The sequence below is a fragment of the Carica papaya genome, chromosome 3 (assembly GCF_054855325.1).
Source record: "Carica papaya isolate Zhongbai chromosome 3, ASM5485532v1, whole genome shotgun sequence".
NCBI classification, from domain to species: domain Eukaryota; kingdom Viridiplantae; phylum Streptophyta; class Magnoliopsida; order Brassicales; family Caricaceae; genus Carica; species Carica papaya.
In genome coordinates, this window is record NC_142311.1 from 7,298,636 (window position 1) to 7,442,814 (window position 144,179).

General features: G+C 34.5%; 10 protein-coding genes and 1 pseudogene across 17 annotated transcripts; 6 read left to right on the top strand and 5 right to left on the bottom strand.

Moving 5' to 3' along the window:
- The first annotated feature begins 303 nt into the window (after window positions 1-303).
- LOC110825129 (uncharacterized) lies at window positions 304-34,794 on the top strand. 2 transcript variants are annotated; one of them, XM_088215395.1, is made up of 12 exons: window positions 305-1,175; window positions 13,649-13,807; window positions 18,598-18,756; window positions 18,921-19,022; window positions 19,390-19,617; window positions 19,842-20,030; window positions 20,440-20,681; window positions 20,865-21,068; window positions 28,714-28,905; window positions 30,139-30,582; window positions 34,049-34,184; window positions 34,366-34,794. In XM_088215395.1, exons 2-11 carry the CDS (start codon window positions 13,657-13,659, stop codon window positions 34,169-34,171), a joined length of 2,034 nt encoding a protein of 677 aa, XP_088071521.1. In that variant the 5' UTR covers window positions 305-1,175; window positions 13,649-13,656; the 3' UTR covers window positions 34,172-34,184; window positions 34,366-34,794. The 2 variants fall into 2 exon arrangements, with proteins under 2 accessions (XP_088071522.1, XP_088071521.1); XM_088215396.1 differs by lacking the exon at window positions 13,649-13,807 and having other exon boundaries at window positions 304-1,175.
- A 5,085-nt stretch (window positions 34,795-39,879) lies between these two features.
- Window positions 39,880-47,014, top strand: LOC110816577 (Homeodomain-like superfamily protein). The gene is made up of 6 exons (XM_088215397.1): window positions 39,880-40,272; window positions 43,705-43,781; window positions 45,566-45,620; window positions 45,873-45,951; window positions 46,035-46,104; window positions 46,399-47,014. The coding sequence occupies exons 1-6, from the start codon at window positions 40,071-40,073 to the stop codon at window positions 46,846-46,848; spliced, it is 933 nt and encodes a 310-aa protein (XP_088071523.1). The 5' UTR covers window positions 39,880-40,070; the 3' UTR covers window positions 46,849-47,014.
- Window positions 47,015-49,714: 2,700 nt separating this feature from the next.
- LOC110825191 (Calcium-binding EF-hand family protein) lies at window positions 49,715-62,614 on the top strand. 4 transcript variants are annotated; one of them, XM_088215399.1, is made up of 6 exons: window positions 49,715-49,930; window positions 51,395-51,634; window positions 51,719-51,927; window positions 52,020-52,194; window positions 52,304-52,458; window positions 62,428-62,614. In XM_088215399.1, the coding sequence occupies exons 1-5, from the start codon at window positions 49,927-49,929 to the stop codon at window positions 52,441-52,443; spliced, it is 768 nt and encodes a 255-aa protein (XP_088071525.1). In that variant the 5' UTR covers window positions 49,715-49,926; the 3' UTR covers window positions 52,444-52,458; window positions 62,428-62,614. The 4 variants fall into 4 exon arrangements, with proteins under 4 accessions (XP_088071525.1, XP_088071524.1, XP_088071527.1 ...); XM_088215398.1 differs by lacking the exon at window positions 62,428-62,614 and having other exon boundaries at window positions 49,717-49,930; window positions 52,304-52,585; XM_088215401.1 differs by lacking the exon at window positions 62,428-62,614 and having other exon boundaries at window positions 49,717-49,930; window positions 51,719-51,801; window positions 52,304-52,585.
- Window positions 52,670-55,560, bottom strand: AP4.3A (protein kinase family protein). The gene has a single exon (XM_022055740.2). It carries the CDS (start codon window positions 55,314-55,316, stop codon window positions 52,809-52,811), a length of 2,508 nt encoding a protein of 835 aa, XP_021911432.2. The 5' UTR covers window positions 55,317-55,560; the 3' UTR covers window positions 52,670-52,808.
- A 9,540-nt stretch (window positions 62,615-72,154) lies between the features above and the next one.
- Window positions 72,155-76,692, top strand: LOC110813700 (uncharacterized). Of its 2 annotated transcripts, none has more exons than XM_022040946.2 (3): window positions 72,155-73,366; window positions 74,007-75,577; window positions 76,405-76,692. In XM_022040946.2, exons 1-3 carry the CDS (start codon window positions 72,739-72,741, stop codon window positions 76,468-76,470), a joined length of 2,265 nt encoding a protein of 754 aa, XP_021896638.2. In that variant the 5' UTR covers window positions 72,155-72,738; the 3' UTR covers window positions 76,471-76,692. The 2 variants fall into 2 exon arrangements, with proteins under 2 accessions (XP_021896638.2, XP_088071528.1); XM_088215402.1 differs by having other exon boundaries at window positions 74,019-75,577.
- Window positions 76,693-78,287: 1,595 nt separating this feature from the next.
- LOC110813669 (HMG (high mobility group) box protein with ARID/BRIGHT DNA-binding domain-containing protein) lies at window positions 78,288-84,903 on the top strand. Of its 3 annotated transcripts, none has more exons than XM_022040903.2 (7): window positions 78,288-78,460; window positions 79,361-79,583; window positions 80,623-80,701; window positions 82,174-82,336; window positions 82,415-82,528; window positions 83,693-84,093; window positions 84,174-84,903. In XM_022040903.2, exons 2-7 carry the CDS (start codon window positions 79,405-79,407, stop codon window positions 84,624-84,626), a joined length of 1,389 nt encoding a protein of 462 aa, XP_021896595.1. In that variant the 5' UTR covers window positions 78,288-78,460; window positions 79,361-79,404; the 3' UTR covers window positions 84,627-84,903. The 3 variants fall into 3 exon arrangements, with proteins under 3 accessions (XP_021896595.1, XP_021896604.1, XP_088071529.1); XM_022040912.2 differs by lacking the exon at window positions 78,288-78,460 and adding an exon at window positions 78,598-78,978; XM_088215403.1 differs by lacking the exon at window positions 78,288-78,460 and adding an exon at window positions 79,190-79,222.
- A 988-nt stretch (window positions 84,904-85,891) lies between these two features.
- On the bottom strand, window positions 85,892-87,469 carry LOC148266646 (Integrase-type DNA-binding superfamily protein). The gene has a single exon (XM_088215404.1). The coding sequence runs from the start codon at window positions 87,328-87,330 to the stop codon at window positions 86,110-86,112; it is 1,221 nt and encodes a 406-aa protein (XP_088071530.1). The 5' UTR covers window positions 87,331-87,469; the 3' UTR covers window positions 85,892-86,109.
- Window positions 87,470-94,725: 7,256 nt separating this feature from the next.
- LOC110807953 (uncharacterized) lies at window positions 94,726-95,584 on the bottom strand. The gene is made up of 3 exons (XM_022033272.2): window positions 95,432-95,584; window positions 95,126-95,231; window positions 94,726-95,029 (listed from the first exon to the last, which is right to left on the bottom strand). The coding sequence occupies exons 1-3, from the start codon at window positions 95,436-95,438 to the stop codon at window positions 94,933-94,935; spliced, it is 210 nt and encodes a 69-aa protein (XP_021888964.1). The 5' UTR covers window positions 95,439-95,584; the 3' UTR covers window positions 94,726-94,932.
- A 205-nt stretch (window positions 95,585-95,789) lies between these two features.
- Window positions 95,790-97,957, top strand: LOC110807963 (transcription termination factor MTERF15, mitochondrial-like). The gene has a single exon (XM_088215405.1). It carries the CDS (start codon window positions 96,020-96,022, stop codon window positions 97,247-97,249), a length of 1,230 nt encoding a protein of 409 aa, XP_088071531.1. The 5' UTR covers window positions 95,790-96,019; the 3' UTR covers window positions 97,250-97,957.
- Window positions 97,958-111,247: 13,290 nt separating this feature from the next.
- On the bottom strand, window positions 111,248-113,500 carry LOC148266647 (gibberellin-regulated protein 12 pseudogene; annotated as a pseudogene).
- A 20,061-nt stretch (window positions 113,501-133,561) lies between these two features.
- Window positions 133,562-136,763, bottom strand: LOC148266648 (gibberellin-regulated protein 12-like). The gene is made up of 3 exons (XM_088215406.1): window positions 135,655-136,763; window positions 133,851-133,881; window positions 133,562-133,743 (listed from the first exon to the last, which is right to left on the bottom strand). The coding sequence occupies exons 1-3, from the start codon at window positions 135,676-135,678 to the stop codon at window positions 133,562-133,564; spliced, it is 237 nt and encodes a 78-aa protein (XP_088071532.1). The 5' UTR covers window positions 135,679-136,763.
- Window positions 136,764-144,179: the final 7,416 nt, after the last annotated feature.

A 144,179-nucleotide genomic window follows, 5' to 3' on the forward strand; every position in this document is an offset into this window, starting at 1 on the left:
TACTTTTAGATTTTCGAAATCGTTACAATTTATTTATAACTAGTAAATGTCTAATATTATATATTCATAATATTAATTTATATATATTATTGAATATTACGTTTATTTGTATTTTAATTAATATTTTAAAAATAGTTTAACGTTAATTATTTATATAAGTATTTAATTTGTTATAATATTTACAACATTTTACTAGCAAGGTAAATAATAGACAATTTTTTTTTTTAAAATCTAAAATATAAGTTATACACAAAATTATATTTTTACTAATGAATCAGATATGCCAATTTAATATCCCCTTTAGACCCTTATCGTGCCTTGGGTCGCGAACGCGTTAAAATATAATTTTTGTTCTCACCGACATACTTTGCGGCAACTGAAATAAGGAGAACGGAAATTGGGGAAGCACTGTAACGGCTACTCACACATATGACAAGGGAGCGTCGAGGCACACGGGAAGAAGGTGAAGAGCCGAACCAGAAGAATCACGCAGGCGAGGGAATCGGGAAACCTTGCAATTGCGGGGCTGTCTGAGAAGGGGGTTCGCGCATTCCTCGAGACGGGGATCGGGTGGTATCGATGAAGGGTTGAGGTTGAGGGATGCTTTTGGGAGAAGGGGCATAAAGAAGCAGCTAGGGTTTCGACTGGAAGCAGGGAGGTTCTGGATATTCGCTTCCCAGGGTTTTGCGCAGAGAGTTTGGGGGTTTCTCGGTTTTCTTGTCGGATTGTGGGGAAAAAAGGAGAGGGGGCTTCAGTCAATTTTTTCCTTACCTAATTCTCAGTGAAGAGCTATCTCGGTTCAAGGAGAGGGAGCGAGAAGCATTCAGTACAGGGGCGGTAACGCTCGAGTGATTGACATTTTCTCTGGAGTCCTCTTCTTCTTTCTGATCAGCTCTCGAGATGAGGAGAGAGAGTGTTTGACATAAACGAATAGTGTGAACGGAGAGAGAAACCGGATTTTTCTGTTCCTTCTGTCAGGTTTCGAAAGAAGAGGAGAATCGAGTGAAGAAGAGGAGAGACTTGTCATAGTACACAGAATATCAGGGAGGGGAGAATGAAAGCAGGGAGTAGAATCTAAAGAAGAAGAAGAAGGAGAAGAAGAAAGGAAGCACAACCAGATAAAGAAACAGGAACAGTAGTGTGGTAGTCTTCTACAGAAACTTGACAGCAAATTGGTGCGTTTCCATTGAACACCTCTTGCTTAATTCATGCAACTTGTCGAAGAGCTCTCCCTTGAGTGTATATTGGACTGAATCAAGATGATTGTATCTTACATTGTCTTTGATCTCATGACTATGAATGCCTTTCAATGAAATTGTTTGGTGATGTTTTATATTCATGTTATAAGCTGTTTGAAGATCCTTCCGTTTTGTCTCTGGTTTTGTTTGAGATTTACTCGTTATTTTGGCTCAATTAAATGAATATTCAGATGCTAATTACTGTACTCAAATTTTTTCCTGTATTGATTTCTTTCTCATCTTAATAATGCTTCTTTTTCTATTAAAAAAATGCTTTTTTTTTCTTTTCTTTTTATTCTCTTGATATGCATCATGCCTTCAGATATGGATGCAATAGTGGGGGTTTGGCATGCAGGATGTATAAGTTTTCATTCTAATATAGTTTAAAGAATTGATGTTGAGTTATTGGTGAGAACTAGTTGTTCGTACAGTGTTCAATGACCTGTATCTGATTGAATGGAAATGTTAATGTTCCTCACTTTTTTTTGGTCCCATCTAGTTTTAATGATGGACTGTGGTTTCCATTATGTCTAGTGGTGATTTGTGGACATTGCACCTTGTTTTAGGTCTGCTAGAGCTAGAATACTGTCTGTTTTACCATCACTTTGAATTATCATATCTCCTTTACTTCTTTTGATGATTGAATTTGAATGTATCGTATGTTAAGAGTTATAAATGTGCTGTCCTTTTTGAAAATGAGTTATGATCAATGGTACAAATATTCAACCGATGAATTTATGGAGTTTGGGTACGAGTTAGCATGGAAGAAATATGGGTATATGGTTAATATCTTTATTTTTCCATGCTTTATTTTGTTATGCAGGCATACTTGCTGCCCAAACAGGTGTTTATAGGACATATTGTATGTTGTTGTTTTGCACAAGTAATTTTTCTGGGTTGTTTAGTTGACAAAGTAGACACTGATTTTTGGGAATCATCTCGGACTTATCCTTGCTGTCCATATTTGGCACTGCACATTTCCAGATTTGCCATACAGTCTTGGTTCCTTTGGGTATTTGATTTGCATAGTTCGCAGGCTAAACGTTGTCTAGTGCATGTCGGATGATTCAGGGTGTTGCATGGTTAGGACATTCTCTTGGCAAGTAGCACATAGATATTGTCATTAAATCACTTAGATGGCAGTTAATGGTTTATTTTTCTGCTTCTTCTTTCTTTCCTTTATTTTGTGTATATATATTGCATTTGATGATTGATTCTCTTAGTGGTGTTTGAGGCTTATGTTAAAGAAAAGGCGAATTAGGTTAAAGAGTATAAAGGTAAAATACACCATATGTAATTATTTGTTTATTTTATTTTTTATTTTACAAAACTTGTTTATATGAGATTATAATATTCAATAAAATACACATAAATCATTCTTAATATGGTATCAGAATCCTATCCTAGGAGATCTTAGACTCTTTTAAAAATTATATTCAATCATAAAGGGGGTCAACCCTCATTTTCGGCCACCAAATGTGGGCTACCGCAAGCCGACCATCTCCACCACAAGCCCACATTGTAGCCAACCATCTCCACCAAGACCAACCTTCATCGCTTGATCCAGTTTGCCTAGATGCCCATAGCCCAACCATGGTCACTCTCAGTCACGTAGTTCACTTAGATGCACACAACCCAATTGTGGTTGCTCTTAGTCGTGTAGTTCGCCACCATCTGCTAATTTGGAAAGGTTATTTAGATGTTCTAGTTTGGAAAAGTTTACTATTTCTTAGTATAATTCTAGCTATTCCTAATTCTACTAGTTTACTATTTCTTAGTTTAATTTTAGTTTAGAAAAGTTATTTATAAATTGTTATAAGTAGTCTCAAATTTCATTGTTGATCATTTCAAGTTATTCAATAATGTTTTTGATAGTTTTTCTTTTTTTTTTTGGTTATGTGATGCACTCATATCCTTAAGTTTGATGTTTTAGACTTGTTAGTAAGGAATCCTAGGTGTGATATTTAGGTCTTTTTTTTATCTCCAAGTCCCTAATTGGACAAATTAACCCTATTTGTCCTACATTGTTGCCAGTTGAAGTGGGTAACTAGAGATAACAAAATTCACATTATGTTCATTTTTGAAATTAGAGTGGATATTTCTTAATAGTCTATTCCATAATATTTTGGGTATATTCTTTGGCTATTAGCCTTACTTTGTACCATTCTATTGTTTCATTTGCTCTGTATTTTATGGTAAACACCTACATGCATCCTACAAGCTTATTTCTTTTGGGCAAGTCCACTATATCCCATGTTTGATTCTTTTCTAGTGCGGATATTTCAACAATCATGAAATTCTTTTTATTTTTTATAAGATAATGTCTCAGATGTAGTGATGAGAATAGACTAAGTATTAGGACTCATCAGAAAATTCTTGTAGGATTGCGAACATTTTTCGAAGAACACAAACTATGGGATCGTACGCAATTGATGTTTGTTGTATTACTTGGTTTACGGATTATAATGAACACATCAATACTAGGTTGTATAGGGTTTTTAGGACTTATCTTAGTTCTATAACTTATTTCTTATGCTTGAACTTGCCTTAGCTCAAGACCTGAGTTCTTCCCCATTGACTATGCTTTAGTAAATCTTGGATCATGTAAGATTTCATTGGTAGGTTGAGTTTGAGGTTTTTCTTAGGTGGTAAAGCTGGTGCGGTGATAAATTTGGAAAGTTGAGGTCAACTGAAAGATCTTTATCCTTATTTTCTAATACAGGTCCCCTCTAAAGATAAAGTCGGGTAAAATAGGATTTTGTCTCAACAAAAGCTCTAAGATACATAGAATTTTTGTATAGATAGATGATAGCACTTGTGCCCCCTTGAGAAGAGGAGTGCCCTACAAACGCACAATTTAAAGCTCTAGGATCAAGTTTCCTTCTCTGATTGGAAGGGATAGGAACAAATGCTACACATCCAAATATCAAAGGAACTAGATGGGCTATGATACTGATTTTTGGTTAAAATTTGGAGGTTTTACAAAAGACTTTTAAAATTAAGAACAATGAAAGGTAATTGATTGATGTTGTAGGTAGCTTTAAGGACTGCTTCTCCCCAATACTGTTTGGGAATATGATTTTGGAATAAGAAGGTTTGGATAAAGGAGGCGACTATTTTTTTGTTCTACCACCCCATTTTGTTGTGGAGTGTGGATAAATGGTGATTCATGACTAATTCCTTTTTAGTTGAAAAAGGAAGACAATGTCCGATTAAAAAAAAATCTTTTGCGTTGTCAGTGAGAAATCTTTTATGTAGGTACCAAATTGGGTTGTGATTATTTTGCAAAATTGAGGTATCACGTGATCCAAATTCGATTTGGTTTAAGTGAAAAGATTCATGTGTCTCTTGTGCAATCATCAATAAACTATATAAACCATTGAGCTTCAGATATATTACAAGTGTGGGCAGTCTAAATTAATGAAGAAAGAAACTTACTCCTTTTATTACTACTGGAAAATATTATATGCTTATGTTTAGCAAACTCGTATATGTTGCAATATAAATATTCTATTAACAGAGTTTTTAAATAAAAAAGGAAACATGACCTTTAAAATTGAAAAGGAAGGATAACCAAGTTGATTCGTGGTAAAGTCAGAGCTTGGTAGTGGAGTCAGTAGTTGTGGTAGAAAGCCATTATTATTAAATCATCTTCATTTGTATATTAATATTTGGATCTCCTGGTTTTGGTTTGGTGCCCAGAATGTAACTGATTTTTCCTTTCTTTAGAACGGTCCAAATCAGAATGTGACTGGCTATGCAGGGGGCTGGTTATGGGTTTTTTTGGCTAGAATCAGCTAGTTGTGCAACCATTTCCGGCAGGAGGCAGGTCTCGCAACCACTGGTGAGCCGTCTCTGCTGGTGAGTAATTGCTGGTGGCAGCGGCTTGACTTCCTTCGATGGCTGGTGTTGTGAAAAAGTTTAGTGTTTCTTAATTTAGAACTCTGATATCGTGTCAGGAATAATTATGTTGTATTTATTGAATAATATGTCCCTATATATACAATTTCTAGAGATAAGAAAGGGAAAGCTAGAATTAGTTACAAAGAGCATACTTTACTTCAATATCCTTTAACCTAGTTTAACCCTAATTACACATAAAGTACATTTTTAACAACAATCAACTTCTCTTCCTTTTTATTAATAAAGGTGATGCCCTATGGTTTTTTGTACGTGGGTATGCCCTCGTGGTATCTTGTGAATAATACTTTTTACTTATGTGCTAATAACTATTATACTTATGTACTGATTAAGTAGCCCAACCTGGTCAATCACTCCAAGAGTTTCAAAATTCTTTTAGAGGACACCAGCCCTGCCACCTCTAAAAGCTACAACTCCCTGAGCACGGTTCTGGTGAGGCGTAGTTCGGGTCAAAAACCCTCCCAGCAACCCAATTTCACCAAAAAGCCCAAACTTTTTTAGGCTGAAAAAGAGAAATGGATTAACCATGCTGGCCCAAGCAAAACTCATCCAAAGACTGGCAACCCAGGTATGAAAGTCCAGAAGGTAAAATGGGAATGGAGAAAAAAGAAGACTTCTTTCTAGAGGCCTATTAATGCTAACATCGAGAATCATATTTCCTCACCCTCTAAAACACTTCAGACCAAAGACTTGGTTGCTTTTGCTTTCATCTCAAATGACTGGTCCAAAGAACTGGTTCTCTCGATAAAACTCCTCTAAACCTTCTAGATGAATGCTTCCCCATATCTAGTATGGAGATTGTCTTGAGCAACACTGAGCCCATTACCCCCACATCGCATGTGATGACGGGCAATGATTTGGCTACAATATTCTCTTCTTTAGAACAACTTCTCCTCGAGAACAAGGAATGTGACATTCACTGTTTCTTCGGTTGGATTCTAAAGAACATTTTCGCGATCGATAAGTTTTTGGGGGCCTCTTTTTATGGTTATGAAAAAAGCATTCACTCTCCCTTTACAAACTTGGAGAAGTGTGTCTCGGAAAAGAAAAAATGTGAGTTGATGATTGAATCGGGTGCAAAGAAAGAACAAAAATGGGAGTGTAGGGAACTACGAAGGCTTCATTCCTCAATCAATTATGACAACAAAAGAGGAAAGAATAAGGGAAGTGGAAAGGAAACAAGAAAGAACGATATTCTACCCCAATGATTGACAAAATACTTTCTTGGAACGTTAGGGGTACTAACGGCTCAAAGAAACGATTGATTATCAAGGGTTGTCTTAACAGATGGAAGCCTTCCATCATTTGCCTACATGAAACTAAAATGGAAATTATTAATGGGAGGCATATTAGAAGCCTATGGAGCATTACTGACAGTGGTTTGAATTTTGTGCCTGCAAAGGGTGCCGCAGGAGGTATTCTTTTAATGTGGAGGAAAGACAGAGTTCATTGCCAAGATTTTCTTCCGGGTGAGATCACTCTTGCTTGTCTATTCTTTAACTTATCTAATGGGGACACATGGTATTTTGTTGGTGTATATTGCAGAGGTAACCCATCCGAGAAAAACACTCTAGTAGAGGAACTTTTTCACCTAAAAGGCTTATGGGGTAACAATTGTATTATCGGTGGTGATTTCAACATGGTGCTCAAGAGGTCTGAAAGATCTGGCTTCGGCTGTAGTGATTCTGATATTGAAGAATTTCATTCTCTGATTAACAGACTAGATATCAATGACATTCCCCTCACGGGTGGTAATTGGACTTGGAATAATCAAAGAGACCAACGTTCCTTCTTCAGAATTGACAGGTTCCTCATCTCCTCCAACATCCTCATGTCCTCCCCAAACATTATTCAAAAGGTGTTGCCCAGACCCACCTCCAATAATTTCTCCATCCTTGGGGCCCCATACTCTTCCGAATAGATAAGAAATGGTTCGATGTTGAGAGTTTCAAAGTTCTGCTCACTGACACTTGGAATAATGCTCAAATGAGAGGCACTACAAGCTACATAATTGTACATAAATTGATCAAATTAAAGACCGAGATCAAGAAGTGGGTCAAGACCATCGAGAAAAGGGAAGAATAGAAAACAAATGAGATTTTGGCAGACATTGATTCTATAACAGATTGGGAAAAGCTCAAAATCTGACCCTTGCGGACAAAGATAAAAAGAATAGTTTGAAGGTTGAGTTAGCACAATGGTTACACATGGAGGCCATCTCCTGGAAGCAGAAATTCAGAGAAAAGTGAATCAAAGACAGGGACAAGAATACTAAATATTTTCACATGCTTGCCAATTACAGAAGAAGAGTTAATTATATTGAAGAACTCCTAATTAATGTCTGCCCCACCAAAGGAAATAATAGTTTGAGAGAAGGGGGCAAGAATCATTTCATGAATCTCTATACTGAATGCATCTCTTCCAGACCCCGTTTGGATGACTTATCTTTTAATATGCTGAATGAGATTGATTGTACTTCACTAGAAATGAAATTAACTGAAGAGGAAATTTTGAATAACCTGCAGGACTATGATGGTGTTAAGGCTCCTAGGCCTGACAATTTCAACTTAAAATTCGTTCAAACTTTCTAGAATGTTCTAAAGGATGACATTTTGGATTTCTTCTCTGCCTTTCAAAAAAATAGATCTTTTGTCAAAGCTCTCAACTCTACATTTCTAATTATGATCTCCAAGAAATCAGGACTTTCTTGCATTAATGATTTTTGCCCCATCAATTGGGAGCATCTACAAGCTTCTCTCCAAGGTGCTTGCAAATATATTTGCTAAAATTCTACACAAAGTTATTGGTGAGTGCGAACACGCCTTCATCTATGGAAGACAGATTTCCGACTCCATCCTGATTGCAAATGAAGTAGTTGATGAAATTAACAGGAAAAACTTGAAAGGTACCTTATTCCAAGTTTTTCAATGCATCCAAAGGATTAAGACAAGATGATCCATTTTCTTCCCTTTTGTTTATAATTGTGATAGAAGCGCTTAATAAACTAATTGAAAGAGCTAAAGACCTGCATTTTTTCAAAGGTGTATCACATTCGGGAAGGGTCCAAACTAAGTTGAGCTGTCTCACGTATTTTTTGCAGATGACACACTCATATTCTATCAACTAGATATAAGCTTCCTACTCTTTCTCAAATGCACATCCCTCTGTTTTCAAGCGATCTCTGGTCTCAAGATTAACCTTAATATATCAGAACTAGTGGTACTTGGTGACTTGGGTGGGAATGGTCTTGTTCAAGTTTTGGGCTGCAAGCTAACACAACTCCCTATCACTACTTAGGGATCCTGCTTGGAGCAAAATTTAAAGATAAACAATGTTGGGATCTATTAGGAAACTCCTTAGGATTTATTACATAAAGAAGGGTAAAAAAGGAAATATACGTATAAAAAGGTAGAATAGGAAAAACGCAGAACAATTGGGATTAGGGTTGACCAACCCTAACAGGACTCCACAGCCGACGCCTCTGCCTTTCAAATCCATTTCGTAGACGACACCGATCATCATCATTACGTGATTCCTGCCCCCAAACTCCAGCAAGCTTGATCCCGCCTTGAATAATGATTTTATTTAATGTATTTAGGCCTATAAAATGGCCCCTTTCATCGACTGTAAGCACATCAAAAATCAATGAAAAAAGTCTTCTACTTTCTCCCTTTATCATTCTTCATCTTCTCTGTTTTCTTCTTCTTCTCCATTAAACCTTCACAAGATCAGAACCATGTCCAAGGCTTCTGACAAGCTGGTATACCAAATCATATGCCGACATTACCACTCGAACACAGTCGAAGGGTAAGGTTCTGGTGATTGAACTAGAAAATCTTTAATCACTTACTGTAAAAGAAGTCGATTTGAAGTTAGCAGCATTCATGGGTGAATCACGCAAACAGTTCAACGTGATACTCGAGCTGCTCCGAGGCGGAATCACTGACCAGGCTGAAGGAAACTCGACGCGACAGGAAGTCGAGACCCATTCGGGTGGAGGCCTTCTTCCTTTCCCATACGACGCAAATGCAGGAAAACAAGGGTTCAGAGCTCCTTTTGTTGCCGATCCCGCTGCCTTGAATCGGAACCAACCATACAGCAGACCGGATCACGACGAACCCGACCGAACTAGCTCGAACCACTACATCCCTATAGTTGGGCGAAGTTGCCGATGTATGGTATCATGGATGGCTAGTGAAGTTTGATACACTAGATCAGGAATATTTCGTGGAAGAACTATCCTGACGATTTTAGAGGACCTTCTTGAAAAGATTTCATAGAAGAGTTCACCAAATTATACCAAATAGGTACTGTTCTCAAATTTGTTAAATAATTTGAATATTCACATTCTTTTATAGATGCATATAACCCTACACTTTTAGAGATATTTTTTATATTCACTTTTATCAGTGGCTTCAAGTCATAGCTACAATTCATGATAAGGATTCTCAAGCCACAAATGCTCAACCAAACATTTGAACAGGCCTTGCTGAGAATAATCAGTCATAAAGCTCCGCATTCCTTATCTTCCTAGTTATGAGGCTCCCTCATCAGAAAGAGACCGATACCATGATAGATCCTTCAGGAGCATGGGGAAATGAGCAGATCCTAGAAGATCAACAATTTGTTATAAATGTGGAAATAGATATTTTTCAAGGCACCGATACTCCAACAAAGCAGTCATAGCAGTGGAGGAGATCATGCCAGAAGAGATTCCGGAGAACAAAGCCTTTGAGGACGCTAAAGATGTTGGCGATGACCTTACTAGCACTTTGTCCCAACAAGCAATAGAAGGGGTCATCACATGGAGCACCCTGAAAATACAAGAAAACTTATCAGATCATGATGTGTTGGTACTACTGGATAGTGGAAGCTTACATTCATTCCTGGACGAAGTAGCTTCTAAATGGATTAAGAATCAGGTGGTCAACAGTAAACCCCTAACAGTTATGGTTGCCAACAAGCAAAAGATATTTAATCACCTTGAATACCCATATGTGACGTGGATCATGCAAGGCTGTTCACCTACAATTTCCACATCATTTCACTGGGAGGGTATGATATTATATTAGGGTTTGACTAGATAAAGCAATTCGGCCCTATGATGTTTGACTTCCTCCACACAACTGTACAATTTAATTATGAAAATTTATAAATATCATTGTAGGGTTGTGACTTCCTCGAAGCATCCGAGGCAAGAGAAATAAAGGCGAAACATTGGGTCAAACATAAGCAAGCGGTTGAAGGTGGAACAATATTTCTAATAATGAAAGTTTCTGATAAGGTACCTACTTTCGAGATGCCTAACCCAGCACTAAAAGCACTACTTAAGATAATATCAGGATGTCTTTCAGGAACCCCATGGATTGCCATCAGCCAAAGCCTTCGATCATGTCATCACTTTGTCCAAACATAATGCTACCGTAAATATTCAACCCTACAGGTATTGTTCAATCAGAAGAACGAAATAGAAAAGCAGATACAACAAATGCTGAAGGACTCATTAATACGGCCCAGCCGTAGCCCATTCTCTTTACCAGTACTGCTCGTCAAAAAGAAAGATGGTATGTGGAGGCTTTATGTGGACTATAGAGAACTAAACTCTCTGACCGTAAAAGATAAGTTCCACATACCCATCATTAACGATCTTATTGATGAATTATAAGGAGCAAATATTTTTTCTAAAATTGATCTTAGAGCAGGATATTATCAAATCAGGGTCAAGGAAGAGAAGATCTACAAGACGGCCTTTAGAACACACTAAGGTTATTATGAATTCAGGGTGATGCCTTTCAGCTTGACCAACGCCCCCGCTATCTTCCAGGCTCTCATAAATCATATATTCAAGGCTTTTTTCCGAATGTTTGTATTGGTCTTCTTTGATGATATCTTAGTTTATAGTACCACTGAGCAGGAGCACTTTATTCATCTGAACGAAGTTCTAAAGACACTCCGAGATAACAGGTTGTATGCATAGTAATCCAAGTGTTGTTTTTTTTAGATAGATGTGGAGTATTTAGGGCATATCATCTTGAATCACTTTTTGGGTCATTTGAAAAGAAAGAAACAACCGAGTTTTTAAAGGAAAATAAGTCGATTTTAACGTCATTTTAGACATATGGTTTCATTACTTTGGTTCTATTGTTTTGGTCATTCTATTGACTATCTAAATGACTTAGCTTACATTGTTGATATGCTAACCAATTTGTAAAACTTTTGTATATGAGTGGTGCTTCCTTGGTACCATTACTCAATACTAATCTTACACTTTTATTTCGAAGAAAAAACTATTATAGTTGGTTGTTAGCAATTTTCTCTACCATTCCTTGCTTAGCTTAGCTATTATGTTAAAAGTTGTTGCTTTGATCAAATGAATACATTTATCAGAGTAGAGTAAGGTCGTCTTTTTACTTGGTACCAAAGTAAATGAAGTCTCATTGCCAAGAAAATAGAAGCAATCTTGTGCAGATTTGTATGGGTGACTCAGAGGAGAAAAGGAAATATCACTTGATGACATGGGAAGTGATTAAAAGGTAGTTTAATCAGGGGGGACTCGGTCTTAGATCAGTAACGGAGATGAATAGGACACTCTAGGGGAAATAGTTATGGAGGTTATGAAAGAAAAGGATACACTATGGCAAAGGGTTATTGAGACTAAATTTAGTGTGGTAGATAGAGGTAGGTACTCTAGTGTTCTTACTAGACCACTCGGGAAAAGATTGTGCAAAAATATTTACATGGGAGGAGATAAATTTAGGGAGTGCGTCAAATGGAAAATAGGGAATGGGGAGAGTATTGGTTTCTGGGTGGATGCTTGGAGTGAAGGAAGTGTGTTGAAAGACAGATTCACTCATATTTTTGCTATTGTTAGATAAAAGGGTATGTCAGTTAAAGAGGCATATAGGTAGAATGCAGGAGGGAGAGTGTGGCATGTGGAGGTGGTGAGGAACCTTAATGACTGCGAGATTAATGAATACGAATCATTTTTGAGCTCTTTGTATTCTGTATTTCTTAATGAGAATTATGACAAATTAGTTTGGTCCCCTAGTTTAACAGGGGGAACTTCACAGGTAAACCATCTTATAAATATTTAACTACAGAACTCGAAGAGAGCAATTTTCCATGTAGACATATTTAGAATGTGAATGCACCTCTCAAGGTAGCTTTTTTTGCTTGGGAAACAACCTGTGGATGCATTCCGATCATTGATAAGTTGATGGGAAGAGGGAGGATCATGATTAATTAGTGTTGCTTATGTATGAGAGCAGAAGAGGCCTGTGTTCACATTCTTCTTTGTTGCCCTATATCGTATATTTTATAGACAATGACTTAATGGGATTTTGGGATATAGCTGAGCTATGATGGTTAGTGTAAGAGATGAAATTTGGGCTTGGAAGAGTATTACTGGTCGGAGAAAACAATTGGGGTTCATTCCTTCAGAAATATTTGGGTTATTTGGAAAGAAAGAAATAGGAGAATGTTCGATGGAGTGGAAGAGGATCTGGATACAAGTAGAGCGAGATGGTTTCAGATCTTGAGTCTTTTTGTAAGTGGTTCATTCTTTTATTATTATGGAGGATTTTGGTGATTTCATAGACATTAGCTGATTTATAAATACTTTTATACATGAGTTTGCACTTCCTTGGTGCATATAATCAATGAATTTAGACTTTTCATTTCAAAAACGAAAAAAGTAAATGATGTCTTATGGACGACACTCATTTTTAGTTTTTCTTTGTTCATGTCTTGGTTGTATGTAAAATATCTAGTTGAAGTTTCAAGTAATAAAGTTTACTTTGTGTTGCATTTGTGTTTTCATTACCTTAATATCCTAAATTTTCTTCCAATTGATAGATTTGTAACTATTTTGTATATGAGTGGTACCCCTTTGGTACTTTTTGCATAATAATATTTCACTTTTATTTAAAAAAAAAAAATCTTAAAATTCCTTTGGTTGGGTTTTCCTTGTTTTATGTTATTGTTTATGGGTTTAATATTGTGCTGTTTATATTTGGAGGAAGAAAATCCTTTTTCCACAATAATGGACTATTCTTTATATTTTGTAAGTAAATGCCTTTGATCAAGAAGGCACCCAATATTTCTCTTTTTATGGTTAAGGAAAAGAAAATCAAGTTGTATCAATTGAGGAAAAGAAAATCTTTTATGGTTTCTTTTAAAATATTAGACTTGGTTTTGACAAACTTTATCCAAATATGCAACACGAGGATAAACAAAAAAGAAATTAGTAGGAATGCTTGGAATGTAACAAAAGATGCCGTCATGGCTAATCTGTTCTTAAACAGTTTACTTGTTTTGTAATGCTGAGAGTATTTTAAGATGATATTGGTGTCCACAACATGTTCTACTTCATTTGATTCTGCCATTTGTTTCTTTAAGATTATTCTTCGAAATAATATTTGGCGATTGACATTGTCAATAACAGTATAGCTGGTAAGCTTTTGTAACAATGCATGCTTGTTATCCTATAGTTTCCACAATGGTGAAGACTAGAAACATGCAGAGACGTGTTGCTTTGATGCGGAATCAAACACAAAATGATGCTCTAGATCATGACCGCAGTGATTCTCAAGACCTGGCCTTGCATGCTGTGCATGACCAACCGCACCATGGTGGCACTATGGTTGATGGTGATAGTCAAACTTTTTCTCTTGCTTTGTTTTTTGTTTATAGTAAAAAGAATCATATTAGATATCTATCCAACTTATTTGAGCTTGATACTTGCTCATTTTTAGATTATACTTGAAGCTTGTTTTTAGACCTTGATAATATTAATAATTAGTATACTTGGTAAGTTTTTTAACAATTCATTCTTGTTAATATGTAGTTTCCACAATGGTGAAGACTAGAAACATGTGTAGACATGTTGCTTTTACACAAATCAAGTACAAAATGATGCTTTAGGTTGTAACCATAATAAAGCTCAATACTAGCTTTTTAGATTATGCCAGACCAACTGCACCGTGATGGCTTTATAGTTGATGGAATCTTTGAACTTATCATTCTTGCTTTTTTTTTTCTTTTGCAGTAAAATACTATAGTATAGAATCAAATGTAATTAGTCTACGTATTTAAATATTTAAGGGTAACATATACATATCACACTAGGGATGGCAATGAGGCAGGTTTAAGGGTGGACTAAATTTGAACCCAACTCGCCCTTATAGTATATAAACCCAAACCTGGAACGAGTCTAAACATTTATTTTCCTTTTGTATCGTGTTGGCTTTGTTGGTTAACCAACCTACGTCCTGATCCGGTCATTAAGAACTTTTCTTAAATTTTTTTTCCGAATAGTAGTTACACGCACGCACGCACACACACACACACATGATTAAAAATGCTTTTGTTAATACAAAAAATATATATATATATATTGATGTGGGACAAATAGGGTTGGTATGTCCAATAGGGGGATTTGATGATAAAAACCTAGATATTACACATGGTTTATTGGACATCAGATTTAAGAAGTTTTAAACATCATACTTAAGAGTTTGATTGCATCATACAACCAGAAAATTGGGGTTTCGATTTGAAGTCACGTATTACCCTCAACAAGGCCTTGCACGAGAAATGAATTTGGAGGATTTGGAATGACAGTGAGAATCTGTGAAAAAGATCATTCTCAGTAAATGGTACGATAAGGGCCCTCATGACCAAGCTTTAGTAGAGAAGGGTAAATATGGTGAGTTTGTGGAAAAGATTGTGGACTCCAGTAAGAATGTCCTAAACTGTTATAAATGAGTTGTGGGCAGAGGTAGTAAAGTAAGGTTTTGGCAGGATGTCTGGTGTGAAGATGAGAGATTCCAAACCCATTTCCCCCTCACGTTTGCTATTGCAAGAGACAAGGAGCTAAGTGTTGAGAAGACCTTTGGGGATGCCAGCTTCTTTGCCTGGGAGATCATGGCCAGTAGGAACCTTCAAGATTGAGAAATTGAGGAGTTTGAGCAGTTGCTTCAAGTTTTGGCCAATATTCAACTCAGCAGCGAGGAAGACAAATTGAGTTGGAAACTGGGCAAAAGAGGTGTGTTTACTATTAACTCATTTTACAGTCATGTTGAGGACTTTGTTCCGATTAATTTCCCACTCAAATTGATTTGAAATCTCAAGCCCCTCCTGGAATATCTTTTTTTGCTTGGGAAGCTGCTAAAGAACAAATCTTGACTACCAACAACCTAATTAAAAAGGCTTGCTTCTTTTTAATAGATGCGCTCTATTCAAACTCAATCTGGAAACCTACAATCACTTGTTACTCTGGTGCCCTATAACTCACAAACTATGGTCTATGGTTCTCAATCTCCTGGGCATCCATTAGGTCATCTTTAGCACTGTCAAAGACGAACGAGCTGCTCGGGAAAGGCTACGGACAAGAAACAAACCTCACAAACTGATCCCCCTAACTATTTTCTGGGTGATTTGGAAGGAAAGAAACAACAGACTTTTTGAAGGCATTGAAACTGATTTTGATACTATCAATGATAGCTGGTTACATTATTTTGGATTTATTGTTTTAGGTTACAATCTTGATAGTTTTGACGACATTGGGTCTATTGTAGATATACTTACTGATCTGTAAATTCTGATTTTGCATATGGGCGATGCCCCCGTGAAATCTTCTTAATACATATTTTTCTGTCTTTTATCTAAAAAAAGAACATACGGTCAGAAAGTAAGAGATTTTCAAAATAGTATGGAATAGTTAATACTCAATGAGTGAAGTTACAGAACTATTTATAATAATATTTGAATAACCTTTCCTAAATAGAATTAAAATAAGAAACAATAAATTAATAGAAGTAGTAATACTAATCTTAATAAGAATAAGTAATTAATACTAATGATATTAGAAATACTAATCTTCATACAAATAAGGAAATACTAATAAATAGAAATTATAATTTACTAAAACTATAATAATACTCAATAATATAGACTCCTAAATAGTTCAGTAGTTTTACATTTGACGTAATTACAATTTTTAAACTATTTAGAAAATTTAATGCTAGCCCATTCTAGATTATATATATATGCATGTAGAGAAAAATACATATTTTTTAATAAAAGACATACTTTTATGATATATATATATACACACACACATAGGCAGATACATAGTCATATATATATGTACGCACACAAAATAGACTTAGAGCCTTGGAGGAGGATTCATAGATTAGATGCCTCTTGCAGCTATTGTAGGTGGAGATTCGTAGAGCAGCAACTATGACCGTAAATCAAGCTCTGGAAGGAGGGAAAAGCAGCGGCAAGAGGTGTTTCGCAGGAAGGGATGAGCGGTTTCGATAAGAGTAATTTATTTCAGCGAGAAAATGAAGAGGGAAACAGTTTTTAGGTTTTCTAAACCTTTATGTATTCTATTGTGTTTTCAAGGGGTTTCTGGTTTGAATATTAATTTGCATAAGTCTGAGTTGGTAATGTTGGGTAGTAAGGGTTATGGTGACTGGTTGGCTAGGGCTCTTGGGTGCAACCTTGTCAATTTACCTATTAAATACTTGGGACTACCAATTGGAGCTAAGTATAAAGATGTGAAATCTTGAGATCCGGTGATTGATTTATTTGAGAGAAGACTAGTGGGTTAGAAAAGAAATTACCTTTCAAAAATGAGGAAGATTAACTCTGATTAAAAGTACTTTTGCTAATCTCCCTATCTATTATTTATCCTCTTTGACTATCCCTGTGAAAATTGTAAAGAAGTTAGAGAATATCCAATGTCGATTTTTATGAGAGAACGATGATAGAAGTCGTAAATATCATTTGGTTAAGTGGGGCGAGGTGGAACAACCAAAATGGAAGGTGGGTCTGGGTATTCGGTCATTGGTGGATATGAACGAGGCGTTGTTGGGGAAGTGGTTGTGGAGATATCACTTAGAGGAGGGGAAGTTGTGGTATAGGGTTATTGGAGTGAGGTGGGGTCTACAATAGGGAGGGGGAGTAGCAGGGTGATTGTTAGGTCTCAAGAGGTGGGTCTTTGGTAGGGTATTAATATGGGAGGGTATACAGTGGAAGCTTGGGAGGGATAATATCATTAATTTTTGGGATGAATAGATTGGAAGGGGCGGCCTTAAGAATCAATTTTCAAGAGTGTATAATTTAGCACGGAGGAAGAATGTGGTGGTTGAGGAGATGTTTAGGGGGGTGGATGGGAGGAATGGTTGGGACATTGATCTAGTTAGAAATTTGAATGATTGGCAGATTGATGAGTTCACATGGCTCCTACTAGTTCTTGTAGATGTGCATTTGGATAACCACAGAGATAAGGGTACTTGGAAGTTCAAGAAAGATGACATTTTTACAGGGAAATCCTTCTACAAATATTTGACTACTAGGGAGGATGATGGCTCAAACTTCTCGGTTTATCTAATTTGGAAAGCGAAGACGTTGTTGAGAATTGCTTTTTTCACTTGGGAAGCGGGTTGGGAATGCATTCTCACTATTGACAAGTTGATGAGAATGGGTCATACTATGGTCAATGGTTGCTATCTTTGCATGGAAGCTGCTGAATCTTGCAATTTTCTACTTTTTAGTGCCTGGTGACTTACAGTCTTTGGCATATGGTGTACAGTTTATTGGGTATCAATTGGGAGATTGAGGGCTCAGTTAAAAATGAACTTTGGGCTTTGGAAGGGGTAGGGATTAGATCAAAGATTGACATTGATTCTTTTGACTATTTTTTGGGTAATGTGGAAAGAGAGGAACAATAGAGCATTCAATGGGTGTGTGAAGGATATTGGTAAAAGTAGAGATAGGTGGTTACATACTTTTGAGTCTTTGATTCGGGTCATGATATATACAGGTGGGATGATTTTGGAAGGGTATTAGATGTACTAACGGACATGTAAATATTTTTTGTATAGGGGCGACACTCTCTTAGTGTCATATACATAATATATATGTTTGTATTTAAAAAAAAAGATATAACATTTAAGAAGTTTTAAGCAGTAAGCTGTAAATGTTTGATTGTATTAACAACCAAAAAATTCAGAAAGCAAGAACTCTTTATTGGATAATTGACCTCCTTTCAAAAGTGAGATTATAAAATTATTTATAGTGCTTATTAGGTAGCTTTTCCTAAGAGGATTGAAGTAAGAAATACTAATATTTATTAGACTAGAAAAATTAAATGCTTAAAAGAATAAATTGCTAAAGTTACAAAAATTATGACAGTAGTAATCTATTTGAAAGAACTATATTTTTGATCTTTTTAAAAAATGAAAATTGACTCATTCTGCATCATAATCCAACATTTCATGTTTGTGTATGACCTTTGTATTTTCAGCTTATCCAACTTGATTTTATTTTGGTATTTGTTTTCTCTAAGATTATTATTTGAAATGTTTGTGTATTATTAAGTAATGTACTTAGTAAGCTTTTCTAACAATGCATGCTTGTTAACCTGTAGTTCCCCCAGTGGTGAAGACTAGAAATATGAGGAAACGTGTTGCTTTGACACAGAATCAAGCACAAAATGTTGCCCAAGATCATAACCAAAACGAAGCTCAAGACCGGTCGTTACACGCTGTGCAGGATCAGTCGCACTATGATGATTATTTGCTGAATGGTAATTGCCACACTTTATGATTCCTGCTTTCTTTGTCTTCTATCGTAAAAAGAATTTAATACTTACACTTGATCTTGATATTTGTAATCTATACAATTTGATTTGATTGTGGTGTTAGCATTCCTGGTAAGCTTTTGTAACAATGCATGGTTGTTAATCTGTAGTTTCCACAATGGTCAAGCCAGGAAAGAAGCTAAGACATGTTGCTTTGACACAAAATCAAACAGAAAGTGATGCTCAAGATCATAAACATAATGAAGCTCAAGGCAAGTCTTTCCACACTTTGCAAAACCTGCCGCACCATGACATCGAAACTTAATTATGTGTTGCATCTCCTCCATGTGCACTTAGCACTGTTGTCCAAGAGGCCTCATGGCATGGTAGCAAAATGGCTGATAGTAATATCAAACTTTATTGTTGTTTTCTTTTTCTTTTCCTTTTTTTTTTGTTAGGAAAAGAATCAAAAGCTCTCTTGTATGCATGACCTTGATATTCTCAATCTTTCCAATTTGATTTGATTTCTTTTATTTGTTTGGTTACAGAATAATCTTTGAAAGACATTTATGAGAAATTAACAATTTAAATAGTCTACCATGTAAGCTTTTATAGTAATGCATGCTTGTTAATCTGTAGTATCCACAATGGTGAAGACTAGAAAGAAGCAAAGGCGTGTTGCTTTGACACAGAATCAAACAGAAAATGAAGCTCAAGATCATAACCATGGCGAAGCTCAAGACATGTCATTGCTTAATATGCAAGACCAGCCACACCATGAATCTGACACTCATTCCACTGTTATATCTCCTCCAAGCATACACTATTCTGCCGTCCAAGAGGGACATGAAGGCTCTGTGATTGATGGTAATCTTCATAATCATTTTTCTTTCTTCTCTTTTTTTAAAATAGTCCGTGCTTCAAATTTTCTTATATCCATGGTCTTGATATTTTTAACCTATTCAATTTGTTTTAATTTCTGTATTAGTTCTTGGTAAATTATTCTTTGAAGCCTTGTTTCAAACATTGACAATATCAATAAATGGTGTGCCTGGAAGGCTTTTCTTAACTGCATGCTTGTTAATCTATAGTTTCCCCAATGAAGACTAGAAAGAAGCAAAGACAGGTTGTGTTGACACAGAATGTAACAGAGAATGATGCTCGAGACTATAACCAGAATGAAGCTGAAGATCTGCTGTTGCACACCGTGCAGGACCATCCATGTGTACCTTATCCTGGCATCCAAGAGGATCCAGGGCATGATCACTCTGTTTTTGATGGTAACCATCAAAGTTTATTTTTCTTTATTTTCTTTTATTCTAGAAAAGAAATAGTTTATTAATGGAGCACCAAAGGGTGCTATCCATGTAGAAAGAAGGAGAACTAATATAGCATCAGAATGACAATAATCCTCTAGATCCTTGTAGAAGAAAGCCGGTTTCGCTTAAACAATAAACATGGGATTTTTAACGACATATCCCTAACCCTACAAAAGGAAAAACGAAAAGCGACATGCTAAAAATTTCTTCTGTGTCTTTCCTTCTAAGAACTCATAAACTAGCCAAGCGGATGGGAGAATAGTAATGGAACCTGGTATTTTATACTTTTTTGTATGTTTTTTGTTTGTTTAAGTTTCATATCATATAGTAAACATGATGGTGAATTCTATTTCATTTTCATTTTGTACAGCTTCTAATGGAAAGCAAAGGACTCGAGGCCGCACGCAAATGACTAATGTGTGGAACCTCCCACAAGATGAGCGAATTCTCCTCCGATTCAATAATAAAAGTCAGCCATATGGGCGTGAGGCTCGTGTTCTTTCATCATTTATTGGTGTTCTTGTTAGGAATGGACAGAGACTTCCTCTAAACTACAAAACTTGGAGGAAGGTTCCTGCTGTGTACAAGAAAGATATTATAGAGCTTTTAAAGGTATGCAAAATGAACTAATCTTGGTGTCTATTACTCCCACCTGCTCATTGACTGATATTTGATTTGCTATCTTAGGAATTCTACCTGAAGCTAAAAATGTTTGTTGGAAAGAACCTAACCTATTTTCATCTTTTATCTTGTTGTGCAAATTTGGAATTGACATGAACTTTTTTTTCTATGTAGACAAAATTTTTTTTCCCCTTAGGTCATACAGGATGGATCTTAAAAGCATTGGGTAAAAAATGGAAGGATTTTAAGTCAGAATTGAAAGCAGAATATTTTTATCGTTACAAGACTAAAGGAGAACTGCTAGAAAACAAACCACCTGAAGTCCAGAAAGATCAATGGGAATTCCTTGTTGGTTTTTGGTTATCAGAGGAAGGAAAGGTAAATTTTATTTTGAGAAATATAAGTCCCCTTCTCCACCACTTGAGCTAAGCCTGACATGTTTTTGCTGTTAATTGCTTCTAACTTAATCTTTGTATTGTGCATGAAAGTTTTTTACTTGTGGACTCTTCAGTTTACCTTGACCTGAGACTTTGGATATGTATTGGTATTTGTCGCTCGCACTCATGTTGAAGTAACATAACATGACCTTAAATGTCTATGCTTCTTTTGAGCTAGTATTATCAAAAGGAAGTTGTTGTAGATAAATTTATGACGGTAGTTAATGAGAAAACAGAGGAAGAAGGTTTTCGTATTGTTATTCCATATGAATTCTCATTACATATGTATACTAGTGAAAAGCTTTTTTTTATTTATACAGTATTTATAGTATGGAAGACGAAATAAAAAATCTTTAGTAAAAATCAGTAGATTTATTAAGTTGTAGAAATTAATTGATATTGACTAAGTTTTCATCTAACTTTCTGAATCATTATTTCTGTGAGTCATTGTATTCCTCTTGCTTCCGAGCCTTTACATGAAATGAGGCTATATATATAAAAGAATTGTTACCTCAATATTTAAAAAATACCAAATTTTTCCAAATTTTTTATCTCGAATTCTCGAGCTAGACATCCGTTTTGCATTTCATTCGTATCATCTCCTGGTACAATTGGATGGTAAGAATTGAGAATGATGCTGATTATTTTCCTTACAAGCAGATTTGGAAAACTAAAATCCCACTAAAGATTGCTTTTTTTAGTTGGGAGGCTTGTAGAGAGAGTATATTAACCATTGACAAACTGAGAAAGAGGGGACAAATGTTGGTTAATGCATGTTATCTTTGTAAGAAGGCGAAGGAAAATTGTAACCACTTGCTCCTTTGGTGCCTGATGGTTTTCAGTTTTTTTTTTTTTTTTTTTTGAGATAAAAGAGAGAAATGTTATTAAAATGGACGCCAAGGGAGCATAACCCATATACAAGAAAAGGGATTTACAGCTCAGTGAGACTCTGAGGTCACTGAGACTTTTGATGCATTTTGGAGCCGGGTTGACTAAGCTCTGTAATTATTGTAAATGGGTTGCATTTGGTGCTCATAGTAACATATACATGCTGTTTTTATTTTAAAAAATAATAATAATATGGTATGATCATCATTTCTATGGTGATAGCCAAATTAAGTCATGGCAATACTATACTTGGCAAACCATGCCCTTAGAGATTATTCAGGTCCACAGAGTTCTTCTTTAATTTGCAAACTTTACTCCCACTCCCTTCGATATCAAATCTTGGGAGGATCTCCATGTAAACTTCTTCCTCTAATTCTGTTTATAGAAAAACAATTTTTAACATCAATCTTTTGCATGTCCTGATCATAATTAGTTGCACATTATAGGATTCTTCAGTAGTGATTTTTGCGACTGGAGCTAATGACTCCTTGTAATGAATCGTGTATATTTTGGGTAAACCCGGTTACCACCAATTGGGTGTTAAATCTGTTGAGTTTGATCAGCTTTATGCTTTACGCTAGACACCTGCTTCAGTTCTATTGGTTTCTTTCCCAAAGAAAGATTAGCAAGTTCCTATCTCGTTATTTGTTAAACATCTCATCATCCATAGATGCTTTTTGCTGTGGACTCATTAGAGCTTCTTGCCAAACCCATGAAAGAGAGACAGATAACAATTGCTGTATGAAGGCTCTATGGTAAGATGATGGTTAGCTATAGGAGACAAAGTTCGATAAGAGATCTTTTATGCAAGTACAGGGTCCCTTTCTACCGCAATAGGAAGATCAAGATCATCAATACTGAAGTCTGGATTAAGAAATTTTTTTTTCTTTTTTAAAATAAAAAGTGTACAGTATATATTAATCGGATACCAAGAAAATGGAGTACCGTCCATATACAAAAGATTTACAAAGTAGTTAGAGTATCAATGACCATCTCAAAATACTCATCATTAATAATGTCATGTACTTACAAAATAGATAAAAAAAATGTGTCCATCTATCTCTCATTCCATACAAATTTCTCTCTTTCCTAAGAACTCAAAAAATGGTTAATGGAATTAGTTTCATCACTCTACTATTTAAATGCACACATTCCCAAGCCCATAATTCCTTCCTTATAGACCCTGCCATTACCCTATTGACTCCTAATAGGCTATAGTTAAATTCCCTAGACCAAAAGCCACATTACACCAGAACAATACATGATTTCAAGATTCTTCCGGTTTCATACACATATAGCACCTGTTGGGTAGAAACAGTCCTCTACTCTTGGGGGCACCTTTGCTTTCCATATCTACCTCATCAGGAATTTAGGAATCCTATCATGGTCAGTCCTCATTAAATGAATATAATAGGATTTAACAAAATAACCTCCATTCTTTTCCAGTTTCCAAAACATCCTATCCTCCCCAAGATTCCCCTGCTGTGATACAAGAAGCTGTAACAGACCTTCAAACTCTCTGACTTCTCAGTCATAAAGATTTCTTGTAATATTAATCAACCAATCAACAGAGCCATTATTGATTCTGTATGCTTCCTTAGATAACCATATTTTTTGGCTGTGCTATAGCAAAAATTCTAGGAAATCTCCTCATCAGGCAATAATTATCAATCCAAACGTCCCTCCAGAATCTGATCCTGTTTCCCTTGCCAATTTTCCACTGCAAATTATTATGGAATTGTGGCCACTGCATCAAGATCTTCCTCCATAAATTCCTGCCATGCTCTCTCCAATCCTCTCCCCGCCTCTGTAGTCCCAGTTCAGTTCACCCCATCTAATATGAACAATCTTCCTTCACAGCCTATTTTCCTCCACCAGAAACCTCCAAAGCCATTTACCTTGCAATACCTCATAAGCTACCATAGATCTAATTCCCAGTCCACCTTGCTTGAGAGGTCTTTTAATATGCTCCCATTTAACCAACTGGAATTTCCAGTTCTCCTCATCGTCATTCCAAAGAAATTTGCATTGACTGACTTCCAATTTCTTAGCAATACTCACCGGGACCGTAAAAGTAGATAAATAATAGATAGGTAGGTGGGCCATAGGGCTCTTTATTAGGGTAAGTCTGTCTCCCTTAGATAAGAAATTTATCTTCCAACTAGTAAGTCTTCTCTCAAACATTTTAACCACCGGTTCCCATGTAGCTTTATTTTTATATTTGGCTCCTAACGGCAAACTAAGGTACTTGATTGGTAGAGATACCGCTTTACTTTCTAACATACTCGTAAACTGCCTTCCATCACCATTGCTCCCAACCCTGACCAATTCAGTTTTCTGAAGGTTAATCTTCAAACCCGAGACCCCATGGAAATACAATAATACACATCTCAAATGAAGTAGGTTCCTCACGTTGGGTTGGCAGAATATTAAAGTATCATCCGCAAAAAAAAGGCGAGAAACCTCAAGAGACAAATTGCTCTTGCCCACTTTCACCCCCTTAACTATTTGTAGCTCCTTCGCCTTATTCACCAACCCATTCAAAGTTTTCATAACTAATGTAAACAAAAGCGGGGAGAGGGATCTCCCCGTCTTAGACCCCGTGATGCCTTAAAGACGGCCGATAGTCCACCATTAATAAGGACTGCAAAGGAAGTTGAAGTCATGCATGTGTGCATCCAATGTCTCCATTTTTGTCCAAACCCTAATCTTCCCAACATAGGATGAAGAAAATTATGAATGACACTGATCCACCTGATATTCTTTAGGAATTGAATTCGGTGTCGACCATAGGCAAGGTAAACTTTGCTCAATTGTCTTGTGTCTGGAGTAACTTCTCATACATCCTTATCTAATTTGCTACAACAAGATTGTTCAGACTATCACCAACATCACTAAGGTGAGGTAAGAATGGGTAGGAAAAAGTCCTAGGGATGAAGGAAAATTACCTCTTCTTCTTCTCTAGTATTCCCTTGAAGAGGTAACTGGGTAAGAGAAAAACTACACTTAAGGACTCATGGTTCTAATTCTTCCTTGTTTTTGGTATAAACAAAACAGACACACAGAAAGACCTTAGGAGAGATAATGTAGGTATTAGGACCTTGTAAAATTTCTAGGAAACTTTTGAAACTCAATTTTCTCAATGATATTTGATTAATAAGATAGGTTTTTGTCAATATTACATCGCCCAGTAGGATTTTCGAACACTCTAGCAACCTCTAATAAAGTTGACAATATTGACACAATTAGTTTGGTGCGCTATCCTATGGAGGTCTAGGTACTCGTGAAAGACACCATCAATGTACTCTATGCCATTGTTAGAGTGAAAACCTTTTATTTTTCTATCAAACTGGGCGCAAACCATTTTGGGAAATTACCTTAAATCGTTCTTTTTTTTGTTTTGCTTATAGAAAGTATGCCTATGTCATTATGGTACAACAAGCAATAAAGTTGACAAACCATCTGGATCCACACAATTACATAGTTTTATTAGGATTACATACATCACGGTGAATAATCATAAAACGAACAAAACTCCTATTACTAACCAAAAGATAAGAAGTTCTTGTATGTTCAGCGAATTCACACGCATCACATGCTGACAACTTTGAATTGCAATTCCGAACATACTATGATAACCTTTTTGCAGAAAAACAAACAATGGATGACGTAATCTCCTATGTAATTGAATAGCATGTTGATTGCTGGCTATTGTTTCTCCAATCATAGTTCTGGTTCTACATGAAATCAAACTTGTCAACCTCCATTAACACGTAGAGCCTTCTTGCTGTTTACCGTAGCCAATAATCTTTTTTCTTGTTTTTAGTTTCTGGAAGACACAAAGTAGGGTAGAGTCTTTGCAGTGAAAATCATTTGTGATAGTACTTATAGGTCGGAGATTATTAATGGAAGGTGTAATATTTATGACGCCTTCATCAGTGGTAGGTGATTGTCTTTTCTGCAATGCAAACTTTATCATTGCTTGAGCATGATATCTATTTGTCAAATAGGCATAAAGACTCATTCACATGGTCAGAAGCCCCTGAATCTATAATCCACATGCTATTTTGTTGTTTTTAAGGTTAGGAAGAAAGGTCATATACCTGACTTGGCAAAGTTGGAGGAAGTTGCTGCAGATGATTGAGTTGAGTCATTACAGAATACGTTTTAAGGTTTGTACCTCTTCATTCGAAAAATTCCCAGCATTAGAGACTCGTATTGTCATTAACGTGTCAAAAGTCTTAGACAGGTCAACCAACTTGTGTTTGTGTAGGATTGTTTTGCTTACAACCAGAATCTCCATTTGGTCTACCATTAAGCTTCCAATAAATCTTTTTGGTATGTCTTGATTTACCACAGTAATCACAGGTTAGATGAGCTTTGTCTGACATACCTTAGTGACTGGGCCTTGGTTTTTCACAGGCAATGGCAGTGACCAAAAACCTGCCTTGTCTACAATTGAACATTTATGTTACTCTCTTCTTGCTGAACATAGGAGTAGGCCCATCATAGTGAAGGTAATGGATCCCGACCAAGAACCTGGACCTGAATCTGGCCATGTTCTATATTATGTCAATTCAGTCGTAGATTTGTTCTTTTTCCACTAGTTTTTTAAAATTAGTCATGTCTATTGGGCAAGCTTCCTGAAAATCATGGTAATCATCTAATTATTTCCATAGACCAGCCATCTCACTTGGTTTATTTCCATCAACCTTTTTCTGCAATCCATGGACCTGGGTATATCCTTGCTATCATGGTAATCAGCTAGTTTGGACATATTTCCTTTAATATATCCTTGCAATCCCTGGGCCTGGATAAACAATAAGCAAGACCTTGTTTACTTTAGGCCAAGTGGCAATAAAATCTCTTTCAGTTCTGTCTATCATCCTTAAATGGATGGCCAAATTGAGGTGGTTAAGTGAACCGTAGAGATGTATTAGCATTGTTTTACAGGAGATCATCCCACACAACGGGTTAATTGGGTTGGTTGGGCTGCATACGCTTACAATGCTGGATTTTATTCTCCTATTAAGGCCACTGCCGTTGAAGTAGTCTATGGTCGTCCAGCACCGAAGCTTCTTTCTTGCTGTCCTGGTTTATCTAAGATCGTACTGCCATACATTATTGGGCAGCAAGCGCATTCTGAAATTTGCTACCTGTTTTTATGGTCTTTTTTCCATTCTTCAGCATACTGGGGAAGTTGCTTACGAGCTTGATCTACCTGTTGCTTTGAGTTACATCCAGTTTTCCATGTTTCTTCTCTTAAACTATTCCACAGTCAGAAAGATGTTACTCCCACACTTCGAAAAAATATTCAGGAAGGTGAGGCATTCCTCTTCGTTCCCTACAAGCTCCATTGGATTATCAGATTCTTAATGTTCACTTTTAAATTATTACTCATGGAAAGACTCTCCCCAGCAGGATGCCTCTTGTGAGCTTGCTGATCAAATTGCTCTCATGTATCCCGATTTTGCACTTAAGAACAAGCACAATTTGGAGGGAAGAGTGATCTTAATGATTCTAGAAATAGAAACATAACATCTTTTGCTAAGGTGAACCAAAGAAGAAAGAAAAATTAAGTGCGGTTACAAGACCAGTGTCTTTATTTTCTTACGTTCTTATGAAGTTATGTATATTAAAAGTGTTTTATTCTGTCAAGTATTTTGCACTATACATGTACTATGCTGTAAATATTGACTTAGTCTAAGAATAAGATAGAACTTATGTGTATTAAAAACCGATTTGTTATGTGTCGCTGTAGAGGTATTAGGGTGTGAATGCTGACTTAGTCTAAGAATAAGATAGAACTTCCTAATATATATCGGGAAAAATCATTAAATGTGTTCAGTATTTACCCAAGAGATAGTAAGGTTCTTTCTTAACGAGCCATATTTTATATTAAAACCAATAAAGGCAGTAAACTTGAAAAACTTAAAAATTTCTGCAGGTTTGATGTTAATCTATGAGGAGGGACTCTAACATAACGATACCCCTTACAACGACCAGACACCACAAATCACACTAGATTGTTTACTTTAGGGGTCCAATATTGTCAAATTAAACTAATTGGCTCGAGTTTTAAAATGTTTGACAGAAAATGCTGAATCTTCCATACAACAGCCTGGTCCTGTCAAACAATCCATAGTGTTTACTTTAGGTGTTGTTCTGCTTTAGCCTCCATCTCAGGCCTAGTCAAGTCCATTATTATTTTCTCAGCTGTGTCCTGTGGGTCTACCTCTGAAGAAACCTGAACAAAATTTAGACAGCAGTTTCCTTCTTGAAAAGTAACTTTTTGGAAGATAATCCCTTTGGTTTGGATTGATAATCTGGATAGTCTAATTGTTGTAGACCTGCTAGAGAAAATTATGAGGATCATCTAGATATTCCAGAAAAGGATTACAATAAATGTTCCGTCTTAAATTGTAATGTGTTAAATGAAACTTTCCTTTTTTTTTGGATTAGATTTGAGTAGGACCTACTTTATTGTTGATATATGTTGGGTGCAGCATGTGAGGTTTACCAAACTGAAATTGATTGGTCCTGCTAAGAAATAGATCAATCAATGGAAGGTGTAATGAAACAAAAGCTGAAAGAGGAATATCTTCTCACCTAAGATTTTATCATTTGCTGGAGTTTTAGTTAATTCTGGTTTGTTAAGGTTATAAGTAACATTATTTTATTTTTAATTTTAATTATAGAGGATTTCTGAAACAAATAAAAGAAATCGAGCTAAACTTGATATGCTCCACACCACTGGATCAAAGAGTTTTGCCACATTCAGCAGTGAGAAAACAACCAACGGGGTGGAGCCAAACCGCATGGAGCTTTTCATGATGACCCGTAAACACAAGGATGGGAGTTTCGTGGATGAACATGCAGCAGAAGTTGCTGTAAGTATTTTCGATTTCTCCCATTGCTCCCCATGTTTATTGTGTTGAATATTAGATATAAAATGTTTATTTTTCTTCTGATCCTACCAGGTGCCAACTTATAAGATATTGACTTACATCTATGCACATATCTATTTAGTATAATGTTTAACAGAAGCATGATTTTTCTTGCTCTAGAAAAGTTTGTAGTAATATAATTCATTCTAAGAGATGTGAGAATATATTATATTTTTGAACTTTATTCAGAAACTCATGCACAAGTGCATATCCCATGGTAACTTGGGACCATCATTAAAATTTTTTAACTCAAAACATTTGTTATATTCAATTATATGAAAAGTTTTTGTTATCTAACATCTACTATTTATGAAATTTTTATAATTTTATAATGCATACTTTGACTTTGTCTTAAAAGTAATTTTATAGTGCTCATGTATAATCATCAGCTTTGCACATTGAACATGTAATATATGTAGCCTATGTATTTTGGAATAAACGGACTCCATTTGTGGAATTCATTTGGAAATTCCGACTTATATAAAAATTTTTAACTATTAGATGATAGAAATTCTTTACAAAATGATTAAAATTACTATTCAAGATTTCAAACAAAATTGAGAATAGACCTTTTGAATTTATCAAAGCCCATAGAATTTGCACCAGGGAACTAAAAGTTATTTCTTTGTATATTTAGCAAGGGACAAGTAAGCTATTTTACAGAAGTAATTGGAATTTGATTTCTCATTCTGCCCTCATTTTGTCACTACATGATATATGTAATCTATTTATGGTGCATATTTTACAGTTCTAGCTGTCCGAGCATGACTAAAAAATTAGCCAACATGAACACGTTTGAATTATAGCATTGTTATATATTTTCTGAAAAGATTTGACATGAAAGTTCAAATGATTTGTCCTCCAGTGTGTTGACGGGGAACTTTACTTTGTAACAAATGAGGAAAATATTAGATATTTAAAAAAAAAATGTCATACTGGGCCATAAACTAGCTAATAAGTAACTAAGGTTTTGCCCATGGGATTCTGTGGTCTGCCTTGTCTCATTGACAAAAAGAGGTTTTTCCATTAGTTACAGATTTTTTTGTAAGGAATTCTCCATAATTGGGATGGTTATGTACACCTTAAAATCATGTAACTTTTGCTGTTTTCTGTGGCATAATTCTTTGAAAATATGTGATTGCAAAACTTTCATGTAAAAATATCATTGATTTTCAGGAAAAATTTGAAGCTCTCATGTCTAGATGTAATAATCGTTCAAAGACCTCGCAAGACACAATATCTTGTGAGGATAACACCTGGGAGGATGAAATTTGCTTGAAGGTTTTTGGTAAAGAGCGCCCTGGTCGTGTACGAGGTCTAGGTTTTGGTCCCACACCTTCAGAGATGTGGGGCCTATCTTCTCGCCGATTTCAATCCATGAGTGTATGCCTAGAAAGTGGTAAAGATGAGGAAATAATTAGGTTGAGGGAAGAGTTAAGAACTACACAAGAAACTGTGGCTCAACTAGAAAAAGAAGCATCCAAGCACATATCTCTGAGTGCAAGAGTTGCATTGTTAGAGGCTCAAGTTGCTGAACTTTCTCGACATGGCCAGTTTGGATCTGCTATGCAGAGAGAGATCCCTAATGAGCATATGATTGCGGGTTCAAGGCCTGGAGAGGTAACAATTTGCATCTTTTTGCTTCTGAGTACAATATCAGTATTCATGCAGCTGCATCATTGTTGTTGACTTAAGGTTCTCAGACTTGCTTTTATTTTTATTGCAAGGTTTGAGTGTGTTTTATGTTGTAAAGTTGTCACATTATATTATAGTGGACTTTGATGGTATATGAGGTGATAAAGAGAAGGAAAAAGTTGATCTCACTTATTCCCTTGGCTATAGGTTATTTCAAAAGAGAGAAAACTTAGGCCTCCTGAGGTTGTTGACTTTCTTTTTTGGGGACTGAAGGGCTCATGATTCTGGACACCATGTTTTTTTATTCTAGGATTTTTTTTTTCTCTTCCAAGGAAGATTTTGGAACCTAATAGATATTTTGAGTGATTTGTAGATATTCTCTTTTTTTTGTGCTTGGGCAACAACTCCTTTGTTACTGTAGAAAGCACTGTAATGGCCGCATTATGCACAAAATGTATAAAAAGGAAAACTTGCAGCAGTAGGTAAAGAAGTTACTGATATGTTTTTATGAAAATAGGTAATTTCATTTGCTTTCTTCCATGCATCTAGGAATAGTAATCTGAGTTGAAAGTTCACTGGAGACTCTTTTCTAAATCCCTAGTGATGAAGGGCAAGTTAGGAAATCTACCTTTTTAGGGATGATAGCACCACTTTGGGGTGAAAATTACTTGTGTACAGTAGCTATGAATAATACAAAAACCTACTATAACAGTACTAGATGTACAAAGCATTTAGGGTTTCTTAGATTTTACCTGCTAAAAGAATAAACTGACATAAGGTTGTTATTAAGTTGGAAATAGTACATGTATTTGAGATACGTATAAATACAAAAAATGAAACTAAGAATAGAATCTAATGAATAAGATATTACTTTATAGGGAAAGACTGTTGAAAGTACCTACCATTTTTTATTGGAGTACATAGGAAGGATTCCTGTTTCTCTAGCACTCCTCTCAAGCTGAAACTTACATAGGCTGAAGCTTGTTACAAATCAAATAAAGTGAAAATAAGAAAAAAAACTTAAAACTAAATTAAAAAACCTCGTCCTTTAATGATTTTCTTGAATTGCTTGCAACAAAATTGGTGAGTTCCACAAAACATTTGTCTGCACCAACTTGCTTTCAACGAAAGCTCAATTGAATCATGCTGAGCCCAACAGAGTATCAAACTTGGCACTTGCCACAAACAATTAGGTATCTGTATGATGAAAAATAACCAAAAACCTTTTGTAATTCACAATCACAAAGTAGGTCCTGTACCCACTTCGCACAGATCTGGAAGGTTCATATTTGACCTGTGCTGACTCAGACAGACTATATATGACATCATAATAATTAAAAAAATTATGCAAAATTTAAAAAAAAAAAAAATCACGGGTTTTCTCTAAACCAGCTGTCCTCCATAAATTTAAATAGAGTCTGCCAAGTCAATAGACTCAATATACTCTTTATTGGATATTTGGGTGCTTCTCTCTAAACCAGCAAACCACCAAGGATTCAAGTTATTACTCATCTCTCTCTCTCTCTCTCTCTCTCTCTCTCTCTCTCTCTCTTTTTTATTAAAATTGAAATAATATGTTAATTTAAGAACATTATCATTATTGGGAAGAAAACCTTGTCTGATGAGAGAGTAGTTATAGTCCTAATGTCTCAACAAACAAAGAAAAATTTTGAAGCAGAAAGGTCACAATCAGAAGGAAATGAAAATTAAGAATGCCGATACATATGCAGAGGAAAGAAAAACGAAAAAAGAAATTGAGGCTACAAACAGAAGTTACAAAGTGAATAACTTTCCTTTTCTTAGATTTTATTAGGTGCTGGCGGAACCATGACATGGTGTTTTTGGAGGTTGGCCGCTGGACTGATTTGCTGGAACCTGGAGGCGTGGGGTCCCCGGTGGTGGTGGGTGGTATGTTTAGAAGGGTAACAATGAAGAATAAAGAACTGAAGAGAGGCTAGGCTATGGTTTTTAATTTCTGTGTATGTATATATATTTATATGTAATTTAATCTCATTTGATATATACATAGGTGGGCGAGTGTGGACAGGTTTCTGAACATACAACCCAAACCCGCCCCGGCCTGATCATTATTTCTGGCCAACCTGAACCTGCCCTGTCGTGGACCTGCATTTTTCATAAAAAAAGAATGCTTCGGGTCCTTTCCAGGTTGGGCGGGTAATGTGGGTCCAGCCGGTGTTGCTGTCTCTAGGCAAATAATGTAAAACCTTAACCTCTTAGCTTCTCTATCAAAATTTCACGAAATTTATTCTTGATCACTTTCTTCATTGCCAATATTGATGGAAACACATAATTTTTGGAGGGTGTGAAATCTAAACTTTATTCTATATTATTCTCTCTTGGCTGGAGTAAACTTGTCAATAAGTTCTGAAATGTTGAATGATATAAAACTTTGATATTCAAGCTTCTCGTTAAAAATATAGCAAAATTTGGGTTTGATATTCTCTTTAATGCCCAACTGATGGAAACATAACTTTTTTAGGGTGTGAAATCTTGATGGGAGGATGAATTCTACATATGGACAATGCACTTTAACATCATTCTTGAGATTAACATCACTAGACCCAGTTAGTAGCTTAGGTTCCTCTATACAGTGAACTACCAGGACTCTTTTTAGATAGTGAAAGGCCTTGAGTAATCCTAAGATCTTTATTCTTAGGAAAACATGACAATTCTTATTGTCCCTTGACTTCAACAGGCTCCTCCTTTTATCCTTTTCATTGATGGCACAGATTTGTAGACACTTATAATTTACTCATCTCTTCTGCAGTTATAGGTTCTAAAGCTATATTCTTTATGCCAAACATAATATGATAGGTACTGATAGTTTCTCATGCTGAGCATATTGATCACAAAGCCGAGACTGACTTAGAAGAATACATGTAAACAGTATAGTAATGATTGCTTCACAAACTTAAAAGATTGTAGGTTCTGCCTGAATGATTGTACTCTTTGAAAGAAATCTTACAAATAGACTCCAGTAATATTACAAGAGTGTTAATGGACTCACCTATTAATGAACTTAATTCTCCAATAGGAAGCTTTTTTAAATTATAAATAATTCCTAGAAAGCAAATAGATCATGATACTAAAATGCATAATGGATTTTGACCAACACTCCCACAATAAAATAAACCCTGCACTTTTAAGCTTGAAGGAATCGGAACAGGAAACTAAACTTCAGTTATAAGCATATAACTGTATTGTACGTATTTATGCTTGTGTGCATGCAACCATGTATAAATACATTCTCTTTTGCACAATGCTAAGGCTGATTTATTACGTATGTGCTCTCTCTTCTTTGGAGATATATGGTTGCAATTGTTATATTATGGTCGATCACATAATTAGACATAACTAATTAGATTAATATACATCCCTATTGCAAAAGCATATTCTACTGGATCCATAAGTCAACTTATTCTTTTCACAGGCTTCAAATGTTTCAAGTGTCTCTAGGGACTCTCAGCCGGGCTCTTTGCAGAGCCATCAAACTCATGCTATTGAGGGCATTATGCATCGACGGTATAAAAGGCGTTCTCGAGTTGCGGCTTGAGGAGCATTACAAGGTAGGATGCAAACACATCACCTTCTGCCTTTTCAAAGGAAAAAAAAACGAAAAAGAAAAGAAAAAAAAAAAAGAACAGCATTAACATCAAACTTGGATAAGTAAAGAATAGTACGGCAAATTGACTGAAAATTCCTACCAAAAAAGAAAAAGACTAAGAAATTACATTCCATATAAAACAGGCTTGGAATCTTAAACGTGTGGGTTTGAGATCATTCCGCCCTGGATTTCACTGGGATGCGAGTTTGATGGGTGGTCATGGTATGTCCACATCTTCTTCCAAAGTTCCTTAACTAAATTATGTTTGTGAAGTTTTAGAATTTGATTAGTAAGTTTAGAATAGGTTTATTTTTTTTTTTTTTTTTTTTGGTTTTAATTATTGTGTTTTAATATTAATGTATTTTGGGTTTTATCTAGATCGTAGCAAAATTTCTGTGGAGTAAATTTATGAAAGCACTGCCCTAACTATTAGGTTACCTTTGTAAAGATAATCTCATAGGATTGAACTCTACCAGAGCGTTAGGTCTTGTGTGTTTAGTACCAAAAAGTAAGACCAAATTTGAAAAAGAAAGTAAATGAAAAAATTGCTTCTTATTTTTGGGTAAAATAAATTTGTTTCACATTTGGGTACAAAATTTGAAATTCTGGATACTGAAACACCAAGAATTTCTTTCTTTTTTTTTTTTTTTTTTGCTTGTTCTTGCTTACCCTTTTATCCTTAATATGAAAGTCACTTGTTTAATACAGTACTATATATCCACAAATATAGAAGTACTTGATTTGATCTTATACTAATTGCATTTACATTTCAAAATTTTTGGTAAGCTTGCTATTCTTCTGCTATGCAAATAGGTGGCCCCACGATGGACGTAGTTACATGTGATATGTTATTATTTCTGACTCATTTATTAGTACGAGTTGTTTAATATTTTTCTTGAAATTATACACACTTTTTATTTCAAAAAATATATATATTTTTTAAAATTAATTATTAGCATGAACAATGCAATATTTTTATTAAAATTAAAAAAGAATAGTCTGAATCTAATATATTTATTATTTAAAATCAATAATATTATTCTATCCATAAAAAATTAAAAATTAGATATGAAACAGTTCAAGTAACACAGTAGTAATTCGTACATTAAGGTTTTATACTGTTTACTGGTTACCTGAACATTGTTGAATTCAATCCTAGATCTACTAAGTACACCATTGTATTTAGTTACTTGTGTAAGGTTGGTGTAGTGAAAGATGTGAAGGTTGGTAGAAAACAATCTCTATTTCTTCCAGTAACTTGTATGCTTTCTGTTGATGTAACAAAGAGGATATCATTGAAATCAGATTTTGCATTCGGACATGTTTAGGTTTTGTAGTTAGTACATTACCAGACATGGTTTTGAAGGAGCAGATATTATTCTTTTATCTTTTTCTCTTAAAAAAAAAAAAAAAAGTGAGAGAGATTATCCATTTTCAAAATTCCCATGTAAAGCCAGATTTCAGAACATGCATGTAGAGTATTTGGTACTAGTTTTTTTTTTTTTTTCAAAAAAAAAATATATCTATATATATGTATGTATCTTTAAGGACATTCTTTTCATTTACTTAGCTATGGTTGCATACAATTTAACATGAACCAGATTAGACTGAACAAAGTTCAAGCTGCATTTTGATTCAAATCTTTCTGAAATTCTTCCCCAATTGTTGTACCTTAAGTTGACAAATCTGTCAGAACTATCTTTGTGTTGAATTTTATTTTTAAAATCTTTCTTTATATTATTTGTCAATTATTAAAAGCTACTTTTACATTTATTATTTATTTTTTTTTGGGTTAAAAAAAATATCTATAAATATCTTTAGATACACTAAGGTGGTCTACTCAGTTTCTTTATATTACATTTGCTTACATGTGAACTTGTATAAAAAAAAAAAAAAAAAAAAAAAAAAAAAAAAAGGAAGATTTTGATAATAAATTAAAGGATGCTATTTTTTTTAAAAAATTTTATTATTTATATTTATTGTGACTAGGAGCAGTTGATATAACATTAGGTCAAGAGAGATGCATCATCAACTAAGCCATGTGGTGATACACCTGTCTTATACTTACTTTTTCCCTCTGGGGGCGATCTATAAACTATGCTCAACATATAATATATAATCCGTCCTCTATATTATTTTACAAAGTGCTTGTATGTAGTATATATATATATATATATATATATTAAGAAATCGATTTTTTCAAATTTTTAAGTTGATAAAAATAATTCAATCTATTGTTTGTGTATGAATAATGCACCCTCGTGTTGTTTGCCAAACGATAATGAAGTGTGTGTATGTATATATCTCTTATATTTTCTGCTGAAATTTAATTGATAACTCAAATGTAGATGAGATGTGTGTTTTTGGATCATTTAATTGATAACTCTTTGGTAAATTGCAATGCATTAAGAAAGAATTGTAGAGAGTAATGGTTTGAGTAGATGTATGTATATATATATATATATATATGTATGTATGTATGTATGTATGTGTGTATGTATGTATAAAATAATGGTTTGAGTAGATGACAAAATTTGGGTTAGTGGAGTTATGGGAAGTTTGAGGCATATAAGTGATAGAAATTAGGAGTGGTCCTCCCTCCCATTTCCTTCCCATCGGTTGACTTTTTAATTCATAACATCACAACCCACCCACAAAATGTCTCATTCCTCACACTCTTCTCTATGGGACCTATCCTACTTCAATAATAATATTTTCTTTTTATTTCATGTTAAATGGTATAATTTTTTTTATCAATTATAAATTTAAATTAAATTATATTCTTTTTTATATTTTTATTATATTATGATTGATATATATATATATATATATATTTCTATAATTTAATTAATATATATGGTTCTCTAACAACATTATAATCAAACTAATTATTTATAATCACATATTTATCATTAAGTGGACATAAAAATTATAGAATGAATAGAAATAATAATAATAATAATTTATGATTATTATTATTATTATTATTATTTATGAAATTGGTTACCCTCAACCAACCCAATTTTAATTATATTAATACCCAAAAAAGATATTGTCGCAATCCATTAATTAAAGCCTCCATATGACTTACATATAATAATACATGTACCAAATATTATATCCATTTTTTAATATTCTAATTATGATTATAATTACAAATTAATATATAAGAGGTTATTATATACACATACACTGTATCTAGCTAATATAGATAGATGTATAATAGGATATCGTTGTATAATCATGTGATAAAATAGGTAATGTGTGATTATTTAATAATAATAGGATGCAAGTATAACTTAAAATACAAATGGACCCAAAACATTTTAATAAAAAGGGCAGTTCGAATTTAACTATTTTCTTAAGAAATATGAGTTTATATATACATGAGTGTATCTACATGTATGTATGTATGTATGTATGTACAGGGTATGCAGCAGTCCCCAATCATGTGTGAGATACATTGTAACTCTGATGATTAGAGTCTTCTTCTAATATTATTTTGTATATTAGCTGTCTTGTTGTTCATCATCTATACACACACACACACACATATATATATATATATATATATAATTTCTTTATCTTTTTCAATTGCAAATTTTGTTGTCTTTAGTTTAAATGAGATAATATCTTTGTTATATAATTAATAATCCAAATGTATGTTCTGCCTCTTAATTTATAAAAATAAATAAATGTTTAGCCAATAATATATATTGGATGAGGGTAAAATTAACAATATATCTATGTAATCTAAAATAATTGAAATTTTATATATACATATATATTTATTTGTTTAAAAAAATAATTATATATAAAAAAAAAAGATGATTGAAAATTCAGGGATGACAGATATTGTCAGGCAGAAAGAAGTTTATATTTAAAAAAAGTAATAAATATGCAATAAATTCAAAAAGCCGTCATAAAAATAAAATAAATAAATTGAAAATTGAATTTTTGTTTGAAAGTGAAATAAGTAAATGGAGGGTCCCAATAGGCCGCCCTTATTTTTGTGGCCTCCAATCTCTTTGGACTCCCTTTGTAATCTTCTATTTCTCTCTTCTTCTTTTTTTTTTTTCTAATTTTTATATTTTCCATATTAAAAACAACTAAAATATGGTTTACCCATTTTTTTTTTTAAAATAAGTATATTAATTAAAAATACCATAATATATCTATATAATATAAAATAATTGACTTATGTAAATTTTTAAAAAATAAAAATAAAAATTAGTGGATATTATTAATATTTTACTAAAAGAGTACACCTGTATATAAAGTAATTACAAATCAATCAAATAGTCTAAAACGATTTTTAAAATCGTGGACCTCTCTAATGTCATAATCCAAAATTATATAATTAAAAATATAGATCTAAGTATTTTTAATACTAGCAAAATGTAGATGATATTTATTTTTTTAATTACAATTTATGCCTAGCTAAAATGTTTGGCTTCACATAATTTGATCAAATACTAAAATATATATTTCACGAATGTTATCACTAATAAAAATATAATATGTATTATTTTGATAAAGATTTTATTATAATATTTACTTGGTTGAATAGTGATTGTATTATAGATGTGATCATTGAAAAAGTTTTAGTTTAAAATCATAATTAGGATTATAGACTTTATTTGGTTACTAATTTTATTTGTTATACAAATTCAATAAATAGAGTTATGATTACCATTTATAAATTTATAGTTTTTTTTAAAAAAATATTGAGTACTAACCAATTTTTAATTTGATGATTTGTGCATCTCTAATTCGACAAGATATTTTAGGATCTAAATTAAATTATATTTTGTTATTATTTAAATGTTATTTATATTATATTATGATTGATGGATAATATTACCCAATTGATAAATATTTACATTATCTATTTTTTAAAAAATATATATATTATTAAATCAAATATTATGATAAATTATTATTATTTCACAATACAATTGCAATTGCAATAATATTATAACACTATCTCAAATTTAAAAATGTGTATTTTATAATAGGTTGTTAAAAAGATTATAAATTAAGAAATATTAAAATTAAATTTAGTCAAAACTTTTGAAGTTGGCAACCCAATCAAAATTATTCAATTTAATTTTTTTTTTTAAAAATAAAATTTCAAGTACTATTAAAACTATCAAAATTATGGATAATAAATATATAAATGACAATAATTATATATTTTTGTATATAAGCCATTAAATAATATTTTAAAATTTTTGTTTTGTCGTCACAAATTCATATCTCACATTCACAAATTGTTATCAAGTGAAAATAGGAAGACAACTAAGAGCATAAAATACAAAACATATATGTATATGTATATATATATATATATAATTAAAAAATAAATATTCACTAATTAACTATATCAAATCAGAAATTCAAGAACCACCATTCTCATTTACCATATATTTTGTAATTGAGAACTGATTATCTTAATAAATTTAATGAGAAAAATCGATTTTTTATTTTTATTTAAATTGCATAATAAATTGACATAAGTTAAGAAAAAAATAGAAAGAGATAAATATGTTTAAATATTATTTATTATTTAATATAAATAATTTATTATAAAGACAAAATTAATATGTATTTATTATTTAATAAATAAATAAAAAGAAGAGAGTGATAGACAAAGACCCAACAGCACATCGCTGTCTGAACCTCTGCATGCTTCATTTCTTTCCTCTCTCTCTACAGTGCTCTGCTACTCCTCCCTGTCCATATCGGGGCTCCGAGCCCCGGACCCGTTTCACTCCTCCTCCATCCGGATCTATCTTCCTTCCAATTCTCTCTCACGCTTTTACCTTCTTCACTAAAACCACACAGAATGTACTCTGCGATTCACTCCTTGCCGCTAGATGGCGGCGTTGTTGGTGGTCACCCGGACTATCAGGGCTCGCTTGACGGGACCAACCTGCCCGGTGATGCTTGTCTCGTTTTGACAACAGATCCCAAGCCCCGCCTCCGCTGGACTGCCGAGCTCCATGAACGCTTCGTTGATGCTGTCACCCAGCTCGGCGGCCCTGACAGTATGTGTCTATACTTATACATGTTATCTACCTATCTACTTTTTCTTTTTTCTTGTTTTGCTGGCTTCAAAAAATGTGGGTTGTCTTTGGGGTGAAATTTTCCTGTGGTTGGCTTTAAATGGGATCTTCTCATCTTTTGCTGTGTTTTTTTTTTTTTTTCTCTGGGTAAGTTAAATACGGCTTTTTCTGGGTTTGGATTGAATCGAGTTTTTGTTCTTGAGTTAACGAGCTGTTCTCTCGCTCTGGACTCTTGAAATGTTTTTACGTTTTTCAAATCTGTTGGCTCGTAAAGCGTGAATGCAGTAGTGTTCTAATTATTCTGTGTGCTCTGCTGGATTTTTTCCTTTTTTGTGATTGTCCAGTTTTTGCTGTGGGTGTGGCTATGGAGTCAATTTTTTTCTCATTAAAGATTAATTACATCTAAAAAGTTTTCATTTTTTTTCTTTCTTCATAGTCGATTCCATGTTGCGTGAGTAAATGGTTTAAGTGTGGTTAATTATTGAAGTTCTTTTTTTTTTTTTTTAAAAATAAAAACAATATAATGAGAGCTGTGTCCTTTCCTTCTTTGTGAAAAAGATCTTCTTTCATAGTCTTCCAGTTTAATGTTTATCAAGTTGACCAATCATGATTCTTTGGCATGGATCATGTTCATAGTTCACTTTAATTCTCCAAGTCAAAGATGGCTATCCAATTTCTCCCTCTATCTCTTCTGTTCATGAAAATTACCAATTTACTTGGTTTTTATTCTCCTTTATTTTATTATAGCAGTATCTCTATGAAGTGTGCTGTTTATTTTTAAACATTTTTCGTAGCTTGATTAGCTTGTTTATTGACTTTGATATTAAGTCTTCTCAATCTTCCAGTTAATAATGTTGAGTAAACTTTTCGAAATCTGTACTCGTGCCTTACTCACTAGGTACTAAAGAGAAATAGAACAAGGACAAAATTACATTTTGGAACCATCAAGTTCAATAATGTTGGTGTGGATGATTTAGCTGTAAGACAAATTGGATCAACTGCTGTACTTTGTCTTGATCTATGAAAGAATCTTCTAATATTTGCATTAACTATTGTGCAAATATGTGGTTCACGCAATCTTTTTTGTACACAGAAAAAAACGAACAGTTAAAGAATTCTGGTCTACTGTTTACAGCTTTTTATCTTTTATTTAGATTTGAAATGATACATGCTGCCCGGATGTTTTTCTTTTGTTGGGTCAAACTCAAGCTGCAACTGCTCAAACGGGCTTTGAACCCTCATGATGCTTTTAGATTTTTCTGTTATTAAACCATATGAATTGTGAGTGAACTGTTAAATTTTTGTCAAGACATCAAGATCAGAAGCTGCACATGGTTTTGGTTGCATAGCTTCAGCTCAACATATACTTCCTCTCTGCTCAAACCAAAAGTATTGCCACTTTTATTATAAGTCATGCTATAGTAAAAGGCAGCGGTTAAACAGTGAAAAGCTGCGAAAGTTCAGTCCATAAGAAGTTACCTTGGGTTTAATTGTCTTGGTGAAGAGTGAACTCTTGGATGCTGGTTTTTGAACTGTTTACTTGAAGTTTACCATTCACTAATACTGAATCCTGCAGGTTATTTTTGTCAGGTGTCAGTTTGATTCACATAGCACCACACCATATTGGGGCATTAATTGTCTGCACCTTTCCTTGTCCTTTTGTTCTTTTTTCCTGCCAGCATTACTGAACTAACAAGACAATACCATGCCAAAATAGAACTAACAAGACAATTTGGTTGTGGCAAATTCTAGCATTAGACTAACCTTAAAGATCACCAGTGAAAATAGTGGAGATAGAGGATATAATATGATCACTATTCAGTGGCTCGGTTTCCCGCACTCTTGATATAATAGAGTGGTCAAAGCAGTTCTGTTTGAAGTAGATTTTGTATTTACTTCCTATCATATCAATTCCTTTGGAGAAAATGGGTTTTACCATCTTTTCATGTGTGGATGTTTCAATTTTCTGTCTATTGATAATCTCTTCTTTGCCTTTTGAAGAAATATGCTCCACTACCATCCTCCTGTTGCTGCCAGCTGTGGCTGTGACTTTGTTGTTGTTGCCACCATTGCCCTCAATTCTTCTTACTTACCTTGCTGTGAAAGTTATCAACTGGTACCTGATGTTTAGCCCCCACTCTGGTGCCATTTTCTCACACTCCAGTGAAAGAAATGCAGAGTCTTTATTGATGGCTAAGCACTTTTTGCTTTCAAACTGAACTTTCTGCAGGGAAATCCTTCTATAAAAAGAGTTGGATGGATAAGATGAGGAGATTCTTCAAAGTACTTTATGTTGGTAAAAATACAGACTCTAGATCTTAATGAGAATCTCAACCCTTTACATACCAACTGAACTCATCCGATTGCACGCTGAAGCATTCTTTCCATTGTTCACATGTTTTAAAGTTGAATTCTTCAGGAAAATGTCATATAGAACTAAGGAGAGGAAGGGATATGAGAAGTGAGTTTGAGTCTTGCTTTACGTTCTGGGACACACTTGTCTTCTACAATCTTGCTGATGTCCTGTGCACAAAGCTGCAAAAAAACATGTGCAATGGGTCAAAGCAACCAAAGATATCTTCAGTGAATATATTTTGACTCCCTTTACGTTCTCAAGTCAATAAATCTTTGACTGGACTGCTACGAATTTGCATAAAAAGATCTTTTAGGTAAAATTACATTCTGGGTTCTACTCCCTCATTACGGGGATTATCCCTTTAACAAAAACACCGAAAGGTAAGACACATTCCTTAATTGAATTTTTGAAGGATAATGGCGGTAGATTTTATACCTTAGGGGTTACATGTTATCTAAATAAATGTTCAATCATTGAGATTTCCTTTAGGAATCCAGTTATGCATTTTTTTCTCGGTTTCTTCTTGTGAGTTGAACTGAAGCATGGGGGAAGACTCTAGCTGAGTTGATAAGCTAAATGAATGTTGATGTTACCGACAAAGATTCTTTCTGTTGGAAATTTTTTTAAAAAAAAGAGGAAAAAACAATTATGCTTGGATGGTAAAGATATAATATGTGTTATTTCTTTGTTGGTAACTGCTCATTTCTGAACCTTACTGCTGAGAAAAGATTTGACTCTGTGTAACTATGCTGAGTTAGAAGTTATATGCTACTAGGGACATTGAATTGAAAATTAGAGGAATATTATTCATAAGGTACCGAGTGGATAACACAGTACAGAATTATATGCTGCTAGTGACAATTATATCAAAATGCAGCTCACCATCACTTGTTTAGGCTTCTGTAGAGTTTGTTGCCCAGTCCAGATCCTTAACATTTAAGTGTCAAAAAGCACATCTATATCACAAGGTTATGTTGTATACCTTAACTTTTCTTATTATAGATCTAAATGCCTGATGGCTTCTAGATTATTTTTAATTCTCTTGATATGCATTGCAGAAGCAACGCCTAAGACCATCATGAGAACAATGGGAGTAAAAGGCCTGACCCTCTATCATCTGAAGTCACATCTTCAGGTTTGCTGCTGTTGCAATCTCTTTTAAAAAACCATATTTTCCAATGCTTATGTTCTTTAAATGGGCAGACAGGAACTAGTAGATCTTCTGTACATCCTTGAGACAATAAGATTCTAATTCTTTTTAGCACTACTAGAGTGCATGAAGTATAAGCAACAAGTTGGAGATACAAGAGGAGTTTAAAGAATTTGAATGCAAGAATCTGCACTTACCTCTTTTATACTGTAAATGTGGAAGGCAAAGGAGGGGAATATAGAAGATTTATCAAATGGAAGTTTCCTGAAGTGCCTCTCTTATATTGAAATTGTGTGACAGCAACGTCCATGCTAGACAAATGAAGAGGGTCTAGACATTTTGAGCCCAAGATTCTGAACTCATGTCTATTATGTTTTCTTCATGCAACCTCCTTTCCTTTTTTTAAAGGGAAAGGATAAATAAATAGTACTAATAGGGCACAAAAGGCTTGCCACCAATATACAAAATAAGCTTTATAGATTGTGATAAGAAGCCAAAATATCTATAAGGTTCCCTTGGTCCCATCCATAGGTGAGAGGTTGACTATAAGCAAAAGGAGACATAATGCCTTCAAAAACCATCTTGTTTTTTTTTTCCTTTTTGCTTTTAGATAACCCAACTAATGGTCAACAGAATAAGAGAAACATGTTTTTTCTTCCTAGTCTTATTCAGCCTAATACCATCCCAAGGCCATAAATCATCCTCAATCAAGTCACTGGCCACCCAAGAAAGATTCAGGAAGGAAAAAGATGAATCTCATAGCCTTCTAGCCTCCGCACACCGAAGAAGGAGATTTGATTAGGGGATTCGCTCTCTTGCAAACCCAACAAGTACCCATTAACGATGATCTTTCCTCGTTGCTTCCTCAAATCATTGTTGTTAGACTTTTATCCCAAACGGCTTCCCAAGCAAGAAAAGCCACACAAGGGGAGGTTTTTTTCTCTTTCAAATCAGCTCCCACAGGAACCTTGAGAGACATTATTTTGAGACAGGTTAAGACAAAGAGATCTCAAAGAGAATAAAACATTTTTTGAGCGTAACTATATACGACGATCACAAACCGCAAGGTCAAAAAGGCAAGAATCAAGAAGAGTAAAGAGAGAGACCATATCAACAATCTCCCAATTGTTCAGGTTCCATATAGATTGATATCCCACAAAAGAGGAGAGATGCAATTGTTGACCATAGTATCCTTAATCAAAGCATCCTTATCCCTAGCAATAGCAAAAAGTGCTAGGAAATCTTTGGGACGACTACCACTACAACTCTGGTCTGTCCACAAAGCTCAAGGATCAATCATCGCCTAAAAATCTATTAGTCAAAGGAAGAGCTTCAATCTTAACTAATCACCACTTCCAAAAGCTAGTTCTGTAACTGTGAGCAATCCTGGCTGTTTTGCAGCCCCTACCATCCAGCCCATATTTTGCAGCAATCACCTCTTCCCAGAAGCCATTGCTACATGATATAAACTTCCAAAGCCACTTAGCTAATAATGCCTTATTTATGGTGGTCAAGGATCTTTTGCCTAGGCCTCCAAAGCAAAAGGCCGTTTCATAATATCCCAAGCCACAAAATGGTTACATCTCACCTCCTCAAGAGTCTCTCCCAGAGGAACTGGAGCTGTGGAGACTCCAACTTTTTGTCCACCCTAAATCTCCTTTCCTATTTTATTGTTGGAGTTTATTCTGCTAATATTGTAGATTAGATATTATGTTTGTTACTATAATAACGTTCCCTTTGTTTCTTCTTTTGATGCCTGTTACTTGCAGAAATACCGGCTGGGGAAGCAGTCATGCAAGGAATCAACTGACAACTCTAAGGATGGTATCTTCATAATCTCTGTTTTCCTATGTGTTCTTTATCACTGCATTTTGTTTATTATTCAAATCCAAATAAAACCATGATACTGTAAATATCTGAAGTTGTTCAAAGTATGTGGAAGCCATTCATTTGTCTGAACTAGGAGCTCAGCCACCATGAAAAGAAGAGTTCTGTGGCTGTTTTTTTTAACCTTTAAATAAAATTTGAATGTGCAATATTTTCATAGTCGGTAATAATATCTAGCTGGCATTACAGCCTCATGTGTTGGAGAAAGTCAGGATACAGGTTCATCGTCAACATCATCATCAAGGATGGTGGCACAAGATCTGAATGAGTATGTTTATCTTCTTCTTTCCAATTGCAAAAACTTGTCAGTCTCTGTAATCAAGTAATTGTCATTTATCTTCCTTCAAGCAGTGGTTACCAGGTTACTGAGGCTTTACGAGTCCAGATGGAAGTGCAGCGAAGACTGCATGAACAATTGGAGGTTAGTGTTTTCCTTTGTTGTGTATTTGATATATCACTAAATAATCTCTTATGTGCACTGGGTTTGAACTGTGCATTAACCATCTTTTCAAGTATGCTTGGACCTTAATAAACCCAGCAGGGTAAAGACCAGTATATAAGCTGCTTTTGGGAAAATTGACCTTTTAATTGTTTTTCGAAGTCCGAGTTTTCCTTTTTCTTCAAAAATTTGGAGAAAAATATCCATTCTCAAGTATTTTTCCAGTTTGTTATTATTTTTGGTAGAAGTATCCTGATATGGTTCGACTACATGCAGGTTCAACGTCATGTCCAGCTTAGGATTGAAGCACAGAGCAAATACCTACAGTCAATACTTGAAAAGGCTCGTAAAGCCTTGAGTGATCAGGCTGCTGCATCAGCTGGGCTTGAAGCTGCCAGAGAAGAACTTTCTGAACTTGCTATCAAGTTTTCCAACGAATGTCAGGGGGTGATCCCACTCGAGACAATAAAAATGCCTTCCTTATCTGAACTTGCTGCAGCCATAGAAAATAAGAACACTTCTAACCTGCCAGCACGAATTGGTGATTGCTCTGTTGAAAGCTGTTTAACTTCCACGGAAAGCCCAGTTTCTCCAGTGGGCGCAGCCGCATCACAGGTGGCTGCCATGAAGAAGAGACCACGACCATTGTTCATAAATGGAGACTCGTTGGCCATGGAAAGCAACATGAGGCAGGAAGTGGAATGGATGATGCCTAATATTGGTTGAGTAGCAGCATCTTTCCATCCTAGTGATGATGAACCTTCTTCTTTCTTCTTCTTTTCCCTTTGTCATTTTGTGCCTTGTCTAGTTCTAAATTTCCCTTACTACACCATATCAATGGTCTGTATATTCTTAACTAGATCCAAATGAATGTGGGGATACCTTTATTTTATGACTTTGTGTTAACCTTACTCTCTGGTTGACCTTGACATAACAAAACACACCAGCATTGATTGGGAGGGCTGGTTGCTCATTCTTTTTTGCTCAACTGAAATAAATACATAAAACTATATTCTATTTAATTAGTAGTAACTTGAAAATAGAACTAGGTGTCCAAATCAGAAGCAAAGATTATCATTTTGAAATGAAAATTAACCTGGATTTATGGGAGAGGCCAGCATAATTTTTGTAATGGCCTCAGAAATTTAAAATGAAATGTGTATTAAAAATATCAAATGCGGAAACGAAGTTAAAAATTCGATTAACATCCTTTACACTAAAACAAAAAACGTGGTCACAAAATATAAAAAATCAAATTACCTAGAGGAGAAACTCGAAAGTAAAAGCTACGAATATGACTATGGAGTCTTTAGGCGTCCCTTTCGTCGTCCTCCTGCGTAACGGGCTCGGGAACAATGTCTTCCTGATCTGAAATGATTAAATAAGGAATGAGCTACACTAACCCAGTAAAGACATCACGATATCTCACCGTCACAGAGGTAAAGGTGGGTAGAAAACACAAAAAGACCAATGGAGCATAATTTACAACAAATTCTTTTATCAATAATAAATCCTTCACCATCCACTTACCTCAGTGAAATTCATAAAACAGTATACGAAAGCAATAATATTATCATCATCATGAAATCATATATAAACTGTATAACATGATACTTATCACGCCTTTTGTAATTCAATCATTACACAACATATTTTTCCTCATTTACCAGCCCACTAGTATCCATGGGGATCCATAGGGGTCCCGCTACCCGTTAACCCTTAACACTTGAAATCAGATGGCGCCCATACCCCGTCCGGTATGGGCGCCAAAACACATAAAGTCTTCATACCCCGTCCGGTATGAGAGACTCCAATCCCGGTAGGGTTCCCTACGGACCCGGTCCGTCCACCATCTCCCAGGATATCTAGTCAGGCTGACCACATTATACAATTACCAATTTACATAATCTTTCATTCCCCTTTTCCTCAGTCAGCATCATCAATTCACATACAAACAAGCAAAACAGTAATTTATGTCAAACATGCAACATACAGCATCAGTATCTCAGTCATTCAATCCATAATCAATAAAACAGTAAAATATGCACACGAAACTATAAAATGAAAACATCAAATCTCATACTGCATTTGAAACTGTAAAATAGGCCAATTAACAGTTAACCGACAAACATACTAGACTCGGGCTCCATTAGCGACCTTAAGCAATTTCACACATTCGTTGATTCAAGAAATACCGTTTTATCATTATTGAACTTAAATACCGTGATAGGAAATAGAGTGAGGGGTCCTTACTCGTTTCGGGGTCCGAACACGGCTTCACAGTGCGCCTACAAGCTGTTCTTAATTTTTCCTGAATTTTTTTCAGGGAACTGAAACGCACTACTGGTACCTGCACGTGTTCCAAAAAATCTCAAATTAGGCCCAGGGCCCCTTTTTGGTCAATATCGCAATTCCGGCACGGGGGCTCCGCCGTGCTCCGGCGACGGCGATTCGCCTCGGTTTGGCCTTTTTTGGCCGAATTCGCCCACACTTGCATCGGTCCTTGCGATAAAACAACCCTCGAGGGGCCAAAAAATTACGGAAAACCGAAGTTTACCGGCGGTGGTGCTCTCGGGTGCGGCGGCTCTCCGGTGAAGTTCGTGTTTTGGTGATTCGGCTCCGATCAACCTGTAGAGAAAAGAATGGTGATCACGGTGATATAAAAATTGCATCAAACGGAGGCCGGGAAGGGCCTCATCGGAGGCAAAAATTGAGAAGGGGCGCGGCGGCGCTGCTGGGTTTCGGCCGTGTTTTTCGGCCGTTTGGCCGGGATTTTGGCTCCGATTTGGCCACAGGGGAAATCAGCGTGGAAAAACGAGTCGGGGGTATGAAATTTACCTCGATCGGCGGTCGGAAATCTCCCCGGTGCGGCGGCGGGTGGCGGCGGCCGGCGTCTCCGGCGTCTGGTTCGTCTTCTCTGGCGAGGGCAGTCAGCTAGGGTTTTTGTGGTCAGTTGTGGGGGTTCTATTTATACTTTTTTGCCTTTTGATCTCAGCCGTCCATTTTGTTTTAATTTGGGCCGTCCGTACGATTGCATCTGAACCGTCCGTACGCACGCTTGATCTGGGCCATCCGATCGCGCGTACGCGGATCGCCAACGTGGCCCGTCCCCGGTTGACGTGGTTTTGCCACGTGGCAGGTCCTGATTGGCTGGGACTGCTGACTGGGTCTGCTGACGTGGCGTTGTTTTTTTTTTTTTAACTCTAATTAAAATAATTAATAATAAATTTTTTTTCTTCAAATTTCCGGGCATTACAATTTTACCAGAAAGAACTTAGTCCAGTGATTACTTCCCAGTTACCCTTCTATGGGATCAATTCAATCATGATAACACTTTTAGGGATTGCATAAGAAAGTTAAATTTCACGGTTAACGTTAATGGTGAACAAAAATAAACTGAAAATAATTTATAAAGTAAAAATCTTTTTAGTTAATTATTAAAAAAAATTTCTTTTATGTATTTTCTAAAATTTGCCCAAAAAATAATTGGGGAACAATGTTGTCACCATGACTTGCTGATTTAAATTTAAAAGGGAGGTATAGTACCGTTGTTCTTCAAAAGTCATCATGGCATCTCCACTTTGCTTGCTTACTCTTTATCCTTTTATTTATTTCTTTCTTTCTTTCTTTGTCCCTTCGGTGCACAATTTTTTTTTTTTTGAAATATATGTTATACATAAGATATCATATATTCATATATATACATGCTCTTCTTGTTTCACCCTATTCTTGCTTTTTTGAGAAAACCAGCTTCTTCTCCTTCTTTTACCCTTTCTTAATCCGTCAGCCATAAAACAATTTTCAATGGGTAAGTGTCCATGTCTCGCTCTTTCTTTTCTTGCTTCTGACTTCCTCTCTTGATTGCCTACTGTAATTGCAGTTATCCATGTCCTTGCTGAAAAAACAAAAAGAAACCAAAAACTATCCCTGTTTAAGTTCATCATAAGAACTTCTGGGCTAGAAAAGGTTATGCCTGAAAAGTAAAAAAATTCTTTTGAGTTTGGTTTCTGGACTTGCTTTTCTGTGTAGTTTGGTCGCATGGAATATTGAGTTTTAGCTTCTTGGTCTCAGCTTCCTTCACTTATTCATGTAATTTGAGCAAATTTTAAGATACCATTTCTTTATTTCTTTCTTTTTTGTCTAATTTTTTAGGGGCATGATATTGGGTGCTTTTTTTTGAGTAGTTGACACTTTAATGGTGTTATTGTTAGTGCCTAATAATCTTCCTGCTATATCTTTTAGAAGTATTTAGGTGTTTATATTGTCTTGCTTTATGTTTGGTTCAGGTGTAGATATGAAAAACAATATGGTATGAATGAAAAAAAGTTGGAATGAGAAAAGTGTTTTAGTTTCATTTTCAAATTCTTATCTGAAATACCAGAAATTCATCCCAAAGAAATTCATGGTAGATGCAGGATTGTTAGCTCAATCAGTTTTGTGTCAAAGTGATCCCAATTCTGGGTATTGTACACATTCTAGTGCTTATGGTAAAAAAGAATAAACGGGTTTGAACCAAACATGGCCTTATAGTTGTCTTTTGACTTAAGTAAAGTAGGTTCCTTGCTTGTTTACATTTAGATATTCATCTGATCCTGCCTGGTTAAGAAAGCAGATAATCATATTGTCATTGTCTACGAGATTCCTTTCCTTGCTGTCTAATTTCTAGCAAAGCTACATTTATCTGGCCGCCACAAGGAATCAAGGGAAAGTAAAGAAAAATGCTCCAAATGCTTAAGAAAGGAATTTTTGTAGGCACAAGCTACTATCTTCTTGTTACATCTTTAAAGATTCATATAGAAATCGAGGAACAGCAATAGACTAAGTGGAACCAACACTTCAAACTGGTTAAATAGGCATATATTGCATTTTTTTCATCTCTGGTTTTGATAATTTCATGAGAAACTTTGACTGGTGAGGATCCCTCTATAAATTATCGGATTTTTACATCATCAGACGATATTGATGATGCCATAAAAATCTATGAAGCACTGAGGACCAATGATTACAGGGGAATATGAAGTTTAGGTTGTTAGCCAGAAATGTGAAAGTTTGCCCAAATGCTAACATAAATAGATAAGAAGTTGGGTAAGTTACCAAATTGCTATGAGATGTAAGAACATTTTGGCATTTAAGACACAAAGAATTTGCATGAAAATTTTCAAAAGACAATTTATTCTTTCCAGATTCCTAAAGATGTTATTTGAATTTTCTATTAATTTGGCTGAGCAAACATGTAAATTTGACATCTAATTCAGCACGTTTTATTTTGAAGGCAAAGCGCATCCTTGTGCTTCTCTCAAGTCCCTGTCCAAAAGAGTAGGAGGCATACTTTGCTATTGTGGTTCGTCAGACAAGTACGAGAAGTTGGACGCAAAGCTCGAAAAGAAAATGATTGAATTTAAGAGAAATTCATCAGGACATCAGAATTTCAAAACGATTGACAGTATAATTATGAGGTTCCCTGAGTTGAAAGAAGGATTGAAAACTATCAAATATGTATTTGATCAATATGGTAGGTATGATGAGGCTGCTTTCTATGTTCTTTCCAACGTAATTATTAGCATTAACTGATTCTGGTTGTCCATCTCTCTCTTAGACGAAGATGGTAATGAAATTATCGACCGTGAGGAACTCAAGAAATGCTTAGAAAAACTACAACTTCATCTTACAGAGGAAGAGGTTGAGGTTCTATTTGATTCTTGTGACTTTGATGGGAACCAAGGAATACAATTTAATGAGTTTATAGTTCTCCTATGCCTCATCTATCTCCTACTTAAACCTTCCTCCTCTTCTTATGCCGGCACCGTATGCAATATGAACTCGATTTTGATTCCTCTTCTTTATCTGAGAATGTAGCATAACCTTAAGGTTTTCATTAATCTGGGAATTTGTTTCAGACATCAAACATGGGTTCACCAGAGCTTGAGGCAACTTTCGACACCATAGTCAATGTATTCTTGTTTCTGGACAAGAATGGAGATGGCAAGCTGAACAAAAAGGATATGATCAAGGCATTAAACGAGGCGTGCCCTTGGGAGAAATCTCCTGCACATGTCACTAAGTCAAGATTCAGTATTATCTACTTCACTAGCTATTACCATAAGACAACCTTTTCCATAAAAATGTGGTAGTAGTTGTATAGATGTTATTAATCTTGTAGTAAATCTTGTGGTAAATGCAGAAGAAATGGACTGGAATAGAAATGGGAAGGTCAGTTTCAGGGAATTCCTCTTTGCTTTTATCAGCTGGGTTGGATTTGACAGCGATGAAGAAAAAGTCAACATGGAAAATGAAGATCAGGAGAGCTTTGAAATGAACTGAACAATCTAAATTAAGGTCAGCCCAATACATCTTTTGTATATTTACCTTGAATATATTGTTTCACAATGTTGTACAGTTTCATGATAAGTCATTCACAGTTTCTTGAACCTTAAATAGATAACTCAATATCTGGTTGTGGTTATCTTGTTTCTGTCATGCTGAATTCATTTCCATGTCATTCCTTTAAGTACAATAAGCAAAATGGGGTATAAGATTGCCAAGGATGTAACAGATAAAATGCTAATCTCTTGTTATAGACAGCATAAAGCTGGAATAATATACAAAAGTTAAAATGTAAATCTAGAAAGATTCTCAAAAAGAAAAAGGCATTATGCACATCAATCTCTCAATTGTGCTGTAGAATTTTATTGTATTCCTAGAGCTTGGATACCTTTAACCAATGACAAGGAAGGAGCATTGTTTTGATACCATTCTGCTCTACTCTCCTTCTTTTGGCTTTCATGGTTGAAACATTTGTCATTCCCATCAAGGATGCTCACGATTTCCCTCAGGTTTGGTCTACTTTCCGGGTCTGATCGTGTGCATGCAACTCCCAGTTTCACCAGTCTCATTAGTTCTTCATGATTGTACACTCCATCTAACCTTAAATCAACCAGTTCTTCCAGTGGTCTCTTCTGTGTCTCAAATTCATTAACCCTCTTCACCAATAGCACCTCAGGTCGCCGAAAATCAACAGCCATCTGTCCGCTAACCACCTCAAGCACAACAACACCAAAGCTGTAGACATCTGCCATTGTTGTTGCCTCTCCAGAATCCATATATTCTGGTGACATATAGCCGAAAATCCCACGAACAGACTTGTTTCTTTTAGTGGCTGCTTGATGAGCATGATCATTTCTTGTCAAGAATTCAGCCAGGGCAAAGCTACCAAGCCTTGGATTCATGTCTGGATCGAGAATAATGGCAGAAGAGGTGATGTTTCTGTGGATTACTTGCTCGTCCCATTCCTCGTGAAGATAAAGGATGGCACAGGCCAAGGATTTGATAATGTTGTATCTATGATGCCATCTCAGGATTGAATGGCCAATTCTGTTGTCATGATGAAAAAGGAGATGACTCAACATATGCCTTGCTGAATAATCATAGACAACAAGCATCTCTCCTTGTTCGGTGCACCATCCACGGAGCTGCACCAGGTTGCGGTGGCGTAGCTTTGCTAAGTTCTGGAGTTCATCTGAAAATCTTATCCGCAGTGCAGGGCATTTTGTCATGCCAAGCCTCTTCACCAACACATGGTGATCACCAAGGAAGCCATGGTATGCAGTTCCAAAATCCACTTCTGCGACCCTTTGTGAATCTGAGAAATTGTTGGTGGCTGAAATGATTTCCTTGTACGGTATCTCTCTTGGGGTTTCCACCACAAATGACGTAGTGGCCTTGCGGCGACTAGTATTGGATTGAGTGTAAAAATTCTTGCTTTCCAACTCAGCAGTAGCATATATGGTGTCTCCAATGGCTGTAACATAGTTTGATGAAGCAGAGGTTGCAGTGGTGTTGGAGGTGGCTATGGTTGTAGTGGTGGAGCTGCTAGTGTTGCTACTGGTAGTATTCGTTGGAGATGATAAAGCTATGTACTGAGGATGAGATTGAAACGATGGAAGAGGCGGTAATTCGAATGAAACATTGCAGGAAAGTGTATCTACAACCCATTTCATGTTAGGCCTTGAATGTGGATTATGGAGTGTGCAGAGAAGGCCAAGATGAATCAATCTCTCCATTTCAACAAGGCTGTAAGAGCCATCTTTAAGCCGATTATCCCCTGCCTGTAACACCTTCCCATCATCAGACAACCTTCGAATCCAATCAAGCAAAACTATTTGATCATCTGGGTGTGTAAGATCCACTGCTCTCCTTCCAGATACCACCTCTAACACCACAATCCCAAAGCTAAAAACATCAGATTTTGCGGTAGCAACACCCCTCTTCTGAAAACTCTCAGGAGGCAAGTACCCAATTGTTCCTCCAATTCTAGTTGATTCAGCCAAACGAAACTGATGATTTTTTATTGATGGTGTCCTGATTTGATACTCCAATTCATGTTCTAACCATCTTGCCAAGCCAAAGTCACCAAGCCGGGCATTATATTGGGAATCAAGCATGACGTTGCTTGTCTTAACATCACGGTGTATGATCTGTGTTTCTAGTTGTTCATGGAGATAAAACAGTGCAGCTGCTAACCCACCAACTATTTTCCTCCGCCGCTCCCAATCCAGAGGACACGGACCCGGACCCGGACCTGGACCCAGATTTTCAGACTTGCGAAACAGGACTCTGTCAAGACTCCGGTTAGGCATGTAGTCATAAACTAGAAGCAACTGATCTTCATGCACGCACCACCCTCTTAACCGGACAAGATTACGGTGACGGAGATGAGCCACCGCCACCAGCTCAGCCGCAAAAGTTTTCTCGAACCTCTCCCCTTTCTCCGCCAAGCATTTGACTGCTACAACAGTGCCGTCACTAGGCAAAACAGCTCGATACACTTTTCCAAATCCTCCACTGCCAAGAACTTCCTCTTGGCTAAACCCATTAGAGCCTATATAAAGCTCTGTATAGCTAAAAATCCTGGGATTCTCCCCACCAACCTTCTCCAACATTTGAATTCCTTCAAGATCATGAAACACAGTAGAACCCGTTTGGTGTTTTCCCGGCGTTTTTTCATCCTGACAGAAACTTACCCATTTGGATTTCAACAACCTACGTAAAGAATCACCAAGAAAATCAAGAACCCGGCCCCCGCAATCCCTCGGGTGTTTTTTCGAGTTATTTATTATTTTCTCCTCCCCACCATCAACTTGCTGGACTTCATCGGGGTCCGCCGGTAAGATGAAACAGAGACGGTTGAGTTGCATATCGAAGGTGAAGAAGGATTATGAGGATGGGGATGAATGAATGAAGGAAGAGAAAGTTGGTATTTATGTAGAAAGAAGAAGTAGGGTTTAAATTCAACAATGGTAGGTTGCATGGTTGAATTGTATGTGATAGACTGGCCAACAAGGAACCTAACCCCAATTTTGGCGCTGACTGCATCATCCCCAGGATAGAAGATTTGTATTCGGAAGGTTTTCATCTTTGTTTTTTGTTTTTTTCTTTTATCCAAATTTCTTCTCGAACAAATACACTTCAACAGTGATTTTCCTAGTTCACATCAGGAATCAATCATCCCTCTGGGGCGCGTGGTTTCACGTGATTCAAATTTAAGATTATTTTTCTTCTTCAAGTTTGAATTTTAAAAATTTGCTGCGGGGTCAAACTGGTCAACTACAGTTCTCCTCGCCTCCCTGCAAACAACGAACGGAGTAGTGCCAAGTTGCTGCTAGTTTTTCACCTGCACCAACAAGATGACAATGCTGATTTACCCATACGAGAATGTGGTCTTGGTTTTGTATGGCGGTAATGTTAGGCTCCATGGTCGTGTTATATAACTTCGATTATTAAAATCAGTAATTACTATTTCTTCATGATGGCGTGCATCACTTCGATCGTGACTCTTCATGTTAATTTTAAGTATTGGTATTGGAGGGGTATAAATTAAATTTTAATGTTTACCATTTATTGATAAACTAAAGTAAAAGACATGGCCACCCAAGTTGATGAAAAACTACGACATGATTTGTCCTATCAAATTGGATTAGCTTGACATTTAAACAATATTCAAATAACATTGTTGGGAGGTTGGACTTAAATTCAAAGAATTTAAAGAAAAAAGAGTTATTAATTGAGTAATCACTTTCTACTTGATGTATTAAAATGGAAAAATTAAATTTAATTGGAATTGGTAAGAATTTAAGAAAGGAAAAAAAAAACAAATCATCATATTATTCTTGAAATTATCAAAAATTAAAGTATTCAAACTCACCTACTACTTCCAATTTTTTGTTTTTTTTTTTAAAAAAACAATATTAAATGTGTTAATTTAATCTATTTCTCTACTAAAAGAAGAAATGAGAGGAGGGTATTTGACATCTTATCCATCCCATTACATTAATTTCCACTTAGTGGGAAACATAATTAATTTTTTGAAGAAACAAAAAATATTTAATGAGAAATTAAGTAACATAAATTAATAATTAAGTGATTATATATATATATATATATATATATTACTTTCTTGATAGAAAAAAAAAAACCCCCCAATAAATAATGGCTTCTTTTATTCATATGAAAATTTACATTTTTATTTTTTTATTTTTAATAATAAGCAAGTGCAATCTTAAATTATATTTTTATAAAATTATGAATTACATTTATGTCAATTGTTGCTGTTATTATTTTTTTTTTTTAGTTTTAATATTGTGATCTTTTCTTACATTATTATTCTTTGTTTTTTTTTTTAAATAAAAAAGAATAAATGGAAAATGTTATTGAATAGGATAAGGGTATTAAATAGTTTTTGTTGTCTTGTTAGGTCTCGTTTGGTTGTCGTTTAAATGACCCTATTATTGACTTTTGGCAACTCCCCTACCACCAAAATGCCATTTTCAACATCTCACTTTTTGTTCTCAATAGATTTATGCTTTACAATCTATTATTAATTTTTGTTTAGACATAATTTTCTCAACATATATATATATATATATATTATAAATATCTAGTTCAAATGTAAAAATGAGCTTAATAAATGGTGAAGAAGGAAGATTATAGTTTATATTGCAAAGTCATATAAAATGCCAAACGAGGAAGAAGACATGTTTGTCACCAACCCAGAATTTTCACGGTACAACTAACGGCGAAATTTAAGTTCATTTTAATTTCTTGTCTTTTTCATATATTTTAAAAGTAGTCAAAATGCATCTTAAAATAAATTCTAAAAATTAAATCTGCCCCAATTTCACGATTCATTCAAATTTAATACGTCAATAATCGAGTCACATTTGAGTTTGAATTTAATGATATACGCTCAAACCTAATTGTCATTCTTACGAGAAATTTAGTATGAATTGATATTTGTAAAAATTAGCACTTACATATTTTTTTTTTATAAAAATATAATATTTTATAATTAAAATATTATATTATTATTAGTTTCTCTATATCATTGTTATAAGTAGTAACATTTTTTTTTAATTACAATTAATCATGAATTAATTACAACGCTTGAAATAAATATTTAATAATATAATGTTTAAAATTAATGTGATTGTGCATTTTTCTAGTCTGCTGGTTGATAATATATGTTTAAAATTCACAGTCAATTGCTTGGGCTTCAAATTACTATACTTTTCAATGCTTCATTTCTAAATTCCATCTGACTTTTTTTATGTGTTGGAAAATATAAAAATTAGAACTTTCAAATAAATTTGTGTGAAACTCATTTTGCCCCAAACACACTCTATTGTAACGTAGCAAGCTGGCATGAACTTCAACAATTCTACACATAATTTTTCAAAATTTCTATTTAATAATTCAATATAATTAATTATCGCGAATCATTTTTTATTTCTTTTATAAGAAATTGGGTTACATATTTTCTTGTTGATACATTATAATATTATTAATTATGTTTTAAAATATTTATATATAATTAAATGTTGCACCTTTCAAATAACTTTTGCTTAAAAACTTTTGCATACATAAGTAAGCACAATATATATATATATATATATCAACTTTTTTTCTCTTTCATTCATTTACTATGCTTTTAGGTCATCTATTTTCCTATTTGGTCATCTACTAACTACTTTCCATTCTATATTCACTTTCACCCAATATTTATTTTTCTTTTTTCTTTTTTCCTTTTCTACTATTTATTGTTTCTTTTTTTTTTTTTTTTCTAGTTCTTGAAGTCAATGATAATACTCCATTGTTTATAGTAATTTAATCTATTAGTGAAAATATTGTAAGTTAAATAATGAATAATTACGATTACTACTTTTTATTTTTCTGTACAATTATTTAATCGTTGATTTTTTTTTTAAAAAAAAAATTATTAATGCATACATATAGTTAAAGTGTCACGTATTTTTTAAACACAATAATTGATGGTCATGTCTTTAGCTTTGTAGCTTTAAAACGAAGATCTCAAGGTCAATCCAATAAGTATAGATACATTCACATCGACTCTGATGAAAGAATAATTGTGAAATAAGAGTTGAACTCAAGTCCTCAATTATCATAAAAGCATAAACAACAATCTCTTATCTACATCATTTATTATTTTACTTGTCTTTATAAATAGTGTTTGTTCGCGGTCAAATCGTACTTTTCGTATGTGTTCAAAAAGTTAGTTTTGTCATTATTAATATGCATATATATATTTTTTTATTATTGAAATACATAAAATTTATTAATAATTGTTAATTTTTTTAAAAAATATTAATGCTAGACATATAGTCAAAGTATTTTCGAGACACAACACTTGATGATTTTGCGTTTAATGTAAAAATTCGGAACCTTAAAAGAAATAAATTTATAATTTAAATACGGAAGCGAATAATATGTTAAGATGTAAACATTCCTTACTATAGAGGCCCAGAACTTAAACGAAAATAAATTCATAAATTAAATACAAAAGTGATTAATAAAAATAAGGTTTACATTTCTTATTGTAGAGGCCCGGAACTTAAAGAGAAATAAATTTATAAATTAAATATGGAAACGATTAATAAAGATAGGGTTTACATTCCTTATACAATAATTTTGAATATGCAATAGGGTTACGAGAATGTCTATTTTAAAAGATAAACAGAAATTAAAGAAATAAAATAAAAAGTGAATAACTAAACATTTTAGAATAACCTTCACTAGCACTTGAAGGGAGTCATGATAGTGAACTACTCACAATCCTCTTGTTGATCGAGATCTGCATCTTAGTCATTTTGATATGAAATAGTTAATAAAATAGTGAGTTACACTAGTCCAATAAAAATATCACACTAATCACATACACGAAAAACTGAAAATTGGTAAAAAAAATTAGAAAAATAACTAATAGAACCTTTATTTTATTTAAATACATTTAAAACTTGAAGACATTTGTTTAATACTTACCATAATGAATTTTTCAAAGACAACCTATGAAAATTTATATTCATATAACATTTTACTTTCATGCATAAGAAAACGAGAAACAATAGCTTTCATTTCTTACCTGCTTACTAGTACCCCTGGGGGTCTATAAGGGTGTCCCTCCTACTCGTGAACCCAATATCCAATTTTACAATTGACCAGTCGTCTCCATACCCAGTTTAGTAATGAGTGTCAAACATTCCATCGCCTCGATACCTCATCCAGTATGAGAGTGAACCATATCTCTCAAATCTTTTCGGTAAGGAATTTTTCAGTCCCGTCCAACTGAGATAACGTTCATGATAGAGTTCTCTATGCGTCGGGCCCGTTCGCCTTTTTCCTGGGTAACCAGCAAGTTTTTCACATACAATTTTTATCAACAAACAACTAATAAACTCATACTAATATCTCATATCACATTCACATATCAATTAAACTACATTCATATTGACGATATATAACCAAAATAATCAGATAAATTAATAAGACTATTGAACTATAAATTAAGAACATGTACTATACAAAAATTAAGTAAGTAAGACAGTACAGGAAAATAAATAAAAAATCAAGATAATTATGAACTAACCGATTTCGGCTCCACTAGTAACATGTAATTATTTGTAAGATTTTCAAATTTTTTATAAAAACATAAAATTATACATCGTTAACCCTTAACTTACTGTAACGGAGAATAGGGTGAGAGATTCATACTCGGATCGGTGTTTCGAGACATCGAACTGTCTACTATGCCTCCTAACGGGTACCAGATTCTCTAAATTTTTTTATGTGAAATTCAAAACACTCGTTACATACCTAAAAATATCCTAAAAAAATCTAAGATCGGTATTCAAAACTCATTCTGACAAATTTTGGAGTTCCAGCACTGGCTACACCACCCACGGCAGCGATTTTCCTTGGCCTGGCCAGTTTTGGTCAGTTTTGGCCGATTTTGGCCAGTTTTAGCCGTATCCGAGCAGAAAAATACGTTAGGGGTGTTGATTGGCCAAATAATTACAAATAAACCGAACCTACCAGTAGAGGGGTCCTTGGGTGTGGTAGCTTTGCCGGTCCTCCTTCGCAGTTGAGGTTCTTTCTTCGGCTACCCTGCATAGAAGGACGGTGAATATAATGAACGAAAAATAACATGAAACAGAAATCAAGAAGGGGGATTGCTTATTTCTATTTTGTTTTTCAAAAACACCCACCGAACTCAAATTTTCACTCATTTTTTTTAAAATTATTTTAAATCTCGTGTAACGCCCAATAATTTTTAAATTATTTTTATTATTATTATTAATTTTATTCTTATTTATTTTATTTTATTTAGTTTATTTTAATTTAATTTAATAAAAATAAAAATAACAATAATTGTAAAATTGGATAAAAATATTATTTGGATTTAATTGAAATTGATTTTGGAAAAAAGGGGTGAAAATTAGGATTCTAGGGGTATTTTTGAAAAGAAAATCGGAAACCGAGGGTCAAAACGCAATTTAAAAAAATTGTGCCTCGTCAGCACCACGTCAGCAGCCACGTCAGCGGCCCAGTCAGCAACCCTGGCCAACCAGGACCTGCCGCGTGGCAAGACCACGTCGACTCGGGAACGGGCCACGTGGGCGATCCGCGTGCGCGCGATCAGACGATCCAGATGCGTCCCCGCGCGCACGGACGACCCAGATTAAGCGTGCGCACGGACGGCCCAGATGCAAGCGCACGGATGGCCCAGGTGCACGCGCACGGACGGCCCAGATTCAATCGCGCACGGACGGTCCAGATTTAATCAAAATAGACGGCTGTGATCAAAAGGCAAAAGGGTATAAATAGAACCCCCACACCTGACCGCAAAAACCCTAGCTGCCTGCCCTCGCTGGAGAAGACGAACCAGACGCAGGAGGAGCCGGCCGTCGCCACCCGCCGCTGCACCGGGGAGTTTTCCGACCGCCGATCGAGGTAAATTTCATACTTCCGGCTCATTTTTCAATGCTGAGTTTCCCTGTGACCAAATTGGAGCCAAAATCCCGGCCAAATGGCCGGAAAACACGGCCGAAACCCAGCGGTGCCGCCGCGCCCCTCCTCAGTTTTTGCCACCGATGAGGCCCTTCCCGACCTCCGTTTGATACAATTTTTATATCACCGTGATCACCATTCTTTTCTCTACAGGTTGATCAGAGCTAAATCACCAAAACACGAACCTCGCCGGAGAGTCGCCGCACCCGAGAGCACCGCCGCCGGTAAGCTTCGGGTTTTCGTAATTTTTTTGGCCTCCCGAGGGCCCTAGAGTTGTTTTATCACAAGGACCGATGCAAGTGTGGTCGAATTCTGCCGGAAACAGCCGAAAACGGCCAACTCGAGGCGAATCGCCGCCGTGCCGGAATTGCGATATCGGCCGAAAGGGGCCCTGGGTCTAATTTGAGATTTTTTTGGGACACGTGCAGGTACCAGTAGTGCGTTTCAGTTCCCCGAAAAAAATTCAGGAAAATTAGGGACAACCTGCAGGCGCACTATAGAGCCGTATTCGGATCCCGAAACAAGTAAGGACCCCTCACCCTATTTTCTATCACGGTATTAAAGTTCAATAAATGATAAAACGGTATTTCATGAATCAATAGATGTGTGAAATTGTTTAAGGTCGCTAATGGAGCCCGAGTCTGGTGTGTTTGTCGGTCAGCTGTTGTTTGACATATTTTACAGTTTTAAATGCAGTATGAGGTCTGATGTTTTCATTTCATAGTTTCGTGTGCATATATCACTGTTTTATTGATTATGGGTTGAATGACTGAGAACCTGATGTTGTATGTGGATAGTAAAGGATTTTATTATTGATAAAAGAATTTGTTGTAAACTATGCTCCATTGGTCTTCTTGTGTTTTCTACCCACATTTACCTCCGTGACTGTGAGATAGTGTGATGTCTTTACTGGGATGGTGTAGCTCATTCCTTATTTAATCATTTCAGATCAGGAAGACATTGTTCTCGAGCCCGTTCCGCAGGAAGACAGCGAAGAGGACGCCTGAAGACTCCGTAGTCATATTTATAGCTTTTATTTTCAAGTTTCTCTTTTAGTTAGTTTGTTCTTTTATACTTTGAGCACGTTTTTGGTTTTAGTGTAAGGGATGTTTAATCAAAATTTTTATTACGCTTCCGCATTTGACCTTTTTAATACACATATTTCATTATAAAATTCCGGGGCCGTTACAATTGGTATCAGAGCCGCATTTCCTCGGACCCATCCCTTACACAATAGTGCCTTAGAGAAATACTCACCGATAGATCGTTACTCAACCATTCCTTGTGAATGCAGGTACACGGAAATGAGGAGAGGAAGGCCCCCACTAAACCGAGCGGCCCAAGATAATTCGCTTCGGGAGGATTTAGACAGACTATTTGAGATGGTGGAAGCTCTCGTAGCTGCCTAGCAAAGGCGAGAGGAGAGAAGGAAGTTACCCTGACCTCCTCCGCTATCGCAGGTTGAGCCCCCGCTACAGCAGGCTGATCCCGAGCCACCCCGGCAGGAGCCTGCTCCTCCACAGTCCCACCCAGAACCACAGCCGTGGTACGACCTGGTACCACAGCCACGGTACCACCAGGCACCGTCACAGCACATTCCAGTACCCCCACCACATCAGCAAGTGCCACCACAATAAAGGCCCCCCAGTTCACCCTCAGCCGGCCCCAGTCCCTCTACCCCGGGATCCTACTCCTTCCTTGATCGACCCCGGCTTCATAGAGAGGTATAGAAGACTGAACCCCTCTACTTTTGCAGGGGGATCCTCTTTTGAAGAGGCCCAATACTGGCTGGCAGAGACTGAGAGAGCTTTCGAGACCTTGGAAGTAGTTCCTGAGCAGAGGGCTGCCATTGCCTCCTACATGCTGGTAGGGGAAGCAGTACGCTGGTGGGAGCTCAAGCGGACCACCCTGCCTACACCAGTTACTTGGGAGCAGTTCTTAGCGGCCTTCCACGCGGAGTATCTCCCTAAACACATCCAATACCTGAAGGAAATAGAGTTTGCTCAATTGGTCCAGGGAAACATGACAGTGTCGGAGTATGCCCGTAAGTTCCTAGAGCTGGGCCGATATGCCCCGGAGACATTGATGAATGAGGGCCGAAAGGCCAGAAAATTCCAGTGGGGTCTCCGCCCGGAGATCAGACTGCACTTACTGGTAATGGAGCTCGAGACATATTCAGCAGTCCTAGCAAAGGCGCAGATCATAGAGAGGAGCTTCGACACCCACCCTCAGCTAGCGGGAAGTTCCCGACCCTCAGCTCCGCTCCGCAGGCCAGCACCTACCGCGCCTGTCCAACCTAGTAAGAGGCCCAGACCCGCCATCCAGGCCCCTCCTCAGGCTACGGAGGCAGCACGTGGGAAGATCTGCCAACACTGCGGCAGGGATCACGGGGATCAACCCTGCTACCGCCTCAGCAACACCTGTCGTATATGCGGCAGTGCCCAGCACTATGCAAGGGAATGCCCGAGGAACCAGAATCAAAGAAGGCCTCCAATCTAGGGCAGAGTTTGCAACCTTACTCAGAAGGATGCCGACGCAGACCCGAATGTGGTACATGGTATGTATACTATATCTGGCCATATTGCTCATGTTTTGTTTGACACTGGTGCATCACATTCTTTTGTTTCACATGTTCTTGCTTCCAAAATTTGTGTATTACCTGATAGACTTGATTCATTGTTGCTTGTATCTACCGCTGGGGGAGAGACATTGCTAGGAGGGGTTATCTACAGGGCATGTGCCGTGGAGATAGCAGATAGGAAATTGAGGGTAGACCTGATAGGGTTAGACACGGGGAATTTTGATGTAATCCTAGGAATGGATTGGCTAGCGGCGTATCACGCCACCATAGACTGCTTTAACAAAAAGATTATATTTAATCCTCCCAACGAGGAGCCATTTACAAGTTAATAAAATCATTCAGTACTGAATTTCCCTGATGGCAAGTTTTCTTAATTCCCAGTGCCTTAATCTTGTATTTTCTCTAACTAGGTAAACCCAAGAAAGAAGTTTATATCCAAGAGATTCCAGTAGTCCGAGACTTTCCAGACGTATTTCCGGATGAACTGCACGGTCTACTAGTGGACAGAGAGGTCGAGTTCACCATAGACTTACAGCCAGGTACCCAGCTCATCTCGGTTGCTCCTTACCGAATGAGCCGCATTGAGATGGAAGAACTAAGGAAACAGATCACTGAGTTACAAGACAGTGGTTTCATTAGACACAGCGTTTCCCCTTGGGGTGCCGGAGTTACTTTTGCAAGGAAGGGAGATGGAACGTTGAGACTGTGCATTGATTACAGAGGGATAAACAAGGTAACAATTAAGAACAAATATCCTCTTCCCCGGATTGATGACCTTTTCGATCAGTTGCAGGGTGCACGGGTCTTTTCTAAAATAGATCTACGATTAGGTTACCATCAAGTAAAGATAAGAACATAAGACATCCCCAAGACGGCATTCCGAACCAGGTACGGACACTACGAGTTCCTGGTCATGCCGTTTAGGCTAACCAACGCCCCGACCATCTTTATGGATCTAATGAACAGGATCTTCAGAGAATTCTTGGATCAATTTGTCATTGTGTTCATCGATGATATCTTAGTCTACTAAAAAAGTAGAGAGGAACATGCTCATCATCTTGTCCAAGTCCTACAGGTCCTCAAGGAAAAGAAGTTGTATGCAAAGTTGAGCAAGTGTGGATTATGGATTGAGCAAACCGCCTTCCTGGGACATGTTATATCGAAGGAATGGGTATCAGTGAACCCCGAAAAGGTTGAAGCGGTACTTGGTTGGGAAAGGCTGACAACAGTTAAAGAAATTCGTAGCTTTCTAGGGATGACAAGTTATCACCGCCGGTTCGTCGAAGAGTTCTCTAGCCTAGCAGCTCCTCTAACTCGACTCACAAAGAAGAATGCAAAGTTTGAATGGAATGAGGACTGCGAAAGGAGTTTTTGAGAATTGAAGAAGCGACTGACTACTGCACCCGTGCTGGCTCTACCGAGTGGATCAGGAGGGTATACAGTTTATAGTGATGCCTCCTATCTGGGCCTGGGTTGTGTCCTGATGCAGCATGGAAAAGTTATAACATATGGGTCCAGACAGCTAAAGAATCATGAGAAGAACTATCCTACCCAAGACTTGGAGCTTGCCGCAATCATACACGCCTTGAAAATCTGGCGCAATTATTTGTATGGAGAGACCTTTCAGATCTATACTGATCATAAGAGTTTGAAGCACATCTTCACTCAGAAGGATCTCAACATGCGTAAGAGAAGGTGGATGGAACTCCTCAAAGACTATGATTGTGATATCCTATACTATCCAGGTAAGCGCAACGTAGTAGCCGATGCCCTCAGTAGGAAAAGTGCAGGCACCCTAGCCCATTTGATGGTTTCAGAATGCAGGTCAATTGGGGCCACGCAGTAGGTTCAACTGCGAGATCTGAAGAGGGCCACATGTTTGGGCCACCTAGTAGTCCAACTCGAGTTAATCCAAAGAATAAAGGAAGCTCAGTCAGTCGACCCCGCCCTAGTAACCCGCAAGAAGGATGCAGAACAGGGAGTGAGTTCAGAATTCCAGATCTCTACCGATGGATTGATTCGTTTCAAGGACAGAGTGTGTGTCCCAGACGACAGTGAGTTAAAAATAGACATCAGACGGAGTCCCATAGTTCAAAGTTTGCCATGCATCCGGGAAGTACCAAAATGTACCAAACTATGTGTCCTCAGTTCTGGTGGAATGGGATGAAGAGAGATATAGCTGACTTTGTATCTAAGTGCTTGGTATGTCAGCAGGTCAAAGCAGAACATCAGCGCCCAGGTGGGTTACTTCAGCCTTTACCGATTTCAGAGTGGAAGTGGGAACATATCACCATGGACTTCGTATCGGGACTACCCAAGGCACGATCAGGACATGATGCTATATAGGTAATTGTTGACCGACTCACTAAGTCTTCCCACTTCTTGGCCATCAGAATGACTGATTCGTTGGACAAGTTGGCAAGAATGTATATCCGGGAGATAGTTAGATTGCATGGAGTCCTAGTGACAGTGGTATCCGATAGGGACCCCAGATTCACTTCTCGGTTTTGGAATAGCTTTCAGCGAGCTATGGGAACAAAGCTATCTCTTAGTACTGCCTTCCACCCCCAAACTGATGAACAATCAGAGAGGACAATTCGTACGCTTGAGGATATGCTCCGAGCTTGTGTCCTTGACTCCGGGGGCCATTGGGACGACCATCTACCCCTGATAGAGTTTTTCTACAACAACAACTACCAAGCAAGTATTGGCATGGCTCCATATGAGGCGCTATATGGGCGCCCGTGCAGGTGACCGATTTGTTGGGAGGAAGTGGGCGATAGAAGATTATTCGGCTCGGAGTTGGTAGAGGAGACCACGTCCAAGATAGTTAAAATCAAGAAGAACATTCAGACAGCTCAGAGTAGGCAGAAGAGTTATGCAGATACCCGGATGAGAGACCTAGCGTTTGAGAAAGGCGACCGTGTGTTTCTTAAGGTCACTCATTTCAAGGGAATTAGTAGGTTCGGCAGGAGGGAAAAATTAAACCCCAGGTATATTGGACCCTTTGAAATCTTAGACAAGATTGGTACCGCTACCTACAGACTAACACTGCCTCCCGAGCTCTCCCGAGTTCACAACGTGTTTCACGTATCTATGCTACGTAAGTAAAAACCGGACCCTTCTCATATCTTGGCTCATGAACCGCTTCCACTCCAAGAGGACTTGTCTTATGAAGAAGTACCGGTCGGTATCACGGACCGAGAGAGCAGAATACTCCGCAACCGAGAAATATCATTTGTAAAGGTTGTGTGGCAGAACCACACGCATAGGGAGGATACTTGGGAACTGGAATCAGAATTTAGAGCCCAGTATCCCTATTTGTTCGACCAAGAGTAAGAGGCAAATTTGGGGGACCAAATTTCTTTAAAGGGGGGAGAGTTGTAACGCCTAATAATTTTTAAATTATTTTTATTATTATTATTAATTTTATTTTTATTTATTTTATTTTATTTAGTTTAATTTAATTTAATTTAATAAAAATAAAAATAACAATAATTGTAAAATTAGGTAAAAATATTATTTGGATTTAATTGAAATTGATTTTGGGAAAAAAGGGTGAAAATTAGGATTCTAGGAGTATTTTTGAAAATAAAATCGGAAACCGGAGGTCAAAACGCAATTTAGAAAAATTGTGCCTCGTCAGCGCCACGTCAGCAGCCCAGTCAGCAACCCTGGCCAACCAGGACCTGCCGCGTGGCAAGACCACGTCAACCCAGGAACGGGTCACGTGGGCAATCCGCGTGCGAGCGATTAGACGGTCCAGATGCGTCTCCGCGCGCACGGACGGCCTAGATTAAGCGTGCGCACGGACTTCCTAGATGCAAGCGCACGGACGGCCTAGGTGCACGCGTACGGACGATCCAGATTCAATCGCGCACGGACGGCCCAGATTTAATCAAAATGGATGGCTGTGATCAAAAGGCAAAAGGGTATAAATAGAACCCCCACACCTGACCACAAAAACCCTAGCCGCCTGCCTTCGCTGGAGAAGACGAACCAGACGCCGGAGGAGCCGGCTGCCGCCACCCGCCGCTGCACCGGGGAGTTTTTCGACCGCCGATCGAGGTAAATTTCATACTCCCGGCTCATTTTTCAATGCTGAGTTTCCCTGTGACCAAATCGGAGCCAAAATCCTGGCCAAACGGCCGAAAAACACGGCCGAAACCCAGCGGCGGCGCCGCGCCCCTCCTCAATTTTTGCTACCGATGAGGCCCTTCCCGGCCTCTGTTTGATACAATTTTTATATCACTGTGATCACCATTCTTTTCTCTACAGGTTGATCGGAGCCAAATCACCAAAACACGAACCTCGCCGGAGAGCCGCCGCACCCGAGAGCACCGTCGCCGGTAAGCTTCAGTTTTTCGTAATTTTTTTGGCCCCCCGAGGGCCCTAGGGTTGTTTTATCACAGGGACCGATGCAAGTGTGGTCGAATTCGGCCGAAAACGGCCAACCCGAGGTGAATCGCCACCGCGTCGCTGAAGCACGGCGGAGCCACCGTGCCGGAATTGCGATATTGGCCGAAAAGGGCCCTGGGTCTAATTTGGGATTTTTTGGGATACATGCAGGTACCAGTAGTGCGTTTCAGTTCCCCGAGAAAAATTCAGAAAAATTAGGGACAGCTTGCAGGCGCACTGTAGAGCCGTATTCGGATCCCGAAACAAGTAAAGACCCCTCACCCTATTTTCTATCACGGTATTAAAGTTCAATAAATGATAAAACGGTATTTCATGAATCAATAGATGTGTGAAATTGTTTAAGGTCGCTAATGGAGCCCGAGTCTGGTGTGTTTGTCGGTCAGCTGTTGTTTGGCCTATTTTACAGTTTTAAATGCAGTATGAGGTCTGATGTTTTCATTTCATAGTTTCGTGTGCATATATCACTGTTTTATTGATTATGGGTTGAATGACTGAGAACCCGATGTTGTATGTTGTCTTGTTTGGCATGAATTACTAGTTGCTTGTTTGTGTGTGATTTGATGATGCTGACTGAGGAAAAGGGGAATGAAAGGTTATGTAAATTGATAATTGTATAATGTGGTCAGCTTGATTAGATATCCTGGGAGATGGTGGACGGACCGGGTCCGTAGGGAACCCTACCGGGATTGTGGTCTCTCATACCGGACGGGGTATGGGGACGGCCCGTTTCACCCTCATACCGGACGGGGTATTGAGGTTTATAGTTTTTGCACCCATACCGGATGAGGTATGGGGACGGCCCTGGAATCTGATTACAAGTGTTAAAGGTTCACGGGTAGCAGGACCCCTATGGATCCCCATGGATACTAGTAGGCTAGTAAATAAGGAAAAATATTTTGTGTAATGATTGAGATGCAAAAGGCGTGATAAGTATTATGTTATACAGTTCCTATGATTTCGTGATGATGATAATGTTATTGCCTTCGTATATTGTTTTATGAATTTCACCGAGGTAAGTGGATAGTAAAGGATTTTATTATTGATAAAAGAATTTGTTGTAAACTATGCTCCATTGGTCTTTTTGTGTTTTCTACCCACCTTTACCTCCGTGACGGTGAGATAGTGTGATGTCTTTACTGGGCTGGTGTAGCTCATTCCTTATTTAATAATTTCAGATCAGGAAGACATTGTTCCCGAGTCCGTTCCGCTGGAAGACGGCGAAGGGGACGCCTGAAGACTCCGTAGTCATATTTATAGCTTTTATTTTCAAGTTTCTCTTTTAGTTAGTTTGTTCTTTTATACTTTGAGCACGTTTTTGGTTTTAGTGTAAGGGATGTTTAATCAAAATTTTTATTACGCTTCCGCATTTGACCTTTTTAATACACATATTTCATTATAAAATTCTGGGGCCGTTACATCTCGTCTCTAATTTTTTAAAAAAAAAATTAATAAAATAAAAATAAATTAAATTAAATAATTAATCTAATAAAAAAATTATCCAAAACAGATTTTCGAGTTCGAATATTATATTTAATCTTATAAATTCGAGATTAAGATCTAAAGATCGATCCAACAAGTCAATTATCTTGTATGAATGTTATAATTGAACGAAAGCTTTATTTCAAAATTATATAAATATGCATTTTGACCAAACTAAAAGAAATTAAAAAATCGATTTAATTTACATAAGGTGTGGGATTGCTTATAAGTAAAAAAACACGTGGGAAGGACTTGGCACTTGCGCACTAAACGCCGCCATCCGATGCGTTTTTTTTATTCATAATTTCAATTGTAATTATAATTTTATTTTTAAATAAATTTTAAAAAACATTTACATGTCATTCGAAAACCTTTTTTCTTTATAGAATATTTCTCATTATTACTTCTAAATTAAATAAAAAGAAACAAAAAAAAAATCAATTGCTTAAAAAGTATGTACTCATTACTTGAATTTTTTTATCCAAATAAAAAAAAAAGAATTATCCCAATTGCTCCTTATGATTCATTCATTTTGACTTTATTCTTAATTTCATTATATAAAATTATTATTATCAACTTGTCCTTCAAACGTTTGTATACATGCAAATTTTCAACATGTCCTTTTTTCTTTAATAACGCGTTCTACGTATGTGTATATATATATATATATATGTATGGTGGAATTAGTAAGAAAGTTAGTAGTGGGGAAAAGTAATCAAAGGGTTTAAAATTGGTTAAAAAATTAATTAATTTAAGGTTATAAAATTATTATATGTTTTCAAATACTCAAACCCCATCTAATCTTTTGCTTAATTTTTGTCTCATATTTCACACCATATACTATCTATGTAAATGGATTTTGACCCTCTTCATTTGATTATATATAATCCCACCATCCCACCCACCTAGTTCATACTAATTAATTCATAATTAAACATGGGTTGTAATGAATTTCATTGTAATTTGAAGTTTAATTTCGTCCATAATCACAATAAAAAAAAATATTGGGAATAAGTCTCGACCAACAACCCACTATTTGCTTCTACCAACTATCTCATATAATTTGTACTCGCTGTTTATAAATAATTTTTTTATCCAAAAAATATATAATTTATTCATTACTTTCAATAATATGTCAACTCTATACCTTTCTTTATATATAAGAATGTTATTATTTAATTTTTATATTTGAAATTTTCGGAGTAAGAACTAAAGATATAAGTTTGATGTGGGTTAACTAAAAGTGAATTACAATATCTTTAAATAATTTAATTTAATTATCTATTTTTAATTTAATATTATTTAGATTTTAATTTTGAAGATTAGATATTTTATTTAAATAAAAGATTAAAAAAAGTCACGAGATATATATATAATATTATAAATTATATATCCCTTTTTTATAATTTAAAATTAAAAAATTAATTATTTTTAATGCAAAAAGAATTTATTTTCGATTCTTTTGGTTCCGATTAGTTAACAATTGATAAAATTAAGTATGATTTGGTTTTAATTACTCAAATTTCAATTTAATTTTGTTTTAAACATAAGATATTTAAGTTTAAGTGAATTTTACTAATTAGTAATAGATCACGTGATTCAATCAGAATATTTTATTCACTTTAATGGAGTTAAAATTAGATATAATTAAATATATACATTATTTGTTATTATTTAATTATAAGATATAATATATAAAATATTCACTTTAAAACAAACATTTTATTAGTTGATATTATTTGTTGTTAAATTTATATCAAATTATTTTCTGAATCATTTAATTGGATTTAATAAGTGATTTTTTATTCAAAAAATGAAATTTTTGATTCATATCCATTAAACAAATATTGCACAGACATATATATATATATGTAGAGAGAGAGAGGTTTACATATTAATAATTAGAGTGATAAAATAAAAAATTTCATACTCATTTACGAGTTAATGTGAGTTTAATCTTTTATTAATGACAAAATATTTCATAATTATAAGGATAATTTTTCTAAAGTTTCAGTTTCGAAATGGAAAATATTTGAAATAATTGCTCACGGGCTGGGCGTTAGTCGTTAAACTAAATCTTGTGGGCCTCCCGAAACGACGTCGTCGAATCTCCCTCGGAAATGTAACCGAAGTTTAAAAATTAATCCAAAATCAAAATATAAATACAAGATTCTTCCATCAACCATCTCCACTCCTACGGAAAAAGAACAAAAAAAAAAAACAAAAAAACAAAAAACCTTCATCTTCATCACCGTACACGACACTGTAACCGTCTCTACCAACTAGGGTTCCACTCCCATTCCCGGCAATCAAACATTGCATTAAATAACAAGAAGAGGTTTTACTTGACTTTGATTCGACTACAACTCCGAGAGTTGATCGATCCCTACTTTCTCATATTGCTGTTGTGAGTTTTTTCCTTACTTTCTATTTTGGGATTTCATTTTGGAACACGAATGAGAATCTCGATGAAGACGGATTTGGAATGTTTGAATTCGGAGGATTTGCAAAGTCTTTGAGAGTGAAGTCATGTTAAGTTCACTGTGATTCAGTTTAGGCTCGCTCTCATTTTTTTCGTTTCTGTTCGTCTCCTCCTTCATTTTCTCTACTACCAACCTCTGAACTTGCTTCAGCTACTTATATTAATTTTCTTCTTCCTCTGAAAGCGGATAACTATTTCCAATATTTTTTTTTACAATTTTTGTCCCTGGCAAGCAAGCAGAGGACTAGCTGACTTTTCGTCTGGTCAGTTGTATTCGTGTAAACTTTACCCGGTAAAGATGCCGATGCCATGCCAAAAGATACAATCCTGGACATTTAGTGGTCTAGTAGGTGCATTTCTTGATCTTGCTATAGCCTATCTGCTCCTATGTGCATCTACTCTTGCTTATTTGGCATCTAAATTTCTCTGTTTGTTTGGATTGTCTCTGCCTTGTCCTTGCAATGGGCTTTTTCTTGATCCTAATAGGAATAAATGCTTGCAAGAGCTTTTAGTGAATCGTCCATCTGAGAAAGTCTACTCTGTTCAGTGTTCTGTTAAGGGAAATTTCCCTTTTGATTCCATTTTGACCAGTGATTCCGGCCGGGTCAACTGGAATTTGGAACTGGAGGGCGAGACATCCTGTTCCTTGTCTCCAGGAAGGGGAGAGCAAGGTTTGAGGGATGTTGCGAGTGTGAAACAAGGAAGGTCTGAAGCAAGAGGGAAAGGGCTTGCGAGTAGGAGGCTGAGATATGGTCTCCGACATCGGCGGAAAGGTGCTTTAGATCGTGGGAAGTTTGGTTCAGCTTCACTATTTGATTCGTTAGAGTCAGACGCACAAGCTGTTTCATTGGTTCCGCCCAATGCCACTGCAGCTCTTGTAGGAGATGATACTCCTGAAAGAAGTTCCATTCTTGTTAGTCCTCAAGGTGTCTATCTTACCTTTGACTATCAATTATGCTCTTAAGCTGCTTTCAGAGTTCATTTTCTTCATCACTGTTGATGATTGGAACTCATAGGACACTTCTGTTCCATAATTCTTTCTTTTTCTAACTGCTGTTTAAGGTCAGTGTTAAACAAAAAAAGATTATTTGTGTGGTTTTGTTCATCCAAAAACTCTATCAGGTTTTGAAAGGCAAAGTTGTTAGGCATTTGAAGATTTGTTTTTTTTGCTCAGAATGCAAGGAATGCGTGACAGACGTTAATAATGTGTAAACACAAATCGTAGTTTTGCAATATATACGTTTTGATCGAATTAATGAGTAAATTTATTTATAAGATACTTCATCCTAAACAAGATACTTGATGTTGTTTTGTGGAGAATTATTATATAATAGTTTTGCTGTATCTTTGTTTGCTAAAATGGGGCTAGGTTTAGTGGGTTGACCATATACCCTATATTAGGAAAGGTAATATTGGTGAATTCAATTGTCAAGGAATGAAATCTATGCATCGTTATATTTTTCAAACATGTTTTTGAACCCTTGAATTCACTGTATTTCATGATTGTACTTTTGCAATATGTTATGTTTGCACATGCCGATCGGCTGATGCTACCTCTAATGTCAGTTTCAATGTTAGATGGCAGGGAAGTTCCAGATGACATTGGCTTGCAGCAAAGAGCTTCTGGTGGTTTTGAAATTGAGACAACTGGTTACAAAAATAAACGTCAGGAGGGGACTGGATCCCTTTCTGAACAGGTTAACTACAATTCAACAGTAGATTTACACTTAGAGAGCAATACTAAAAATGCAGTTAGGGTCTTAGAGCAAGCACTTGAAGAAGAGCATGCTGCCCATGTTGCTGTATGCCTTGAACTTGAGAAAGAGAGAAGTGCTGCTGCCACTGCCGCAGATGAGGCCATGGCTATGATACTGCGCCTACAAGAGGAGAAGGCATCAATTGAAATGGAAGCTAGGCAATATCGGAGGATGGTAGAAGAAAAGTCAGCTTATGATGCTGAAGAGATGAACATCCTCAAAGAGATTTTAGTAAGGAGAGAGACAGAAAAACATTTCTTGGAGAAGGAAGTTGAAACTTATAGAAATATGTTATTTGCAAACGAGCAATTGGAGTCTGACATGCAGGATACTGCAACTATATTCGGACAAGGTATTTCTTCATCATATTCAAGCGAGGATCCAATGCTGATATTACAGCGGATAAATGACTCCATCAATGAAAGAGAGAGAAATAACAATGTGAATACCTTTTCAGAATCTGAGATGACATCCATTGGGGCAGAAAATTACACTTGTGCTTTTGGAAAAGAATTACCGATTCCTGAACTCGAGGATTCTGATTCTTTGAAGCTAGGGATGATCTATGAGGATTCACTTATTGATGAAAATGATCAGCATTTGTCTAGTAGCAATGACGGGATCGACAATAAGTTTAAAGAAAAGAAGGGGCCAGTGTCTGTTGACAAGCATCCTCCTAATGAAGAAACAGAAATAAGATCAGGAAAACCAAAAACTAATCCAACAGCCCCTCAGGAACAACCGGAGAAATCTGATAGCTGCATTTCATGGCTGGGGTTAACATCAAAGACAGCTCAGAGTTGTGATGGAAGTAAGATTGTTTCTCTATATGACTATGATGATATGGAAAACTGTGGAAGAGATTCAAAAAACTCAAATCGTTTTATTGATTCTCCTGTTCATGATGTTCATGTTGTTGATGATGAAGTCAATAAGAGTCTTGAATTGAGGGAGAAACAATCTGAACAGCTGCCAGTGGATGTCACCTTAAACATTTCTAGAGCATGGCCTGGTCCAACCATGAGCAAGTTAAAACCCAGACTAGAGAATGAGGAAACTTCTTCAGATATAACTAGTCGATTTCTTCTGAGAGATGGCATGCGAAGAAAGTCCTTGCTTTCTGATATGAGGAGAAATTCCATGTCTGCTGTTGATTATGAAAGATCAAAAATTGACAATGAAGTAGGACGGCTTCAAGAAAGGCTGAAGGCTGTGCAGGAGGGAAAACAGAAGCTCAACTTCTCTGTAGGACACTGGGAAAGAGGAAAAACCCAATGTCAACTTTTGGAGGAAATAGCAGACCAGCTTCAAGAGATCCGGCATTTGGCAGCACCTGGGAGGGCTGCGCGTCAAGCATCTATGCCTGTGCCACCCCATAAGGTATGGAACATTTGTTATTTATATTTTATCTGATCCAATCTCTAAATTCCATTTCTTTCCTAGCTCTGGATATACTATTATTACGAGATCTCTCTGATTACTATGTGTTTTTGATTATTTTTAAAGCATTCAGGTGCATATTAACTTTTAGCACAAGACCACGGTGTCTATTGTCATTTCTTTATTATGTAAGATATTGCATGATTTTTGTGTGCTTTTCCTAGCTGATAAAACTCTTAAGTTATAAGCTAAAGAAGAAATATTGCCTAGTCCTTAGCCCAAAAACATGTAAATGTACGTGAAATTATACCAATTCTCTACTTCGGTCCAAGTGTTTATGCACTCTGCATGGAGATGTATATGGAAATTATATATAGAATTCTTGGATTTTTGATTGTTTTAGCTTGGAGAAGTTCATTTCTAGGATTTCTAAGGTATAAAACAGGGTCCTGATTATTTGCAAACGTGGAAAATGAAATCCTGTTCGCCAGATTCTTCTGAAATTTTCATTTTCCTCCGAAAACCTTGGTTGCGGAGTTATTAAGAGGTAATATGTTACGCAACTGATTTGCCTAGCAACACATAGGTCTGTAACAGACAAGTCTGCAAATCCTGGTATGAGTGAGAACAGTAATAAATAAATAAGAGGAGAGATATATGTTAGTGTGAAAGTCCAAAACCAGGAAATGAGTAAATATTTTCTGTTGTCTGAGGGAAGGCTGTTATAAAAATTTAGTAAGTAACAAAAGTTCTAGCAGATACTGGCATTTACAATTTCATTATTTTCATGATTTTCTTGTGTGATTGAGGAAGCTTCTGTATTCCAGGTTAAAGCTATGCCAAAGAAAAGATACTGGCGAAGTGCTTCTGTAGAATTTCAAAGAAGTGCTTGAATAAAGGTACAAAATGAGGGATGAATGGTATGAGAATTTAGCTGCAACAGTGCGTTCGTTGTTTTAGGTTAAGATTTTTGTAGCTTCCACGTGGAAATGGAGTTTGAGAAGTTAGTGTCTCTACAAATATGTTTTTTTTTTTTTTTGAAAATTAATGAAATAAGAGTTTATTATATTAATTTTTAATGGGTAATTATTAAAATTAGAGAGTATTCTGCATAATTCAACCTACAGGTGTATTCAGAGATGAAAAAAGGTATACATATTTTTTTATACTTTTATTTTTTTATTTTTTTATTTATTTATAAACATGAACTAGTTGGTATCATAATTGTTTACATGTAAATGTGAGTTCAGATTTTTTGGGGGCCAGATGGAATTTGGTAGTGCCCAAGGTGTATATACATATATATATTAGAGATCCATTTCATTGCCTCTATTTTTTGAGGTAGCTTTTGCAGTTTCTTATACAGCCCTTTTAGTTTTTCTAGCTTTGCAGTTTTTTTTTTTTTTTTTTGTAAAAATATTTTAACGCTTTTGATGTATGTATTGATTGTTTATTTAACTTTTGCTACTTTCCATTTTGATTACTAATAATACTTTAGATTGCCAAACATAGCCTTACCTCTCTTAACTTTATGTGCATATATATATATGTATATGTATATATATAGAAAATCCCATCTCCTAAACTTTTTACCCACCATATAATTTTTCATTTGGATGAAATATCAACCACACACACGTATATGTGTATATATGTATTGTTGGACCCATTCGAAGAGATGGTATGAGATAATTTAGGAAAAGGGATAAAATGGAATTTGACCTCTCATTCATTAGGCAAATAATGTGGAGACGTCCTTATATGGATTTTGAACAAATAATTTTTCCACAACTATGTTTGACAGAAAATAATAAAACTACACATGGGTATGGCCAAAACAATTCTCGCAAGGTTTTGTACTTGTGTTATCTTAAAAAGTATATTACATAAAAAGAAATAAAATATATCTTTTGTAAATTAATTTGTATAATTATAAGAGAGTTGAATGATAAACGAGAAATCTCGAAATCAGAGGTTTAAGATGAATGTGAAGAGTTTGTTATGGAGAGGATAATGATAATGATAGTAAATTAAAATATTATGACTGGTTATTAGGATATTAAGCAATAAATACTCATTACCTACTGTTACGGCACCCATATTTCTCCACTTACCACATACTTTATTATTATTATTATTATTTTTAATCAATTTTTTAGATGAGCCGTTTCATTCGGAAAAAAAAATTTGAATAATACATGTATGTATGTATGTATATGTATTGGAAATAAGCGAGGGTATAATTGTCTTTTCATTTGGTTTTGGAAGATGTATTTTAGGGTTAGTATTTTTCCTCAAACTCAAATTATCAACACCATCCAAAAAAGAAATAAGAATGGGGGAAAAAAGATTAAATTTATGAAAATACCAAATAAAATAATCTTCCCCCTTTTTTTTTTTTTTTTGTGTGTGTGGTTTAAATCTTAAAACTTCTTCGTTAATGTCATTTCAATTTTTGCTTCCCCATTTCTCCTTCCCTCTTGGTAAGTTATATATATATATATATGTATACGTATATTCATATATGCTTATTTTAAACTCTGTTATCTGTCATTTCTTCATCTGGGTTTTTTTTTTTTTTTCTTTTATCTTTTCCTTTTTTTTAAAAAAAAAAAATTTAATCCTAGGAGGCGCACACTACCATTATTAAAATATACAAAAAATACCCACTTGCTTTATCGATTTAAATAACGTGCAGAAGAAAATAGACAAAGAGAGACAATAGCGAAAAGGGTACATATTATATGTACTGTATTGAGTATTCTATTGTGGTAAAAATTTCTATTTTGTATGTTTTCATCGCTTGTCCTCCATGAACGAGGAAGCACAGTTCCTGATTTGAAAACTCGGGGTAAATACGGTGAATACTCGTATGAGGCAAAGGTGAGTTTTGGGTTTTTTTTTTTTTTTTTTTCTTTTTTTTTTCTTTCTTTAATATCTTCGATTAACGGGGGGGGTACCAGTCACTACTGTCCACAATGCTTAATGGTATCTTCTTAAATCTCCATGAAAATCTTTTCCCTGAAACAGTGTCAGAGATAAAGATTAAAAAGAAAGGGAAAGGAGTTGTTGGGCTTCGTTAATGGATATATGCGTCGTGTATTTGTTTGTATACATTTGTTTCGTACTCATGAGATACAACATATCTTTAGAATGTCAGACAAGGCAATAGATATAGACCTGTGAACTTAGCTCCATAGCCAGAGACACTTTCTGTATATTCGTCTTTATTACAATAGCCTAAAAGCGTGTCTCCTTTCTAGCCTCTGATGGCTTCTTTCTGTTTGATTCTTGGTACTCTGGAAGAATTCATGGCTGTCACAGCCAAACTGTACTACCATTTGCTTTCATCGGGTTCTGAATTCTCTCCCTTGTTACTGGAAGTCATTACATCAACTAAGGTTGTTGTATGTTATTTCTTTGTCAAGGAGGTTTTCTTTTTATTCTTTATTTTCTAAACTTATGGATGGATATTAATGGATTGCCTTTTTATTTTCTCGTTTCTTTTCTCAATATTTTGTTTTCTCTACTGCATGTATGTTTGCTTAATGCTTTTGTCTGTTTCTCTTTCTTTCTTGCGCCCCCCCCCCCTCTCTCCCCGCCCCTTTTTTTATTCATCTTCTTGTTTGTTTCTGCTGCATGGAGGTGATGCCTTTGGTGATATATTATATGGGTTTTATCTGATATCTCTTTGCCTGCTAACTTTTGCATGCCATTTACTCTTATTTTCACCCTTTTTTTTTTTTTACTGTTCTGTTGATGTTGATCAGTTGGTGTTGACAGGGAATGACATAGTAAGAAAGTGGATGTTGTGAAAAGGAAATGCAATGGCTGCTTCTACTTCTTGTGCCAAACAAAACCTACTGACCATGAACATGAAGGAACCTAGCTCTAACTATAAGCCATATCCACCACCTCTAGCAAGATATGAAGATGTAGTAGCCAGTGCTAAGCTCTTCATGGCTACTTTGGAGAAGCTACATGCTACCATGGGAACCAAATTTATGTAAGTTTCTCTTTTGATCCTTCTGCTCTATTACTTTTCCTCACATGTAAACATTTTTAATGGTTTATGAACTTGGCAGTTTATATTCCTATAGGTACATTCCATACTCTCATATGAATTATATCTGGGTGCATCTATGTTTTCTTTTTAATGCTTGGCACGAAAAACCTTATCTTGGAAGTGTTACTTATTTCTATTGGATTCAGTTACCAAAATGTTGCTATATGAGACATTGTTCTTTTTGTGAGTCACTGTTAGGCCATTCCTACGTATTTACAGAAGAAGATATTTTCTTATCATTTTCCCCCTAAAGTTTGCCCATACGAATTGATTGAGAGTTATTCTATATTGATATACTTATATTCCTGCAGAATGGATGAGATGTTTATGGTATGCTATCTGTTTTCCTTTCTTTTTTGTGTAGATGGGGGTATGAACTGGGTTTCTAAATTGCAGTTTTCTCAAAAAGACAAAGTGGTTCTAGTTATTTTGAGATCAACAGTAGCATATTGCTGCAAATTATTTGAGTGATTAGGGTGTTTTTTCCTTTTGAGTTACCTTTTCTCTGAAGTAGACATGGTTCTTCGTGAAGAGGAGAATTGGAAATATCTGTCTAGAACGGAGCACAAACACTAATCAGTTTTCCTACGTATATATGCTTGAGATGCAACTTTAGACAACTGAGATTATTTTCTGCTGATAAAATATATTTCACTTTTTCAAACATTGTATAATATTCTTTCATTCTATTGGTTGGTCTCGGACATTTAAAAGACTGTAGTAGGTTATACGGCCGCCGAATCATCCTCATGACTTTGCTGACTCTAACTAGATTTAACTTTTATTTGCTTTAGTGGTCTGCATGTCCAAAAATTTAAACACTTTTTATTATTCAGAGGCAGTGCTTTATGTTCCTTTTCCTTAAATTTATATGTAACTGTTCTTTTCCGATATTTAGTTGTGCTTCCTGAGGTTTCTTGTCGCACAAGTGACATCTTTCCTTTTCTGCTTTTCTGAAATTTATGCATTGTGATTATAGGATTCCAATTATAGGAGGAAGGGAGTTGGATTTGCATAAGCTTTTTGTGGAAGTAACTTCTCGTGGTGGTATTGAAAAGGTAACATGCAATTAGAATGCTAGTTCTTGCATATTGCTACTGAATTGGTTCGGCTAGGTGTGTTATAATGGCTGATGCTGTCTGCACTATGCCAACTTATCTATCTGTATATGTGTGTATACATATTTATGGGTCTGTATCTGACTATTCTAGCTCTGGTGTGGATATCCTGTCCATACATGTCAAGAGTTGGTTGAATGACAAAGCTGATTTGTGTTTTATTCTATTGTATGTGAAGGCACATTATCACTGTCTTCTGCCAAATAATTTTGTGTGTTCCAACTGTCAAGGACAATATCTTAGTCTCTTATCAGTTTCTTGTTTCTTGAACAGAATTATTCTCTCCAATGTGTTCTCATGGGCATGTTAGCTGATTTTCTGTCTGTTAGCTGCAATTATAGTCTGTCATGAATAATGATTATGCAAATTGCACAAAAAGAGGCAATAAGTGTTCCTTTCCTTTATGAATTGAAGCTTCATTACTAATTTAATTGAAGTCGATATTGTTCTTTCATTAGCTAACCATAAGCATGTGCATGATATCTGCTATAATAACCTGATGTGCATAATTGGTACGCAAATTGCAATGGAGCTGCAAATACTCCTGATTCATTGGAGCTTGACTCTTCTTCATAATCTTAATAACATTGTTTTCTTGGGCAGTAAATTTCCAGTGCGGGGATTGCACAGGAATAACATTGTTTTCTTGGGCAGTAAATTTCAGTGCGGGGATTGCACAGGAATAACATTGTATCTGCCATACGAAAATTCTTCTTTGGTCTATGTTATAATATAATTTGATAATATTGTTTGGAAACACAAGATCTCTGCCAGATCCATGGAGTCCCACTATTAGCTTCATTTGAGAAGCCTTGGAGAGATATATGGTTTGTTTAGGGGTCAGAAATGTTTCTCAATTCTATATGTGGTGTGTTTAAAAGTCATCTGATGGGAAAGCTCTCAAGTTTTTTTTTTTTTACTGTAATTGTAACTTTGGTGCCGTCATGATCTTTTTCCATAAAGTTCTGTAGGAGCTCCCGTTTCAAGATTTCAAATCTTATTTTGAAGAAATTATCCCAGTATTGTGTAGTTGGAATCTTTGTTAATGTTCTCCTATGCTTTCTAACTTGATAATAAGTGTTGGCCAGTTGTACATATAGTCTGTTCATGCCAGAATAGAGTCCTATCTTAATAGACCATCTTTGGCATTTTTATAGCATTGTTCAAGCACTGTATGAAATACGTGAAATTTTCTTTATTTTACAGATCTTATTCTCTTTATTTTTCTGATCCACAACCATATGGTCCTTTTTCCATCTTTTTCTTTCCTCTTTGAAGTACTTGAACTGCAGTGGATTTTATAATATTATTCTCAAAGCAAGGGGATAATTCAATATTAATATTCACTTGTTTTTACTTGAAGTGTGACGCACTCTCATAATTCCAAATTATTTTTCCAATGGAGATAACAGATCATCAGGGAGAGAAGATGGAAAGAGGTGACTGCAGTATTCAACTTCCCCTCTACTGCAACAAATGCATCTTTCGTCCTGCGCAAGTACTATTTTTCACTGCTTCACCACTATGAACAACTTTACTTTTTTAAAGCTCGGGGATGGGTCCCTGCTTCTACCGGTATTCACAATGCAATGCCAACTATATCTTGTGATAGTTGCATGTTTCTCATACTAATTACATGACAATCTTTGGCAGATTCCTCGCAGAGCCCATCTATTGCTCCTGTGTCTGGTCAAGGGGCAGTGGGGTCATCATCAGAAATCCAAGCAAATGTGTTCCAGCAAATGAGGATAGATGGATCTCCTGGAGGTTCCTTTTGTCTTTCTTTCCCTTCCTTTTCTGTTTAGCTGCATCTGCTGCCTTTTCTTTTTTTTTCCTCTTTAATATATCATCTTATTCTCCTGTTGGTCCTCTATTATGTTCGTTGTTCTTGGGTTGAAAAAGAGGAAAAAGGATCTTCCCATCATTCATATCTTTGTTCTCTCCTTGGAATGTTGTGACTTTTGTGTGATGGGGGAGAGGAATCTAAAGTGACTTAAGTTTTTCACTTATTCTTTGAACTTTAATATGAGAATTTGCTGACGAAGTGAAACATGGATCTTTTTTAAAATATGTTTTTCCATCTTCACTTACTTTAATAAAGAGACAGTGCAAACTGTATTAAAAATTGACAAAAATTGATATCATATGAAATTCTATGTGGGATAATTTCTTTGAAGTTTTTGAGAAGTCTGCATCATCTTTTAGTTGAACTAAGCATAGATTTACAAATAAATTTCTTAAAATTTCTAGATATGTCCCATATATATCCTTGATTTTTTTTTTTCGGTTGTTGCGTCTGCTACATTAGTTCCAGTTTCACTCTGTTCATCAAAGAGAATAACAGTACTTCATAATGGAAAGTGAACCCTTACTGAATGCTTTCTCACAAACAGTTGTCATCTTGGGAGGGGTTATCACATTTGTTGTGGCTTATGGTGCATGTCTGTTCTGGGTAATGTCTCAGATGTAGTCTGGAAGGTGGGGGAACTTTTGAGTATAAGAAATTTCATATGAAGAGAAATGTTGTTTGGAATAAAATTTTCTTGTGAGTCTCTAGATTTTACTAATTGGAAACACTTCCCAAATGCCTGTGCTATTTGTTTCTAGAATTTTTATGTCAAAATATGCTAGCAGTTTCTGATGTTTGTTTTACCAAACACACCTAAATTTTGTCCTATTTTTTCTTCTTAATCGTTGAAGTGACATTCAGGATTGCTCAAAATCTGGCTGTTGATGTGATTTCCTTGGTGTTTCTGTATTTTCCTGTTTGCCTTTGTTTCTTTTTAGTTTTCATCTCTGTTTCATTTCAAATAGCTAATGTACCCTTGTCATATTATTCTCTTTTTTTGGTCTTTGAGTTTATCATTGTTTTTCTTATTTTGAAATTTTGATAAGATGAATTTTATGTGCTGAGGCTTGCTATTGTTGCAGCGACTGGAGGAACTTCAGCTAGTATGCCAGTGATTGGAGTAATAGATGGGAAATTCGAGAGTGGCTATCTTGTTACTGTCACCATAGGTGCAGAGAAGCTAAAGGGTGTTTTGTATCAGGCTCCACAGAGCTCAGTTCAGCAAGTGCCACAACAGTATGGTGTGTTTGCCAACACTAGGAGCAATGCTCATTCTGTGCCAGGAGTGCAACGGCGCCGTCGCAGGAAGAAATCTGAGATTAGGAGGAGGGATCCTGCTCACCCTAAGCCTAACAGAAGTGGTTATAATTTCTTCTTTGCAGAGCAACATGCAAGATTGAAACCACTCCATCCTGGAAAAGACCGAGAGATTAGTAGGATGATCGGTGAATTGTGGAACAAACTAAAAGAACCAGAAAGAAGTGTAAGGACCATATTATGTTCTAGGAATTCGAATCCTACTTGTTGAATCTGAATGGTTATATATTGTTTCTTGGTTTCCAGGTTTATCAAGAGAAGGCTCGGAAAGACAAAGAAAGATACAGATTAGAGATGGAGAATTACAAGGAGAGGCTACGAACAGGCCAGGTGGTGAAAGATGCAATGCCACTTCAACAGAGGCTTCCAATGGCAGCAGCAGCGGCAGCAGCAGATGATGTGGATATGGTGGACAGAGACTCGAAGATTGGAGAAACTGAAGGAAGGGAATCTCCCGAAAGCCCAGACAACGAGAGTTATTCCGGGGAAAGTGAGTGCGAAGAGGACAGAACTACAGAGAGGGGTATGGACATGGAGATGTGTCCACCGAGAGACAGTGAATCTGGCAATTTAGGCGTAAGGAATTTGACAGAGGAATCGGCATTTCACCTGCTCAAGGGAAAAGAGATAGTTGGGAGCGAAAGGGTCGAAAAAGTCGGTGTTGAGGATGAAGAGAATGCGGGTGATACTTTGTCATGAAGAAAGAAATAAAGAATGGAGCCAGCGGATTGTTTTTAGATTAGAGTAGGTAAAGGTTTTATTTGAAATGAAAATCTCTTGATTTACAGAGATTGTTTTGATGATAGTTGAGGTTAGTAGATGAAGCAGTTTGGTATGTTCTTCCTTCATGTAAAGCAAAGCTTATTTGAATTCAAGTAGTCAGAATGGATTTTTGGCCAACAGCTGAGACAGTTTTGTAGTTCTTGATTTGCTCACTCAGAATTCTGGGTTTTAATTTTATTTAGCAGTTCATCAAGTCACAGACTTTTTTTTTTTTTTTTTTTTTTTTCATTAATTTATTTACTTTTTGTTGCTTCTCATCCTGGCAACCTGATTCATCATGTGTATGAAATCATGTAGTATATAATTTAGATGATTGAAATGTATGTACATATATATATATATTGAATTTACATAAAAAAAAAAAAATACATTTTAAAAAATTCAGATAACTACAAACAGATTTGTTGAATTGTTTAAATTTATTTATATGCATGCATCGATAAACTAGATTAATCATCAAATTATCTGCAAACAATTTTTTTAATTTCTAAAAATATAATTGAAATCCTATCCACTAATCATAAGTTTAAAAAAAAAAAAAAAAATCTAAAAGTACAATTAAGACCATCTATTTTTTTTCTCATTAAAATTTACTAATTAAAAAAAAAGTTTAAGCCGGATATTTCTTGATAATGTATATATCTACATATATACAAAACTCATATTTTTTGAAATAAAAAAATAAAGATAATATGTTAATATTGATTGTAATTATATATATATATATATCAATATTGTTAATGAGAGATAATTGAATGAAGACAACCCAACTGAAAATGGGCCCCCAAAGCTGAAAAGAAGTACCAAGCTTTTGAAAATGAATTTTTTCTACTTTACAAATGGGTCTACAGAGTATAGTAATTTAGTAATTAAGATTCTAGTACTATGCTCAAATAATTTCTGTTAAAACTATATAATTCGTTTTAAAAAAATTGACCCGGCTGGACCACCATCATCAATATTCCAAATTTGTCAGCTTCTGAAAAAAAGAAAAAGAAAAGCAGTACTAAGAACAACCCAGAAGAAAAAAGATAATAGAAAGTGCAAGGGAGAAAGAAGCAAAGAAGAAAATTACTTAGAAATGTTCTTTTGTGTGTGTGTGTATATATAGATGTTGGCAAGAATTTTTTGTTTTCTTTTGATTATTTGAGTGATGGGTTAGTATCTCGGAGCAAAGATGATAAGAAAGAAAACTGGGTAGATTCTATAATGGAGAAAAAAAAAAAAAAGAAAGGAAAGAAAAGTAAGCAAACAAGTGAAAAGATTAATATGAAAGAAACCTGGGTGGATTAACTTTTTTTGTGCTTGTAAAAAAGGAGAAAGCACATGTTACCCACATTTCAAAATTACACAATAACATTTGATTTTTCCTCAAAGAAAGAAAATATAATAATATTTCTCAAGTAGAATCAGAAAATAAGAGAGCTTCCCAGATCATATCCATGTCCAATGAAGGCATTCTACTCAATTGAACACCATCTGAATCTGATAACACTACCTCCTGAGATTTCTTATTCATCATCTCTTGATGATGATGATGATGATGGTCAGACCCAATTAGTTTCTTCTTTGGTTCTTTTGGTTTTGGGTTCTGATCAAACTTCCCTGTTGATGCAAACTGTGATGATGGTTGATCATTACTACTGGCCTTGTTAGTAGAAATGGCTTGTAATTTGGCTTGAAGAAGAGCAGCTGTTGTTGAGTTTAGAGTACTAGGGTTTAGATGATGCTTGAGATTTGGGAAATTCAAATGTGCAAATTCTCCACGGAGCATATATGCAGCTGTATCATATGCAATTGCAGCTTCTTCAGCTGTATCAAATGTCCCTAACCAAACCCTAGTTCTATTTCTTGGAAGTCTTATCTCTGCAACCCATTTTCCCCAATGCCTTTGTCTAACTCCTCTGTATAATTTTCCATTGGATGAAGATGAACTTACAGTTTTTCTGGGTTGATTGTTCTGAATTCTTCTTTTCATAGCTTGTGTCTTGGTGGTGCTCAACCAGTAATCACTAAACCCTTTTGAGGGATGATTAACCAAATTCTGGTTCATCTTCAGCCATTCTTTTCCGGGTTCGTGATCAGACAATTCGAATTCGTATTCACCTTGTTGGGGAATATTGATCGAGTTGTCAAGATTCTGTGTGGGTGGATCCTGCAAAAACAAACTCAGTTTTGGGGAATTTGACGTTGTAGTGGTGGATAATGAAGACGGAGATGAAGGGGGTTCGGATACTTGTGCTGCAAGTTTCGGAAAACACTCCAAGAAATTGACAGGAATTGAACTTTCTCCGGGTTCAGAAAGAGGAACTGAAGCACCACTAGCCGGGTGGATTGAATTCAGCCTCGAAACGAATTGAAGTGAATTCTGTTTTCTGATAGCATCCTGGTTGGTGGTGAATCCAGGAATGCTAGTGAGAAAATTGGCACCGGACACCACCTCTGGTGAAGAACTCGAATGGGAGCTGGAAAATAGTGTATTAGTAGGAGATGAGGAAGACGATGATTTCAACGGATTTCTGCTACAAGTAGCACGTGTTTGGTGCGTTAGAGCGGTCGATATGATTGGATCGCGGAAAAAAGTTGTATGGAAATGATGATCATGAGATGGGAATTCCATGTTGTAAGAGACAAAGATGATACAACAGAGTGCATGGTATTTATATATCCATACATATGTATACGTAGGTATGATAAGGGAAAATTGTAAGGCATCATTTGAGATGGATCCAGTTGAAGAAGAGAATAAGGTGAGGAGTTCAGAGTCACCAAAGCAATTACTTGGTGGGTGCCAATCAGAATTTGACAACTCAGCTGTGTTGGGTGACCTGGTTTTGTTTGTAATATTCTTGAATGACAAATCTCTTTTCTTAATTGATTCATTTATATTTTATGAATGAATCATGTGATTTTCCCAGACACCCACATGTTTTCTTAGCCACTTTTTCACTTTCCTTGTTTAATTAGTTAGATTTGTTAATGTTGAGAATTATAATTATTCTTTTTTTCACTTTAATCAACCCACAAAATGAAAAATTATATATATATATATATATATATATGTTTATTAATTTGATTGATTAGTGGTGTGTGTTGATGTAATAATTATGGAAAATATTGTGAAACATAATTTAATTTATTTAAAAATAATAATAAATAAGAAAAAAGGGTTTGTCTTTTCATAGATCCAAGGAATACTTTCAAAAAAAAAAAAAAAAAACACATGTATGGGTAATTTGGCTTTTCTTGGGACATGTTTATGTGAGATGGATTTGGACACATTCAAGTGTAATTAATTAATAAGAAAGTCATGAAATTTCAAGATTCCCAAGAAAAGGAAAAGGGTAAAGAGAACACACACTCATATAGATATACCTTTGAGGGGGTATTGATAATTAAATTATAAATTTATAGAATTTTACTTGGTGTAGTAACAATACCCAAGATTGAAGAAAACAATATCCTTTTTGAATTGTTTATATTGTGTGGTAGCACATGGTGGGTGTGTAATGGAATTTGATGACTTTATAAATTTTTGCTTTTGCTTTTGCTTTTTTCTTCTTTTTTTTTGGGGGGGGGTATTTGTCAAACACTACTTACTTTCTTTATTCTCTTTGTCATTTTGTTTTTAGGACTCCAAACACTTGAAAAAAAGTAGACAAATTTCAAGAAAATGGAATAATTAATAATTAAACTCAAACCCATTTAGAATAAGAAAATTATATAATTAATAGTAGATGGTATTGACATGTTTATACCATTTAACCACCAAACTAACCCTTTGATTTGCTTTTATATTTAGCTTTCACTTGACTTTATTTGGAAACAAATCCTACATATATATATATATATATATGTATGTGTGTATATAAAGTGGGGAATGATTCCTCTTCTTGCTTTTACACATTACCATTTTATTCTTTTTTTTTTTTTTTTGCTATTAATGGTTACAAGACATTCCACAAGAACAAAATCTACCTTTAACATATACTCTCACTTACTTAATTACCCACATCTAAATGATAATTAATTAATTAAACCATTATTAGGAAAACCTTCAAATTTTCCTTATACATAAGCTGTGTATATATATATATATATATATGGGTATGTAAGTTGGCAAATACGTAGGCAGCCAGCAAAGTGTTTGAATACAAAAACTTATCCTTTGAAAATTAAGTTGTACTTACCCCTCCCTCTCATCATCACCCCCCCGCCAATATAAATTAAACATACAAAAAGTCAATATTAAATTCTACACATAAAATATATATATATATATATATATATATATTACACCAACTAATTCATACACTTTTATGAATAAATATATATTACTTTTCAATTAAATATAAATTAATCTTGATTAGTTTAATGATGAGGAGTGGAGAGGAGAGGAGAAGACAGGGTTAATGGTTTCGTGGAGATGATTAAAATGAAAATGTGGCCAAACACACACCGGAATCTAAGACACCAAATTAGGTGGATGAAAGCTGCGTGTCAAAAGTGCATGTGACAGACCAATTAAAATACTCCACGTGTCAATAAGAATCAATCACCACCAGTCATTTGTATTTTGCTTATATACACTGTAACGATGGTGGCCATTACTTATAAGATTATTCAAGAAGAAAAGCCCATTAATTTTTAATTTATTATACGCATAATACAAACATATACACGCGCACACACACACACACACACACATATATATATATATATATATGTATGAGTTGGGAGAGGTGTTTTATGTGGGCACTTTTGTCCTGTGACAGTCGTAGGATAAGTTTGTTTACTAATTGAACCAAATTAATTAATGACAAAAACTCTCTCTTTAATTAATATTAATATCTATATACAATTAAGCAACAACTCCATCATACATATACATATACATATACATATATAAAAGAGATTATTATTTAATTCATTAAACATCTGTTTATGTCATTGACTTGTTTTTTCTCGTCTTATTTGTATATTATATACTTTATTTGTTTTTATTTATGTGTTTAGAAGAGGCAACAACAATAATATATATATATACATATATTGTGGTGACATAACATAAACAACTCATTCAATATAATATAATCCAGACCCACTTTAATTATTCAATATTTACAGCGTTACATTAACTTCATTATCTTTTTAGAGGGGACCAAAATTCAGATATTGATCAAATGTTACAATTCAATTATGTAGTTCAAAGTATTTTCATGTATTTTTCTTATATATGTTAACTATGGTTTTTAAAATTTTTGGGTTCTTTATATATATGTATTTCTTGTGTATAACTGACTACGTTATCATCGTGCATGTGTTTATATATATGTGTGTGTGTGTGTGTGTGCGCGATGTGTTTTTGTGTTCAAGCTTAAAAGGGAGAATTCAAGTAATGTTGAGTCCATTAGGATGTATGCGTGCGCGCAATTGTAGGTAGATGGCAAGTTCATGCACAGCTTAATTCCTCGAAAAATAATAATTAAAAAGCAAAGGAACTTAAGACATGGGGATCAGCATATTAGCCAATATATATATATATATGTGTGTGTGTGTGTGTGCGTACATGATGAATGATTAATCTCTGGTTATTGATGTATATGTTTCGTACATGATGAGTTGAAAATGTTTGTACTTGTTGACCAAGCAATATATATAATATAAAATATAAATGTGGGAGAAGAGTTGAAGAGAGTAGTGTATGTATGTGCATATATATATATATATATATATATGAATGGAAATAAGTTGGCATAAAAGAGAGTGCGTCGAGGCAGTGAAGGGTTGGAAGTGACGTGCCATCCAATTCACGCTTTCGCTTTCCTTTTCCACTCACCGCCTACTACTTTCCTATTCTGCCCCAATTAAGAAACTAATTCATTTGGTCAACGGATAAAATAGTTTTGGCAAAAAGAAAACCAGGTCAATTATTATTAAGTAAATAATTTAATAATATGTCATTGACTTTCGCAGATATTTTTAATTTCAGGGTTTATTGATTAATAAATATTAAATTCTCACATATTTTTTTAATTTTCGTAAAATAAATAAATTTTGTTTTTGCATGGCTTTAACTCTTGATTTATTCTTAATCAAATTCAACACCGAAGTTAATTAATTTTCATTAAGAACTGAGAAAAAGGTTTATCCAAGTACAAAAGAGTAAATTGAACCACCTTATTTGAACAAGATTTGTTCTGTAGATTCATATTTATATGTTCTTGAGTTCTAAGGATGAGCAGAGCGTAACTAATTATTCTTACAGTAGCAGTTGTGATGGGATCGCTGTAGTCTAAATCAAAACAAATTAATTATCCTTAATTTTAATTTAATGACAGAGATGAGAGATTTTGAAGGATTCTCTAAACCTAATAAAACCTACTTAATTAACCTTCTAAGAAGAATAACATGTTACGTTGCATATTACCTCATTTGAAATCATGTTGCCATATCCAAAACCTTTCATGCATTCATCCAAAGCGTGCACATACATACATACATATACATATATATATATATATATATTTGTCATCGTTCATCCAAACCATGTACACATACACAGACACACACTCTCCTCCGACAACATATTTATTACCTCCTATTTGAAACAAGAAATTGAAAATGGGTAATTTTCTGGAATCAGAAGTTACGAGTTTAACTCATGAAGAACAGTGTATAATTTCGAACCAAAAAATTACAGACAGGGATATTTGGTGTTCTTAAGTTTGTCGTATTTTATAGGTAAAAATATATACATGGGTTCTGCATCTTTCACTTATATACAAGTAGTATATACGAGTTTCTTTTCTTTTATATGAAAAACCCATGCACTAGATTTATTGAATGATCTTTGTCGAAATCTTTGATTTTCAGAAATTTGATCTTCTTCATCATTATCCTTCTGGGAGGATTATTTTGACAAACTTTGCATTAGTTTTTCCGAGAACTATGGAGATCAAGATCGCATTTTTTTGCAGTCAAGGGATGATGAGATCACGCGGGTGAGACAAACGTAAAAAGATTTTTTTTTTTCAGTATGCACAGACCTAAATCTTGTACAAATAATTTATCAGAATTCCGACACTAACCCAACAAATACATCTCCAAAGAATCTGATATTCTGTCATTCGTCCCAAAACCCTTTAGAGAAGGATGAGAAGTAAACTGTCCAGGATGGGGGAGGGGGCAACTCACATAATGCTAAAAGTATCAAAATGCCTAGGCCACTGTCTTGATTACAATTTAAAAAAAGATAACAATACAATCTGGACATAATGAAGCATTTAACAGTGACAGACATGAATGGACAAAAAAAACTGTTCACGTAAACCGAATTCTAACTTTCAACAAAACAGTGGTGAAGGTCTCGTTTCCACAAGTACGATTTGTAGGTACATGCATAGATATCTGAGGGAGTACAAACTCGATAAATCCAACCTCCAAATTCTGCTATTAGGTTGTGAATTAGCATTTAATGGCTCAAGTAGTAACAAAGAAAGCATATGGTCTGACATTTAGGTTTCTAAAAAATGACAGATTTCAAGAGGTATTCCAATCAAGATAATAAATGAAGATACAAATGGCAGAATTAGGGGAGGATGCAATCCAAGTATCTTTGCTTAGCAAAATGGGAAGTATCATCTGTCCTGAAACAGGCAGGAGGAATGAAAGGTCACTTTGCAGAAAGATAGCATTGTCCAGAATCCACTTAGGGGTTAAATAGGAAAATACATGCAAGGGTAGATTGGTCTTCTTTATTGTAACAGCTGCAACTACGATTAGGGTTTTGAAACAGAAAGACGAAAGGGACCCTTACTCAATCGTTCTACTGGCCGTTCAGACGATTACAACTTCCTGCCTTGATGGCCTATATATCAATCTGAACTCAAGGAAGGAAGGATATAGAAAATTATTGAAATCAGAATATATTTTCTCTCAAATCTCACTGACTCTCGGTTTTCTTTCTATCTCTCTCTCGGCTTTCTCTCTCTTTCTTCCAGATCCAAATCGTGTATCAGGTTCGTAACAAACTTCTCAGGAGCTTCTATGAATCATGATTTTCCTAGCTTTATTCAACCCTTTCTATACAACCACCAATACTCTTAACCACTCTTAGTTTCAGCAAATTCTCTGTCATGTCTAGGGGCGTACTCATTCCCAATCCTCTGCAAGTAGTAAGTTTCCTCAAACTAACCTATCATTAATGTTATACTTTTGCACATACATAATGTCCTATCAAACAATTTTGAAATCAAATCTCCAAATACAAATTTAAGGTTTTTTTCCCTAATTGACATAAAGGATGAAGCATTTATCTCTTTCAAAGAACCAGCATCTTGCTTGACTCAGACTATAAAAGATATTCAATTGGACTAATTATGCTCCTTCATCCAGTCAGGTAAATGAGATTTCATGAACAGACCAATCAGGAGATCCCAACCTTTAATCTAAAAATCGTCTATCATCAGCGATGGGCAAATGGCATGATATGAGAATATTAACTTGTAGCCTTTACAAAGCCAAGATAATGGCATGATATGCAATTACTAGTTTTGTTCGTCATTTATGGTTTGCAAAGCCAAGAAAATGTACCTCCAGGAAAATCTCAAATCTACAGCCATACACCAGCTGACATATTAAAGCTAAAAAACTGGAACATGATCCCAAGGATGTAAACCAGTCTTTAACAGCTAAAATAATAAACAATCCAAGAAGAAAAAAAGAAACTAAAACCTCCTGGATCCTGGCCATAACTGTTGAAACAATATTGCTATTTTCCTTGCATAAGGCTGCACAACTCAAGTGAGGCATCATTCTAAAACTTGGGTAATAAGCTCCTAAGTTAAATGAAATATTGCAATTAGGATAGCTGGAATTATTTGGAATTGTACTAAGTCGAGATCTTGCGCCATAAAACAATAAGATTTTTCCATTATGGAAAAAATCCACGTAACACTTTATTGTCAGCCCTTGGAATTTTGTTATTTCAAACAGAGATGCCTAACAGATAATGGTTATAACCTCTTTCCCTTTAACTTCAAGCATCATATTCCTTTTGGAAAATCCATAACCAGACATGTTGAAGCACACTCTTTTAGATCTTCTGGAAACCTAACCCAACATGACCTCTATTGCCAATATGATAAATTGTCCTCAAGACTCCAAACCTCACATATAAAGGTAATATAATTTGTACCCACTTCAGGAAATTGAAAAGCACCATAAAGAAGGGCAATTTGAACATAAACACAATGGTAGAAAATTGAAGAGGTTGTCTCATGCAAATCAAAAGGCAAAATGAAGACAAAAAATAACAGTTGGTTGCTTCGTTCAGACCTCACATCACCTTTAATAAGAGAATGAGCAATTTTGTCTCATAGCAATGCAATGTAACTTTCACTAGAAAAAAAATTCCCTGCAAGCCCATATACGACTGGCCCAAGCTCCTAAATGGCCATATATGGGATTCTCTTAAGCGCAACAAGTTATTCATGTTGACGATGCACAGAGACAACAGCTAATCAGATTCTAAAAATATCAAGCATGCCATTTAGGGAAACCAGTATTAGAAGGAAATTGTCAGGGATATAAACTGAATTTTATGGATTGCAAGTATACTAGCCTTTGACCATGACAGCATCTATAGTAAAACAAAATAACAAAATGGACCTTTGTCTTGAACCGCTACCAATTTTAGCATTATTTATTTATAGCACGCAAATCGTATTCGATTATCGTACTCAAGAAAAATTAGAATAAATCTCCAAATAAACATCCGCAAGATGTTATCTAACAGAATGAAGGTTAGAAATCCCAGAAACTTTATTGATTTTCTCAAAGGTAAGAATGAATATTTACAACATAATTTAGCATCAACTTTCTTCAAAATGAATCTAATGAGAAGATAATGAGAATGAGCTAATCTACACAAAGGTTTTACTCTTCAAAATTAACAAATTTTACGTCTCAACACTTTTGAACAACTACAACCACAGAAGAGAAAACAACAATCTACAACAAAGGTATATGCTAATTCCATATTTTCAATATCCTTAACAAAGTTCAATACAATACTAACAAAGCAAGTCATTGAACATTCGGAACAACCATCCACCCGGTGACCAGCACAAGAACCCTACCTTCAAATTATTAAAGAAAACCCAAAAAGAAAAAAAAAAGAAAAGAAAGTCCTCAACCTCAAAAAGCAATACTTTGAGTATTATTTCTTATTGTCTCCTTTACCTCCAGCCGATGTCCCTCCTGGCGCTGCTTGTGCCGCCTTCTTAGCGGCCTTCTCTTGCAGAGCCTTAGCATCCCTACCCCACAAAGAAAACCCAAAAGAAAATAATCAGAAATTATATAAATACATAGGCTATACAGATGGATGCACTGAATTAGGGTAAAATAGGGACCTTTCACGGCGTTGCTCGGGAGTTAAGCCGTCATCCTTGCCTTTGCCTCCCTTGTTGGTGCTCCTGGACTGAGCCCTTTCACGATCACGTTCCCTCTGGTTACCGCGTGATTCAACAAAACCAAGTTAAGGAAAGTAAAATTCTATTCGTGAGCACAGATGAATAACAATCATCATGGATTTTGAAAAACTAGCATAGCAATAAATACAAAATCGCAAAATAAAAGAAAGAAAGAAAGATTGAATTTTTATCAAGAAAAGAAAGAAAGAAAGAAGAAATTGAAAGAATTTATGAAGAAAAGGATATGAGTCATTGCCGCGAATTTGCAGGTCCGAGAGATTCCGCGATTAGAAAAGAAGACAAAGAAGTCAACGAAGGAGAGAGACGGGAACAGCTCTTAATTTTATGAAGATAAGGAGAAAGGCGAACCCAGCGGCAGTTGTTTATGTTGAAACTCAATCATATTTGTAATTGTTCTTTAATGGGCTGGATAATTGACCTTTCCCAGGCCCAGCCCATGTTGTAACCCTACGCGTAATACAAAACGCTGCGTTGTACCTCTTCCATTACAAACGGCGTCATTTCAACGTCCGAATCGTTTTTACGTCCGACGTCGTTTTTACGCCGCGTTTTTAAGTCCGACGTCGTTTTTATTTACTGCGTCGTCCACGTCATCTCCCAATTGTGGAATTCCGCCTCCAAGAAGGGTAGAGCCCTAAATTTGCGTTTGAAAGTTGCAGTAGCTCGTTTTCCAGATTGCTGTGTGCTATTTTTCGCTAGCTTGGAGTTGATTCGAATATGAAATCGGTGAGTCCATCTTAACTTGCTTCTTGCAGCTCACAACATTGAACAAAAGCAAGATAATTTCGTTTTGTTTTCTTGGATTATCTGCTCATGTTCGGTTTACTACTCTGCAAAAGGTTGCAATTACTAGCTCCGGATCGGAGAAAATTCATTTGCTCCAGTACTCATTTGCTTTTGCTCAATCGTAATGTTACTATTGCCGTCGTTCGACCCTTCTCGTCCGTTAATGCAGCAACATTGTTATGTGATAAACAAAATGGAAAAGAGGACAAGCGCTCTGTTACAATATCATACCTTGTGCAGTCATGTGGATTGTCTCTAGAATCTGCGCGATCGATCTCGCTCAGGTTTAATCTTCGTGATCCTGAGAAGGCAGATTCAATCCTCAATTTTCTCAAAACCTATGGCTTCACCATATCGCAAATCACCAAAGTTGTTAGGTCATTTCCAGATGTTCTTTCAGTCAATGTTGAGAGCATCCTGATGCCCAAACTTGAGTTTTTGGCTTCTATTGGGTTGTCCAAAGTTGATCTTCTAAAGATGATATCTTCACACCCCAAAATGTTGTCTCGTAGCTTGAACCAGAAGCTAATCCCTCAATATAATTACTTGAAGAGTATACTTTCTCGTGATGATGTTGTTAAAGTTGTGAACCGATCGTCCTGGATTTTGAGCCAGATGGATGTTCCTTCCAAGGTTTTACTCTTGAGAAGGGTGGGAGTACCACAATCTCACATTCCACAGTTGTTAACGTATTCTCCCAAATTGTTTTCTTTGTCAATTGCTAAGTTTGAGATGAATGTCAAGGAGGTTATGTGTATGGGATTCGACACTTCGTCTAAGCAGTTTAGCAAAGCATTCATGGTCTTTAGTCAGATGAAGAAATCGACTTGGGAGGGCAAAATAAACTTGTATAAGAGATTGGGTTGGACAGATGACGATATCATGTTGGCTTTCAAGAAAACACCTTCAATTATGGCTTTTTCAGAGGAGAGAATCATGAACAAGATGGATTTTCTTGTGAACAAGATGGGTTGGAAGTCAGGAAATGTTGCCAGAGTTCCAGTTGTTTTAAATTTTAGTTTGGAGGATTCAATCATCCCGAGGTGTTCTGTCATAAAAGTCTTGAAATGTAAGGGATTGATTAAGAGAGCAATTTCGTTGTCTGTTGTGTCTTCCCCCAGCAAATACTTCTTTGATACTTATGTGGTTAAGTATCTAAACCAAGTGCCTCAGTTATCAAGTATCTTTCAAGGAAAAACCACCTTGCAGGACTTAGGGATGAGCTTTGATGAAAAGCCGCAAACAATAGAAAGTTAGTAGCTTGCAGCATGTCAACTGCACATGAATGATTTTCAATCTCGAAAGCCATCTTGTTTACAGAGCTCACCTGCTCCATTTGCACGAGCTTTGTTTTGTATTAAGCTCTCGATTGAATTGAAGGAGGTCTATAACTCAGTTAAATTGCATTTTGATACATAGTATGTGTGGTGATTTTCGATCCCTATAATGTATGGAGGATGATCACATCTTGTCAATTTGGAGAAAAAAGGGTTATTTCTTCCCTGAACGTTGTGATCAATAATGCATTGGTTTATGGAAAAGATTTCAAGTTCGGGGTAGAAAGAGTTTGGAGCCATTGATGCTGTAGGAGAAGAGTAATGAATAATATGATTATGTTGATTGCAAACAAATGTTTATCCTTCCTAAAGATCTGATATTAGGTAGATTAGTGAAGCCAGTGGCCGGAATCAGGATTTTTGGATAGGAGGGAAAAGAAGAATAAAAGAAGATGACGGCTAAAATACATGGCAAGGTCCGTACAATTTCAGAATTTTTAAATAAGCTCCTACATTAATTTTATATCTATATTGAATTTGTGTTATTGGTGTTGGATGCTGTTTATTTTCATTTCAAGTGGTATAGTTTTTAGCTTAATAAACATTAGTGTGACCGCTATGTAGATGCCATTTTATTTTTTAATTTTAAAAATAAAAATTAAAAGAAAATTTTGATTTTATTCTCAAATTTTCATTAATGAATGGGATCAAAATGGTGCTGGTTCCTTTTTGGTTGGAAGTTAGAACATGTATCAAAAGAAAACCTCTCAGCTCTCCTCCCACCCCCCCAAAAAAAAACTGTAGAGCCCTAAAACTACATGTTAAGAATACTAGCAAACTTTGAGTAGTTCAATCGATTTGTCAATACAAATAAATGAACTTGCTAGCTGGAGTCCACAACATCCAGAAAATTTAGACTTTATCTGTTTATTATCTTGAATTGCTGATGTTTGATTTATTATTGTGCAGAAAGTTGCAATTATTACCTCCGAATAGGAGAAACACCCTAGATTTCATGCAAATACAATTATACTTGATAAGCAAAACAAAAGAGAGCAGAAATGCTCATACACTATATCTTACCATTCATTTATCTCCCTCAAGTTTTACAAAGAGAAACTTTGATCTTTATTTTCCTCAATATCACCAAAGTTGTTGGAACACATCCAAATTTTCTTTCAGCCAATGTTGACCGAACTCATTTGCCCAAACTAGGGCTTCTGTCTTCTATTGGGCTGTCGAGAATGATCGTCTAAAATTCGTCGTTTTACACCTAAAAAACTTGAGAGGTAACTTAAACAATATGCTTTCTGCAAATTATGTTGTTAAAGTTGTGAGGCTGCATCCTGGATTCTAAGCCATATGGATGTTTCTTTCAGAGTTCATTATCGAAGGAGTTCGAGTACCCTAATCCTACATTGCCCAGTTGTTACATATTCTTCGAGAATATTTTCTCTTCTCATCGGTAAGTTTGACATTAAAGTCAAGGAAGTCGTGTTTATGCGATTAATCCATCTAACTAGATATTTCATCGAAGTATTCAGAGTGTTTCACCCAACCAAAAAATCAACTTGGGAGGGCAAAATGAAGTTTTACAAAGAATGGGTTGGACAAAAGATGAATTCCGGTCAGCTTTCTCATGGATTTTCTTGGAGAAAAGAATAGCGAATATCATGGAGTTTCTTGTGAACAAGATAAGTTAGTCTGCAAGGTGATGTTGCTAAAATTTCATTTGTTTCAAATTAAAGTTTGGGGATCCAAAGCACCGGTAACTCAAAAAACTTTTTGGATCCTAACCATTAATCTCTAAAAGTTTAATATCAAATTATTCATAGCATTTATTAGGAGAAATTGGTAAATAAGTATCCGATATTTGGTACTTTTTTATAATTTGATTTTTATTTATTTATTTATTTATTTTATAATTTAATCTTTAATAATTTTTATTTATTTTAAACGTATAATTTCTTTTCATTTTCTAACAAAAAAAAATTAAAATGTTTAGACCATATTTAGATTTTAATTAATTAGTTAAAATATTGATTGATAAATTATTAATATTATTTACTTATTTTTTTATTATAATTAATTTAATTAGTTATTCAAAATTAATTTTTTGAGTTATGTTTTGGAAGAATTCAAACATACCTCGATCATTTCAGTTTTTTTCTTTAAGAAATGGAGGAAAACTAAGTGTTTTTTCAAATTGAAAAATTCTGGAGATTAAATTATTAACGAAAAATAAAATATTAAGAACTGACTTGGTAATTTGTCAAATGAATTTTAATAATTATATATTTTTCTAATATAGAATGCAAACAGAGTATCACAATCTCCACTATTCAAATTTTTGATATCTTATTAGGAACAAACATCGCACCATCACAAATTATAATGCAAAGGTTCACAATGTTTAAGATCATATTTGTTATTAATACTTTGTTTCAAAATTTGGCATAGAATTAATTTTGGTATTTTAAAAATAAATAAATAAAATAATTATCAATTAATTTTTATTTAATTTTATTAAATTATTAAAAAAATAAGTAGGGATGTAACTCAGACTCTAGTCGTCAGTCCCTGCTGGAGAAGAAGAAACAGGCGCCGGAGAAGGAGGTTGACCTCCGACTGCCGCCGCATTAGAGCCACCGTCAGCCATAAAAAAAAAAATTCTCATACCTGCTTGAAATTCGATTTCGAGCACTCTTGTGGCCAAATCAGAGCAAGAGGGACGACATGTGAATCAGAAACCGGAGCAAAGCCCAGCAGAGCCATAACGGCTAAAACCCCAAAATCCCTCTGATTAGCCCATCTCTAACTCCCGTTTCACGTAATTTTTTAATTATTGTGTTTACCGTCCTTTTTTGTGCAGGTTAATCGAAAAAGAAACCCCAGCCGCGAAGGAGGACCGGTAGAGCTGTCGCACCCGAAGAACACCTGCTGGTAGGTTCAGTGTTTTTGGTGATTTTCTGGCCAATTGATGCCCCATAACGTGTTTTTCCACAAGGATACATGTAAAGCCAGCCAAAACTGGCCAAAACCTGCCTAACCGAAGTGGACCACCGCCGTGGGCAACGGAGCCGACGTCAGAGCACGGCGGCAGCGCCGTACCGGAATCCCAAATTTGGCCAGAAAGAGTTTTGGATATCAATTTTAGATTTTTTGGGTATTTTTAGGTACGTGACGAGTATTTTAAATTTCTTAGAAAAAATTTAACAAATCTGGTACCCGTTAGGAGGCGTGGAAGACAATACAATGTCTCGAAACATCAATTCGGGTTAGGATTCCTCACTCTATTCTCTGTTAAGATAAATTGAGGCTTAACGATGTATAATTTTGTATTTTATGAAAAATGAGAAAATCCTAAAAATAATTACAGGTTACTAGTGGAGTTGGAACTGATTAGTTCTCAATTATCTTGATTTCCTGTTTATTTTCCTGTATTGTACTACATGTTCTTAATTTATAGTTTCAATGGTCTCATCGATTTATCTGGTTATTTTGGTTATATACCATCAGTATGAATGTAGTTTAATTGATTTATAAATGTAATATGAGATATTGGTACGGGTTTGTTGGTTGTTTGTTAATGAAAATCTATATGTGGAAGACTTATTGGGTACCTATGGAAAGGGCGAATGGATCCGGTACATAGGGAACCCTATCATGAACGTTACCTCAGTCGAATGGGGCTCGAAGTCCCTTATCAGAAAGGTTTGAGAGATGTGGTTCACCCTCATACCGAACGGGGTATTGAGGTGATGAAATATTTGGCGTCCATTACTGGACGGGGAATGTAGACGGCTGGTTAATTGTAAAATTAGATATTAGATTCACGAGTAGGGGGGACATCCCTATGGACCCTCATGGTTCCAGTAGGTAGATAAAAAAGAAAATTTATTGTTTTTTATTCTTTTATGCGTTAAAGTGAAGAGTGGTATGGATATGGGTCTTCATAGATTATTTTTGAAAAACTCGTTATAATAAGTATCAAACAAACGTCTTCAAGTTTAAAGGTATTTAAATAAAGTAATGACTCTATTAGTTATTTTTTTTATTTTTACCAATCTTCAGTTTTCTGTATATATGATTAGTGTGATATTCTTACTGAATTAGTGTATCTCACCATTTCATTAACTATTTCAGATCAAGAGAACTAGGATCCAAATCCCAATCAATAAGAGAGTTATGAGTAGTTCACCACCCGGACTCCTTTCAAATGATAGCGAAGGTTGTCATAGGGTACTTTTATATTCGCTCTTATTTTCTTTTCTTTAATTACTATTTGTCTTTTAGAATGAATATTCTTGTAGCCCTATTAGGTGTTCTAAATTATTGTGTAAGAAATGTAAACCCTTACTCAATTAATCGCTTCCGCATTTAATTTTATAAATTCATTTTTCTTTAAGGTTTCAGGCATTTTACAATTGGTATTAGAGTCACGTTTCTCGAAACTATTCCTTACAAAAATTCTTAAAAATTCCAAATACAAACTATTGCTCAACCATTCTTTGTGAAATGCAAGTACAAGAAAATGAGGAGAGGAAGAACCCCATTAAACCGAGTAGCTCGGGATAGCTCACTTCGCGAGGATATTGATCGACTCTTTAAAATACTGGAGAGACTCATATCTATCCAGTAGGCTCGGGAGAAAATGAGGGGGTTGCCTAACCCTCATCCGCTGCTACAATTTGAGCCACCCATGCAGCAGGAAGATCCGGAGCCACTCCGGTACAACCCTGCTCCTCTATTGTACCATCCGGCACCGTTACAGTACAATCTAGTACCTCTACCGTATTATTCGGCACCGTCACAAGGCCACCCGGTTCCACCACAACACAATCTAGTCCCTTTTCCACAGGACCCAGTTCCACCTATGATCGACTCAGGTTATATTAAAAGGTATCAAAGACTAAATCTATTTACTTTTACAGAGGTATCCTCTTTTGAAGAGACCGAGTATTGGTTAGCTGAGACAGAGAAAGCCTTCCCGACTTTTTTTGGTGGTTCCTGAATAGGAAGTTGTACTTGTCACCTACATGCTTGTAGGAGATGCAAGTTGTTGGTGGCAGCTCAAGCAAGCCACCCTGCTCGTTCCAGTCACTTAAAAATAGTTTCTAATGACTTTCAATGTAGAGTACCTCCTAGAACACCTCCGGTATTTGAAGAAAATAGAGTTTGCACACCTACTCTAAGGTGATATGACTGTGTCGGAGTATACTCGAAGGTTCTTGGAGTTGGGCTGGTATTCTCCTGAGAGCATGATGGATGAAGGCTAAAAGACAAGGAAGTTCGAGTGGGGCCTTCGCTTTGAGATCAAATAATAGCTATACGTATTTGAGATCAGAACCTACTCAACCGTTCTGGGCAAGACACAACTACTGGAGAGGAACATTCGCATCTTTTCTCCAGTAGTGGAAAATTCCAGACCTCTGGTTTCACACTGCAAACCAGCACCCACTGCACTAGTTCAGCAGAACAAGAGACCTAAGCCAATGACTCAAGCTCTTCCTTAAGCTCCGGTCATAGGACGCGGTAAGACTTGTCAGCACTATGACAAAGATCATTAGGATTGCCCCTGTCATCGTCTCAATAATACCTGCCGCATATTTGAGAATACTCAACACTACGGGAGAGAATGTCTGTGGCATCAAAACTAGGCCAGACCTCCTATTTAGGGCAGAACTTACAACCTCACTCAGCAGGATGCTGAAGCCAACCCGGATGTAATATAGGGTACGTACACTATTTATAATCACCTTGCACATATTTTGATTGATATTAGTACTTCACATTCGTTTATCTCACACATTTTTACACAAAAACTTAAATATATCATCAGAAAGACTTGATTTTGTGTTATTTGTATCTACTCCTAAAAGTAGTACACTAGTAGGAAAAATTATATACAAACCTTGTATCATAGACATATTAGGTAGAAAATTGAGTGTAGACCTGATAGAGACTGACACAGGGGACTTTGAAGTAATCCTAGGAATGAACTGATTAGAAGCGTACCACGCCACCATAGATTATTTTCATAAGAAACTTATATTCAACATTTCTAATGAAGAGTCATTTACAAGTTAATAAAAATTTTAGATGTTATTTCCTTATAGTAATTTTCTCATTATATAGTGCTTTAACTCAGTTATTTTTTCTACATTAGACAAACCTAAAAAATATGTTTACATTTATGAGATCTCGGTAGTCTGAAACTTCACGAATGTATTTCCTGATAAACTACCTGAACTGTCAGAAGATAGGGAAATTGAGTTCACCATAAATCTTCAGCCTGACAACCAGTCTATCTCGGTTGCCCCTTACTACATGAGCCGTATCGAGATGGAAGAACTGAGAAAATAGATCAATGAATTGTAGGATAGTAAGTTCATCCAACATAGTGTATCTCCTTGGGGTGCTGGAGTTACGTTTGTAAGGAAAGGAGATGGGATGTTACGATTGTGTATTGACTATAAGGGATTGAACAAAGTCACGATCAAGAACAAGTAACCCCTCCCTAAAATTGATGATCTTTTTTACCAGTTGCAGGATACTCAAGTCTTCTCCAAAATAAATTTGCGTTTGGGTTACCACTAGGTAAATATCAGGGCAGAGAAAATTTCTAAGACAGCTTTCAGGAATATGTACGGATATTTTGAGTTCCTGATCATGTCCTTTGTATAAACCAATGAATCAGCTATTTTTATGGACTTGATGAACAGAGTTTTAAGACAATTTCTGGATCGGTTCGTTAATGTGCCCATCGATGATATCCTGATCTATTCAAATAGAAGAGATGAACACGCTCACCACCCGACTTAGCTTTTACAAGTTCTCAGGGAGAAAAAACTGTATGCAAAATTGAGTAAGTGTGGATCCTGACTCGAGCAAACTACCTTTCTAGAACACATCATATCAATGGATGAAGTATCAATGAATCCTGAAAAGGTTTAGACAGTACTTGGTTGTGAAAAATTAACCTTAGTCAAAGAGAGTCATAGCTTTATGGGAATGACAATTTATTACCACAGGTTTGGGGAAGATTTCTAGCATAACCGCTCCTTTGACCCGACTTACAAAGAAGAATGTTAAATTTGAATGGAACGAGAACTGCGAAAGGAACTTTACAAAACTCAAGAAGTAGTTGACTACTGCACTCGTGTTGATCTTATCGAATGAGACAAGTAGATATACAATATATAGTGATGCCTCCTACTTAGGGTTGGGTTGTGCTCTAATAAAGCATGACAATGTCATAGCCTATGGGTCAAGGCAGTTGAAAAGTCATGAGAAAAATTACCCCATCCATGACTATGGAGTGGAAGTGAGAGTATATCATAATAGACTTCGTGATAGGATTACCTAAGGCATGCATGGGGCATGATGCTATCTGGGTGATTATCGACCAGCTCACAGAATCTTCTCACTTCTTGGCTATTAAGATGACTAACCCTTTGGACAAGTTAGCAAGAATGTACATCCGGGAGATAGTCAGGAACCCTAGTCGCAAAGGAGGACCAATGGAGCCGCCGCACTTAGTGACCCCTTGTTAGTAGGTTCAGTGTTTTTAGTAATTTTTTGGTGAGGTGAAGTCCCCTAACATATTTTTCCACAAAAATATGTGTAAAGCCAGCCAAAATCAACTTGACTGAGGCGGTCCGCTCCCGTAAGCGTCGGAGCACGGCGACACCACCGTGCCGGAACCCCAAATTTGGCCAGAGAGAGTTTTGACGGGTGTTGTGAATTCCACGAAAAAAAATTAGGGAACCTGGTATCCGTTAGGAAGCGTAGTAGATAATGCAATGTCTCGAAACACCAATCCGAGTAAGGACCCTTCACTCTACTATCCGTTACGGTAAATTAATACTTAACTATGTATAATTTCGTATTTTTATGAAAAATTAGAAAACTCTAAAAATAATTACAGGTTACTAGTAGAGCTGAAACCATTAGTTCATAATTATTTTGATTTCTTATTTATTTTTCTGTACTGTCATATTGTTTGATTTTCATATAGTACATGTTCTTAATTTATAGTTTTAATGGTCTTATCGATTTGTCTTGTTACTTTGGTTATATACTATCCGCATGAATGTAGTTTAATTGATTTGTAAATGTAATATGAGATATTAGTATTCATTTATTGGTTGTTTATTGATAGAAATATGCATGTGAAAAACTTACTAGGTACCTAGAGAAAGGGCGTACGGATCCAGTATATAGAGAACCCTACCGTGAACGTTATCTCAGTCGAACGGGGCTGGGAAGTCCTTTACTAGAAAGGTTTGAGAGATATGGTTCATCCTCATACCGGACGGGGTATCGAAGTGATAGAATATTTGGTGTCCATTACCGGACGGGGTATATGGACGACTGGTTAATTATAAAATTGGATATTGGATTCACGAGTAGGAGGGACATCCTTATGGACTCCCAATGGGTACTAGTAAGTAGGTAAGAAGGAAAAATTATTATCTCTTATTTTCTTATGCATGAAAATAAAGAGTGGTATGGATATAGGTCTTCATAGATTGTTTTTAAAAAACTCGTTACAGTAAGTATCAAACAAACATCTTCAAGTTTAAAAGTATTTAAATAGAATAAGGGCTCCATGAGTTATTTTTCTTTTTTTTTTTTTACCAATTTTCAGTTTTTCATATTCGTGATTAATATGATATTCTTATTAGGTTAGTATAGCTCATCATTTCATTAATCATTTTATATCAAGATGACAAGGATCCAGATCCCGATCAGTAAGAGGGTTGTGAGTAGTTCACTACACGGACTCTATTCAAGTGCTAGCGAATGTTGTCCTATGATACTTTGGTATTCGCTATTCTTTTCATTTTTTTTTTTAATTACTGTTTGTCTTTTAAAAGAAAAATTGACGTAGTCCTATTGGGCATTCTAAATTCTTGTATAAGGAATGTAAAATTTAACTCAATTAATCGTTTATGCATTTAATTCTACGAATTCATTTCCCTTTAAGGTTTCGAATATTTTACAATATTAGTTGGAGCCACCAAACTAACACGTGCCCAAATACTATTTGTAATACTACATGTCTAAACACCGTTGGTCCGATAATTTTTTGGACTCAAACTATCGATTTTTAAAAATTTAAACTCAAATTATTAATAGATGGTAAGTTGAGCGCTTATGTAGAATTTAACAATAACATATCTTTTTAATATGAAATTAAAGCATTACTAGGAGTATTAGATTATCTCAAGATGTTCGTCCATCAAAGTCTTGCAATAAAATGGGCTCGGTTAAGGAAAAAAAAAACTTCCTTAGCTACTCATAGAAGTATTTCTTAAATACTTTTATGATCAAGAATTAGTTCTCAGGCTTTGCTAATATATATTTTATATGTTGTGTGTGTATATAAGATATTTTATGAGACATTATTAAACTAGTTTTTCTGTTATAATTTAATCTTTATATTTTTTAAAAAATTTTAATGAAAAAAGTTGACATTAGAGAAGTTATGTTTAAACACTTTAAGAAATATCTATAAAAAAAAATGAATTTAGCTAGTTGAATTAATAAATAAGTAACAACAAATTAACAATATTAATTTAATTAATTAGTTAAAAAAATATTAAAAATTATTTTTAAAGTATTCAAACATAATTTGATTAATTTCAATTTTTTTTATTAACAAGGGAAAGAAAATAAAAATTTCAAATAAATAAAAAATATTTAAGATTACTTTAAAAAAAATTATTAGAAATCAAATTTTGACAAGTATCGAACTTTAAAAATTAATTTATTAAGCTAGTCCTATATATATATATATAAGATATATATACGAAATATCTTCAGATCGGGCCTGTGAATTCTGGAGACCGCTGCAATTCTTAGTGGTCTCCAGGATATATTTATATATACATTTTCATATCTATTCATATACGACATTTATATATATCTCATATTCTAGAGTTTGGATATACATATATATATATATGTATTTTTATATATTTTATATGCGGAGAGAATATGTATATATATCTTTTATATGTCTTGATAATATATATAAAATTTATTTTTTCAATTAAGACACTAAAATTTATTTTTTCAATTAAGATACTGAGAAAAATTTATTTCAGTTTATTTTCAGTGCGAAGAGGACGACATCAAGATTTTTTTGTCCATCTCAAACCCGAGCAAACAGATATCGATTTTTTCAACTGAATATTTTAACTTCTTATTCGTCATAATAAAATTCGTTACAGGATACCATTTTATCATAAAAAGATATATATATATATATATGTGATTATTAAATCACAGTAAAAAAAAGTAGATTATTCCAAAACTGGCATTTGGTTGGAGATTTCATGGGCACTTGGATCCGCCTTCCTGAGTTTTCATATTGTTGTAGCATGGACATTCTTCTTTGTGTCCATAAGTTCCCGACGGGACACACAGACATTTTTCACAACAATAGTTGCAGAACAATAGACAGTTGTTACGATGTTGAGTCGCGGAACATCGAAAGTTACAAGCTCCTGCACATTCTGTATATACAATATATACATATATATGATCATAAGTAAGTAATTGTTGGGTACTATTTAGGGTTGAAAATTATTTTCAATAATATCAAGAATTATTTTACTTACGTTCTGGTTTCAGAGATCCTTCGCCACCAGCCTGTAAAAGTATATACAGAAACTTATATCAATAAACTCACATATATACATATATGGAGAGGGAGAGAGAATATTACGTGTGAGACTTGAATAGCCATGCCAAAGATGAGAGTGAAAAAGAGAACAGTAGAAAGGGGTGAGAGTCTGGCCATTTTTCTAATATCAAAGAATGTAGAAAAATATTAGGTTAGAGTAGTTTCAAGTAATATGTACTTGTTTGTCTACAACACATGCATGCCATATATATACACACACACACACACACACACACGTATCAAGCAAAAATCTAGATTCATGCTAAATCTCCATTGATCAATGTACCCAGATCAGTTAAACAAGATAACCACATAGCATTTTGTGAAAGAAATAAAAACTGAATTCATTTATTTTCTCCTTATATAAAGATTAATCCAATATATTGATGAATGTACCAATTAAATTCTTCCTAATTTTTTTTTTTATAAGCTAAGGTATCTCAAACGTTTAAACTAATAATAAAATTTTAAAATCCATTTATATATAACTAAGTATTAAGAGATTTTGGTTGATTTGATGCATGACAAAATCTTTTGGTATGGTAAGAAAAGCAAATGTTTATCTATTTATAATTAGAAAATAATAATATAAAGTATTTCATTAAATGGTTGATATGTATATTCTTTTATAATAATTTATATATTTAAAATTAACCTATATTCTTATATATTATATTTTGTAGTTTGTATTTTGTTATATTACGATTAATGTTTATGTATCACCTGATTGATGAATGTATGAATATTTATTTAAAAATATATTACTTAACAATAATAACAAGATTGAAATAATCAAAATAATATCTTATTTCTATATATATTGGTATAGAGTTTATGATGAAAGTATTAAAGTGACATAAATGATATCTCTATTTTTTTTAGTATATAATCACAAGATTGAAATTAAGGTAGTAGAATTAATTTTTTATTTCTATATTTTTTGTTAAATGTTTTTCTTTTAAATTATGATATAAAAATTAATTATTAAATTTTAACTATAATACTTATATGCAAAGCTCATGGCTTGATACATAGTATATAACAATATATTTTTCGTATTGATTAATTTATCTAAAATAGACATATAACTTTAATTATCACATTTTTTCTTTCTGTTTTTATTCATGAACCCTCTATATAATAAAATAGTTATATAAGATAAGAACTAAATATAATAAAATAGTGATTGAATATAATGATAGAATAAATTATATTACAACTATAGATATAATATAATGGGACACTTATTAATAATAAAATAAGGTGACAAAATATCTCCTAAGGACATTTGGGTTTTCCTTCTTTAGTTTTCAAATTGTTGTAGCAGGGACATTCTTCTTTGTGGCCGTAAGTGCCTGATGGAACACACAAGCATTTTTTGCAGCAATAGTTGCAGTAAAACACGCATGCGCTGCGATGATGAGTCTCCGAACATCGATAATCACATGCCTTTCCGCATTCTGATTATACAAAATCACATATACATAATAAGTGAATAAACTAATTGTCACTATTAATTCAGATATATATTTCTGTATATATAATTTGATTTTGTGTATGAGTTTACTTACGTTCAGGACGAAGCGATCCTTCTCCTCCAGACTGTAAATATATATATAAAGTATAAACAAACATAAAGAAAAATATAATTTAATATATAATATTCAATAACATATATATATATAGAGAGAGAGAGAAAGAGGACATTTACATTTGAGACTTTCGCTAAAATAGCAAAAATAATGAGAGTGAGAAAGAGAGATTTAGGGAGTAGCGAGATTCTAGCCATTTCAAAATTTTCTAGGCAAAAAATATTATGAAGGTTGAAAAAAATATATGTTATATGAATATGACAATCGTCCATGTTACATACATATATATATATAGAAGCAGGATATATGTCAATAGATAGGAAAGCAAATTCCAGTCTGTTTTTTCTATAACATATTATTGGAATGAATCTACATACATGTTAATGTATCTATATATATGTACACTAATTAATAACATATTATAAAAATGAATCTACATCTATGTTAATTTATCGATTTATATGTACATTAATTAATACAATATGCATGTATGTAATAAATATTAATTTCTTTAAATTAGATCATATTATTTTACATTTGTCAAATTAAGTTAAGTTTAAATTATTCTATTACGTTTATAAATATAAAAAAAAATTATATGACGATTAAATTAGATTTTTTAATTAAAATACTGAGAATATTTTAAAAATTAAGTAAAGTATTACTTAGAATATTTTAGTTAGGAATAAATAAATTTTTTTTATTTAATTTGCAATTGTAAAATTTAAAATATTAATAAATTATTTAGAATAAATAAATCTATTTCGTAATAAATTTTATCAGGATTCTTGGAAGTTTAACTTTAGATTTCAGTTAGATTCATATGAAAGATAATAAAATGTTATATTTTCTTAATTACTTATACATGTAATAAATATTTTAAAATTATTAAAAGGGCATAGATATATGTATGAGTATGAATGAAACAACAAAAAATCAAATACATATATATATATATATATATGTTATCTATCAACTACTATTTTATTAAATGGTCGATACATCTATTCTTTTCCAATAATTTATATATTTAAAGTTGACCTATTCTTATATGTTATCCTCTATAAATTGTGTTCTTTTGCGTTATGATTAGAGTTTATTTATCATCTAATTAATGAATGTTAATGTTTATTAAAAAAATATATTGCTTAACAATAATAATAAAATTGAAACAATAAAAATAATATATTATTTCTATACGTATAGGTACAAGATCGATGTTGTGGAGTTATCTTTTTTTATCTTTTTATATATGACGAGAGTATTAAAATAATATAAATGATATTTTCTTTTTCAGTATATAATCGGAGTTTGAAATTAAAGTAGTAAAGTTAATCTCGTATTTTCTTAAGCATACTATGAAGTTAAGATCTCAAATGGGATATTAAATATTTTCATATTTTTCGTTAAATGTTTCTCTTTAAATAATATTTATATGCAAAGTTGATGTCATGATATATGGTATAGGTATATAACAATACGTACTTTGTATTGATTAATTTACATAAAATAAATGTGCAACTTTAAATATCACATTCTTTTTATATCTTTATCCATGAACTCTCTATTTAATAAATAATAATTAAAGATAGAAACTAAATATAATAAAATAGTTATTAAAAATAAAAAATAAATAGATATAATATGATATAACGCTTACTGATAATTAAATACAGTAACAAAATATTTCTTAAGGACACTTGGGTTTTCCCTCTTTAGTTTTCAAATTGTTGTAGCAGGGACATTCTTCTTTGTGGCCGTAAGTGCCCGATGGAACATATAAACATTTTTTGCAGCAATAGTTGCAGTAAAACAGGCATGCTTTCTGATGATGAGTCTTCGAACTTCGATAATCACATGCCTTTCCACATTCTGATAGTACAAAATCACACACATATATATATATATATAATGAGTGAATAAACTATTAATTTAGATATATATATCTACGCATATATGATTTGATTTTGTATATAAGTTTACTTATGTTCAGGACGAAGTGATCCTTATCCTCCAGCCTGTACATATATATATAAAGTATAATCAAACATAAAAAAATATAATTTAATAAATAATATTCAATAAGATATATATATATATATATATATAGAAAGAGAGAGAGAGAAAAGACATTTACATTTGAGACTTTCGCTAAAATAGCAAAAATAATGAGAGTGAGAAAGAGATGTACTTTTTATTATTTTAAAATTTATTGTACAAAGTATTCTTATAGATCATTTTATCATGATATGGTGTGCGTATGGTCAGAACTCTGGATGAGAGTTTGGGCTATTATAATTTATATCAAAGCCCACATTCTTCGGAATCGTCTCTTGCACATAAGACTTAAGGATAAAACTATAGTTGAGAATATAATCTCAAAAGATAAATCTTAAAATTTTTATTTAGGATGTAGGCAAATGAAAATAAGGCAAGGACGACCTCCTACAGGCAGATCTTCTCATATATAATCATTACGGAAAGATGTTGATCGTTTTTATAACTTAGTAAAGAGGCTCATTAATGGTCAACAAGCTATAGAAGAAAGGAGGGACCTTCCTGATCCTCCTCATGTTCTTACATGGGGAGACTTGCTAAATCCTCCACCTCAATAAGGCCCAACTCTACTAGCGATGGATCCAAGTTATATTGAGATGTATAAATGACTGAATCCAGTTCCATTTGTCAGAGCATTGAATTTTTATAAGGTTGAAAATTAGCTAAAAGCAACTGAAAAGTCTTTTAGAGTTTTGGGGGTGACTGATGAATAGAAGGTTATCTTCGTCACCTTTATGCTTGAGGGAGAAGCAGACCACTAGTGGGAAGTTAAGGAGACTACTCTACCCACACCCATCCCATGAGAACACTTTTTAAAGGCATTTAATATTAAGTACTTCCCTGATCACATTCGTCATCAGAAAGAGATAGAGTACGCCGGTAGTACTTGAGCTTCGTACCTATCAGCAAGTTCTGGTCAAGGTGTAACTCATTGAAAGTACTATTAGGACCTCTGCGCCGGCAACAGGTAGTTTCAGGCCTCCAGTCCCTTACAAAAAGCTACTCCCAAGTTAGGGCCACCAGAATAAAAGACCTAAAGTAACTCACCTTGCCCCACTGCAAACTCTACTGGTAAAACATGGTCAAAGTTGTGTTCATTGTGACAAGAATTATGGAGACATCCTGTGTTACCGACTCAACAATGCCTATTTCAAATGTGGAAGTACTGATCATCAGGTCCGTGATTGCCCTCAGCCTCAGTCACAAGCTAAACCGACAGTCCTAGGCCGAGTTTATGCCATCACAGCTAAAGATATTGAAGTCAATCTCAACGTGATTTAGGGTACGTGCCTTATTTGTAAGCACATAGAACATACTTTAATTGACCCTAGAGCTGTACATTCTTTTGTTTCACGTGCATTTGTACAATATTTAAGTGTTGTTCCTGTGTCCCTTGATTTTATTTTAATAGTGTCCACCTCCACAAATTATAATATGACACCCAGTATAGTCTACAAGTCATGTATTATAGAGGTCGCAGATAAAGAATTTGAGATAGATTTAATATTATTAAATATTAGGAAATTCAACATAATACTAGAAATGAAGTGGTTAGCAGCCTATCATGTTACTGTTGATTACTACTATAAAAAGCTTGTATTCAATATTCCTAATCAAGTGTCATTTTTGTGCTAATGACTTTCCCTTTTCTTCCTTCTTAATTATTTGTGTATAAAGGAAATAATCTATTGATATTAAATTTATGTGAAGTGATTTAACAATCTTAATATGTATTAGACAAGATAAGTAAGGGGGCTGATATCCAAGAAATTTTAGTAGTCAAGGAATTCTTGGATGTCTTCCCTGATGGCTTACCAGGATTGCCTGTAGACCGATAAGTGAAATTCGCCATCAATTTTTCAGTCAGGTACTCAACCGATTTCATTGACCCCATACAAGATGAGCTAAATTGCAATGAAAGAGCTGAGGAAGTAGGTTCAAGAATTTTTGATAAGGGTTTCATCCGGTATAGTGTGTCCCCTGGGATATTTGCAAAGAAAAATGACAACACATTAAGATTGTGCATAGACTACAGGGAATTAAATAGAGTTACAATTAAAAATAAGTACATTCTTTCCAAATTGATGATCTCTTTGACCAGTTACAGGATGCACTAGTCTTTTCTAAAATTGACCTATATTCGAGGTATCATCAGATAAAGATAAAACCTAAAGATATTATGAAGACAACTTTTTGGACTAGGTACAAAGATTATGAGTTCTTTATCATGTGGTTTGGGTTGACTAATGCACTTGCAATCTTCATGAACTTAATGAATAGACTCTTCAGACCATTTTTGGAAAAGTTTGTCATAATCTTGATCGATGATATCTTGGTCTACTCTAAGAGTAAGGAGGAATATGTTTTGCATCTGGCTCAAGTTTTGCAGGTTCTTAGAGAAAAGAAGTTGTATGCGAAGTTAAGTAAGTGTGGTTTTTTTTACTTGACCAGGTTACCTTTATGGGACATTTAATATCAAAAGATGGTATATAAGTGATTCCCACAAAATTAAGACCGTGTTAAATTGGAAATGACCTATTACGGTCAAGGATATTAGAGGATTTTTGGGATTAACTGGGTATTATCGCAGAATTGTGAAGGAATTCTCCAAGATTATAGCTCCTCTTACTGAGCTTACAAAGAAAGATATCAAATTCAAATGGGATGAAGCATGTGAGAGAAGTTTCACAAAGCTCAAGCAACGGTTGACACACCTCCTATGCTAGCTTTACCGAATGGAATTTGTAGGTATACAATATACAATGATGTTTTTTCTCAGAGATTGGGATATTTTTGATACAACATACACGGATCAAAGCTTATGGGTCTAGACAACTGAAGACACATGAGCGGAATTACCCCACACATGATTTGGAGCTCGCTGCAATTGTCTACACCCTGAAACTCTTACGTCATTATTTGTATGGTAAAATATTTGAGATCTATACTGACCATAAAAGTCTAAAATATATTTTCACTTAGAAAAATCTCAACATATGCTAGAGATGGTGGATATAACTACTAAAAGATTATGACTATAAGATCATGTATCATCTAAGCAAGGGTAATGTAGTAACGGATACACTTAGTAAGAAGAATATAGGTACATTGGCTTGCATGATGGTTTCTAAGTGGAAGTTTTTAGAGGCTGTGCAGGAAATTCAACTTTATGATTAGGCTAAAGGTGTTTATTTGGCCATTTTAAATGTCTGTCTTGCAATACTACAATAAATCAGAGATGCTCAGCTGACTAACTTTACATTATTGGTCATTAGGAAAGACACATAACAAGGTTTGAAGCCCGAGTTCAGAGTATTGGATGATGGGTTATTTAGATTTAATGATAGGTGTGTGTTCCCAATAACGATGAATTAAAGAAATACATTTTGACTGAGGCTCATTGCTCTAAATTCGTCATGCCTCCGGGTAGTACTAAAATGTATCAGAATTTGAGACCTCAATTTTCGTGGAATGGTATGAAAAGAGATATCGTTGACTATGTTTCTAAAATTGTCAGCAAGTGAAAACAGAACAATAGCATCTTCGTAGACCCCTCCAACCTTTACTAATTCCTGAGTGAAAATGGAAACACATCACCATGGACTTCGTGATTGGATTGTTTAGGACCCGAGCAAGCCATGATGCTATTTGGGGGATTGTGGATAGGTTAACCAAGTTCTTCCGCTTTCAGCCAGTGAAGATGACAGACTCTTTGGATAAGTTAGTTAGAACTTATATCCACGAGATTGTAAGACTACATGGGATTCCGGTTTCAATGATATTTCATAAAGATCCTAGATTTACCTCTAGGTTTTGGACAAGCTTTCAGCAAGCCATGGGCACCCAACTATCCTTCAACACTTCTTTTCATCCTCATACAGATGGACAATTGGAGAGAACCATTCGTACATTGGAGGATATGCTACGAACATGTGTTTTAGATTTTAGTGGATCTTGGGATGGTCATTTTTCACTAATAAAATTTACTTATAACAACAGTTACCAGGCAAGCATTGGTATGGCTCCCTACGAAACATTGTATGGTCAACCCTATAGGTCACCAATCTGTTGGGAAGAAGTTAGGAAAAAGAAGTTAATTGGCCAAGAGTTAGTAAATGAAACCACTATAAAGATTGTTAGGATCAGGAAGAACACTAAGGTAGCCTAGAGTATGTGGATAACCGAAGAAGGGACTTAGAATTCAAGGTACGTGATCATGTTTTTCTAAAGATCACGCCTCTCAAAGGCATTAGTAGATTCGGGATGAAGGGAAAGCTAAACCCTTGATTTATTAGTCCATTTAAGGTATTAGAGAGAATTGGAGCAACCGTTTACCAACTAGAATTGCTTCCAGAGCTATCTCGAGTTCACGACGTATTCCATGTATCAATGATATGGAAGTACAGTCTTGATCCATCTCATGTGATATCTTACAGGTCTCTTTCAATTCAAAATGATATATCCTATGAAAAAGTTCTTGCCACTATCTTGGCCAGAAAAAGAAGGTGCTTCAGAACAAAGAGATTCCCTAGTCAAGATCTTGTGGCGAACCACACTCAAGATGAAGCCACTTGGGAGCTAGAAATGGAATTTTGATATAACTATCCCCATCTATTTAATGTTTTTTAATTTATATTAACTTTATGTAAGGATATTTTATATTAATAAAATAAATTTGGAGGACCAAATTTTTCTAAAGGGAGAGATTGTCGTAGACCAAAATGATGTCGTTTTTGAAAACCCCAAAACGGTGCCATTTTAGGTTAGAAAAAAAGAAACCAGAGGCATGTTTGTCTTTGGTCGGGAAAGATGAAGAGATAGAGGCGTGTATGCCTCTGCCATTGGCCGAAAAGGACGAAGAGGAGACCTGCACACTGAGAAAGAGGGTCCACGTAGGACTCCTCTAGCTCCTCTCTATAAAACACGAAGGGAGGGAAGGAGATCGATGTAGGAAGAGAGAGAGAGAGATAGAGAGAGAGGAAAGTAGAAAGAGAGGGGCGACTGTTACCACCAATCAGCAGTCAAAAGAGGAGAAGAAGAAGGAAAAGGAGGAGGAGAAACCAGTGATGCGCGCAGGAGAAAAAGATGATTTCGTAGCCCGATGCACGCTTTGTTATTCCACCGCTCCCTCTAGCGCGATTCCACCAAATTTGTGCCGGATCTGAGGGAGCAAAGTGCTTTGCAATGAATTTCGATCAATCTATGGTGGCGAGCGGCAGCGGCACGTGGCGGTTCAATGGCGGCGTGTGTGGAGGCGCGTGGAATTCTAATGGTTACACGCAGTGAGTCCTAGGAACCCGGTTCGAATAGGTGAATTCAAAAACTCTAATGGTTTACCATTTTAGATTTAGGGTTAATTAATCCTCTTTAATTTTGATAAATTATTTATTTAGTTTAGAATTATGAATATATCTAGATACGGGTGTTTGAAATTAGGGAATAAGCAAGTTATTATTAACCCAGTACGGATATCACTGTAACAGGTTAAGCTTGTATATCGGAGATAATTTCACGAACGAGATTTAGACGAAAATTAGGTAAGTGTGTAAGCGCTTACAAGTATAATTTTATCTTTTTAAGATATTAAAACTATGACATTTAAGAATTGATAGTTAGGCGTATGATTCCAATGTGATTTTATTATTGATTGTTGTGTTCTTATTTATGTTTACTACTGAAATTGTTGATAGATTATTTTGCTATATTTTGGTAACTGAATTCGTATGTGTATCAGTTGTTATGCAATTGGGAGTATATTAAAGATATATAAAAGAGTTTAAGGTGATGAATAGTTACAGTATGTGTGTTATAGGTATAGAATATATTAAATAATAAAAATTAAGAAATTTATTAGTGAATAAAATACATAAATAGACATTAAAAGATTTGGGAACCCTTTAACCAGTATAACTGAGAGGTGGGTGTGTGTGTAACCTTTTGGCGTGTGACTGTGGTGAACCCTACCCGTGGATACAACTTTAGCCAGACATGACGAAATGATAAGAATTGTGAACAGTATACTGTGTACTGCAAATTGTAAATTGTAAACTGAATTGTAACGCATTCACGTGGTAGAGGAGATCGTTATTGCTCTCGTTGATACTGGTAAAAATGACATCATGCGGTGAAACTATTTTAAGAGGATATAAACTGATAAGAATAATTAAGAAGTCATATGTAACGTTTATGATACTGAAATACTGAATTAATAACTATTGCACTACTTATTATCTAAATTGTGATACTGAATACTAAAATTATTATATTTATTAAACTGTTTATACCTTAAGTTATGATACTGAAATAATCAATTCTGAATGTTTATTGAATAAACTAATTTATAAGGTTTGGTTAATAAATTAAGGTATACATATCACATGTTTTCTGAATTAAAGAGAAAAGTATTTTGAACCATCTCCATCGGTAGTTTTATGTTTTCTACTAACTTGGACAAATTATCATATTATTTGTTAGTACTTACATGCTTATGGAGTATATTAAGCTCACCCTATTTATTATTCATTATTCCAAATCAGGATATTCAGAACCTATCTCTTAAACAGTGAAAGACTTGCTAGGAGATCATTTAATTTTTATTTTAATTTGAACAGTACTTAATATTAATTATTTCCTTTCTTGTGAGAATTTATTTTAAAGTTTATACATATTTCATGAATATTGGATATTTCGAGTTAAGTATATAAGGGATGTACTTTTTATTATTTTAAAATTTATTGCGTAAGTATTTTTATAGATTATTTTATCATGATATGGTGTGCATATGGTCATAACTTTGGATTGGAGTTCGGGCTGTTACCCTTTAACTTTTTGGGTAATATTTTTTAAATGCTAATTACCATATTTATCTATTTTTAATTGTGAAAAATCTTATAAATATTTAAATAAATAATTAAAACTTGATTAAAAATTTTAAGTGTTATTCAATGCAAAATATAATTTAAAAACATAAATATACTCATATATAAAATATAAACTAATATTTTATATATATATAGCGGTGTGCATGATAGGGAAGTCGCGGACATGTATATTCTTTAATCAATACTTTATACTTTTGTATTTAACCTCTTAATTATGAAGTCTAATATTTATAATCTATGTTTTTTATGAATATTATAACTATTTTCCACTAAGTTTTTTTCTTTTCATTTTTTATTCAATTTTTCATAAATCTTTAGTATGAATTGTATGTTAGAATAAAAATACTTTTTAAGCCCGTAGATCTGTAAAAACTAAACACACAATCTCGTACTGAATTAATGAAAAATGTAAGCAAAAGCGTACTTGAATCCATCGTAGAAGAATTGTTCGCATCCACTTGTAAAATCTTTCGAATCAACACGATGCCTAAAAATTAGTTTTTTTCTAGTGACAGAATTTCAGAAAAATAAAATGGTGATCTAGTGATTCGGGGGTCATAAACGCCTTTTATATTAACAAATTTTTACATTTTTTATTTTGCTCATCAAAAAATGAGAATATTACAAAAATAGTATCTGCACATTATAAATTCATACTTAAATCTGATGCATTAAAGTTTAATACTGTTTAACCGTATTTGATCACTTTTAAACGAGCCCATTAAATTGATAATTTAATACGCATATAAAGGCTCACATTAAGCCCACATATCAGAAAAATCCAACAATCTCTCACTTGCTCTTTATGTGACACTTTAACTAGGCGTTAAATAACTGTATGAGTATTCAGAACTATGGTATCAATACCTGAACGCATCGCCAAACAATCCCATCCATCGATCATAATGATATAAGATCAAAGCGGCCTTTGCTACAGCTAACGTAGCTTAACTTATCAATGGTAACGTATATCAGTATAATTGAACGACATGAATCAAGCATGGATGTGCATCATAGAAATTACATGCTATGTGATCTAAACATGCATATTTCCAATTGATACTGCCTTAACTTTAGTGAGATCAATCGTCAAATATAATATATATAAAAAAAATCAAAACACAAAAACTGGAACGAAACCATATATATATATAAACCAAAACCAAAGTACAAAGTTTATGATATATCTTATAAAATAAATGCAATTATGGTACAAGACTCCCACTGAACCTATACATCATCTAATGATATAACACCTATATAAGCAATGTGCTCATGAAAGATCTTAGGTGGTAAATCCTTTGCTAGCGAATTCGGAATCATAGAGTTTGTTCTAATATGCTCTATCGATATCTACTTACTTTGAACTCTTTCTTTAACAATGAGGAACTTGATATCTATATGTTTTACCTTCGTCGAGCTCCTGTTGTTGTTGGAATACGTAATTATAAATTTATTATCATAAAATAACTTTAATGGTCTTTCTATGCCATCAACAATAGGCAGTCCAGTGATAACATTTTGCAGCCATATTCCATGATTGGATGCTTCATAACAAGCTACAACCTCTGCTGTTGAAGAGGCTACAAGTGTTTACTTAGCACTATTCCAGGAAATAGCTTCCCTTGCAAGCAAGTAAATATAGCTTGATGTAGATTTTTTATTGTCTTGACATCCAGCGAAATCAAAATCAGAATAACTAATGATCTCCAACTGATATGACCTTCTATATGTGAGTATATAACTTTTTATTTTCTATAGATACGCATGACACATTTAACTGCTTTCCAATGATCCGTTCATGGATTGCTTAAATATCTACCTAACATCCCAATAATGTACACAATATTCGAACACGTACAAACTTGTGCATACGTAAGACTCCCTAGAGCGGAAGCATAAGAAATCTTTTGCATCTCCGTAGTGTCTAGGTCATTCTTGAGGTATTGACTTAGAGTAAATTTGTATCCTTTAGACATAGGAGAGTCACCTAATTTATAATCTTGTATGTTAAACCTTTTAAAAACCTTTTTTATATAACTATTTTGTGATAATTCAAGAATACCTCGAGAGTGATCCCAGTATATCTGAATCCCTAATACAAAAAGGACATCCCTAATATCTTTCATCTCAAATTTCTTTATCAGAAATCTCTTGGTTTTATGCAATAAACTTATATCACTACTAGCAAACAATATGTCATCGACATATAAAACTAGAAAAATATATTTACTCTCACTGAACTTGTAGTATACACATTCTTTCACTAAATTCATCTAAAATCAAATGAGATGACAACTTGATGAAATTTGTGATACCATTATACCATTGATGTGAAGCCTACTTAAGTCCATAAATGAGTTTTTTGAGTTTGCAAACCATTTGTTGTACATCTCATAATAGAAAATTTTCTAGTTGCACCATATAAATCGTCTCATCAATGTCACCATTGAGAAACACTGTCTTAACATCCATCTGATGTAACTTAAGATCAAAATATGTCAGTAAAGCCATTATGATCTTGAAAGAGTCTTTTAACGAAACCAGAGAAAAAGTCTCTTTATAATTGATGCATTCTTTCTGTGTAAAACCCTTAGCAACAAGACGGGTACCTCTCCATATTATCTTTCGAATCCCTCTTGGTCTTAAATATCCATTTACAACTAATGAGTTTTACAACCTTAGCCAATAGGACAAGATCTCAAACATTATTATCCTTCATGGACTTTATCTCTTCATTCATGGCATCAATCCATTTTTGAGAGTTAAGAACTTTCCATGACTTGACAGAAGTTGATAGGATCATCTTCCACAATACTAATGTTAAATTCATGTTCTTAGAGATATACAATATAATCATATGAAATTATACTTTTTCTCTCTCTAGTGGATCTCCTAAATGCCATAAGATCTTGAGGGTGTGAAGTTTGTGCTTTAGGAACAGGTTCCTGAACAGGAACGAAAGATACTATAACATTGTCTTGATATGGAGTTTCTTTTTGAACAATGCTACGTATAAGAACTTGATCCTAATCATTGGCAAAAACAACTAAGAGGATATGAATAGATCAATCCATTTCTCTTTAAAGATAAGGTCTCGAACTCTTTATCTCATTGCAAACTCAACATCCTTAAAGAACTGAGCATTTTTCGTCTAAAAAATTATCTTAGTAGTGGAATCATAAAACTTATAACCCTTAGATTGCTAAAAATAACCAACAAAATAATAACTAACTTTTCTGGAGTTCAATTTGTTTTCCTGTGGCCTATAAGGTCTAGCTTAGTTGGACATCCTCAAATGTGCAAATATCTCAAACTAGGTTTTTTGCCCATTTAAAGCTCATAAGGGGTCTTTGTCGTTGCTTTAGTTGGAAATTTATTGAATAAATATGTTATGGTCTTTAATGCTTCTTCCCAAAGTGATTTAGGTAAGGTAGAATGATTAATTATATTCCTCATCATATCCTTAAGTGTTCTGTTTTGTCTTTCAGCAACATCATTCATGCTAGGAGAACCTGACATGGTGTGCTGTGGGACGATACCACATTTCTCTAGAAATCGAGCAAACAACAATGGACATTGTTCACCTGATCTATCAGATCTACCATAGTATTCATCACCACAGTCATATTTAATAGCCTTAATCCTTTTGTTGAGTTAGTTCTCAACTTCTACTTTAAAACTCTTGAACACATTCAGGGACTGAACTTCTCATGAATGATATATAAGTAGTCATATCTAGAATAATTATCTATGAACGTTATGAAATATTGTTGACAATTTCTATAAGTTGTATGGAACAATCCACAAATATCTGTATAAATGAGTTCTAATAAGTCTATAATCCTGTTGGCACCTAATCTCTTAATGTTTTTCTGTTTTCTCTTAATACAATGGACTCATATGTCAAAATCTGAAAAATTTAGGGGATTTAGAATTTCATTTGACACAAGTCTCTCAATTCTCTTTTGGAAGATGTGACCTAATCTCTTATGCCATAATGAAATAGAATTCTCCTGGGTTAATTTTCTCTTTACACCTCTTGCACTAACATGCAAGAATTCATTATTCGAAGCAATTGTATCAAGCAAATGAAGATTATCATGCGCTGATAAAGAACCAGAACTAACCATATTTGAATTAAGAAAAAGACTAAATTTTTCATTTTCAAATAAATATGAATAACCAAATTTGTCTAATACAGAAACAGAAATCACATTCTGTCTAAATGAGAGTATAATAAAAGTCTCTTTTAAATCCAAATAAAATTCAATACTTAACAACAATTTAAACTTGCCAATTATTTGCACCTCGACTAGTTTGTCATCGCCCATATAAATAAATATGGTATCATCACTTGACTTGTAAGACAATGGAGGCAATCCTGCATAGACACACTGATGTGAGTTGTGGTATCAAAATTTATCCACCAGGTGTGTGTAGGTACAAAAGTTAAATTAACCTCAGAACAAACAAAATTAATAAACATATATTTCTTTGCGCGTCACACATTATAGTTAGTGCATTGCTTCTTCTGGTATCATAGAGCTTTACAAAAGAAACAAACATTTTCGGTCTGAACCTTCAATTGCTTCACCGTAATAGATTTACTTGTTTTCTTTTTCTTATTCTTCTTATCCTTTGAGATCACTGCGAAATGAGCACTCTCTGTCTTTTCATACTTGAGCCTTTCATTCTCTTGAACATAATGTGAAATGAGCTCATTCTGATTCTATAATTATTTCTTACAATTGTATGTTACCTTAAAATGATGGAACTGTGGTGGAAAAGAAATCAAAACAAAGTATACAAGTACTTCTTTTGATAATTCTACTCTAAATGTCTTGAGTTTTGCATGCATATGTCACATCTCCATTATGTGCTCTCTGATATTTCTATTTCCTTTATACCTCACAAAAACGAGAGTCGACATAAGTATACATGTCTCGGCCTTATCACTTCTGACGAAACGTTGTTTTAGAGAATAAAAAAAAATCTCTAGCTCTTGTGGTCTCATCGGACATAATGCCCTAAAATTCTTCTGGAATGACATATTCCATAACGAATATACTCATATGGTTTGACTGATCTCATTTTTCAAATTCTTTCTTTTCCTCATGGGTACTGTCAGGAGTAATCGGATTAGGTTGGTTAACTCGTAAAGCCCAATCTAGATCCATAACTCAAATAACAAATCGAACATTATTATTTCATTACTTGAAGTTTGTGTCGTTCAAAATTGAGATAGAATTAACATTCACTGTGATGCTTCAAGTAGAAAAGGAAGCTGAACAGAGAATATACAAAAATAAATTAATTAATACTCATATAAAACTATAAATAATAAAATTTAATAATGAATTTTAAATAAAAGTATATTCCCATATCAAAATACCGAGCATCCGTTAATACTCTATTTTTAAATAAAATATAAACTTATAAGTGGTTCCTTGTAATAATAATTAAATACAGATATTAATAACACATCAAATAATAAAACATTCATTTGGACTGATTTAAAGTTCAAATGTTATACTGAATAACTATCATGTATTCAGCACCATAAAAATAGAATGCAATAATTTTAAATATTAACCTCTATTTGGACCAATTAACATTCACATAAATTATACTAATATAATTGTTTACATTTTAAAATAAATAAATCATCCACAAGAGATGTTATTTTGGTGATATATTGGGCAAAATTAATTTATTTTAACATGTATATGCACATACTAATATTAAAATTTAAAATTAAAATCAAATTTAAATTAAATTAGGAAGAAAATTAACCACAAAATAATTAAAAATACTTCTTTAAAAAAAAAACTTTTTTTTGTCAAAGTCAATGTTGACCGTTGACCGGTCAACTAATTGACTGGGTCGGGTCAACACCTGGCTGCTCCTGGACCGGGTTGGCCCAGCTGAATGGGCTTCTCCCCTTTCCTTCTTTTCTTCATTTTTTTTTTCATTCTTGTGGACCAACCCACGTAACTTAAAAATTTAAAACACAAAAATAAAACCCATAACTTAATTTTTTTTCTTTCCTCCTTGTTCTTCCTCAAGCCCGAAGGGGCTTTTGAAATGCTACAGTAACGGCTAGATTTTTCCAGTGTCGCGTGATTGCCGGACTTTCTTCTTCATGCAACGGCAGTCACCGGTTGCTTTTCCTTTTTTTGTTTTCTGCTTCATATATATACATATATATATATATATCTATATATACAATATACATATATAATTCTAAATTGCTGCATGTATATATACATATATATATATTATTTAATCTTCTGCATATAAATATTTTTAATATTCATATATATATATATATATATATATATTTCTAATCTTTATATATATACATATATATTTATTTTGCATATATATTTATGCATATATACCAGTAATTTTGGCAAGAGGAAAAAATTAAATTCCTGTTTCCTTGAGCTATTTGATATCTTAAACAGAATTAGTACGACCGTCTACCGATTGACACTACCTCTAGAGCTATTTAGAGTTCATAATGTATTTCATGTCTGTATGTTACGCACGTACAACTCTGATTCCTCACACATCTTGTCCCACAAGCTCCCTTCACTCTAAGAGGATCTATCTTATGAGGAGGTATTAGTGGGCATTATAGACAGAACAAGTAGAGTATTCCGCAACAGAAAAATTTTATTCGTCAAGGTCCTATGGCAGAATCACACACAGAAAGAGGTCACATGGAAGGTAGAATCGGACGTCAGAGCTAGTATGCACAACTTTTTGACTAAGTGAGAAAGTAACAAATTTGAAGGACCAAATTTCTTCTTGGGGGAGGGGAGGGGGGGAAGAGTTGTAATACCCGGGCCCGAAATTTGGCTCGGGATCAATTTTTAATAATTAATTTTTATTTAATTTTATTAAATTATTAAAAAAATAGGTATTGATGTAATTAAAACCAATTTTGGAAAAAAAAGTGAAAATTTGAATTCGGATGGTGTTTTAAAAAGAAAAATTAGAAAAATTCAATCACGTAAGACCACCCAGTCAGCTGCCCCGACAAACCAAAAAATGTCGCGTTGTAAAGCACACTGACGTCGGCGCCACGCAGGCGATTCGTGTACCCCATGATCGGATAACCCAGGATTGATCCCGTGCGCGTGGACTGTCCAGATTCGTTTCTCCCCTAGGCGCAATTGAATGATCGAGATCAATCGCGAGGAACGGTCCAGATAGATGCAAGATAGGTATAAATACTACACGTCACATGGGAACCCAAAACCTAGCCACAAATTCCCACCGAAGAAGAAGAACTAGGCACCGGAGAAGGAGTTCGACCACCGAGCACCGCCATACCGAAGCCACCATCAATTTCGAAAAAAAGTAAAAATTCTCCCTACCTATTCGAAATTCAATTTCGAGTACCTCTGTGGTAAAATCGGGTAAAAGAGATGGCAGGTGAACCGAAAACTGCCGGCAAAGCTTAGTGGAGCCACCCTAGCCGAAACTCTAAAATTCATCTGATGAGCATCTTCCTGATTCTCGTTTCAGGTGATTTTTTTATCATTGTATTTACCGTGATTTTTTGTGTAGGTTAGCCGAAGAAGGAACCCCAGCCGCGAAGGAGGACCAATGGAGCCGCCGCACCTGGTGGCCCCTCGTTGGTAGGTTCGGTGTTTTGTAATTTTTCAGTGAGTTGAAACCCTCTAACCTATTTTTCCACAAAGATACTTGTAAAGCCAGCCAAAACCAGCCTGACTGAGGTGGACCGCTACTGTGGGCGTCAGAGCACGGCGACACCACCGTGCCAGAACCCCAAATTTGGCCATAAAGAGTTTTGAACACCGATTTTAGATTTTATGGGTATTTTTAGGTACGTGACGAGTGTTTTGAATTTCACAAAAAAAATTTAGGGAACCCGGTATCCGTTAGGAAGCATAGTAGATAACACAACGTCTCGAAACACCGATCTGGGTAAGGACCCTTCACTCTATTCTCTGTTATGGTAAATTGATATTTAACGATGTATAATTTCATATTTTTATGAAAAATTAAAAGACTCTAAAAATAATTACAAGTTACTAGTGGAGCTGGAACTAGTAGTTCACAATTGTCTTGATTTCTTATTTATTTTTTTGTACTGTCATATTTGTTTGATTTTCATATAGTACATGTTCTTAATTTATAGTTTTAATGGTCTTATCGATTTGTCTTGTTACTTTGGTTATATACTATCAGCATGAATGTAGTTTAATTGATTTATAAATGTAATATGAGATATTATTGATAGAAATATGCATGTGAAAAACTTACTAGGTACCTAGGAAAAGGGCGTACGGATCCGGTATATAGAGAACCCTACCGTGAACGTTATCTCAGTCGAACGGGGCTGGGAAGTCCTTTACTAGAAAGGTTTGAGAGACATGGTTCATCCTCATACCGGACGGGGTATCGAAGTGATAGAATATTTGGTGTCCATTACCGGACGGGGTATATGGACGACTGGTTAATTATAAAATTGGATATTGGATTCACGAGTAGGAGGGACATCCTTATGGACTCCCAATGGGTATTAGTAAGTAGGTAAGAAGGAAAAATTATTATCTCTTATTTTCTTATGCATGAAAATAAAGAGTGGTATGGATATAGGTCTTCATAGATTGTTTTTAAAAAACTCGTTACAGTAAGTATCAAACAAACATCTTCAAGTTTAAAAGTATTTAAATAGAATAAGGGCTCCATGAGTCATTTTTCTTTTTTTTTTTTTACCAATTTTCAGTTTTTCATATTCGTGATTAATATGATATTCTTATTTGGTTAGTATAGCTCATCACTTCATTAATCATTTTATATCAAGATGACAAGGATCCAGATCCCGATCAGTAATAGGGTTGTGAGTAGTTCACTACACGGACTCTATTCAAGTGCTAGCGAATGTTGTCCTATGATACTTTGGTATTCGCTCTTCTTTTCATTTTTTTTTAATTACTGTTTGTCTTTTAAAAGAAAAATTGACGTAGTCCTATTGGGCATTCTAAATTCTTGTATAAGGAATGTAAACTTTAACTCAATTAATCGTTTATGCATTTAATTCTACGAATTCATTTCCCTTTAAGGTTTCGAATATTTTACAATATTAGTTGGAGTCACCAAACTAACATGTGCCCAAATACTATTTATAATACTACATGTCTAAACACCATTGGTCCGATAATCTTTTGGACTCAAACTATCGATTTTTAAAAATTTAAATTCAAATTATTAATAGATGGTAAGTTGAGCGCTTATGTAGAATTTAACAATAACATATCTTTTTAATATGAAATTAAAGCATTACTAGGAGTATTAGATTATCTCAAGATGTTCGTCCATCAAAGTCTTGCAATAAAATGGGCTCGGTTAAGGAAAAAAAAAACTTCCTTAGCTACTCATAGAAGTATTTCTTAAATACTTTTATGATCAAGAATTAGTTCTCAGGCTTTGCTAATATATATTTTATATGTTGTGTGTGTATATAAGATATTTTATGAGACATTATTAAACTAGTTTTTCTGTTATAATTTAATCTTTATATTTTTTAAAAAATTTTAATGAAAAAAGTTGAAATTAGAGAAGTTATGTTTAAACACTTTAAGAAATATCTAAAAAAAAAAAAATGAATTTAGCTAGTTGAATTAATAAATAAGTAACAACAAATTAACAATATTAATTTAATTAATTAGTTAAAAAAATATTAAAAATTATTTTTTAAAGTATTCAAACATAATTTGATTAATTTCAATTTTTTTTATTAACAAGGGAAAGAAAATAAAAATTTCAAATAAATAAAAAATATTTAAGATTACTTTAAAAAAAAATTATTAGAAATCAAATTTTGACAAGTATCGAACTTTAAAAATTAATTTATTAAGCTAGTCCTATATATATATATAAAAGATATATATACGAAATATCTTCAGATCGGGCCTGTGAATTCTGGAGACCGCTGCAATTCTTAGTGGTCCCCAGGATATATTTATATATACATTTTCATATATATTCATATACGTTTATAATATATGTATATATAACATTTATATATATCTCATATTCTAGAGTTTGGATATACATATATATATATATGTATTTTTATATATTTTATATGCGGAGAGAATATGTATATATGTCTTGATAATATACATAAAATTTATTTTTTCAATTAAGACAATGAGAAAAATCTGTTTCAGTTTATTTTCAGTGCAAAGAGGACGACATCAAGATTTTTTTGTCTATCTCAAACCCAACTAAACAGACATCGATTTTTTAACTTCTTATTCGTTATAATAAAACTCGTTACAGGATAATATTTTATCATAAAAAGATATATATATATATGTAATTATTAAATTATAGTAAAAGAAAGTAGATTATTCCAAAACTCGCATTTGGTTGGAGATTTCATGGGCACTTGGATCCGCCTTCCTGAGTTTTCATATTGTTGTAGCATGGACATTCTTCTTTGTGGCCATAAGTTCCCGACGGGACACACAGACATTTTTCACAACAATAATTGCAGAACAATAGACAGTTGTTACGATGCTGAGTCGCGGAACATCGAAAGTTACAAGCTCCTGCACATTCTGTATATACAATATATACATATATATGATCATAAGTAAGTAATTGTTGGGTACTATTTAGCGTTGAAAATTATTTTCAATAATATCAAGAATTATTTTACTTACGTTCTGGTTTCAGAGATCCTTCGCCACCAGCCTGTAAAAGTATATACAGAAACTTATATCAATAAACTCACATATATACATATATGGAGAGGGAGAGAGAATATTACGTGTGAGACTTGAATAGCCATGCCAAAGATGAGAGTGAAAAAGAGAACAGTAGAAAGGGGTGAGAGTCTGGCCATTTTTCTAATATCAAAGAATGTAGAAAAATATTAGGTTAGAGTAGTTTCAAGTAATATGTACTTGTTTGTCTACAACACATGCATGTATATATATATATATATACACACACACACATATATCAAGCAAAAATCTAGATTCATGCTAAATCTCCATTGATCAATGTACCCAGATCACTTAAACAAGATAACCACATAGCATTTTGTGAAAGAAATAAAAACTGAATTCATTTATTTTCTCCTTATATAAAGATTAATCCAATATATTGATGAATGTACCAATTAAATTCTTCCTAATTTTTTTTTATAAGTTAAGGTATCTCAAACGTTTAAACTAATAATAAAATTTTAAAATTCATTTATATATAACTAAGTATTAAGAGATTTTGGTTGATTTGATGCATGACAAAATCTTTTGGTATGGTAAGAAAAGCAAATGTTTATCTATTTATAATTAGAAAATAATAATATAAAGTATTTCATTAAATGGTTGATATGTATATTCTTTTATAATAGTTTATATATTTAAAATTAACCTATATTCTTATATATTATATTTTGTAATTTGTATTTTGTTATATTACGATTAATGTTTATGTATCACCTGATTGATGAATGTATGAATATTTATTTAAAAATATATTACTTAACAATAATAACAAGATTGAAATAATAAAAATAATATCTTATTTCTATATGTATTGGCATAGAGTCTATGATGAAAGTATTAAAGTGACATAAATGATATTTCTATTTTTTTTAGTATATAATCACAAGATTGAAATTAAGGTAGTAGAATTAATTTTTTATTTCTATATTTTTCGTTAAATGTTTCTCTTTAAAATTATGATATAAAAATTAATTATTAAATTTTAACTATAATACTTATATGCAAAGCTCATGGCTTGATACATAGTATATAACAATATATTTTTCGTATTGATTAATTTATCTAAAATAGACATATAACTTTAATTATCACACTTTTTCTTTCTGTTTTTATTCATGAACCCTCTATATAATAAAATAGTTATATAAGATAAGAACTAAATATAATAAAATAGTGATTGAATATAATGATAGAATAAATTATATTACAACTATAGATATAATATAATGGGACACTTATTAATAATAAACTAAGGTGACAAAATATCTCCTAAGGACATTTGGGTTTTCCTTCTTTAGTTTTCAAATTGTTGTAGCAGGGACATTCTTCTTTGTGGCCATAAGTGCCTGATGGAACACACAAGCATTTTTTGCAGCAATAGTTGCAGTAAAACACGCATGCGCTGCGATGATGAGTCTCCGAACATCGATAATCACATGACTTTCCGCATTCTGATTATACAAAATCACATATACATAATAAGTGAATAAACTAATTGTCACTATTAATTCAGATATATATTTCTGTATATATAATTTGATTTTGTGTATGAGTTTACTTACGTTCAGGACGAAGCGATCCTTCTCCTCCAGCCTGTACATATATATATAAAGTATAATCAAACATAAAGAAAAATATAATTTAATATATAATATTCAATAACATATATATATATATTTAGAGAGAGAGAGAGAGAAAGAGGACATTTACATTTGAGACTTTCGCTAAAATAGCAAAAATAATGAGAGTGAGAAAGAGAGATTTAGGGAGTAGCGAGATTCTAGCCATTTCAAAATTTTCTAGGCAAAAAATATTATGAAGGTAGAAAAAAATATATGTTATATGAATATGACAATAGTCCATGTTACATACATATATATATATATATATAGAAGCAGGATATATGTCAATAGATAGGAAAGCAAATTTCAGTCTGTTTTTTCTATAAAATAGTATTGGAATGAATCTACATACATGTTAATGTATCTATATATATGTACACTAATTAATAACATATTATAAAAATGAATCTACATCTATGTTAATTTATCGATTTATATGTACATTAATTAATACAATATGCATGTATGTAATAAATATTAATTTCTTTAAATTATATCATATTATTTTACATTTGTCAAATTAAGTTAACTTTAAATTATTCTATTACGTTCATAAATATTAAAAAAAATTATATGACGATTAAATTAGATTTTTTAATTAAAATACTGAGAATATTTTAAAAATTAAGTAAAGTATTAGAATATTTTAGTTAGGAATAAATAAATTTTTTTTATTTAATTTGCAATTGTAAAATTTAAAATATTAATAAATTATTTAAAATAAATAAATCTATTTCGTAATAAATTTTATCAGGATTCTTAGAAGTTTAACTTTAGATTTCAGTTAGATTCATATGAAAGATAATAAAATGTTATATTTTCTTAATTACTTATACATGTAATAAATATTTTAAAATTATTAAAAGGGCATAAATATATGTATGAGTATGAATGAAACAACAAAAAATCAAATACATATATATATATATATGTTATCTATAAATTGCGGTTGTCATTTATGTAAATAATATATACTTATATTTATTCTTCTTTCTAAAGAACTTCTTACATATCATATATACATCTACATCTCTATGTGTGTACATGTATATTCTTATAAATTAATATCTTTGTCTTCGAGCATCTCAAGCAGCACAGACTGCAACAATGCATACATGCTTCCCATGATTTTGACTTCGAACATCTACACTCACATGCCTTTGGACACTCTTAATTATATATATATACATATACATACATATATATAGTCAAGGATCATAATTAATAAATATTTATAAAAATACCAGAAACTAAAATATTACACTTCATATATGTACAACATAATTGAAAATTTTATATAATTAATTAATAACTCACCTTGAGGGGTAAGTGGTTCTTCCCCACCACCCTGATATACATATATATACATATATATATATATAATCAAAATTAATCTAAATCAATATTATGTGACTTGTTCATTATAAAAATAATACAAGTTGAATGGGTACTAATAAATGATTAATATTATAGAATTGGTCGTAAGAATATAGGATGTTTTGGCAGAAAGTTATACTTGTATTATATGATTTAGGATGATATATGTATGCTCGTAAGTCTAGGTTAAATATAATGGTAGATGATATATGTGTTTAAACTACATTTAAGCTAATATACCAGATTTTAAAATCCATTTTAGAAAATTAAATACTAAGAGATTTGATGCATAACAAAATCTCTGGGCATGCAAGTGAAAAGTTTATTTTTATTTATTCATAATTATTAGAAAATATTAAAATAAAGTATGTACACAACATAAATAAAAAAAAAAAAAATTTAAAGTAATTATAACTGCGCATAAGTCCAGCCCGCAGTTTATTAAATGGAAAACCCCAATCCATTCAACATCAACCCATTATATCGAGCAGACTAAAACGACACCGTTTTTAGGGTGCCCTCGGTATCTTATTTTCATTAATTGAAGCCAAAATATGTTATCTATTAACTACTATTTTATTAAATGGTCGATACATCTATTCTTTTTTAATAATTTATATATTTAAAATTGATCTATTCTTATATGTTATCCTTTTTAAGTTGTGTTCTTTTACGTTATGATTAGAGTCTATTTATCATCTAATTAATGAATGTTACGAATGTTTATTAAAAAAATATATTGCTTAACAATAATAATCAAATTGAAACAATAAAAATAATATCTTATTTCTATACGTATAGGTACAAGATCGATATTGTATACTTATTTTTTTTTATCTTTTCATATATGACGAGAGTATTAAAATAATATAAATGATCTTTTCTTTTTCAGTATATAATCAGACTTCGAAATTAAAGTAATAGAATTAATCTTGTATTTTCTTAAGCATAATATGAAGTTAAGATCTCAAATGGAATATTAAATATTTTCATATTTTTCATTAAATGTTTATCTTTAAATAATATTTATATGCAAAGTTGATGTCATGATATATGGTATAGGTATATAACAATACGTACTTTGTATTGATTAATTTATATAAAATAAACGTGCAACTTTAAGTATCAAGTTTTTTTTTTATCTTTATCCATGAACTCTCTATTTAATAAATAATAATTAAAGATAGAAACTAAATATAATAAAATAGTTATTAAAAATAAAAAATAAATATATATAATATGATATAGCGCTTACTGATAATTAAATACAGTAATAAAATATTTCTTAAGGACACTTGGGTTTTCCTTCTTTAGTTTTCAAATTGTTGTAGCATGGACATTCTTCTTTGTGGCCGTAAGTGCCCGATGGAACACATAAACATTTTTTGCAGCAATAGTTGCAGTAAAACAAGCATGCTTTCCGATGATGAGTCTTCGAACATCGATAATCACATGCCTTTCCACATTCTGATAATACAAAATCACATATATATATATAATGAGTGAATAAACTATTAATTTAGATATATATATCTACGTATATATGATTTGATTTTGTATATAAGTTTACTTACGTTCAGGACGAAGTGATCCTTCTCCTCCAGCCTGTACATATATATATAAATTATAATCAAACATAAAAAAAATATAATTTAATATATAATATTCAATAAGATATATATATATATAGAAAGAGAGAAAGAGAGAAAAGACATTTACATTTGAGACTTTCGCTAAAATAGCAAAAATAATGAGAGTGAGAAAGAGAGATTTAGAGAGTAGCGAGATTCTAGCCATTTCAAAATTTTCTAGGCAAAAAATATTATGAAGATAGAGAAAAAAATATGTTATATGAATATGACAATAGTCCATGTTACATACATATATATACATAGAAGCAACATATATGTCAATACATAGGAAAGCAAATTCCAGTCTGTTTTTTCTATAATCTTCTAACATGTTGTAGAAATGAATGTACATTAATTAATATATCTATATATGTAACGACCCCGGAAATATTAAAAAGAAATGAGTATTTAAATATATCGAATGCGGAAGCGAGATCAAAATTTTAGTTAACATCCCTTACACGAAAAACCAAAAACGTACTTAAAATATAAAAGATTAAACTAACTAAGAGAGGAACTCGAAAATAAGACTATGAGTATGACTACAGAGTCTCTAGGTATCCCCTTCGTCGTCCTCCTGCGGAACGGGCTCGGGAACCATGTCTTCCTGATCTGAAATGGTTAAATAAGGAGTGAGCTACACTAGCCCAGCAAGAACATCACGATATCTCACCGTCACGGAGGTAAAGGTGGGTAGAAAAACACAAAAAGACCAATGGAGCACAATTTACAATAAACTCGTTTATTAACATGAAAACCTTTACCATCCACTTACCTTGGTGGAATTTATGAAAACAATATGAGAAAAACAATAACATCATCATAATCATTGAATAATCTAAGCTGTAAAACATAACACTTATCACGCCTCTTGTAATTCAATCATTGTACAACATCTCCCTTTTTCTCATTTACCAGCCTACTAGTATCCGTGGGGGTCCATAGGGGTTCCGCTACCCGTTAACCTTTAACATTCATAATCAGTTTCCAGGGCCGTCCCCATACCCCGTCCGGTATGGGCGCCAAAACCATGAACCTCAATACCCCGTCCGGTATGAGGGTGAAACGGGCCGTCCCCATACCCCGTCCGGTATGGGCGCCAAAACCATAAACCTCAATACCCCGTCCGGTATGAGGGTGAAACGGGCCGTCCCCATACCCCGTCCGGTATGGGCGCCAAAACCATAAACCTCAATACCCCGTCCGGTATGAGGGTGAAACGGGCCGTCCCCATACCCCGTCCGGTATGGGCGCCAAAACCATAAACCTCAATACCCCGTCCGGTATGAGGGTGAAACGGGCCGTCCCCATACCCCGTCCGGTATGGGCGCCAAAACCATAAGATCTCCATACCCCGTCCGGCATGTGAGACCACAATCCCGGTAGGGTTCCCTACGGACCCGGTCCGTCCACCATCTCCCAGGATATCTAGTCAGGCTGACCCCCATAATACAATTATCAGTCTATACAATCTTTCATTTTCCTTTTCCTCAATCAACATCATCAATTCACATTTAAACAAGCAAATCGTAATTCATACCAACAGACAACATACAATATCAGTTTTTTCAGTCATTCAACCCATAATTAATAAAAACGTAGTGTATGCACACAAATCTGTAAAATGAACACATCAAACCCCATAATGCATTTAAAGCTGTAAAACAGTGTAAAACAGACCAAATAACAGTAAATCATCAATCACACTAGACTCGGGCTCCATTAGCAACCTTAAGCAATTTCACACATGCGTTAATTCAAGAAATACCATTTTATCATTTTGAACTTTAATACCGTGATAGGAAATAGGGTGAGGGGTCCTTACTTGTTTTCGGGATCTGAATACGATTCACAGTGCGCCTGCAGGCCGTCCCTAATTTTCCCTGAATTTTTCCCGGGAAACTGAAACACACTAACCGTACCTGCACGTGTTCCAAAAAAAATCCAAATTAGGCCCAGGGCCTCTTTCGGCCCAAATCGCAACTCCGGCACGGCGGCTCCGCCGTGCTCCGGCGACGGCGCCGCCGCTGGCGGCGGCGAGTCACCTCGGGTTGACTGTTTTCGGCCGTTTTCGGCCGAATTCGGCCACACTCGCATTGGTCCTTGTCAGAAAACAACCCTAGGGCCCTCGGGGGGCCAAAAAATCACGGAAAAACGGAGCTTACCGGTGGCGGCGCTCTCGGGTGCAGCGGCTCTCCGGCGAGGTTCGTGTTTTGGTGATTCGGCTCCGGTCAACCTGTAGAGAAAAGAATGGTGATCACGGTGATATAAAAATTGCATCGAACGGAGGCCGGGAAGGGCCTCGTCGGAGGCAAAAACCGAGAGGGGGCGCGGCGGCGCCGCTGGGCTTCGGCCGCGTATTCCGGCCGTTTGGCCGGGATTTCGGTTTCGATTTGGCCATAGGAGGAATCAGTGGGGAAAAACGAGTCGGGGGTATGAAATTTACCTCGATCGGCGGTCGGAAATTTCCCCGGTGCGGCGGCGAGCGGCGGCGGGTGGCGGCGGTCGGCCTCTGGTTCGTCTTCTCCGGCGAGCGGCTGGCGGCTAGGGTTTGTGGTCTGGTGTGGGGGTTCTATTTATAACCCCTTGCCTTTTGATCACAGCCGTTCATTTTGTTTTAATCTGGGCCGTCCGTGCGATTGAATCTGGGCCGTCCGATCGCGTGATTGATCTGGGCCGTCGGATCGCACCCACGCGGATCGCCAACGTGGCTCCTTTCGGAGTGACGCGATCTTGCCACGTGTCAGGCCCTGGTTGGCCGGGACTGCTGACGTGGCTGCTGACGCGGCTGCTGACGTGGCCCCCCCCCTTTTTTTTTTTTTTTTTTTTTTTTTTTTTTTTTTTTTTTTTTTTTCCTCCTTTCCGGGTGCTACAATATATATATATGTTAATATATATCTATATATAATTACATTAATTAATAAGATATTATAGAAATGAATCTACATCTATGTTAATCTATTTATATATATGTACATTAATTAATAACGTATTATAGAAAATAAATCTACATCTATGTTAATGTTAATGTATATACTTATATGTACATTAATTAACATAATATGCATGTATGTGATAAGCATTAAATTTTCTTAAAATCATATCATATTATTTTACAGTTATCAAGTTGAGGTAAGTCTAAATGATTATGTTACGTTTTTTAAATATAAAAAATATTGTGTGACGATTATATTTTTTGAATTAAAATACTTCAAAATATTTTAAAATTTTAAACTAATAAATATTACTTATTTATTACTTAAAATGTTTAAAAATTAAGCAAAATATGAATATCTTACTTTGGATAAATAAATTTTGTAGAGTTAATTTGTGATTGTAAAATTTAAAATATTAATAAATTATTTTGAATCAACTAATATGTTTCATGATAAATTTTATCAAGATTTTGGGAAGTTAAACTTCAAATTTCAGTTAAAAATTCATATGTAGATAACAAAAAATTATATTTTATTCATTATTTATACATGTAATAAGTATTTTAAAAGGACTAAAGCGACATATCAATATATATATATATATAAATATAAATTGAAACAATAAAAATATACTTCTTTATGTAACAAACCAAAACGATGTTGTTTTAGAAAACTCCAAAATGATGCCGTTTTCGGTAAAGGAAAAAAAAAAAAACAGAGGCGTGTATACCTCAACTAACGGCCAAAAAGGACGAAGAGGAGACTTGCACGCCGAAGAAGAGGGGTCGTGCAGGACTCCTCTCACTCCTCCCTATAAAACACGAAGAGAGGGAAGGAGATCGGTGCAGGAAGAGATAGAGATATATATATATTTATATATATATATATATAGATGAAGGTAGAAAGAGAGGGTTACAGTTACCACCAATCGGCAACCGAAAGAGGAGAGGAAGAAGAAGGAAAAGGAGGAGGAGAAGTGGTGATGAGCAGGAGAAGAAGATGATTCTGCGGTAGCCCGACGCGTGTTTTGCTGTTCTACGGCTCCCTCCAGTGCGATTCCACTAGATTCGTGCTGGATATGAGGGCATGAAGCGCTCTATGGTAAATTTTGGTCCATTCGCAGTGGCAATCGGCGGCGAGCGGCAGCAGCACATGGCAGTCCGGTGATAGTGCATGTGGAGGCCTGTGGGATTCCGGTGGTTGCGTGCAGTGAGTCTTAGGAACTCAGTTCGAGTATGTGAGTTCAAAAATCATGATAGTTTATCGTTTTAGATTTAGGGTTAATTAATTCTTTTTAATTTTAATAAATTATTTATCTGATTTAGAATTAGGAATAAGTTTAGACACAGGTATTTGACATTAGGAGATAACCAAGTCATTACTAACCCGATACGGATATCATTATATCAGGTTGATCTTGTACATCAGAGATAATTTTATGAATGAGATTTAGACAAAAATCAGGTAAGTGCATAAATGCTTACAAATATAGTTTAATCTTTCTAAGATATTAAAACTATAACGTTTAATAATTGATAATTAGGTGCATGATTCTGACAAAATTTTACTATTGATTATTTTGTTCTTATTTATGTTTGCTACTGAAATTGCTGATGAATTGTTCTGCTATTTTTGGTAACTTAATTCATATATATATTGGTTGTTATGTAATTGAGAGTATATTAAAGATATGTAAAAGAGTTTAGGGTGATGAATACTTACAGTATACGTGTTATAGGTATAGACTATATTAAATAATAAAAATTAAGAAATTTATTAGTGAGTTAAAATAAATAAATAGACATTAAAAGATTTGAAAAATTCATTTAACCGGTATCACTGAGGGGTGAGTGTGTGTGTAGCCTTTTGGCGTGTGACTATGGTGAACTCTACCCGTAGATACGGCTTTAGCCAGACGTGGTGAAATGATGAGAACTATGATATTGTGTACTGCAAACTGTAAACTACAAACTGAATTGTGTCGTATTCACGTGGTAAAGGAGATCTTTACTGCTCTCATTGATATCTGTGAAAATGACATCACACAGTAAAACTATTTTAATAGGATATAAACCGATATGAATGAATGGGAAGTTATGTATAATGTTTATGATACTAAAATACTAAATTAATAGCTACTGGACTACTTACTATCTAAATTGTGATACTGAATACTGAATTATGTTATTTATTGAATTGTTTATACATTGAGTTATGATACTGAAATAATAAATTATGAATGTTTACTGAATAAACTAATTTATAAGATTTGGTTAATGAATCAGGATGTAGATACCATGTGTTTTCTGAATTAAAGAGAAAAATATTTTAAACAATCTAGTCGGTAGTTTTATATTTTCTACCAACTTAGATAGATTATCATATTAGTTGTTGATACTTACATGCTTACTGAGTATATTAAGCTCACTCTATTTATTATTCATTTTCTTCCAAGTCAGGATATTCAGAACCCAGCTCCTGAAAAGTGAAAGACTTGTTAGGAGATTGTTTAATTTTTATTTTAATTCGAATAGTACTTAATGTTAATTATTTCCTATTTAGTAAGTATTTATTTTAGAGTTTAGACATATCTCATGAATATTGGATATTTTGAGCTAAGTATGCAAGAGATGTACTTTTTATTATTTTAAAATTTATTGTGCAAAGTATTCTTATAGATCATTTTATCATGATATGGTGTGCGTATGGTCAGAACTCTCGATGAGAGTTTGAGCTATTATAATTGATATCAAAGCCCACATTCCTCGGAATCATCTCTTGCACATAAGACTTAAGGATAAAACTATAGTTGAGAATATAATCTCAAAAAGATAAATCTTAAAATTTTTATTTAGGATGTAGGCAAATGAAAATAAAGCAAGGACGACCTCCTACAGGCAGATCTTCTCATATAGAATCATTACAGAAAGATGTTGATCGTTTTTATAACTTAGTAAAGAGGCTCATTAATGGTCAACAAGCTATAGAAGAAAGGAGGGACCTTCCTGATCCTCCTCATGTTCTTACATGGGGAGACTTGCTAAATCCTCCACCTCTTCCTCCACCTCAATAGGGCCCAACTCTACTAGCGATGGATCCAAGTTATATTGAGATATATAAATGACTGAATCCAGTCCCATTTGTCAAAGCATTGAATTTTTATAAGGTTGAAAATTAGCTAAAAGCAACTGAAAAGTCTTTTAAAGTTTTGGGGTGACTGATGAATAGAAGGTTATCCTCGTCACCTTTATGCTCGAGGGAGAAGCAGACCACTAGTGGGAAGTTAAGGAGACTACTCTACCCACACCCATCACATGAGAACACTTCTTAAAGGCATTTAATATTAAGTACTTCCCCAATCACATTCATCATCAGAAGGAGATAGAGTACGCCGGTAGTACCTGAGCTTCGTACCTATCAGCAAGTTCTGGTCAAGGTGTAACTCATTGAGAGTACAATTAGGACCTCTGCGCCGGCAACAGGTAGTTCCAGGCCTCCAGTCCCTTACAAAAAGCTACTCCCAAGTTAGGGCCACCAGAATAAAAGACCTAAAGTAACTCACTTTGCCCCACTGCAAACTCTACTGGTAAAACATGGTCAAAGTTGTGTTCATTGTGACAAGAATTATGGAGACATCCTGTGTTACCGACTCAACAATGCCTATTTCAAATGTGGAAGTACTGATCATCAGGTCCGTGATTGCCCTCAGCCTCAGTCACAAGCTAAACCGACAGTCCTAGGCCGAGTTTATGCCATCACAGCTAAAGATATTGAAGTCAATCTCAACGTGATTTAGGGTACGTGCCTTATTTGTAAGCACATAGAACATACTTTAATTGACCCTAGAGCTGTACATTCTTTTGTTTCACGTGCATTTGTACAATATTTAAGTGTTGTTCCTGTGTCCCTTGATTTTATTTTAATAGTGTCCACCTCCACAAATTATAATATGACACCCAGTATAGTCTACAAGTCATGTATTATAGAGGTCGCAGATAAAGAATTTGAGATAGATTTAATATTATTAAATATTAGGAAATTCAACATAATACTAGAAATGAAGTGGTTAGCAGCCTATCATGTTACTGTTGATTACTACTATAAAAAGCTTGTATTCAATATTCCTAATCAAGTGTCATTTTTGTGCTAATGACTTTCCCTTTTCTTCCTTCTTAATTATTTGTGTATAAAGGAAATAATCTATTGATATTAATTTATGTGAAGTGATTTAACAATCTTAATATGTATTAGACAAGATAAGTAAGGGGGCTGATATCCAAGAAATTTTAGTAGTCAAGGAATTCTTGGATGTCTTCCCTGATGGCTTACCAGGATTGCCTGTAGACCGATAAGTGAAATTCGCCATCAATTTTCAGTCAGGTACTCAACCGATTTCATTGACCCCATACAAGATGAGCTAAATTGCAATGAAAGAGCTGAGGAAGTAGGTTCAAGAATTTTTGATAAGGGTTTCATCCGGTATAGTGTGTCCCCTGGGATATTTGCAAAGAAAAATGACAACACATTAAGATTGTGCATAGACTACAGGGAATTAAATAGAGTTACAATTAAAAATAAGTACATTCTTTCCAAATTGATGATCTCTTTGACCAGTTACAGGATGCACTAGTCTTTTCTAAAATTGACCTATATTCGAGGTATCATCAGATAAAGATAAAACCTAAAGATATTATGAAGACAACTTTTTGGACTAGGTACAAAGATTATGAGTTCTTTATCATGTGGTTTGGGTTGACTAATGCACTTGCAATCTTCATGAACTTAATGAATAGACTCTTCAGACCATTTTTGGAAAAGTTTGTCATAATCTTGATCGATGATATCTTGGTCTACTCTAAGAGTAAGGAGGAATATGTTTTGCATCTGGCTCAAGTTTTGCAGGTTCTTAGAGAAAAGAAGTTGTATGCGAAGTTAAGTAAGTGTGGTTTTTTTACTTGACCAGGTTACCTTTATGGGACATTTAATATCAAAAGATGGTATATAAGTGATTCCCACAAAATTAAGACCGTGTTAAATTGGAAATGACCTATTACGGTCAAGGATATTAGAGGATTTTTGGGATTAACTGGGTATTATCGCAGAATTGTGAAGGAATTCTCCAAGATTATAGCTCCTCTTACTGAGCTTACAAAGAAAGATATCAAATTCAAATGGGATGAAGCATGTGAGAGAAGTTTCACAAAGCTCAAGCAACGGTTGACACACCTCCTATGCTAGCTTTACCGAATGGAATTTGTAGGTATACAATATACAATGATGTTTTTTCTCAGAGATTGGGATATTTTTGATACAACATACACGGATCAAAGCTTATGGGTCTAGACAACTGAAGACACATGAGCGGAATTACCCCACACATGATTTGGAGCTCGCTGCAATTGTCTACACCCTGAAACTCTTACGTCATTATTTGTATGGTAAAATATTTGAGATCTATACTGACCATAAAAGTCTAAAATATATTTTCACTTAGAAAAATCTCAACATATGCTAGAGATGGTGGATATAACTACTAAAAGATTATGACTATAAGATCATGTATCATCTAAGCAAGGGTAATGTAGTAACGGATACACTTAGTAAGAAGAATATAGGTACATTGGCTTGCATGATGGTTTCTAAGTGGAAGTTTTTAGAGGCTGTGCAGGAAATTCAACTTTATGATTAGGCTAAAGGTGTTTATTTGGCCATTTTAAATGTCTGTCTTGCAATACTACAATAAATCAGAGATGCTCAGCTGACTAACTTTACATTATTGGTCATTAGGAAAGACACATAACAAGGTTTGAAGCCCGAGTTCAGAGTATTGGATGATGGGTTATTTAGATTTAATGATAGGTGTGTGTTCCCAATAACGATGAATTAAAGAAATACATTTTGACTGAGGCTCATTGCTCTAAATTCGTCATGCCTCCGGGTAGTACTAAAATGTATCAGAATTTGAGACCTCAATTTTCGTGGAATGGTATGAAAAGAGATATCGTTGACTATGTTTCTAAAATTGTCAGCAAGTGAAAACAGAACAATAGCATCTTCGTAGACCCCTCCAACCTTTACTAATTCCTGAGTGAAAATGGAAACACATCACCATGGACTTCGTGATTGGATTGTTTAGGACCCGAGCAAGCCATGATGCTATTTGGGGGATTGTGGATAGGTTAACCAAGTTCTTCCGCTTTCAGCCAGTGAAGATGACAGACTCTTTGGATAAGTTAGTTAGAACTTATATCCACGAGATTGTAAGACTACATGGGATTCCGGTTTCAATGATATTTCATAAAGATCCTAGATTTACCTCTAGGTTTTGGACAAGCTTTCAGCAAGCCATGGGCACCCAACTATCCTTCAACACTTCTTTTCATCCTCATACAGATGGACAATTGGAGAGAACCATTCGTACATTGGAGGATATGCTACGAACATGTGTTTTAGATTTTAGTGGATCTTGGGATGGTCATTTTTCACTAATAAAATTTACTTATAACAACAGTTACCAGGCAAGCATTGGTATGGCTCCCTACGAAACATTGTATGGTCAACCCTATAGGTCACCAATCTGTTGGGAAGAAGTTAGGAAAAAGAAGTTAATTGGCCAAGAGTTAGTAAATGAAACCACTATAAAGATTGTTAGGATCAGGAAGAACACTAAGGTAGCCTAGAGTATGTGGATAACCGAAGAAGGGACTTATAATTCAAGGTACGTGATCATGTTTTTCTAAAGATCACGCCTCTCAAAGGCATTAGTAGATTCGGGATGAAGGGAAAGCTAAACCCTTGATTTATTAGTCCATTTAAGGTATTAGAGAGAATTGGAGCAACCGTTTACCAACTAGAATTGCTTCCAGAGCTATCTCGAGTTCACGACGTATTCCATGTATCAATGATATGGAAGTACAGTCTTGATCCATCTCATGTGATATCTTACAGGTCTCTTTCAATTCAAAATGATATATCCTATGAAAAAGTTCTTGCCACTATCTTGGGCCAGAAAAAGAAGGTGCTTCAGAACAAAGAGATTCCCCTAGTCAAGATCTTGTGGCGGAACCACACTCAAGATGAAGCCACTTGGGAGCTAGAAATGGAATTTTGATATAACTATCCCCATCTATTTAATGTTTTTTAATTTATATTAACTTTATGTAAGGATATTTTATATTAATAAAATAAATTTGGAGGACCAAATTTTTCTAAAGGGGAGAGATTGTCGTAGACCAAAATGATGTCGTTTTTGAAAACCCCAAAACGGTGCCATTTTAGGTTAGAAAAAAAGAAACCAGAGGCATGTTTGTCTTTGGTCGGGAAAGATGAAGAGATA

Excerpts from the sequence above, each read along its gene's own strand:
- LOC110825129 (XM_088215395.1), top strand. The coding sequence starts at position 13,657 with ATGGTGAAGACTAGAAACATGCAGAGACGTGTTGCTTTGATGCGGAAT. Across the intron at positions 13,808-18,597 it reads TGGTGGCACTATGGTTGATG|TTCCCCCAGTGGTGAAGACT; the intron begins GTGATAGTCAAA and ends GTTAACCTGTAG. Across the intron at positions 19,618-19,841 it reads TGAAGGCTCTGTGATTGATG|TTTCCCCAATGAAGACTAGA; the intron begins GTAATCTTCATA and ends GTTAATCTATAG.
- LOC110816577 (XM_088215397.1), top strand. The coding sequence starts at position 40,071 with ATGTACTCTGCGATTCACTCCTTGCCGCTAGATGGCGGCGTTGTTGGT. Across the intron at positions 40,273-43,704 it reads CCAGCTCGGCGGCCCTGACA|AAGCAACGCCTAAGACCATC; the intron begins GTATGTGTCTAT and ends TATGCATTGCAG. Across the intron at positions 45,952-46,034 it reads GTGGCACAAGATCTGAATGA|TGGTTACCAGGTTACTGAGG; the intron begins GTATGTTTATCT and ends TCCTTCAAGCAG.
- LOC110825191 (XM_088215399.1), top strand. Across the intron at positions 51,635-51,718 it reads ATATGTATTTGATCAATATG|ACGAAGATGGTAATGAAATT; the intron begins GTAGGTATGATG and ends TCTCTCTCTTAG. Across the intron at positions 51,928-52,019 it reads CCTCTTCTTATGCCGGCACC|ACATCAAACATGGGTTCACC; the intron begins GTATGCAATATG and ends AATTTGTTTCAG.
- AP4.3A (XM_022055740.2), bottom strand. The coding sequence starts at position 55,316 with ATGCAACTCAACCGTCTCTGTTTCATCTTACCGGCGGACCCCGATGAA.
- LOC110813700 (XM_022040946.2), top strand. The coding sequence starts at position 72,739 with ATGCCGATGCCATGCCAAAAGATACAATCCTGGACATTTAGTGGTCTA. Across the intron at positions 73,367-74,006 it reads CATTCTTGTTAGTCCTCAAG|TTTCAATGTTAGATGGCAGG; the intron begins GTGTCTATCTTA and ends CTCTAATGTCAG. Across the intron at positions 75,578-76,404 it reads TGCCTGTGCCACCCCATAAG|GTTAAAGCTATGCCAAAGAA; the intron begins GTATGGAACATT and ends TCTGTATTCCAG.
- LOC110813669 (XM_022040903.2), top strand. The coding sequence starts at position 79,405 with ATGGCTGCTTCTACTTCTTGTGCCAAACAAAACCTACTGACCATGAAC. Across the intron at positions 79,584-80,622 it reads ACCATGGGAACCAAATTTAT|GATTCCAATTATAGGAGGAA; the intron begins GTAAGTTTCTCT and ends TTGTGATTATAG. Across the intron at positions 82,337-82,414 it reads ATGGGTCCCTGCTTCTACCG|ATTCCTCGCAGAGCCCATCT; the intron begins GTATTCACAATG and ends AATCTTTGGCAG.
- LOC148266646 (XM_088215404.1), bottom strand. The coding sequence starts at position 87,330 with ATGGAATTCCCATCTCATGATCATCATTTCCATACAACTTTTTTCCGC.
- LOC110807953 (XM_022033272.2), bottom strand. Across the intron at positions 95,030-95,125 it reads CCCGAGCAACGCCGTGAAAG|GGATGCTAAGGCTCTGCAAG; the intron begins GTCCCTATTTTA and ends TTTGTGGGGTAG.
- LOC110807963 (XM_088215405.1), top strand. The coding sequence starts at position 96,020 with ATGTTCGGTTTACTACTCTGCAAAAGGTTGCAATTACTAGCTCCGGAT.
- LOC148266648 (XM_088215406.1), bottom strand. The coding sequence starts at position 135,678 with ATGGTATTTCTTGAATTAACGCAT. Across the intron at positions 133,882-135,654 it reads TATTTCTTGAATTAACGCAT|GCTGGAGGAGAAGGATCACT; the intron begins GTGTGAAATTGC and ends ATATATGTACAG. Across the intron at positions 133,744-133,850 it reads AGGATCACTTCGTCCTGAAC|AATGTGGAAAGGCATGTGAT; the intron begins GTAAGTAAACTT and ends TTGTATTATCAG.